This window comes from Physella acuta, unplaced genomic scaffold (genome assembly GCF_028476545.2).
Source record: "Physella acuta isolate Inbredline_101_S28 unplaced genomic scaffold, ASM2847654v3 ptg001249l, whole genome shotgun sequence".
Lineage (NCBI taxonomy): Eukaryota > Metazoa > Mollusca > Gastropoda > Physidae > Physella > Physella acuta.
In genome coordinates this window covers 104370-237500 of record NW_026732765.1, presented here as the reverse complement: position 1 = coordinate 237500, position 133131 = coordinate 104370, and the positions used below count along the sequence as shown (strand labels likewise).

Below are 133131 nucleotides of genomic sequence, written 5' to 3'. Positions count from 1 at the left end.
TAAATTATGTTTTTAAAACTTCTGTTTTATACGGCTTCGCATCTTATGAATCCTTTGCTTCCCCTATGGCTTTTAGAGTCAGGGTTAGGATTAAGGATCGTACACAATAACCCCATATTACGTTAGGCAGCATATCACTAGATCAACACCTGTATGTACACGATTCTAAACTGTTAAGCTCAGCTTTGAGCTTTAGGCAACATATCACTAGATCAACATCTGTATGTGCACGATTCTAAACTGTTAAGCTCAGCTTTGAGCTTTAGGCAACATATCACTAGATCAACACCTGTATGTACACGACTCTAAACTGTTAAGCTCAGCTTTGAGCTTTAGGCAACATATCACTAGATCAACACCTGTATGTACACGACTCTAAACTGTTAAAAGCAACTCTGAGCTTTAGGCAGCATATCACTAGATCAACACCTGGATGTACACGACTCTAAACTGTTAAGCTCAACTCTGAGCTGCGACACAGCTGACACAAAATCACAGACGTTCAATTCTGGATGTGACTTTGGCATTTTGACTCGTCCAAAAGTAATTTTCTAGACGCGCTCTAACGCCTCTTCATCATCAGGATATATAATAAAACCAGGTAGACATTATATACATTATTTGATATAGCTATTTTAAGTGAAGAGGGGGTGGAGGGGGGGGGGTAGTCGACTGGGTTTTGTGAAGTTTTTTAACGATAGCGGAGTGGGTAACACTAGTCGGCTACAACTTTGAAACGTCACTTGTTGAATCTACCCCCCCCCCACCCCCAACCAAAAAAAAAACACCGACCACAAAAAAAACGAAATTCTGTTGGGGATTGCATTAAAGAGGCCAGGGTTGTCACTTGCAGACAGTTCGGTCCCATTGTGTCGATACCTGCTCTTTAAGAAATACAACCCCCACCCCTCCAACCCCCGCCAATAAATTTAGGACGATCTCAAACATCAAGGATCAGTTTAACATCGAATTAATTCAGTGATTGTTTCAAATGTCAATTGAGTTCACTCTCGTCTCTGTGGTTGTGTCGTAAACCTTACACGGATGTGGCGGGTCTAATTTAAACGACAGGAGGGGGGAGGGCGGGAGGTATTACAACAGACGGACAGGAGGGAGGGAGGTACAACAGAGAGACAGGAGGTCAGGAGGTACAACAGAGAGACAGGAGGGAGGGAGATACAATAGACAGGAGGGAGGGAGGTACAACAGAGAGACAGGAGGTAGGTACAACAGAAAGACAGGAGGGAGGGAGGTACAACAGAGAGACAGGAGGGAGGGAGGTACAACAGAGAGACAGGAGGGAGGGAGGTACAACAGAGAGACAGGAGGGAGGGAGGTACAACAGAGAGACAGGAGGGAGGGAGGTACAACAGAGAGACAGGAGGGAGGGAGGTACAACAGAGACACAGGAGGTCAGGAGGTACAACAGAGAGACAGGGGGGAGGGAGGTACAACAGACAGACAGGACATAGGTACAAAAGAAAGACAGGAGGGAGGGAGGTACAACAGAGAGACAGGAGGGAGATACAATAGACAGGAGGGAGTGAGGTACAACAGAGAGACAGGACATAGGTACAAAAGAAAGACAGGAGGGAGGGAGGTACAACAGAGAGACAGGAGGGAGATACAATAGACAGGAGGGCGGGAGGTACAACAGAGAGACAGGAGGGAGGGAGGTACAACAGACAGACAGGACATAGGTACAAAAGAAAGACAGGAGGGAGGGAGGTACAACAGAGAGACAGGAGGGAGATACAATAGACAGGAGGGCGGGAGGTACAACAGAGAGACAGGAGGGAGGGAGGTACAACAGACAGACAGGACATAGGTACAAAAGAAAGACAGGAGGGAGGGAGGTACAACAGAGAGACAGGAGGGAGGGAGGTACAAAAGACAGTAGGGAGGGAGGTACAACAGAGAGACAGGGGGGAGGGAGGTACAACAGAGAGACAGGAGGGAGGGAGGTACAACAGAGAGACAGGAGGGAGGGAGGTACAACAGAGAGACAGGAGGGAAGGAAGTACAACAGAGAGACAAAAGAGCGGGAGGTACAACAGAGAGGCAGGGGGGAGGGAGGTACAATAGACAAGAGGGAGGGAGGTACAACAGAGAGACAGGAGGGAGGGAGGTACAACAGAGAGACAGGAGGGAGGGAGGTACAACAGAGAGACAGGAGGGAGGGAGGTACAACAGAGAGACATGAGGTACAACAGACAGACAGGAGGGAGGGAGGTACAACAGAGAGACAGGAGGACGGGAGGTAAACAGACAGGAGGGAGGGAAGTACAACAGAGAGACAGAAGGGAGGGAGGTACAACCGACAGGAGGGAGGGAGGTACAACAGAGAGACAGAAGGGAGGGAGGTACAACCGACAGGAGGGAGGGAGGTACAACAGAGAGACAGAAGGGAGGGAGGTACAACAGAGAGACAGAAGGGAGGGAGGTACAACCGACAGGAGGGAGGGAGGTACAACAGAGAGACAGAAGGGAGGGAGGTACAACAGAGAGACAGAAGGGAGGGAGGTACAACCGACAGGAGGGAGGGAGGTACAACAGAGAGACAGAAGGGAGGGAGGTACAACCGACAGGAGGGAGGGAGGTACAACAGAGAGACAGAAGGGAGGAAGGTACAACAGAGAGACAGGAGGGCGGGAGGTACAACAGAGAGGCAGGAGGGAGGTACAACAGAGACAGAAGGGAGGGAGGTACAACAGAGAGACAGGAGGACGGGAGGTACAACAGAGAGGCAGGAGGGAGGTACAACAGAGAGACAGAAGGGAGGGAGGTACAACAGAGAGACAGATGGGAGGGAGGTACAACAGAGAGACAGGAGGGAGGGAGGTACAACAGAGAGACAGGAGGGCGGGAGGTACAACAGAGAGGCCTGAGGGAGGTACAACAGAGACAGAAGGGAGGGAGGTACAACAGAGAGACAGGAGGACGGGAGGTAAACAGACAAGAGTGAGGGAAGTACAACAGAGAGACAGGGGAGCAGGAGGTACAACAGAGAGACAGGAGGGAGGGAGGTACAACAGAGAGACAGGAGAGATGGAGGTACAACAGAGAGACAGGAGAGATGGAGGTACAACAGAGAGACAGAAGGGAGGGAGGTACAACAGAGAGACAGGAGGGAGGGAGGTACAACAGACGGATCGGAGGGTGGGTAATACAAAAACAGAGGGACATTGTAAATATCTATCTCAAAATGAAAGTTACAACCTTGAAAAAATGCGCTTGTTTAGTCGGTTGATTAGACCTGATTTTAAGGATTTTAAGGATTTTAATTACTTTAGGAAATAAGGGGGCGTCAAAAACTTATTTTAACGGTTATTCAAATTCGACACAAAAATATAAATTCCCTAACTTATCATAAAATTTCAGATAAGCAATAAATTTGGTAGTTTTGTTTTTATGAAGTCAAGATCTATAAAGATGGGTAGGCCTTTAACACTACTAATATTTACATTATAAAAGTTTCATTTAGAATATATTATAACAGACACTGCCATAATAATATGAGTGGACCTAATGCGCATGGAAGGAGTTTACAAAACACAACATTTGTAATGAAAACACTGGCTTTCATTGTAAACTAAAAACAATATGATTGAAAAAAGTACATAGATTCACAAGATTAAAGAAAATAGTTAGTAAAAAACATAATTAATATACACAGATTTCTTAGCTTAACATTTATTTAACTTTTATTTAACTTACATTATAGGAACTGGAAGCGTGGAAAACGTCGGTCCAACATAAAAATGCTAGAAAATAGATGAAACACCCACACGTGTAAGAGCAGTAGGTCCAACAAGATAAAATGTTAGAACAAAAGAATCAATTTCTTGGTAAATGTTCCTAAACACCCGAAGTTAGAACAAAAGATTCAATTTCTTTGTAAATTTCTTGAACACTCGTACCTGTTCAACAGAATCAACCATTTACATTGTTCTTAGCTGCCCAAAGTTTTAACACGTTAAAATTTGGCATTGGTAGTGGGCGATGACGTCACGAGATCCAGGTGATCAACATGCAAGTCACGTGACAAAGGGCGTGTCACGTGGTTTATGGGTGCGTCCTGCATTGTGGTGTCGTACATGCAAAGGTGGGGAGGGTGGTGGGGGTGGTCGAATGCCAGTAGAGCTAACTTGCTGTTGCTATGAAGTGTGTAAAACACACTCATGTGACTCTAGTCAAGTAAAACAACAGCACATTACTCTGGTCAGATAAACACCCCGCCCCCCCCCCCCCAACATCAGTCAGGCAAAACACACTCATATGACTCTGGTCAGGTAAAACACCCCCCACCCCATATCACTCAAGTCAGATTTAAAAAAAAAACCACATGACTCTGATCAGATGAAACAACACACATTTGAAAACCTTATGCAAATGTTGGCGGCGTGGTTAAGCTAAAGAACACATAGGTTCCAATACAGTGTACGTCCATATAACTACACCGAGTAATGGCGTCTGAGCATATAACAAAGATTAACTCTACTTCAACTTGCATATGGATGGTTAAGTTTTAAAGGAACATTATATATATATATATATATATATATATATATATATATATATATATATATATATATATATATATATATATATATATATATATATATATATATATATATATATATATATATATATACTCAGCTATTCGAAATAAATTATTGAATTAATTAAGCTGGACTATGAAGTCTCATCCCTGGATTGAAAGTTATAGCACTGTGTGACGACGTAAAACGAGACAGTTGATTCGTTATCCGAGCCAAGAGAAGAACCTTGTCAGTGCCGCAAAGCAGTCGTCTTTCCCCTCGGCTTCTGCGGTCCGTGATGGTTTTTTCCAGCACTTAAACATGTCTCTACTAATCACATCCTCGTCGTATAGAACATAAAACAGAGCAAATGTAACACCTGTGGACATTTTTTTTAAAGATCTTTATACATAAATAATTGCATTTTTTTTATTAATGTTAAATTAATGTTAATTTAAAAAAAAAAACAATAAAAAGATGTTGTATAGAGAAAGATAATTTTGTTGACCTACTTTTTAGAGTGGGGGGTTATTTTATTACCTGAAGAGTTTGTCTTGGAGTTAGAGATGACACGGAAGTAAGAAAACGACGATTTGGAAGACTGGTGTCTTTGTGCATGGAATGTTGTATTTATGCAGTGAGTGATGTATTTATGCAGTGAGTGATGTATTTATGCAATGAGTATTGTATTTATGCAGTGAGTGATGTATTTATGCAGTGAGTAATGTATTTGTGCAGTGAATGGTGTATTTGTACAATGGGTGAGTATTTGTGAAGTGAATGATGTATTTGTGCAGTGAGAGATGTATTTTTTGCAGAGCGCTGAGAAGTATCGCGAAAGAGCTAACCAGCCCCATCAGTTAACATGAAGTGGGGGGCGGGGGCGTACGTCTGATGACGTATTGCGAAATGTATTGGGTGAACTCATGTCGTTTAGCTGTACATGTCAACGTCAAATGATAGCAATCGGCACACATCGTATCGGGTACTAAAATGTCAGTTTAAATATTTTTTTAATTCATCCTCGTAACTCTAAGCAAAGTAACTTACAAGACACAAGTATTCATATTTTGTTAATTTTAATGATAATTCTTGTAGGATCATTGCTATGGTGTATGTTTGATCAGGCAAATTGATGCGAATGAATGTTACAATTATGATAGAGCTGATAATAAAGATTTTACCTGAAGGGTGCTCCAATCTATGTATTAGATCCTGAATGGCATACAGTGCCTGAAGTTCCCTCAGGGGTGTGTTTATATATTGTTGTAAAATGTCTTTACGGGCTTTGATCTCCTCTCTGATTAATCTTATATCGCCTATAAATTATAAATAGTTAATTATAAATTTATTATGAATGGCGTTTCAATTAATTTATAACCACAAAAATCCTCAGGATCTCTCACCTGCTACTGAAGTGCCAGCTATTAAAGATATAAGCCCCGTTGTAAACTCGTCGCTTCTTTCAAAATCTTCTAAATTTTCCTAAAAGAAAATTATTATCTTGATATTTTTTTTAAAACTAAGATAATAATAAAAATTTACCTTTAAAATTGTGTAATATGCCAGTTGTTTGCTTTAGCAATACATTATGGTAGATTATACACTAGTAGCTTAATTTTAAAAAATGATCGCATTAAAAAATACATTTATGTACTCAATTATTGTTTCGTTGTCTTCATTATCCAACAACATGATCTTAACTTCATCTATGACATCTTGAACATCTGATTCGTCAGCATTATCCACCAATTCTCCAAATTCAACGGAAAGTGCATTTATTTGTTGGGTCGGCTCTTTCATTAAATCTTTTATTTTGTGGTCAGTTCGAACCTCCAATATCAGAAGATCAGACGCCAAACTTTCTGTTAGTTTCTTCACATCTTCATTCAACTTTGTATCAGTTTTAGACAAAGTCGAGATTTGTGCGTTGCAATGTTCTTCAAATTTTCCTAACGTTTTCGAAACATCAGAAATTTGAGTTGCCAGTTGCTTGTTGGCTTTGTTTATTGTCGATATTAAAGTACTTCTCTGCTGAAGACTTTTGTCTTTGTCTGCTTGGCGTTCAAACTCCACCTCGTCTAATTTTGTCGAGACGTGGTTTACTTTGGTAAGCAGAGTTTCCACTTGTTTTCTTACGGCGTGCAGATTTTCTTTCTCTGAGTCAACAGTTTCTTGTAACTTAGTTAACACACTGTTACATTTGCTGCTTTGGGCTTCTAGTAAACGTATTGAGGCAGAATTTTCGTTTGATTTTTTTATTGGTTCTGTTATAGATTGCTTGATGTTATTTTCACTGTGTGTCTTTAAAACTTCGACCTTGTTATCAAACTCTTCCTTCATTTTTTTATTATTTTCAGACAAATATATAGTTTGTTGGTTTAATTTATCTTGTAGGCTTTTCAAGTCCTGTGTCAAATGAGAACATTCGCACTTCATTTGTTCATTTTCTCTTTTAATTTGTGCCATTATTTTATTTTGCTCTTCATAAAGATTTCTTTTATCCTAGGACTACTCTTTGTAATTATTTTGAGCCTCAACTTCTAAATTATCCAGATGTGTTGTTAACTCCTTGTACTTCTGGTACCATTCGTCTGATGTTCGTTGGATATTCTCTTCAATTTCTTTCCTCTGGTTTGATAACATCGAATTTATTTCCTTGTCTTTCTTTGTCAGTTCAGATGACAAACGGCTGTACACCGACTCGACAATATCGTCAGCATTAACAGAGTTCCTGCATTCTCTTGACTCTGCCGGGGATCAAAATGAAAATAAAATTTAATTTAATTAGCCATGGCGAGTAGGTTGAGATTAAGCATAATGTTTAACAAAGATGTCTTAATAAATATGTTCTCTCTTCTCACATCTGCGCCCTCTGTTCGCTTGATCACGTGATACACATGTGCACACACACACACACACGTACACATCATTAGGCGAGGTGCTAGATCTCCAGCTAAATTGATTCGATGTTTTTCGCTAATAATTATAGCGATGTTGACTATGACTATACTAACTATGTAGGTACGGCGTGGCCTAGAAGTAGAGCGAGTTCGAATCCGGGTTCAATCACTAGAACATCCCAGCTATGGTGGGTACCAAACTCACATTAGTAGGGAAAGTAAAGGCGGCTGGGTATAATGCTGACCACACTATCTCTTCATATGCCGAGGTCTCTAACACAGATGAACTCTACTTCATCTGCCCCGTGTGTCTTGGGCACGAACGGAAAAAGATGATGATACTATACTAACTATGTATTTCGGTGTTAAATTGAATAACCAGGTTGAAAACGTATTCCATGGTTGAGTTCATTTCTTTGTATTTTTCAAAGGGGATCTCATCGGCCTTCATCAGTGCAGTCACGTCATTGTTTAGCTGTTGATTAAACACAAAACAAATTCATACGTGGCTATTGTAATTAATACAACATTTAGAAAACAAATTCATACATGGCTATTGTAATTAATACAACATTTAGAAAACACAGTCATTCATACGTGGCTACTGTAATTAATACAACATTTAGAAAACTCATTCATACGTGGCTTCTGTAATTAATACAACATTTAGAAAATACATTCATACGTGGCTACTTTAATTAATACAACATTTAGAAAACATATTCATACGGATCGAATGTAATTAATACAACATTTAGAAAACACATTCATACGTGACTACTTTGATTAATACAACATTTAGAAAACACATTCATATGTGGCTACTGTAATTAATACAACATTTAGAAAACACATTCATACGGGGCTACTGTAATTAATACAACATTTAGAAAACACATTCATACGTGGCTACTGTAATTAATACAACATTTAGAAAACACATTCATACGTGGCTATTGTAATTAATACAACATTTAGAAAACACATTCATACGTGGCTATTGTAATTAATACAACATTTAGAAAACACATTCATACGTGGCTATTGTAATTAATACAACATTTAGAAAACACATTCATACGTGGCTATTGTAATTAATACAACATTTAGAAAACACAGTCATTCATACGTGGCTACTGTAATTAATACAACATTTAGAAAACACATTCATACGGGGCTACTTAAATTAATACAACATTTTGAAAGCACATTCATACGTGGCTTCTGTAATTAATACAACATTTAAAACACACATTATAGCCTCGCTCACATAAAAAAATTCACAAATGAGTATAGGAGGTATGTATTACTTCTATTAAAAAAACATAAATGATAAGTTATATAGCATGATAACCATATGGTGTAAGGATGAACATAAATTTTATGTGGTAGTAATGTAAACATAAACATAAATTGTATGGGGTAGTAAAGGCTGAATATAAACATGACCCGTATGGGGTAGTGAGTCTCAACTAACGCCATACAGAAAACTTGCCTCAGCGACGCAGTCATTCAGCGCAGTTGCAAACTGGACGTGTTCGAAGTTTACATCCTCTACCTTTTTTTTCAAGTAATGTCGGAAATTATTTTTATAAGCCATTAGTGCGTAGCTGAGTCTCGATATCAGACGTATCCTTGCAAGTTTTGGGTCTCTACGTTGTGTTTGGATTTAAACATTGTTGTTATAGACGGAACACAAACAAAACAAACGACATTCATGTAGGTTTGCTGTAGTAGCGTGTAAGCCCGATTATAAAAAATAATTACGGGAAAATCCAATAACCTAAAAATACTAATAAACGTCCGTTGTTTCGGATTTCTATTCCCGAGCAACACTATGTTCTTTAGTCCAACTCTTATTCTGTTGAAAATAAATTATATAAAAGAAACCAAATGTCAAGAGCGTTAATAAAGCAATTAAGGCATTAAGGCATATGCTTAAAACTAACAGACGAATTAAAAATTATTTTTATATTGTAATATTGTTAATTAATAATGATTAAGTACACATGTGGGTCGGATATGTAGACCAGTAAATATATCAAAAGTATCAATATTATTTTCTATAGGCCTAATGGTTTTCTAAATCAACTAAAACGAAAATCTAGCTAGCAAACATTGAATTAATAGTACTTGGTAGATATTTTATTTCGAACAATATCTTGTTATGGGAAACAACTCAATTAATGGTTTCAGCTAAATCAACCTTGCTTGATTAAGTCCCCTTAAAAGAATGGATCCTTCTTAATCTATATTTTTAGCGCAATTTCCATACAGGACAATCGCGATTATTAACTCATTATTTCTGGATGGATGGATGGATGGATGGATGGAAGGATGTGCGCAGCTTTAAGTCGTATCTCCTCCTCAACGAAGCAATATCGAGGACTAGTTCCAAAGCAAATATGTTAAGCAAGTTCCGAGGATGATTGTGGGCCAAAAAAATTCCCGGAATTCCTTCCTGGATTTCCCGGAAAAGCCAAAAAACCTCGAAAAATGCAGTTTTTGGCCCATATCTCGGCAACCAGACCACTTAGCGACTTGAAACATTTACCAATCGATTCCTGCCATAATTTAAAACAATATTGCCGAAGAAAGTTTTCAAAAATATCCTTTCGTTCGGTCACAAAAAAAAAATTTTAAATTACATAAACACCTACAAACCGATCGTTCTCCTAGCTTGAACGCACCCCAGCATTATACGTCTTGTGTTTTGTCCCCGTGTGTGCTTTACGCTACGACAGAGCTACGGGTTATGAACATAATACACTACAGTAATATATAGCAATATATAGATATAGATCTATGGGGAAAGGGGTGAGTCAAAATAATCTATTTTTCGCTTTCTTTTAGATCTTGCTATAAGTTTATTTTTTTACTTATTAATTCAAACGTTATTTTTGTACCCTATTAATTTATTTATAATTTATATGAGAGTGATAGGGAGTTACAATTACAAGGTTTTGTTTCGCTAGGCCTAATCATTTTTTCACATTTTTTAAAACAAACTTGATCACTATCTATTTTTAGATAACATAAGGAAATTGCGCTTAAATTGTCACTAGGCTTTTTATTAACTTGTTTTTATTATAACAACAACAAAAAAGGGTGGGTGCGATAAAGTGTGTCGTCATTTTTGTGAAGATATGTGACAATGTTGTTTAACACACGACGCCAAAACTGGGCTAAATATTGCTAAGCCGCTGCACAAGAGCCACAAGCCATGGGTACCCCCACACAAGCGGCAATCAAAAAATAAGGTAATAACCAGTGAGTTACACAAGTTACATCTCATCAAGTATAGAAATATCTAGTAGTATAGCTCTCAAAAGATATTTCAACGGTAATCAGATCTAGATTAAATAATACCTAAAGACTATCTAAACAAACTGAAATATTTATAAATAAGATAAATAAAAATTTTAAAAGCCTAAACCAATTAACCTATTTAGAACGCTTTTGGTCATTTATAAACGAACTCTGTCCTAGAGACTGAGGTTTTATTATAAAATAAATGGCCTCAAGTTGCCATGACCTTTTGTCACAGTTGGCTACACTTAAGACTTTTGACGCGGTAAAGTTTTGAATCAGCCCTAAGTAATGTTTATCGCTAGCAACTCCGACAGCTGAAACATATTTCGACGTAGTGATTTATAAAAACTATTTTAAACCCAGCTTAGTCCAAAATACTTGAAAGTAAGCCTCTTTGAGTATTTAACCTAAGAAAAGGTTCGTTAGAACTTGCTTAAAAAAAAGAATTAAGCGAACAGGTGACACATGGTGATTTCTTAAACAAAACTTATTTATTTGCACACTAATGTATAGTGAGTAAAAACCAAAACTGCAGCCAAAAAAGTATCCGTAACATGGCTAAGCCACTCTGCAGGTTTTCTTAAGCAATAGAAGCACAAAACGGAATTTCCCGCATCTTTCATTCTCCTTAGATTGGAATTCACTAAAGTTCTAGGAATGTGAAAACAGGGCTGGTGATTCAGTGAGCGCTCGTAACCGAATCTGAGCTCATATCCTTGGCACCAGTGCAAATTTTAAACTTATTCTATTTTAAACCAACACTATACTATATAAATTATATAACGTATAACTATACAACGTGTAATTATACTATACACTATAAAGTATACAACGTGTAACTATAGAACGCGTAACTGTAACTATACAACTTATGGAGCCACACGACGCCAAAACTGGGCTAAATATTGCTAAGCCGCTGCACAAGAGCCACAAGCCATGGGTACCCCCACACAAGCGGCAATCAAAAAATAAGGTAATAACCAGTGAGTTACACAAGTTACATCTCATCAAGTATAGAAATATCTAGTAGTATAGCTCTCAAAAGATATTTCAACGGTAATCAGATCTAGATTAAATAATACCTAAAGACTATCTAAACAAACTGAAATAATTATAAATAAGATAAATAAAAATTTTAAAAGCCTAAACCAATTAACCTATTTAGATAATATATAATCATAGTTTTATATATATATATATATATATATATATATATATATATATATATATATATATATATATATATATATATATATATATATATATATATATATATATATATATATAGGCCCTATATATATATATATATATATATATATATATATATATATATATATATATATATATATATATATATATATATATATATATATATATATATATAATATAAATATGCTTATGTATATGTAATATGTATATACATATATGTATATACATATATGTTTATATATATGAGTATGTATATTTATATATACATGTAGATATATATGCATGTATATATATATAAATATATATATATATATATATATATATATATATATATATATATATATATATATATATATATATATATATATATATATATATATGCTTATATATAAGTCATTTATATATGTATAAATATATGTATACACATATATGTATATATATGCAAGTATATGTGTATATAAGTGCCTACTATTGTTACCATTATTGAATAAATTGAATAAACTGAAATTGAATATATATATATATATATATATATATATATATATATATATATATATATATATATATATATATATATATATATATATATATATATATATATTTAATTTCAGTTTATTCAATTTATTAGCCAAACTACATTAAGTCTATAAAATATTGTATGTATTTAAATTATTCTAAAAACTACAAATCTCTTTATTTATTTAAGTCTTTATTAATATTTTATCCAGAACTCAGCACAACTTAGTCAACAAAAGTCTGGAGATTTAAAAATTCCACAGCAAATTATTGAAAGTAATTCTTCTTGCGATGACATTAAACCTTTGCATCAAAGTGTAAATCCCTGGAAACCAACTTGGAAGATGCTGTTATCTGGTGAAATGTTAAGAAAGGTAACATTTGCATGTTTAAATTTTCCTTGCTATAGGACTACTTGTAATAGAACTTTTCTGGACATTTTAACAAGTTTTATTTTTCTAGCGTAAATCACTTGAAGCTGAGATACTGTTTATCATGAATCGACTTACCCCAACAAACTTTGAGCGCTTGGCTGTGGAAATGAGGAGTCTAAATATTACAACTTATGAGGATTTGCAAGAGCTGGTTAAAATATTTTTTGACAAGGTTTGTTCTCATTACTTTTTATTAGTTTTTTAATTATTTCTGCTGATCAAAGATATTCTCATTTTCATACTAATAGTGATATTCACATGGGAAAAATTGCATATGAATAATAAATAAGTTGATAAACGCATGATCTTTTTTGCTGTAGGCATTCTCTAGCGAGCAATATTCTAACACATAAAATTAACCTATATTTATATTTTTAGGTAACAACTGAGACAAAATTTGTTGAACCCTATGCACTGCTTTGCAAAATTATGGCACCGGTAAGCAAGTTTAGTTTTTTTTTATCTTATCTAGCATAACTTAAGATAATATTGAGCATAATGTAGTTTGTTTCCATTAAAATAACCTGTAAGTTCCACATTTCAGCTTAAAGTACCCCCTCCAGCAAATATGAAAGAAAACCAATCTACTTTTCGAGTGGTTATATTAACCAAATGCCAGCAGGAATTTGAAGCTGATAAGGCTGTTGTGTTTGAGGATCCGGAAGAGAAGAAGAAGAAAATTGAATCAGAAATACCTGAAGGGGTATGTACTTTTAATGCCTGGTATTTGATTTTTTATAGAGTGGTTGAATGATAAAAGTGTGGTTACTGTTAAATTTCTGGGCTTGTATCCATTATGGCATACTCAAATCTAACTGCACTGATTGTTAATTTGTCAAACAACCCCTTCATATGCAAAGTTTACAATGTCTGTTTTTGCTTTATTTAAATTAACTATTAAGTTACACAGATTTTCAATGTTATGAACGACAGTAAACTCCATAAATAGTTTTGCAAATACATTTTCTAAATTTATTATACAAACAGCCTGAAAGAACAGTGTAATAGATTGAGATAATTGTATTGGTATTATATTTATATTGTTATCTTGAGTGATGTCCCTTACTTGTGTCTCTCGTCACTTCCGTTTGGCCGGTTAACAATAAAAGCTGTTTACATGTTAAGGGCTTCTGTCTCCGTTGTGTAATTCTTAATCTATCTCATTGACGACGAAGGATAAACATCTACTAGAAAGAGCACCTACTTACGCAAAAAAGAGGTTTGCTAGAGCTTATTAGCTAATTATTTCTAGAATTATGGCGCTGTATGGCCAAATGAAAGAATTTGATGCGAATGATGAAATCATTCAAGATTACCTAGAGAGGTTAAGCTTTTACCTAGAAGCAAACGACGTGACGATAGAAGCCAAAAAGAGAGCTGTTTTGTTAACAGTCATAGGGCCTCAACAATTTAGGCTACTAAAGGACTTATGCGCACCAGCTAGTCCAGATACCAAGAGCTTTAACGAGCTGAGCAAATTGCTAACAGACCACCATGCGCCTACCCCATCAAAGTTTCTATGTCGAGCTAGATTTGACAGTAGGACTCGTCAACCAAACGAGTCAATATCAGAATATGTTGCTGCTTTACGTCATTTAAGTGAATTTTGTGAATTCGGAGACACGCTGTCTGACAGATTATGTGAAAAGTTTGTGACAGGTGTAAACAGCCCTGATATTCAAAGAAAGTTGCTGCTCGAGTCAGATCTAAAATTGGAAAAAGCAATACAACTTGCAACTTCATTCCAGCAGTCATCTGATGCGGCGAGATCTTTAGCACCTTCAGAGATCCATGCAGTAAACAGCAGGTTAGTCAATAAACATCAACCCCATCAGAGCATTCCAACTTATGCTAAACAGCCTGCTCGTTCAAATCCTAGATCTAAATCTAGTAATAATTATCAAAAATGTCATCGATGCAAGGGTCCCCATGCATCTCATCGGTGCAAGTTCAAGTTAGCAACTTGTTATAAGTGCGGTAAGCAAGGTCACATTGCTAAGGCCTGCTTCGCAAAGTCTTCGTCTGTTGCTAAATCTAGCCAGTCAAGACAGTACCGCAACCAAAGGCAGCACTATGTTAACTCTCACCAAGACTACCTAACCCAACCAATGAACCACTCTACCTGTGAAAATGCTCAAACTGATTCGCAGCCGGATTTCAACCTGTTCTCTGTGAAATCAATAAGTCATGCTCCCATCAATGTACAAGTTAATATTAACGGTAAGAGCATCAGCTTCCAACTTGACACTGGAGCATCTCTAACAGTCATAACAAAGAAAGATTTTGACGCTGTCACAGGAGGATCAGTGTCTCTACAGCCATGTCACAAGTGTCTAACAACATACACTGGTGACAATGTTCCGGTAATAGGAGAGTGTATGGTTCATGTAAGTTATAATGGTCAAAGTGTTAAACTTCCTCTTCTTGTGGTTGAAGGAAATGGACCGCCATTACTAGGTAGGAACTGGTTAAGTGATCTTAAGTTAAATTGGGAGAGTATTTGTTCATTGAAGAATGTAAAAGAATCTAGTCTTACTTCACTAGATAGAGTTATATCTGAAAATAAATGTGTTTTTGGTAATCCAGGATTACTAAATGATAGAACAGTGAAGTTAAGCATTAAAGACACAAATCCAAGATACTGCAAAGCTAGAGTTCCACCTTATGCAATGAGGAATAAAATTGAAAATGAGCTAAGTAGATTGGAATCTAATGGCATTATAAAGAAGGTAGACTATTCCGATTGGGCGACACCCATTGTGCCAGTGTTAAAGAAGGATGGTTCTATAAGAATTTGTGGAGATTATAAAACTACACTGAATAAGCAAATAGAGCTAAATAGGTACCCTATACCTAACATTGAGGAAATTTCTTTGAATTTGGCAGGAGGAGACAAATTCACTGAATTAGACTTTAGTCATGCTTACACTCAACTAGAACTGCATCCAGATTCAAAAGTCTATACGACAATAAACACACATAAAGGACTCTACCAATATGAAAGACTATGTTTTGGCATATCATCTAGCCCTGGAATTTTCCAAGCTGTCATGGACAGTATTTTTAAAGATATTCCAAATGTTTGTGTGTACTTTGACAATGTGTACATAACTGGTAAGAATGACACTGAACATCTTAAAACACTTGATAAAGTATTGAAAATTGTTGGTGAAAAAGGTTTAAAGATAAACAAAGATAAATGTCAATTCATGCTGACAGAAATTAGTTTTCTTGGTTATATATTGAGCAAACAAGGCATCAGACCTCAACTTGAGAAAACAAAAGCTATTAAAGAAGCACCCAAACCTGAAAATACCCAACAACTAAGAGCTTTTTTGGGCTTGATAAATTACTATGCAAAGTTCATAGGAAATCTGTCTGGTAAACTATCACCACTGTACAAGCTGCTACAGAAAAATGCAACTTGGCACTGGGGTAAACAACAAGAAGCTGCTTTTAATACAGCAAAAGAGGCTTTGTCTGCTGACACCTTACTAACTCACTATGACCCAGGGAAAAGACTTATATTAACATGTGATGCTTCACCAGATGGTGTAGGAGCAGTCTTGTCCCACATGGATGAGAAGGGTGACAGACCCATTGCTTTTGCAAGTAGATCTTTGAACCAGGCTGAGAAAAATTATTCTCAGTTAGATAGGCAAGGCTTAGGCATCATTTTTGGTGTTAAGAAATTTCATAAGTTTCTGTTTGGTAGGAAGTTCACCATCTTTACAGATCATAAACCATTGCTAGGTTTATTTGGAGAAAACAAAAACCTACCTGAGCATGCCTCACCAAGAATTCAAAGATGGGCTATCACATTAACTGCATATAATTATGAATTGAAATACAAACCTGGATCTGAGAATAGTGTAGATAGTCTTAGTAGATTACCTTTAAAAAACCAAAGCCTGAGCTATGTACCAGAAGATGTATTTGTTCTCTTCACTATCATGGATAACTCCAATATAAATGTGAATGATATTAAAAGAGAAACACAAAAAGATGAGTGCTTAATAAAAGTATATGAGTACTGTATGAATGGTTGGCCTGAAGAGTCTGTGAATGATGACTTAAGGCCATATAAAATAAGAAATTAAAACCCTTTGTGAAGATAATATAAAAGATGGAGAAGATGCAGTCCATTATCAGTCAGAGTTGCCTAAACAAAGTATTTGTAACTTAATAAATGATTATGGTGATATGGCAATTTCAAATGTTTTAAAGAGAATACATTAGTAAGAAGGAATGTGATCATCAAACAACTTTGCTAACATCATTAGCACTTACAGAAACTAAAAGAAACTAAAAGGGTAACATCAAAGGTAAATACCAAACAGAAGAACCTAAAGGTGACAATGAAAGAGTAAACAGGTTATTGGCCAAATACCGCACAACTTCTCATATAACAACAGATGTTGCACCATGTGAATTGCTATGTGGTAGGAAAATTAAAACTCATCTTGACCTACTACATCCAACTGTTCAAAGGTCTGTTTCCCAACAACATACACAAAAAGTAAATCATGACAAATCATCCATTGAAAGAGAATTTGCAGTTAATGATAATGTGTATCTAAGAAATTATGGGAGAAAGGAAAAATGGATACCAGGTCAAATAGTTCAATGTACAGGACCGGTGTCTTATAAAGTAAAAACAAATGATGGACTTATTGTCCGTAGACATGCAGACCAGTTGAAAATAACTTGTGCAGATAATAAGTGTGAATCTGTCAATCCCACCAAATCTGATCAGTTCACACCAACTCAGTTTGTTTCACAACCAAGTTCTGTTGATATGAGTGAACCAAGTTGTCTGGAGTCAGAAAATGTAAATTCTGGAGTTAATGATTTAAATCCTAGACCTCCTGAGATAGAGAATCCAGATGGTCAGAATCTTGAGTCACCAAATCAAAGGCCACTGAGAAGGTCAAGCAGGACAATCAAAGTCCCAAATAAGTTAGACCTATGATTTTAAAGGTCAAGAGGACTTTGACATTATTGTTTTGTATCTTGATTATGTTGTGGCATATTGTGCATTGTTTGTAAGGATGTAATCTACCATAGTGTTCATGTTACAATATAATTGGTGATTTTAGGATACTATCAATTGTTCTATTGAGAGATGTGTTATTGTGTTCTAAGGGTAAAGGGATGTAATAGATTGAGATAATTGTATTGGTATTATATTTATATTGTTATCTTGAGTGATGTCCCTTACTTGTGTCTCTCGTCACTTCCGTTTGGCCGGTTAACAATAAAAGCTGTTTACATGTTAAGGGCTTCTGTCTCCGTTGTGTAATTCTTAATCTACCTCAAACAGAGTGCATTGAGAATACCCTGTATCAGATGAAGATGAAGAGGCTCAAATTTTATGGAAACATCAGGTAACAATGAATACCAAAAAATATAAAATTCTTAAGCCACCCAGGTCACATCTTTTCATATCATACAAACTAGGTCATACTTTCCCCACCTTCCAGAATTTGATAACAAGATCTAATATACCTTTAAAACCAATTTTTTTTTTTTAATGTTGTACCCAGTCAGTATAAGGCCCAAAAATTTTGTGAACACCCCATTTTTTATTATCTTAGACGAGAAAACATTAACCTTGACATTTACTGTGAGCTATATTATCTAGAAGCTATTTTTAGTATAACCTTTAAGCTAGCTGTTAATTGATTCAAGTTTTGCCACTTCGTCAGTTCATCCAAAGTAGTTTAAAAGGAGAAACTAATTAAATTTCCTGAAAATAAAATCAAAAAGACAACAGAAAGCAGAGCCGGCGTTAGGGGGTGGCAAACGGGGCGGTCGCCGCAGGCCCCGCGCTTGAAGGGGCCCCGCGCTTCAGCAGCGCCATTGTTGCCTGAATTAGTTTGTAAACTTAAATAATCTTTGCTGAATTAAATTAAAAAAAACAACCCAACTAAATGGCCGAAATTGTTGGATGTTAAAACAGAGGCCACGGCTGATGTTAGTGAGTTATCCTCTACATGGACTGGGACAGACCGTTATTCTAAAGAAAGACATAAGTGTCACACATCGCTGGCAAGGTCGACTCGCTATTGTCCGGAGGTGACTGGAGATGGCGGTCGCGAATTAGCCCCCGACCTGACATGGGAGGTAAAATCGAGAAAAACGTAAAAAGATACCCTATTGTTTGCGGACCGTGGAAGAAGTTTTTTTTTTTTAGTGAGCAGGCGGGGGTGCCTGTAGTAAACAGTCAGTGACCTGATGATGGCTTGCAGAGGAGGAGGGGGAGGGGGGAGGGGAGCGGATGGGGACATGCCCCGGAAATCCAGAGTATTTATCCCTAAAATCACAATTTATACACGGTATGGGCATCTTTTGTGTACTTATAGGCATCCATACAGTAATTATGTTCATATTTATTTTATATATAGTCAGGTCATCTTTAAATACAATATACTTGTATTTATTTTTATATTTTTGAAGGGCATTTATACAGTAATTATGTCCATTTTCATTTTGGTAAACTTTAACGGTATTCGTAAAGTGATTAAGCACATGTTTATTTTAATTAATTGTAGGGACAGTGGCGTAGCGAGGTCGGGTGTCACCCGGTGCGGCACTTAATGGTGTCACCCCCCCCCCCCCCAGAGGCGTAGCGACCCTTCCCAGGAAAAAACTTTCAAACTTTCGATTTGCACCCCCCCCCCCTCAAGTTTTCGATTTGCACACCCCCCCACCTCAAACTTTCGATTTGCCCCCCCCCCCCTCAAGTTTTTCTCTATATATTTTGCTATTTTTTGCCTTGGTGTCGACCCCCTAAATGGTGTCACCCGGTGCGATCCGCACCCCCGCCCCACCCCCCCCCCCCCCTCGCTACGCCTCTGTTTAGGGATATTCAGTATAATAGTTAAGGCCATAGTGATTCTTGTTTTAAAATAGTGTAGGCACACTAAACAAATTATAAAGTCTATACTGTTTGATATATCGGGCTGAGACTGTTTTATGGTAAAGTTCTCCTGATTTCTCAAACGTCTAAATTACCGGCAGTCCGAGCATGCCATCGCGAAACTCATAAATAACACGAAGCACATGGTTCACTTTTTATAGACACGGACCTTCTCTTGTGAGAACGCGGTCTTAATCTGTAATGTAATACGTGGACGCTCTATAAACACGCACCTTCTCTTGAATGGCTGCGGTCAGAGATCCAGTAACGTAGTACCCGAACTGATTTTTTTTTAGGGTTTGGCATCCCATAGATTTAAATGTACAGTTATCCTTCACGGGCTTCACCTCACCCCACCAACTGTCACCCCCCCCCCCCCCAGTGTTCCACCTTACTGAGCGTCCGTGATTACATTTGAGAGTCATTTCATTTGGATATCTATAGCTGTAAACAGTGTTTTTCACGATTCGAGCTTATTCCGAAATCTATCAATGTTTTGCTATTTTTCCCGGCATCCACACACTTTGAATGCCACTGTTGAGAGTACCAGATGAAAGCACGTTATCGGGTGAAGATGAGTTTAGAACAGAGTATTTCTTATGTATAATGGATCAAGCAATTATTGGCATGAACACTCGATTTGAACAACTACGACAATACGATTCACTCTTTGGGTTTCTCTACAACATAAACACAATGAGAAAATTAAATAATGAGGATTTGTTAAAAAGTTGCATCAATCTTGATATAGCGTTGCGATCGGTGAGCTCACGTGACTTAAACGGGGCAGATTTGTGTACAGAGCTCACAATGTTTCGAGAAATTTTGCCCGAAGGTATTAAGTCAGCCAAACAGTGCCTTCAGTACATTTGGAGTATTCGGGATTCCTTTCCCAATACGGCGATCGCCTACAGAATCTTGCTAACAGTTCCAGTCACAGTTGCAAGCGTCGAAAGAAGTTTCTCCAAACTGAAGCTGATCAAGAACTATTTGAGATCAACGATGTCCCAAAACAGGCTTTGCGGCCTGTCGATTCTGTCAATAGAAAAAGACATAGCCTCCAGTTTGGACTATGATGATATAATCATGGAATTTTCCTCACGAAAGGCAAGAAAAGTAGATCTTCGTTTGTGAACGTACTGGTAAGATTTTCAACATTAATATAAAAAAATCAGGTTTGAAGCTGACGTTCATCGTCACTTTGATGCGTGTCTCAAACTTATATCTGTTTTATTTTTTACTTTTCAAACAAAAAGCCTTAACAGAAACAAGCAACGTTTCGAAAGCACTTCTAAGTAAACAAATTATTTGTTAATCAGTGTCTTAATGTTAATACGACATTGATAAACAGCTTAAAAATACATATATATCGTTAAAAATATTAATTAGCGTTGAGAAGGAAAAAAAACGCCTCACTGTACATGTTTTATTTAATTATACACCAATGAAAAAAATTTAAGGCCCCGCGCGGATGGTTGGCCATAGGCCCCGCGTACCCCTAACGCCGGCTCTGACAGAAAGTGTTCATAATTGAACACGACAAGCCAAGCTCTGTGGTTTCACATTTCGCATAAAACATCCAGTTAAAGTAGCTACAGGCTGGAAACCGGCAAGTGATTGCAGCATTGATATTTGTGCACTTTAGAACTTTTTGTTTTATTTTAAAATTTTTCTAAACATAAACAATTTTCTATTTATAGGTTTATTGGAGAACTTTTCAAATTGGGGATGTTGACTGAAAATATTATGCATGATTGCATCTACCGTCTGCTTAAAGCATGTGATGATGATTCCTTAGTATCTCTGTGTATTCTTCTTACTACTGTTGGGCAATTACTTGACACAGACAAAGCTAAGGTAAATATTCTTAAATTAATTAATAACAGTGAAAGCAATTTACTTTTAAAATGTCTAGATCTAAACAAGCAAATGGTTATTAAACATTATTTTCCCTCTCTTAAGACACGGATGGGCCAGTATTTTGCACAGATGTCCAAAATCGCAGAGGAGCGAAAATCAAAAGTTAAATTCCTTCTTAAAGATGCCATAGATTTAAGAAAAGTGGGTTTGTTTTTTTTCCTGTTAATACATTAAATGCTGAAGCTGGTTGATTACTAGAAGAAAATTGTTTTAAAATAAAAATGTGCATTATTTAGAAAAAAAAATTAGACCAACTGTTTTATTGTGTTATTTAAAACATAAAATATGTAATACAATTTTTGTTTTATTTGTTTGTTTATAGTTTATTTTTCTATACATTAATGAATGACATTCTAATGTTCTTAACAAACTTTAATAAGGCTGAATCATTGCTGCATTTTTGCTTTTGTTTCTCCTATAGTTCTAACTTTTTTAAATTATAAGGTTTTTTAGAAAATATAACAATAATTAGGAAAATCTCATGTAATAATGCATTCAAATAATATTATCTTGTCTTAAAAAAAGTAATGGGTTTAACAGAATTCCTAAATAATTATGTGTTCTTAAAATTATAATCATTTTTATCCACTAAAAAGAACAACTGGATTCAACATCATACATGCGAATCAGACTCATTAAAAATTGATGTGAATCATAAAGTTTTTAAAAAAGAACAGTTTAAAAAGCAAGTGATGCAATCACAACTACCGCCAAGAAATGACAAATTTCAATCAAACATCAGACATGAAAGTAGACGTAAGATTACATATTTTTTTGTATCTGAAAATTATATTAATACTGTTACATTAGTGATTAGATTTAGGCCCTAGATGATATAGAAATGAAAGCAATTAACAATTTTCTAAAGATTGTGATGAATAAACTAATTTGTCTTACAAATAGATGACCCAGCCATAAATAATACCAGCACAACAGATGTGTTGGCCTACAATGCAGAAGTCCAAAAATTAATTGAGGCTGATTAAGATTTTATAAAGATTAATAATATTCAAACAATGCAATCCCAACAACAATAATTTCCTGTTGGCATGTACTATGCATGTAAATAGTAACATAGGCTCTCATGTTAAGTTTTTATAGTAAAGAAAAAAATCTTCACAAGATAATAAAGACTTATATACCTACATCTAAATACAAATTACAGGTAAATATATTAATATATTGTAGGCCTACCTAAAGATCTGCCTCGTGATGAAGTTGAAATCATAGCAAAAATGATTTTTAAGGAATTCCTAGGAACTGGAGATTTAGATGTGAGTATGCTTTCATATTCAAATTCATAAATGACATAACACCCCCAGTAGGGATGGGATTCATACTTTGTGATAGTGTGCGATAAAGGAGAGAGGCTCATAAGTGTGACACTTTTGCATTTTAAAAAGGAGTTTTTTTATATTGAATTTTAGCAGTAATTTCAATTTTTTTTAAATACATTTTTATAATAGGTTACAAGTTAGTCAATATTTCAAATGCTGACCAAACTTAGTTAATATTCTAGACAAATATTTTGTTTGAAAAGAAAAAGAATTGCAATTTTCAAGGAGGAGTCGGCAGGTCTAGTGTGATGCCATTTAGGGATGTCCAACTTTTTGTTAAGTTATTTATGGATTTGTCAAATATATTATAATAGTTTAGGGTTAAAGATCTAACTAGGGCTGGGTTTCAGTTACAAGTCTGAATTAGTGTTTACATAATAATGTAAGTATACTTTTAAGTTGCATATACTCCAAGGTCATCATTATAAAATAAATTTACAAGTCATTTTTTTTTAATTGATGAAGCACCTTCTCAGATAAAACAAAGTTATGAAAAGGTGAATACTTGGCTTAAATGCCTACATGAGAGTATATGTGTTTATTTACAAAAGAGGTTCAATAAATGTGATAATTTACTTGACTATAATTTTGGTTTTATAACTGCTTTTTCTTATGTATTGATTTCTTAATTTTTCCTACATATATAATATACAGATTAAAAAACCTTAGACATATAACTTTTTAAAATTAGAAATATTATGAGTAATTTTCTTAAAATCATTTTTCTAAATTGATATTTGATAGTGTATCATTATAACTGTGCTATATCATTTTCACAGAAGGCAAAAACAAGCGTGAAAGAATTGGAAGGCCAAACTTACCTTGAAGTGTTGGTTAGTTCTTGTATAAATGATGTTCTTGAAAAGTCAAAGAAAGAGCGTGATATAACAGGACAGTTTTTCCATGAAATGGTTAAAAATAACCTCATACCCTGTGTTGCATATTTCAAAGGGTAAGTATCTACATTATTTAATATACTTACTTTCTGTTTATATTCTATTTGATATGATGTAATCCATTTGTCAGGTATTAATAGAATTTTTTTTTTCAGCTTGTCTGAAATTTTGCAATTTGCTGAAGACATGGTGATAGATATTCCAATGATTTGGACTTATTTGGCTCAGTTAATAGTCCCTGTTCTAATTGGTGGTTCAGTGCCTTGGTCTGACCTGATACAAGTACTTCAAACTAGCCTTGAAAAAAGTTGCTGCTTAAAACTTTTGACAGAAATTTTATTACATGCCAAAATTATTACTGTAAGTCATTATGTTTTGAGAAATGTTATATTTATCTTTTTGTCATTCAGAATGTTATTGTTTTGTCAGAAATGTTTCAAAACTTTTTTTGATAATTAGTTTTTTATATTAATTCAACTAATCTTGTGTTTACAGAGCGAAGCTGATGTGGCTAGAATGTGGCAGAGCAGCAACCTTGAATGGTCTCAATTTGTAGATCCGCCCAATGTAACCAAATTTCTTGAAGACAAAGAGCTACAAATCACAATATCCCCTGTGAATGAAAGTCAGTTGACTGCTCCAACATCTTTAGGGGAATAGTTGCAAAGACATGTGCTTTAAGTTTCCAAACAGTGAATATAATAAACCACTACTATGTTTACAGATTATATTTATAAATACATACATGCACACACACACACACACACACACATATGTGTATATATATATTACATATATAATATATGTATGTATATACACATACACATATATATAAAAACACATACACATATGATTTTAATCCCTTACACATTACATTAGTAGGGTGATAAATAGTATAATCATTAATGAAGGAGGGAGGGGTATCCTCTAGAAAATGATTTTTTATTAAAACTTATTTATCTAGTTATGATTCTAATTGTGCAAGCTGCTTTTTTTTAGGGGATGGCATGGTTGGGTGGTTACTTGAATGCTAATCAGAAAGTAATGAGTTTGGATCTCCTATTCCAGTCTGTACTTGACTTACCTAGTCCTCTTTGCTCCTTATGGAATATAGGGCCTCCGGCATTTCCTTCCATTTTGTCCTATACCAGGCTATTAATTTTGCAATTTTCTGTTGGCTTCAGTTCTTCAAAAAGACTCCGCCTCCAGGTCTGTCTTGGGTGCCCTCTCTTCTGCTTTCTCCGGGGATTCCACTCAAGCGCCTGGCATGTCACATTTGCGTGAGCCTTTTGAAGCATGTCCCCACCCAGTGCCACTTCCTCCTTCTTATTTGCAGTGTCATGGGCTCCTGCCTTGTCTTTCTCAATTCCAGACTGTAGGGTGTCCCTTATTCCACCCAGATCTGATGGGTACCTGACTCATTTTAGGAAAAGTCAAGGCAACTGGGCATAGTGCTGACCCGATTATCCCTTCAAATGCTGAGGTCACAGAAATAGGTGAAACCTGCTTCATCAGTGCCATAAATTGCCAAGCTCAATAGTCTACCTACTTTTTATTTAATCATTTGCTTTCATATGATGACTAAGAATTGTTAATCAATCACTTTCTTACCTCTTTGTGTAGCTGATCATTTGTTTAGATGAAAGGGGTGACTAACACTCATAATGTGTTGCCAATCAATACTAAACTAAAGCCCAAGGTAAAAAACTGTAAATTAACATCAGTCTCTAGAAACAACTGGTTCATTTTTATTTCTTCAGTTTCAAAGTTATTGGTCTGGTCCCAATATACATGACTGATCCAATGATCACTGTCTTCCTTTTTATTTAACCAAAGCTTAGTAAGCTAAACTGTTATTTTTGTGAAATTGTATCCATATTGAACTTGCATTTATCCTCTAATACAATTGCTATTTTAATTATTTTAATAGCAATAAAATTTATTATAATCTAATTCTAATAGTTACTTTTTTTTAGTATACTTCATGTGGTCAAATGTTTTTTTAAGTCTTGAATTTGAAACCAGGAACAGTCCACTATACATCTTAGAGTCCACTCAGCTTTGATGGGTACCTGTTAGGGAAAGTAAATCGGGCAGTGATGACCGTACTATCCCTTCATATTTTGGGGTCACAGAAACAGACAGTTCATTATAGAATTAACTAACTTGTAGTTATGAAGCAATGTTTCAACTCATTTTGTGTGGAATGTTAGAGCTTTTAAAAGTGAGTTATTTGATATCAGAAAGGTTTTATGTTGTCACTTCATGAGCTGAGTATGACTGGCCAGTTTGCATTGTGACAGAAAGATAGGTTCAGAATTATTCAACACCAAATAGTTGAAATACTTCCTACTTGGATTATGTCCACAATAAAAAAAAAATTCTCAAGTGTTTAAATAGTCAAATTCTCTTTCCATTTCAAAATTTAGCAGGCAATGAGTTTTTCTTGTGGAGTTCATAAATTCAAAAAAAAAACAACCAAAAATAAGACCACAAAAGCATCCCCTGTAAAAAAAATAATGAAGCTTTTTGTAAGTTTAGTTTTTTTTAATAAGTTTTTTTTTTCATTTTTTTTCTCGAAAATCAATTTAAAATGTATTTACAAAATGAAGAAAGTACAATTGCATATAATTATGCATGATTATATAGTCCAGGACAGCACAATTCATTTGAACTTCATTCTATTGGTCAATCTTGCTCCAGCAGGCATTGCTCATACTTTTATGTAAAAACATGACTGCTAAAACTGTGCAATTCTGGTAGCTTAAAAATGACCGGAAAACATTTTTTATTCCCCTCCCTTGTTATCTAGTAGGTAACTAAAACAAATATCAAAGAAAAACAATCCCAGAAAAGATATGTATAAAACAAATTGACGAAATTTTTTTTTTTACATTTAAACAAACATTTTGATCAGAGTGGAGATTTCATTACAAATGAATGATAGCTCACTCCCATCAAGACCAATGGCTATTATTTAACTGTTTATTTTAATACTAACATCTATGAAATACATGTGAAAGGGAGAGCAGGCAATCAATCATAAAAAGGGTAGATTAAATCCCCTCCACCAGTGCATGTAATATAGAAGTCATTCAACCATGGGTAGCCAGACCTCTTACATACCATAAGCAAATAGAATGTCAATGTAGGTTATGTATGCATTTGTCATACCACATCAAAGAAAAAAATTTGTTTTTAAACACTTTATATTACAGTTCATAAATAACTATGTACACTTTTATAAGCATGACCACAAAATTCTTGTCAAAAAGAAAATAGCTTTCATGTGCAATTATTGGTTGTAGATGTACATATCTATTTCTGAAAGATTCATGCAATCTTACAGAAAATCTTTACTGCAAATAAAGCTTTAAAGAAAAGTTACAGCTTAAAAGCATCTTCTACGGACAGCAACAGAAACAAAAATCAAACACTGAATGTTTCATTCATACTCTTAATCTATTAACACACTGTTCATGTATGTCAAGTATTACATGCACATGACTTAAAAATAACCATCACCTAAAATGACAGATGATACCCTTAGAGAAATATTTCCTGGAATTGAGTTAAGGCAAGTGAAGTAAAAAACCCATCTTGGCATAAAACATCAAAACAATGCTTCAAAAAAAAGTGCTAGTCCCTAGAAATGTGAAGTTAATTTGAAAGGCTTGCGACATGGAAGATGTCAGTTTTGACCAGTTATTTGGTAAATGGTTTATCAAGGTTTTCAAAAATGTAAGCAATTACTTGTAATAAAGTTTTCACCTATTTCGTACATTTCTAGCACAGCACAATACAGTAACTTCAATGTTTCTCCAAAATATGGAAAAAATAGTGGCAACTGCTGACCATACTAAGCTTGATAATTTTATGTGAGCCCTGAAGTTATAGGCAACATTGGCTTTTTATGAATAAAATACTGTATAAACCATTAAGAAAAATATGTCAAAGTTTGTTTCAGTTATTCTGAAGTACAAAATTTTCTGCCATGTGGGAATTTATAACAAAAAATAAAAATGTTTCTTTGAAAAATAGTGAACTCAATGTGATACAAATTACAAACAAGCAGGATGGCATACTGCATTTAACATTTAAAAAATAAACACTAATATACCAAACCCATTGTCTCCAGTTGCTTCCATTTTAATTATTGTAGCTGAATAATTTGCCATTTGTGTTAGAATACGATTAAATAGTTAAAATTAATTCTGATTTTACTGTATTTTATTTTTAGAAAGCTGAATAAAAATGAACAGCAGGGATTTTTATTGTTAATAAAGAAATCAACATAATTCACTTTCACATTTAAAAATCTCTGCCATCAAATTTTCATGTTTCTGAAAAACATTTGACCAATAACATATCCATAAGTGCTTATTTCAAACGGATGAAAATAAGTCAGATGAAAGTGAAACATGCATAAAAGTTGCTTTAAAACTATTTACATCACTTAGGAATATTTTTACAGTCTCTGAAAGTTAAATAAATTAGTCCTACCCAAGCCAATGTAAACCACTTCTCTTCCTCAACAGTGTTAAGTCAGTTAACTATGGCCAGCATATAGTGACTTTTGAAGTGACAGCAATAAATATAAATACTTTTCTTCTGTTTAACACTCAATTATCAATATATGTAACTTTGGATTGGGTAGGACAGGGTATGAAAGTAACAATGTTTTTATATTGGCAAGTAAAGAATATTATACAGTCTTGCATGTACTATATCTCATTTCCTATATTCACAGACATCTTATTCAAATTGAAAAGACGAACAGTATTACTAGTCAATAAGCTAACTAAAGTTAAACTAGTTTCAAGATGGGGTGTCAGCTTCAGGGTCTTCATTTTCTCTTAACCATGTGAAGAACTGTGTCAGTTGCATTGAACAGGCCCCTTTTCCCTCAGCTTCTGAAGGATCTGTACTTATTTCCCAACTCTTAAATGTTTCTTCACTTATCACATCCTCATCATACAGAACATTAAACAGTGAAAATATGACACCTGTGAAATATAAAGATACATTAGCGTACAAGAAACAGCCTTATTTAGTAACCTTAAACTTTGCAAGGAAAATAAAGATTTATTCTATACACTAGACAAAATAATGAGTGAATTTTTAAACAAGACTGATAGTAGTGTAAAATTTTTTTTTTTTTTTACCTGAAGGGTGCTCTAATTTATGCATTAGAGCCTGAATAGCATAAAGGGCCTGAAGTTCCATTTGAGGGGTCTTAATATATTGTTGTAAAATGTCTTTACGGGCTTTAATTACATCCTCATTTGTTTTCATTGCACCTGGAAAATATTTATTGGTAAAAATAAGCAATTAAATTAATTTAAACTGTCAATACAAATTATTTTCTTCAAAGAAAGCCATGCAACTATTTTCGCACCTGTTATAGAGGAACCGGCTACAGCAGACATAAGTCCTCTTATAAACTCACTGTTTCTTTTACTTTCAGGTAAAACTTCCTGTAGAATCAATAATTAAAGACATCATTAAGAAATTGAATGAAAGTGCCTAAGTTGACATGAATATTTAGCCTTAAATGAAAGTGCCTAAGATGACATGAATATTAAGCCTTAAATGAAACTGCCTAAGTTAACATGACTATTTAGCGATTAATAATATTTACAAGAAAAAAATTATACAAGTATAAAACCTCAGGACAACTTATTTTTTTAAAAATGACTTTTCATGAGCTAGCAAAAACACTCACATTAATATATTTTTTAATAGCATCATTGTGTTCATTTTCTTTCAACATTTTCTCAACTTGAGAGATCACTCTAGCAACATCAGATATTCCTGATGTTGGAACAGTCAACTGACTTTCATTCACTGGGGCTATTGTGAATTGTAGCTTTTTGTCTTCAAGGAATTTGGTTACATTGGACTGATCTACAAATTGAGACCATTCAAGGTTGCTGCTCTGCCACATTCTGGCCACATCAGCTTCGCTCTGTAAACACAGGATTAGTTGAATTAATATCAAAAGCTAATTGAAAGTATCCAAAAAAAAAGCATTCACAATACTTCAGACACAACAATAAAATTCATATGATAAAAAGATAAATATAACAATTATCCAAAAGTAATGACTTACAGTAATAATTTTGGCATGTAATAAAATTTCCGTTAGAAGTTTTAAACAGCAACTTTTTTCAAGGCTAGTTTGAAGTACTTGTATCAGGTCAGACCAAGGCACTGAACCACCAATTAGAACAGGGACTATTAACTGAGCCAAATAAGTCCAAATCATTGGAATATCTATCACCATGTCTTCAGCAAATTGCAAAATTTCAGACAAGCTGAAAAAAAAAATTCTATTAGTATTTGACAGACTACACCATATTAAATAGATTAAGAACAAAATGTAAGAATAATTTTAATAGGTATATTAAAGAATATAGACACTTACCCTTTGAAATATGTAACACAGGGTATGAGGTTATTTTTAACCATTTCATGGAAAAACTGGCCTGTTATATCACGCTCTTTCTTTGACTTTTCAAGAACATCATTTATACAAGAACTAACCAACACTTCAAGGTAAGTTTGGCCCTCCAATTCTTTCAGGCATAATTTTGCTTCCTGGAGAAATTCAAAATAAATATTCTTAACTGTAACAAGGGGCAAGAGCATTTACTAATCATTTTTAATATATTTATTAATTTATTCAGGGATGTGAAAAAAAATTGGACATTTTTTACAGCCAAGAAGAACTCAATTTTATCTGTTTTATCGCAGTAAAGCACTCACACCATTACTCTAGTAGTTTACTATAGCTAACATTTAAAATAAAAGCTTTTTAATAAAATAGTTGGTATCAAGTTTTTCTCCCACAAACAAGACAGTTGGGGTCAGGTTAGTTCACAATATGCCAAAGCAGGACCATAATATTGGAGATTGGCTGTGACATCATTTACACTTTTCCCCAAACAAGCAAAACTAAACTCTACTTGGGGGTCATAGTTAGATCACAAGAGTCGCCTTTGCTACAAGGAGGGGGCGGGTTAGTCTAGTCTTAATATTCTTTTACAAGAATTTCAATACTATTTTGAGATTGCGAAATTTTAAAAAAGCAGTGAGAAATTGTAGCTTTCGGCGAGTTAAAATACAAGGAGAAATTAACTATAACCTAACTGCAGCGCAAGCAAGATTAATGGTAAAGAAACCAGGCTCAGGAGATATACATTTCATTTAAAAAGCAGCAACATCTTAGATTACGCGTTTTTGATAAATATTTTACAGAATAAAAAAAGCAGAAAATTGTAACTACATTTTTAAAACTTCGTACAAAAGAGGCAGAGAATTTTTGGAGGAAATTAAAGTAGCGGAGGAAAATTGCAGCTGAAAGGGAAAAATCTGAAATCACATCCTTGATTTGTTACACGTCAAACCATATATCTTTAGACAGTAATCATCACTGCTTTACTCACTTCAAGATCCTTCACACTTAGGAACTCTTCCAAAATGATTTTAGCTTTATTTTCCATTTCTTCACGTGACAGAGGTTTCATTTTCTTGACAGACTGATCATCAGCACCAGGGACTGGTGATACTGTGGTTGGGGGTAATAGGGAATCTGAGTTAGGACGCAATGATATATCACTACGGGTCATAACATTCTCTCCCTCTCTTGAGCCTCTAGGTCCATAAGGTCGATGGTCATCACGATTCCAACTGCTATCTCTACTTGAATTCTGAGATCGACCACCAGTCATTGGCCTGATTGGAAAAGTATAAAAACAATAAAGTTAATGATCTGAGTATGAAATTTTGACTCTGTACAACAACCCGTGTAACTGGATGAATTGTAGCTTTTCTAGAATGCGTTATCTCACAGTAAAAATGTCTGTTCTGCATTATAATTCCCTGAATATCCCTGGTGCTTTGTTTGTTTGTTACTGAAGCTTATGTGTTTAATAAATGAAACAAATATTTAAGACTGAAGGACGTTACATCAGCAAAATGAAACATCTGGTTGATTAGTGGAATTATTGCCCATCACCATAAACAGAAACTGCAAGTGAAAGGGTTAAAAATAGAATACCTAGATGCTCCTAGAGTTTCTCTTCTTTCTCCTTCATTGCTTGATCTTGTTAAAATCTTTCCACGACCATGACCAGCTGTTGGCCCCTGCCTCATGCCTCTGTTAGAAACACTATCACCACGAGAAGGAGATCTCTGAAAATTTCTGCGGTCTTCCTCGCCACGTAGTAATGAAAATCTAAAAATTTAATTGTAAATTAGTTTTAAAATTTGTTAATGAATATGAATTAACTTTTGTCAATTGTTAATCCTGTAATCAAAATATATAAAAATGAGGATAGAAATAAAGTTCTGTAATCAACAGTGGTTCATTAATACTATCCTTTTAAACCATAAGCATCAAATATAACTTACCGATTAGTTGCAGGAGCTGGTCTATCATCTGTTGATGGTTGAGCACCACCATAACTACCTCTACTCCACATAGAGAATTTATTGGTTCCGCCACCAGGACCAAGCTGAATACTATTCTCATCAACAACATTCTAAAATTTAAAACAAAAATATATACAAATTTGGAGTAAAACTCATTAAAACATAAAAACTAATGGTGGAAGTGCATAATGTTGTACCTTAGAAAGTCTCATCTTGCTGGCATCTATCCTTAAAGATTTCGATCCTACTGTGTTCCATCCATCATCAAGAGGCTGTTTCATCTCTTCTTGACGTTCTATTAATAAAAAAAATGCTACATCAGGACATGTTTATAATAAAAATATTTCCTAAAACGAAATATAAAAACCAAATTCAAGAGTTTTAAAACAATTAGACAACAGTGATTTATCTTACGTCTACTTCCACGTCTGCTGTTTGGTTGAGCATTGTCATTTCTTGGTGGTGGTGGTTGAGACTGCATTAATTGTTTTGTAAATTGCTCTTGCTGGAAATCTTTGTGCACCTCGTCAATTTTTTTGGGACCTGCTTGCTCTTTGCGAGGTACCCAGTTATTCTGTCAAGTGGATGTAGTTAATAGGTAGTTAATATCTACAGGAAAGTCAAAGCTTCATTGCTTAACACACTAAAATTAAAAATTAGTTGAGATAAAATAAGGAACTTACACTTCTTAAATCAATAGCATCTTTGAGAATAAATTTGATTCTTGATTTTCGCTCTTCTGCAATTTTGGACATCTGTGCAAAATACTGATCCATTCTTGTCTTAGAATAGATATTATAAAAGTTATTACTTGTGTCATTAAAATTCAGGTGTAAATAAACTTTATATAACCTAAAGTGCTTAAATTAATTAAACAACATACTTACCTTTGCCTTATCTGTGTCAAGTAACTGCCCAACAGTAGTAAGAAGATTACACAGAGATACTAAGGAATCATCATCACGTGCTTTAAGCAGACGGTAGATGCAATCATGCATAATATTTTCAGTCAACATCCCCAATTTGAAAAGTTCTCCAATAAACCTATAAATAGAAAATTGTTTTTTCTTATGTTTAGAAAAATTTTAAAATAAAAAAAAAGTTCTAAAGTGCACAGATATCAATGCTGCAATCACTTGCCGGTTTCCAGCCTGTAGCTACTTTATCTGGATGTTTTATGCGAAATGTGAAACCACAGCGCTTGGCTTGTCATGTTCAATTATGAACACTGTTGTCTTTTCGATTTTATTTTCAGGAAATTTAGTTTCTCCTTTTAAACTAATTTGGATGGACTAAGTGGCAATACTTGAACCAATCAACAGCTAGCTTAAAGGTTATACTAAAAATAGCTTCTAGATAATACAGCTCAAAGTAAATAAGATCTTGTTATCAAATTCTGGAAGGTGGGGAAAGTATGATCTAGTTTGTGAGATGTGACCTGGGTGGCTTAAGAATATTTTATTTTTTGGTATTCGTTGTTACCTGATGTTTCCATAAAATTTGAGCCTCTTCATCTTCATCTGATACAGGGTATTCTCAATACATTCTGTTCTTTCCGGCTGTTTGTATAATAAATTTAGAAAATGTATTTGCAAAACTATTTTTGGAATTTACTGTCATTCATAACATTGAAAATCTGTGTAAATTAATAGTTAATTTAAATAAAGCAAATAATACAGACGTTGTAAACTTTGCATATGAAGGGGTTGTTTGACAAATTAACAATCAGCGCAGTTAGATTTGGGTACGCCCAAATGGATACAAGCCCAGAAATGTAACAGTAACCACACTTTTATCATTCAACCACTCTATAAAAAATCAAATACCAGGCATTAAAAGTACATACCCCTTCAGGCATTTCTGATTCAATTTTCTTCTTCTTCTCTTCCGGATCCTCAAACACAACAGCCTTATCAGCTTCAAATTCCTGCTGGCATTTGGTTAACATAACCACTCGAAAAGTAGATTGGTTATCTTTCATATTTGCTGGAGGGGGTACTTTAAGCTGAAATTTGGAACTTACAGGTTAGTTTAATGGAAACAAACTACATTATGCTCAATAGTATCTTAAGTTATGCTAGATAAGATAAAATAACTAAACTTGCTTACCGGTGCCATAATTTTGCAAAGCAGTGCATAGGCCTCAACAAATTTTGTTTCAATGGTTACCTGAAAAATTATTTAGTTCAATATAATGGTAGAATGTTCACATTTCTAAGTGACTTAAGGACAAAACAGATTTTTAAATCAATGTATGTAATAGTGATTTAACAATTTTGACATTTAAATATTTTGTCCAAATATAGAATATTATTTAGTTAAAATAAAGGCATACAAACCTTGTCAAAAAATATTTTAACCAGCTCTTGCAAATCCTCATAAGTTGTAATATTTAGACCCCTCATTTCCACAGCCAAGCGTTCAAAGTTTGTTGGGGTAAGTCGATTCATGATAAACAGTATCTCTGCTTCAAGTGATTTACGCTAGAAAAGTAATGTGTATGTGTAACTAAAAGGTTTTCTTAACTAAAGAACACTACATTAATGGTTTACTCATCAATGGCAATATTTTGTAATCATGTTACCTTTTCTGCTATTTCGCCAGCTGATAATTGCTTTGGTGTTGGCTTCCAAGGTTTTTCACTTTGATGCAATGGTTTAACATCATTAGATAAAGAATAACTTTTGATAATTCGCTGAGGCATTGGTACATCTCCTGGCCTTTGCCTACCTCGACTGCTGCTTTTTCCAATCTGTGGTGGGTGCTGCAATAAACAAGTCAATAGGTTTACCACAGCTAAATCAAATAATGTTCATGCTACTGAGTAGTTCAGCAAAAAAGCTACAACATTTCTGACCTGCTTAAGTAAAAAATAACTTTCTAAGTTGTATAAACTAGGTTCAATAGATTCTCCTCGTTGGAAAAAGATTTGTGACAAGAATGGTAACATAAGCTGATGTTTGGCTATCAGAAACGAGGAATTCCAAAGTGGTTTATCATCATTTAAAACAGATGGAAATTTCATCACACAGCCAAAAGCAAAACTATATCTGCTAACAGCTTAGAAAAATTTGTGGCCTTCTAAAAAATATGCTGTGTGGTGATATAACTAAGAAGCAAACAATTTCTTTTTTAAGCAACAAGACTAAATAAGACCAGCAACAAACATGTTTGTTTTCTTAATTATTACCAAACTATTCACTATTATTTCATTGGTATATGCTTACCCTGTTTGTTGAAGTTTGTTGGAAAAATGCAGGAGTAAAATCTAGGACATCACTTTTAGTTCTATTAGAGCTGGTAGGCTAAAACGTGAAAAAAAAAATCTTAGCCCACATATCCATAAATGTTTTGTAAGATTATATTTCACAACTTGTACAATTTTAATTTTTTAATACATTTTTAAAAAAATTGTATAAAATGTGTTTTATAAAGAAAACTAACCTTGTCGAGAATAATTTCCAAATTTGGAAGCCCTTCCGGTTTTGCTAATGAGGATGGACATTCACGAAGTTCCATTAAGTATGCTCTGTCATAGATGAGCTTTTCTTTGTCTGTAAACATTTAATTAAAAATAACATGGCCAGTAAAAAAAATTACAACTACTTTTATTCAAATTAAAGAGCTTTGTCCTGTCTAAAGATCTATATCATAACTATATTAGCTGTAGATGCAGTAAGATTTTAAAAAACCAGGCAATGAATCTTAAATTTTTTTTAGTTTTTTTAATTTGGCACTCAGAAACGAGGAATTCCATAATGGTTTTTCATCACAAAAGCAGATGGAAATTTCATCATACAGCCAAAATCTTTGTGTATTTGCTTGAAAAAAAAAATTACTTTTATTTTGTACTTTACTCATGTCATTGGATAAATGCAGTCCTGTCTAAAGATCTATATCATAACTATATTAGCTGTAGATGCAGTAAGATTTTAAAAAACCAGGCAATGAATCTTAAATTTTTTTTAGTTTTTTTAATTTGGCACTCAGAAACGAGGAATTCCATAATGGTTTTTCATCACAGAAGCAGATGGAAATTTCATCATACAGCCAAAATCTTTGTGTATTTGCTTGAAAAAAAATTACTTTTGTACTTTACTCATGTCATTGGATAAATGCAGTCCTGTCTAAAGACCTATAGTCATCCATGTACCCCAGTAGATCATGTATCTCCCATGATTTTTAATGTTTCCATGTTTTTGTGACGTGACACTTTCCAATTTTAAGTAATTAGATGAGGCATCTAATATTGATATGAATGAACACCAAGAGTTTTGTTCACATCCCTTTGACTTAAATGATTGCTTATCGTTCCTTATGTGCCAGTAATGTTACACTTTTATTGATTTTCTGAAAGAATATAGTATTTTTTCCAATTTGGATACTAAAAATTTGTTCAGCTTGTAAAATTGGGGTATCTTCTTTTGTAAGAGTCAGTTTTAAGTAGATATATAAAAGTTTCACATCACTAAAATATTAATCAGCTCTGCAAAATATACGCATACATTTTTAACCTGAGTTCCCTTTTGGCTTTAACAGAGCAGACTGATTGTTGCTATTAAATGAGTAAGTGAATGTTCATTATGAGGTGTTTATCAAATGGAACAACAAATTATCTTTAATTTTACTTTTTAGAAAATGTTCAATTTTTAAGTAGTCAAACATCTCATATTATGGTAAAAAAAATATTTTTTTAGTCTGGTAAGAGATTATGGAAACTGAGATTAAGACAAATGGGTAATCAATGGTGAACCACAAAAAGGAATTTTAAAAACAAACTAAAAGGGGAGAAGGATGAGTGTTAAGACTGCAAGGCTTTCAGAAACGAGGAATTCCAAATGGAGTTTATCATCATACTAAAGCAGATAATAGCTTCATCACACAGCCTTAATGCAGACTTAAGTATTTTTTTAAAGTCATGTTTAATTTTAAGCCCTACACTTAACTAGACTTTACCATTAAATATTTGATTTGCTTCCCATCAATTTAAATGCAACTTGCCTTTTTTAATTTTTGGTATATTTTTATCCACTTTAGTCCCATCCTCCACATTTGATTGCCCTTTCTTTACATCATCAATTTTTTTTGTCATATCCTTTGGTGCTTCTAACTCTTCATTCAACTCATTCAACTCTTCTACCACAGCATCATCAGGTGTAGCATCTGGCTGTGTTGCCTCTTGTGTGCCATTATCCAAAGACTTTGAGTTTTGCCTTTCAGCTTGTATTTGATGACGGTAATTATTTTTAATATTATTTGCCAACTGATCAGCCGGGGGTTGGTTTTGATTTTGAACAGGGAGACTAATGGTAATGGTAGGTGTCATAGCAGAATCCAATGCTTTCTCACATGTGACTGTTTTGGCTTGGGCTAGAGCAGGGGCAGTGCTACTTAATGCTGGCTCAGGGGATTCTTCTTTAGTAGACACTTTTGTGGTATGTGTATTTTCAACTGCAGTTGTATCTTCTTTTACAATTTTATCTTGATATCCTCTATTGTCGCCGCCGTGTGATGGGGGAAGTGGAGGCTTTGTGCTTATATCTGATGCTTCATTTTCTTTTTCCTAAAAATAAAAGTAAAATCAGTGATGAAAGCAGCCTGTTTCAGAAAATTAGGGTTGCACTTTAAAAATAAAAAAAAACTATATGAGATATTGTGTGCATAAAAATAGGGATGAACAAAAATACAAAAAGGATAGTTAGTAAAGGTATGGATTAAACTACTGAAGCATGCAAAAGCAAAGAACATATTAGTAAAATACAGTTAAGATGTTTAAAATATTTTGTAAATTTAAACAAGGCATTTGCCAAATGTACAAAGTTTAACAAACATTTAACATCTACAAAAATTAACATAGTAAAACTTGTTTTAATGTACAAGAACATTTTAAAGGATTTAACAAAACTTGTATAAATTATAATTTCAAAAAAGAAAACATTAAATGCTTATTACATATTACTTAACAAATAAATTCAAACTTCAATTTTATAATTAAATAATGTTAAGAGTAAAAAAACAATGAACAGGTTAATTTTACAGATAATTAGAACATTGTGTTAAATTTAAAATGATCTTGTACCTCCAGCTGAGAAGCTTCATTTGGTGGTTTAGTACACTGATAGCTGCTTTCAATGTTTGCCTAAAAATTTTTAACAAAAGACTTGCAAATAATTGTATGAAATAATGTTTAACAAGACCTATCACTGACATTTTCAAAATGACTTTTCATTAATTATATATTTTACTATTAAAACCTCTCAGGAACAATTTTATTAAATATAATTTCTTAGCTGATGTTAGATAGCCCAGTCGATATTGTCATCCAAGTGTACTATTATAAACCACAATTGCTGCTGATAAAAATCACAAAATTCCAAACCTCTGAACTATTAGCAGATGTACTCTGTTTTGTTTTTTGAATTGGTGGTGTCTTCCGTCCTTTTTTCTTCTTCTTTTTCTTTAATTTGTGCTTACTCTCAACCTAGGAAAGAGTACTTCTGGGTTTAAACTAAGTTTTTAAGTAATGTAATGAATTAAGATCTCGGCCAGTCTTAAACAAAATGATTACATGGACAAGTGAAGTAACAATAGTACAGATGTACCAATTTTAATTTGTGGGTAACTGTAATGTACCTGTGCAGGTGCAGCCAATTCTTTCTGAGATAAAGCCTTAGGATTATTTAAGGAATCACAGTCTGTTTTAAGTCCAATGTCTTTAGCTACTGATGTTTGAGCATCTTTATCCTCTAACACTCTTTCAGATACTTTATCTTTCTCTGAGTCACTGTTAGTTGCTTGAACTTTTTGATTCATCTTAGTACATTCATCTACATTAATACTAGTTACTGTGCAAGTATTATTTTCCCTTGAATCACAAGCATCACCTCTGTCGATGTCCTTCACTTCCTTAACATTTTGCTTGAAAAATACAGATACAGGCTTTATAAAATTTACTGTTTTTGTTGTTTTTTTTTCAATGAATTTGTTGGGAAATTAAGCATCAAAATAATGAATTTTTAATACAGTTCCATGCTAAAAGATTATAAACTTTTTGTATTCATTAGTATTTCAGCCCCACAAAATAAAAACATGTAAAAACCATTTTAAAAACCTGTCAGTTTATAACAGATTTAAATAATCTTGACGATTAGTGACAATACCAAGTATGACACCATGAAAATCCAATTGCCCACTGGTAAAAAAGATTTACATCTGCAACAGTTTGCTGATAATTTTAAGCAATAAAAACTAATTTTGCCACCCTTCATAAGCATTACCTAATCTTTTAACATAATTTCTTAACTCAAATCAGGTAACCCATTGGCAGTCCTGTGAAAGAAACTTAAGTGTACCAAGGATACCATCATTTTACTTAGAAAAAGTAATGTTCATTTTTTTTTTTTAAATGTCTACTCATCTACACAACACACATAAGGTTAAATTCAAGCAAGCTTTTACAAATGAAGAATATTATACCATCATCAATTTCCAAATGATGGATGGAAATAAATGTAAATATAAAGGGTATATTTATGATACTAATTGTTTTAAAACCTTACAGTGCAGACTAAACCTTTTTATTTTCTTTATGCCTCAACACTATTATTTTACTGTCTGTGCCCTTAACAGTAGATATATTTTGCCATATGTCCAGACACATCTCAATATTACTCCAATTTTGATTGGAAAAAGTGAAAATGACTAGTAGGCAGTTATTTATTCTGAACTGAATGAAGATTGGCTGTGTAATATGATTCAGCTTTTGAATTTTTTTACCATGATTTCAAACTAAATTATCAAAACCATCTGATCTATGACTGAGCACAAAGGAAGGAAATCTGCAACACGGAAATGTACGTGTTTTAGGCCATTAAAAATGTTTATATTTGTTTTCATGAAAAAAAAAGCTTTCTAGAACAACATCTTTGTAACTATGGTTGCTTAATTTCCATGTATGGTATTGATTTGGTACACGCTACAGACGGATGCTAGCAACACAGCTAGACAGGCTGGAGTGGAACCCCCAGGTTGACCCAGGAAGACATGCCAACCGCTGAAAAGAGTGGTCAATGAGGGGTGGAAAGCTTTGAAAGAGGCCTGATCTAGGAAGGAAAAATGATGCTCTTATGTTTTCTTAAAATTAACAAAATAAGCATACAATATCTGAAATAATGTCTTGGGATTGTTTTCAATATGAATTGTAATCAACTATGCCTACCTAAATGCAAACATTCTGAGTAAGTCATTTACAAAAAGTGGTATTATAAGCATCTGTGAGGATCAAATGCTGTTGCTTGGTTACACCAAAAACAGAAATAATGCAGACATACATAGATAATTTTTAGAAAAATGGATAGATGTTCTTAGATCCAAATTGAGACAACTTCAATAATATATCTAGCTGAAAAGTCAATAATTATTTTTTAAAGTTACTAACTAGCAGTATTAGCCATCAGTAACTAATTTTACGGCAATTACTAAAGACAACACATTCCAATAATAAATATCCTTACGAATGGAAATGTGCTATAGATAATAGCATAATATTCATAAACTCTGTAGGTCATTTTATTGTAGTGAATTTTTTTAAAAATTTATGTCAGGGTGTGAAACAATTATAAAAAGTATTAATTACTTTTTTAACAGCTATTTATACTGGAAATACAAAAATAAGCTAATTCAATAATATGAACCTAAAACTATAAATTAAGCAATGAATTAAGTATACAATGACTTCAATAGTATGCATATTCTTAGTTGTTCATGGAACAGACAGTTGCTATTGTTGTCACCATTGATGTATTTTAAATTAAAGTTAAAAGGAAAATATAGTAATTATTCTGGTAGCTTCTACAGTAACAAGATGCTCTACAGTAACAAAAGTTGTAACTAATTACACTTCCAAGGACTCAAAATTTTGTGGTTGGCTATCAGTACCATGCCTTCAGGATCCCAGTTTTAGCCATCTAAAAAATTCTGTATCAGTTTAAGAATTTCAGAGTGATAAAATTAAATAAATAAAAAATGCCAGAATAAATACAGATCTAATTCACTTTTAAAAATAAAATCCTCAAACTGAGTTTATAAATAAAATACAAAATGTAATTTTTTTTTAAAACAAGAGAACAATCAAAATAATTAGTGGATTTTGTTTAGCGTTTATCTAAACTAGATCTGTATGTTTAAAACAAAAAATGTTCCTATTTTTCACCAATTATGGAAATGAACCTTAGGTACATAAACACGAGCAAACAATTTAAAAATAGCAGTGCAGAAAGAAAACCTTTGTTGAGCTATTGTTGTTATTTATGGTGGCCTGAGGTTCTGATAAATTTTTGAAAAGTCTACTAGGCCTATAACTTTAGCTTTTACTATGTAACACTGCTGTTTGATTTTACATAAACTAAACAAATTTTTTTTTTTAATTTTGATTCTTTATCTAGTTCTTTTTAGTTTTTATTCCTTGAGTTTCTGACTTTATATGTACTAGATAGGCACATACTAATTGTAGTGCTAGACCAATGCTAAAATCGTGCTAGGTCTTAGAAGAAATATTTCACTTCCTATTTTTTCCATATTTCATTATTCGCTGTTACAAAAATGGCAACAGAACTGGTTGTTTCACTGTTGCTCTGTAACTGAAAAATACTACAAATTACTTGTTTCAAAAAAGTGCTTGCGCAAGTTGAACACAGATTCCCTATTGTAGGCCCCTACAACATTTTCAACATAAAATAGATGCAAAAAGGAATTAATAAATACTAGGGTTATTCATTATTTCTAATTTAGTTATCATTTCTACAAAATATTGGGAGTTCTTAAAATATTTTAAGCAGAATAGAAGCATGCAGAATGAGACTATATTTTGTTATTGAGCTGAACTATGCCACTAATGGTGCTTATGTTATCAAGCTAGAAAAAAAAGTATAAAAATGAATGCATAAAAATCAAGCAAACTTTACAACATCAATGTGTAACAGTTAAGTGCTTTAACTAAAAGCTTATTTACTTACATCCATAAAAGCATCCATATCACTACCGACAAGTTCTTTTCTATTGAAATCCTTTTTCTTTTTACCTTTGCGAGCATCCTTGACAGCTTGGCTTGCTCCTATGAAAAGAACATGATCACTTTTAAAAAATATGCTTTTTAGTTTAACTACCTAGAATACATCATTAAAAGCCTACATTAGATTAAGATCTTAAACATTTTATTAAGTCATTGATTTAAAAAACCAAAACAAACAGTTGATTTATAAAACTTTTCAGCTACAACTGAAGGTAGACCCAGGCTTCCTGTAACCAAGTAATCCACAAGACCAGCATTGAGAAAAAATTTCCCTCCAAGTACCATACATAATTAGTCAATGGGACTAAACAAATTAACTAAGCAAAATTTTATTAATAGATTTTGGTCCTGACCTACATTTTCTCTCAACAAATAAGTTATAACAACCTAATAACCAATTGTACCCTAATGTTTAGTATTTTGCCTTACCACATGCACAAAGAGCCAACAAATTTTGTTTGAAATGGCTCATTTTGTTTGATTATTTTAGATCTATTGTTTATTATCCTTCAAGAAATAGATTAATACACACATAATTGTAGGCCTATATATTATATAGGCTATAATTAAAGTTCTTATAAAATATTAGATCTATTAATATTTGGCTATTAATCTACAGAAGGCACATAGTTACTGTTATGTTATACAATAGCTCCAATACTTTAAAATTCTCTATTTCTTTACAATACTAACATCTTACATAAGTGTTGTATAACAAAAGTGTGACATATGTTGAGATATGCTGAATCAACAACTTTTTCTAAAGTTTTTATTTTGCACTAAACAGATATAGAATCTAGATCTAGATTCTAAACTAGAATTAGATCTAGATCTATATCTAGATTCGAGATCAAGTACAAATCTTTTTGAGATTTTTCTTTTAATTAGTTAAAAGAGCAAAAATATCGTGAAAAAATCTTAAGTAAAAAAATCGTTTGTTCATTGCACTAAAGCTAATTCAATGTTATTTTTCTCTTTTAAACAAGGACTAGAAACAGAAACGGCTAAAAATAACACGTTGTTGTACACTGTGAAACCTTACCATATGGCTCAGATAGATTAGTACATCCGTTTAAAGCCGGCATTCTAGGCAAGTGAGAGTTATAAACACATCACGCACAGGGCCAGTGATGACCCCAATACAAGTCGTACTTGGTAAGGCACACGCTCGAAAATAGCTTTAGCCCTAGGCCACGGCATTCTACGGGTAATGTGTTGTCAAAAGTACGAGAAGCCTTTTGTGAATTTTAATCGAGCGGATCATTTCTGTGGCCTAGTTTTACCAAATGGGATGGGCAATGTATAGTCTAAGCATTGTATCAATGGGATAGCCTATATTTTAAATAGCGAAACAACTAAAACTGCCGTGTTAACAATACGCGAGCCAGGTGAAAGGCTAAATGACAAAGCACTGTGACAGTTAGAGGTTAATAGGTCTAGATACCAACACACTTGTATCCCCCTATTGAGATAAATGTATAAAAAATGCTTGCGAGAGCAATGATCTCATATCGCAGATTCACGGGAAAAGCTAATAGTTCGCCTCTTCGGTAAATACCAGTACATGTACCATTTCGCGATGTGTAAACGAGCACGAGGGGGAAAGTAGGCACATAGCACAATGTCAAGGTGAGACCAGCACAAGCGGCGTCGATATGCTTTTGTTACACGTAGCCTGGTCGCAGCCTTTACCATCTTGATGGGATTTGTTAAGGCGCTCGTTTGTTAAGCTATTTGTTTATCGGATCTCTTTACTGGACTATGTAAACATACACATGTATGTGACAATGTCAAGTACTCTTTGACTAAGGCGAAACTAAAAGACTTTTTGATTGAACATGTCTAACATTAGCAATACAAACATCACAATTTTATGGTTGTTGAACAACACTTTTAGTAATGTCTAAACGAGTCGATAATCAAATTACACATCTCAGCCATGCTAAGATAACAATGAGCGGTCCAACTACTTGTTATAATTTAGTTTCCACTAGGACGTAGATCTAGTAAGTCGCAGTAAGAATATTTACTGACACGCATTAGTGTCGAATATATCAGTACTGTATTGCTAGTAGGCCTGTATAGTATAGACTACGATAGCCGAGTCAATTTAATCTGACCTATGCTCAAGATTAAGATAATATTGAAAGTGTTCGAACCAGTAGACCGACTCGACACAATTTACTGGGAAGTTGCTAGCTTAGGTACTAAGTCTGCCTCGATGATACGCAATAGGCTAAAATTGGAAAACATGCACAGCTAAATGTCAGTTCGAAATCATTAGTAGTCCACATGCTCTACCAACCTTTGTGTCCTTTTCTACTCATTGAAATTTATAAACAGGCTATAAAGCCACATTTACTTTATTCACTTGATCTGATATAGTATCGCGTCCGTAAATGTACAAAGAAAAAAATGTAAAAAGTATCTGTAAATGCCAGTCGCCAATTCAATGTTACAAAACGTGTATCAAAGTCAGCTTCACGTTATTTGTAGAACATGATTCACTCGCACACCGGCACTGTCTGACTACAGATGCCTAGGCTAGCAGCGCCAGTGAGCACACAACACATGAGCCAAATATGATAGGCACACAAGCCACGTGAAGACGAAAACGTAGGGGTAATAGGTGGATACGAGATAAGTAAGGATGCTTATCTGGGTCAGGTAGAATTGCTTTGTCACAAAGTACATTCTCTACTTAAGACAATGGATACTGTGTTTAGTTACAGACACTACGTAGAATCTTGATCTAGTATTTACAATGCTAACAAAAGTGCGCTAAACTGAAGCCTAGATTAGAAGATAGCAAGGAACAGTTGTTCATGGATGTGAACTAAAAATAGACCGTCAGTGGTGTTTGATTTAACAACAGGCTGAACTTAGTTCAAGAACTAAGGGCTTTTAGAACAGTATGGATAATACACTTTTAAAAGATGATATAATATAATAGCGTAAAACCGAAGTTCTAATTCAGTAACTAAAATAAACGCAATCGCTGTTAAAAAAATAGTTTGTAACGTCAGGAGTAGATTCTAGATCTATACTTATCTATAGAAATAGCAGACATTTTCAATACAAATGGCCATCAGAAACGAGGAATTCCAAAAATGGTTTCTCATCATTGAGATGCAGAAAATAATTTCATCACATGGCCACACAAACGATCACGCAAAATAATCTTTTCATTTTATTCACAACTTCTCAATTTTAAATGAAGGCTACACAAAAGACCGCTTTAATTTCTTTCCCATAGAAAACGTGTGGGGTGTTCGTGTAAATATTGAGCTTTGTTAAATGGGCAATAAGCAAGTAACATTTTCTTCACCCACTAAGAATAAATAGTAAATACTGACAATTACTGCTCTGTACTTTCAGCAATTAAAAAATAATTAACATGAATAATTTATTTTATAGGAAACAGTTGCTGGAAACATTACAGAGCATCCAGTAACACTATGATTAGAGAAATAAAGCGGGTGTGATCACATACAGGTGATATGTGAAATTTCGTTTATCTATCTGAAACAGTACTCAAATTAAAGGCTTTTGAAAAACCAAAAGTAGAATAAGTTCTAATAAGTTCCACTTTCGGTTACCGGAAATCACTTAAAAGTTGATACAGAACAACAAATTTGATATAATACTTCATCAAGTTTTCGTGTTCAGACAACACACACACACAGGCATACGGATAAAATTGCAAAACTAAGTTTTTCTGATGCAGGGAGGTGTTAGACGTCGAGATTTGTGAAACTTTCGATTTTTTGCATGATTACATTACTTCTCTATACTTCGTATATGAGAAAGTAATTATAAAAAACTCGGGTTATGAATGCTCCCCATAAATATTGGAAGCTTCACCCATTTTTATTTTTGCACTAGTTGAAAGAACAAAAAAAAAACAGTTAATGATTCTAAAAAAATTAGTCACTAGGCTGGGAAAGTTTAATCCTGTATGACCATGACCAACCTTTTACTACAAGTTTTAGGTAAAGGAAAGATGGGTGAAGTGTTTAGGGAGTAGATCAAAAAATTTGATCAATAATACAAGTGAATAAGAAAATTATATTCTGGCAGCTGTACACACAAAACATTTGGTGTGCTCCTTTTAAATTAATTGATTTTAAAATTTAAGGCAGTAGGCAACAGCTTTTCAAGACTTAAAGAACTTTAAATTTGAATTCTAATACCTATTTCACTTTATTCGCCCACTCACATGGGACTTGGTTTTTGTTTCATTTTATTTTAAAGTTATTTGTTTTTGAGTTTTTCCTTCGGCTTTTGAAACTCCTTTAATGTTTTTCTGTCGGTTGCTATTTTTTTTTATTCTGTTCAATTCCTTCCAAAGATGTTCATATCTTTTACAATTTCTCTAAGCAACGTGTTTTAAGTATCCTTTTACTTGATCCTTGTGGATTCCATAATGTGTCTTGTTTGGTATACTTGTTGCAAGTATCCTCAACATTTAGCCTATATCCACCAGTGCTTTGTCAAACAACTTTAAAGTAATTGTGATTTACAATTGTATTGAAACTAAAAAGGCTTTACTATGAAGATAAAAAATTCAATGTACAGTTTAATTAAAATTCAAATAGCGGCTGATACACCTTGTTACTTTAATAATGGTGTATTTTTAATAGACCCATAATCTGAATTTCTGATTTATTTTTGTGCTGTTCCTACTCAGGACGATGAAGTAGAGTTCATCTGTTTTAATGACCTTGGCATACAGGTGGTCAGAGCTATGCACAACTGCCTTTGTTTCCTTGAAGTGAGACAGGTACCCATCAGAGCTGGGTAGAGCCAGTGACCAGTCTTGGGCCCGAGATCCAAACTAGAGACTTTCGGGTTAGCAGTCCAATTCCTGATTGGTTCGACAAAATCAGATGCAGATTGTGTCATAACTCTACAGGAGGTTATTTTTTTAATGGAGTGGGTTCTTGGTTGTTTATACAACCATTTAGACGCACCCAGGCATGTGTAAGAAAGCCATGAGTGTGCGTTAGTCAATCTCTCTACTACGAGGGCTGAGGATGCACTTGATTCTATTATAGAAGCCTAATGTAGTATGGTATTCTTTAAAACAAACATAGGCGCCAGCAGAGGCCTGGTGAAGTTTGTAGTCTGTGCATGATGCTCAATCAATAGATACCAAGTGCTAAAATGGCTAGGGAACTCTGAGCACCCAATTGCACCTTGAAGTGGTGCAGCACCTCAAATGTAAAACATTTTTTCAATTTTTTTGCAGAAACCTTCCTAGGTGTATTATCAACTTCCCAGTGTTTAATGGCATTTGGATGAAATATGTAGTAATGCATAAAAGACAAACAAACCCACACATATATGTGTATAGATTGTAGTCTGCTCCAGTCCACCTCTGTTGATCACCAGCTTTCAGCACCGTACAATATAACAGTTTACATTTGTTAAAATTCGTAAATTCGTCTTATTAGGTGTTTGCTCCCATTTACTTAAGAGTACTGGATACTGCAGATGGGAAGTACAACAACACTAAGCTACCATTTTTAAAATAGGATAAGCAACTTTTCTATAAAAACTATTCCACTGACTCTTCTTACTTATTTGAGCTAATTTTTACATCATCTCATCTCTTTTCCTAGGACATAGCTTTGCCAACTCATAGTGCTAATTTATGGAACAAATTCTTAATACAATAAAACCATCTGTAACTAAAAATCTATTTTATATTAAATTAAAAAGATACCCAACTGTTTCTGACCTGAGTCTATGCAAACTCTCATTTATCTTTTTGATTCTCATTCTAGTTTACTCTTCATTCTATATTATAGAAATTTATCTTTATTCTTTTTTAACTACTATTTTATTAATGTCTTTAATATTTAAATGCTATTTTGTTAAGTCAGTATGTAAAAGAAAAAGCCACCATTGCAGTTGGTAAAAAAATAAAGTTTTAGTAGAGATATCCTAAAATATGCAAGATAAAACCAATAAATTATATATTAATAATATAGTAATTGTATTTTATACTTATACCCAGACTTTCTAAAAGTAGTATATTTATTAATCACTACTCGTTTCAAGGCTACTAAGTACCAACTAAAATAACATAAAAAAATTTAATTAACATTTAAAAGGATGGGAAAACATAATTCAGAGTCCCCACAATTTTTTGACCAGAAAATTCCCTGCGATTAAAAAAAAAATTCCCTGCTATTTTTTACATTAATTTCAACGTGCATAACCATTGAATATAAACTTGCCAAACTAAAACAAATTATACCACAAAAAAGACATTTTTTTAGAGGTCCCACTCATTTTTTTAAGTGAATCACGTCCTTCAATTTGATCCCAAAATTTTTGAACACTAAAAAAATTTCTGAAGCTACTTTTCAAAGTAAAATTTGGCATTACTTACTTTTCGAGACATTTGATTCACATATACATCCCCCCCCCCCAATGTGGGCCCAACAGTGAGTTCAAGAAAGTCTCATTTTCTCCAGTTGTTACAATTTTTATCTCCTCTCTCCAAGAAATAATTATAGTTGACCCAATAAGCAGCTGAGATAGTTGGTGACATCACTAGCCTTTACATATTTTTTCGTGAATGCAAGAAAAGCTGGCTTTTGTAATTTTTTTTTAAAATCATCAATTATTTTATCATCAAATAAACATTCTAAAATAAATAACTCCATAATTCACTGCGGTAACTTTACAGAAACAGAGTGGTCAGTCAGTTGTATGCCCAGCTGGATGACTCCGGGACATTCTACAGGATTAGGAAAGCAGTCTATCACTTTGTTTTACCATCAGACGTCCCAATGACAGATAAAATTTGGACTTAAAACCATAACATGGCTACACTTCAACCGTATTAGTGAACTGCCATACAAGCCTGCAACCTATTAAACTTTGGCATGGAAAAATTAAGTTTTCTACATTGCTCTACATCTTTAAAAATGCAATGTTAATTTCTTCTTTGACCTAAAAGGTCTATATAGCCTACAAAGTAACTTTATCTCAACTTGAGCCAGTTATTTATCAATGCTTGGAAGACTCTGGGACATCATACTAACTCAGAGGCGTAGCAACCCTTCCTGGCGCCCGGGGACAAACTTTTCGATTTGCACCCCCCCCCCCCTCGAGATTTTGATTTGCACCCCCCTCAAGCTTTCGATTTGCACACACACCCCCGCTCGAGATTTCGATTTGCACCCCCCCCCCTCAACCTTTCAATTTATTTTTCCAACTCATTTTGGCACCCCCTAAGGTCGGGGCCCGGGGACATGTCCCCCCGCCCCTCGCTACGCTACTGTACTAACTAAACCCAACAACTCTCTATATCAACTCAGCAGAGACTTCAAAAAATAATTGGAGAGAAATGTACACTGATTAACTGCATTTGTGTTATCTAGTAAAAAAAATCTAACTAGCTTCCTACCTTGCAATTCATCCTTGTATTCTTCTGAAGTTTGAATTTCCTCCACACCTGGCGTTGCCTCTTTGGAAGCTGGTGGAGAAATCTTAGATTTTTCTTTAGATGCTTCCTGTAGATCATTACTGATGAATTCGTCCTTGACTGGAGGGGAAAGCACAGTAGGTGGCTTGGTAGGAATGTCATGCTGTACTGCTTCAATCACTGTTGGCTTTTCAACAAAAACAGCACTGGTGTCAGCAATTATATTTTGAGACAAAACATCTTCAGCAATGACAGCTGCATGGGCTGTTGGAATCTGCTGTAACTGGACTTGCTGTACTGGAACTGGCTGCATGGCAGCTTGAGACACTGGTTGAACTAGAGGAATTGCTTGATGCTGAGTAGCTGGCTGTTGAGTCAAGGGTACAGACTGTTGATTGGAATTTTGTAGCTGGAGAGGCTGGGAGGGTTGCTGTTGGGGCAAGTAATTAGTTTGATAAATGGGCTGTTGCTGAGACTGGGGTATAGAGTGCTGTTGAAGGGGATTCATAGACTGTTGATTTATAACATGTGGCATTTGACTTCTAACTTGTTGCTGAGGCGGAACTCGAATAGGATGGATAGAATTTGGCTGTTGGGGGTTAAAAATCTGGGGAGGTGTGGGTTGACGGAAAGATGGAGGAGGTACATTAACATTGAATGCCGGCAAGTCAGGAGGGGTTGCAGGAGCCGGGGGCTGTTGTATTATAGCTGGCCTCATACTTGGGTGCATATTATGCATCATAGCAGATTGTTGCTGTTGTACCTGCTGAGGGGGCTGTTGATATTGTTGACTAGGTTGTGTGGCAGTGGTGGGAACACTGCCAATCGAAGTTTGATTTTCTACAGGAACAGCAGCACTAGAATCTTCAGGTGGTTTTAATCTGTCAGCCACAAGGCGTGTGAACTGCTTTCGCATGTCTTGTTCATTGGAAGTAGCCTGTTAAAGCAAAATGTTAAATCATTATACAAAATTAAATTAAAACTTTAGAGAAAAAAATCAAAAGTTAAACATGAAGTTAGCTTAGAATTTACTTAAACACACAATTTCGTGCATCTAGGTTTCACAATACTTACAGCTGGGGGTTCTTCATGATGTTCATCAGCTTCATTTGTATGGCTTTTGTTAAAAAGTTCCTCAGTTATACTTCGTCCTGTATTAGGATCTGTTATTTCAAGTACTTTCCTTTTCCTTTGCTGTGGTTCAAAAGGAGCCGCAGTTTGTTGCAATGGTTGGTTAGGCCATCCATTTTGAAAATACATTATATTTCCAGCAGCATAATTTGGTGCAGGGTTGGGCTGATACAATGGAACCCTCTGATAAGAAGGTGCTGCGTACTGAAAAATATTAAAGTTTAGTAGTATTATGCTACAGATACAAAAATAAAAATCCAGAAAAAAAAATGCAATTACATTTAGCAAATATATACATATACATATGCCAAGACCTATAAAAATCCTCATGTATTGGGTTCCATATATGCCTCTTTTTTTCAATACTTCCCTGCATCTTTTCTTTTTAACATTACAGCTGTCTAAATTACAGATAATCAGCCATTAAACAGTAATGGTAATTTAAAATGAGCACTTGCTTTGAAATCATCTAATGGGAAATGATAAGAATTTGACCAGACTCGCTTTGGGATTAACATTTTGCCTACACCAGCCCTTGACTAGTGAATATAGGCCCTACCAGGGATGCCATTTATTTTTTTCAAGTGAATCTTGAGATTGAAATATCAAATTTTACCAATCCAGAAACCTAACTTTTGAAGATTTTAAAAACCTTAGGTTGAGAGAAATTTTAAAAATGTACCATTATTTTATTACTTTTTGAGACATTTGTTTCAATGTTTATTCTTCTTTGAAACAAACTTAAAGCAAAAATATTCAAATGACTGTGCATATTATAACAAAAACATTTTAGACTTATTTCTACCTCTTAATGTAACTTTTCAATACCCCCCACACACATACACTAAACTGCTGTTTGTGTTAATTCAAATTCAACACACAGGAATTTAAATTTAAGCACCACCTATATTGAGTTAAACTGTGTAGTCAGCCATCTGGCTAACGTTTTGTTAACCTTAACATCTTGTAATTTTAGAGTTTTAATGTTTTCCCCTTCACTCAAGATGACATAATAGAATAAACCGGGAGTGATCTCCCCTAAACTTTCTCGAATATTCTTATAACACTACGGGGGATGGCAACTCGAGATATAGACATGTTTTTTAATTACTTAAAACTTTTTAAAATAGAATATCGTAGAAAAAATAATTGCACACCAAGCGAACGCCAGGCAAAATGTGTATAATAGTGCGGAATATTTTTAGTACTTTATAAATTCTTATGAGTTTTTTGAGAAATCGGAAATAAAAATTACTACTTTCGGTCAACGGAAATTACTCAAAATTTGATAGAAGGCAGAGAATTAGAATTAGGCTTATGAAAAATTGAGAGTAGAAAAAGTCCCACTTCCAGTTATAGAAAATTGCTCAAAAGTTATATGGATCTATGATTTTGATATAATTCTTACATATATGAAATTTCATCAACCTAGCTGTAACGGTACTCAAGGTATCGTGTTTACACACAGACATACGGACAAGATTGCAAAACTATGTTTTCCGACTCAGAAACCTGTAAAACGTTGAGATTTGCAAAAATCTCGATTTTTTTTGTTCACGATTACAAGACTTTCTCTATACTTCGTATATACGACAAAGTAAAAATGGAAGCTTTTAAGTTCATGTTATGGAATTACGCAAGTGTTATTCTGCTGAGAAAGCACTGGATTTGCAATTGGCTTAAGGCACATTTAAGACTGTCAGTGACATCTATTAATACTAATAGTTTCGCTGTCTGTCTGTCTATCTGACAAGAATGCTCTGTCTGACAAGAACGCTCTAGAGAAAACACAAGCAAATTAAAAACCTGCATAGTAATTCGAAAAACGAAGTATGACGCGGTCACATTTAGCACAGAGTAGAAAATAACCTCAAGCCGGAGAGTGCACACAGTAATATGACGTCATTGATTATCGAGTAAACATTGAATATAAAGGCAATTTTGTCTAATCTAAGTGGTTTGCGTGAAGAGTTTCTTTCATACAATTCTTCGGGTAGGGGCGAAGCCCCACCCCCGCGTAAGAACGTCTGGGGGTGTGTTGTGGTTTTAGTTTAGAGAAAAGAGACAGCACTATCAGCCTAGCGCCCGTTGTATCCTTCCTCAACGGGCCATTTTTCTCGTATATATATAATTCTCTTCTGGGAGGCGCTAGAAAACAAGCTGCAAGCGCGCTCCCTACCACCCCCACATGGTCTGGTGAGCTGTGGTTCAGGCTAAATGTTTACAAGCAGAGCCGGGTTTAGTGACGATTAGGGGCAGATAATTTAGTTTGAAACGATTTTAAACGTGGGGGGGGGGGGGGGTAACTAAGTGGAGTTTACTTTAACGGAGGGAGGGGGGGGGGGGAGGAGGGGAGTGTTATCGTCCTTAACTAGCTACTTATAGTGTAAAAAGAAATATTTATAGTGGCAGCGTTGGTACTGTCGAATTCACAAATTATGAATTACTGAAAAGTAGAAAAAACAACAACTAAATAGCGGCGTATGATATGCCGCGGGCCGGCTCGTTAACCTTTAATTTTCTTCACAAATACATTAAATTTCATGTTTTTCTTTATCTGGATCACCTGTAAAGGTAACTGTAACATTATCCTTAATATGAGCAAGTGACAAATATTAACACATTCCCTACTAATGCATGATGCTACAGCCATTATTTTTATCAAAAAGCATTTCTAGCTATTCACGCCAATTCAATGTAGTACAAGAATTTCCCCCCCAAAAAAAAAACCTGGACGTTTCTAGCATTTTTGTTATCTATTTATTTAAAAAGCAATGTATGTCTGCGTGTGTGTCTGTCGGTCCTTTATGCATTACTACACCCCTCATCATATCGCAGTGAAACTTATTTAATTCGCAGAAACCTCAACAACAAGTTTCAAATTCGCGCCCCGGCAGATTTGTTTCTTTCTCTATAAGAAAATAAAAGTATGATGCAGTTTGACACTGTTCATCCAATCGCAATGAAACTTTGCGGAATTTATTAAAACACTGATACGGAAAAACATAATTTTGCAATCTTGTCCGTATGCCTGTGTGTGTGTGTGTCCGTGTGTAAACACGATAACTTGAGTACCGTTACAGCTAGGTTGATGAAATTTCAAATATAAGTATTTTATCAAAATCGTAGATCCGTATCAACTTTTGAGCGATTTCCGATAACCGGAAGTGGTACTTTTTCTACTTTGAATTTTTCAAAAGCCTATAACTTGAGTACTATTTCAGATAGATAAATGAAATTTGATATGTAAGTAAAAGATCTAATTCTCTACCTTCTGTCAAATTTTGAGTAATTTCCGTTGACCGGAGGTACTTATTTACGCTATTTCCGATTTCTCAAAAAACGCATGTAAATTTATAAAGTACTAACCAGATTGCGCACTATTATGCACATCTTTATTTAGCGTTCACTTGGTGTGCATTTCTTTTTTCTACGAGATTATATTCTATTTTTAAAAATTTGAGTAATTAAAATGGATTAAAAATTATGTCTATATTAAGTCTATATCCCGAGTTGCCATCCCCCATAGTGTTATATTAGAATATTCGAGAAAGTTTAGGGGAGATCATTCCCGGTTTATTTTAAGTCGGATGCGTTTCAACACCTTTCATCAGAGTGCTATAAAACTTGGGAGTTAATAAGAATACTCCCGAGAAGTTTTCCGTAACAAAATAATTAAAATCTGTTTTTGTGGGACTTTAACTGGGAGGGTGCGATTTTCATCCACACACTTCGTGGCGTCCAGAGTTCCAGAGCGGCTATGTTAGCACTTGGCAACTGTTAACCGTGCGGCCTGCATAGCGGGTAAGGGGTACTACTATATTAAAACTTCAACAGGCCCAACCACCTGCACCGCATAGATTGAACGACCCGAAGCGCCCTGGGCTCCCCTGCGAGCACTATGGCGCCTAAGTTTGTTTAAAAAAAATTTATAAAGACATGATGGGCAACAATAATTGTTGACTATATCAAACCAGGGGCCCCTGTAGAATTCGATTCGATTTGGCGGCCTAGGCTCTCCCCTGAGTGCAATGGCGCCTGCGTTGGTTCTAAACAGTGCGATAAGACAAAGGATAAATTGTGGCGTTACAGTCGCTCACTAAATTGAATCAGGCGTGTCCTCTCATGCCCTGGTAGGATGCGATTTTGCTGCTAACAAAAATTGCACTGTTGATTTGTGTCACTTTAGAAAACACCTCATTCAGCATCATTGTTTCAGGATGCTATTTGCAGGGATGTGACCAGACCAGGGAAAAAAATTAGGAAATTTTCTTCGGATAATAACTCAATGATTTATCTAATTTTTATCGCGGTTAAGCAGCTTCATACCGCAGTTAAGCAGCTTCATACTGTTACTGTACTAATTAATTGTTTAATGAAGTTAATATTTTTAATACAAGAAGTTTATGTTACTCTAAAATATTTAACATTGAAAGTCTTGTCTAATTGCAATTTAATGTTTACCTTATAATCAACTTTTTAAAAATTACAATGGAACAAAAGTAGCAATTAAGTTTTTTTTTACCATTAAGCTAATTTAAACTGTACTAATCTAGTGTACATTCTAGATGTACTCCTGTTTTCAATTTTAAATAGGGGCCTAATGCCTTAGATCTCTATATTCTTTTAAAGATTGGATTGGTAAAAATATTTGTCTTCAACTGTAAAGAGCCTAGATTAAGATTAGTTATAATTTGAAAGTTTTAGGTTCATGTGATGGAAAAATGAAATGGATCAGGTTAGCTAAAATTAGAAAGGGTCTGACGTGTGAACCAAAGTTAATCATTTTGATAGCCAAGCCATATCGATATTTTTTTTTGGAATAAATGTAAATTGTTAGGGGTCATCCACGTTGAGTTTAGTATTTTTCTTTTAATCTGTAGGCCTACGAAGCATACGTATTGCAGGAACAGCTATTTGAAATTGACTGTGACGTCTTTTTTTTTTTTTCACAAGCAGTACCGAACACGTACCTGGGGTCAAGGTGAGGTCACAAGAGCCACCGTTGCTACGAGGTGGGGCGGGTTAGTCTAGTCCTTTTGCAAGGATTTCAATATTAATTTGAGATTGCGAAATAAAATAGAATCAGAGAGAAACTCTAGATTTAGGCGGGTTAAAATACTGATAGCTATATCGATAGCCAACCAGGCTTAAGAGATGTCAGTTTCATTTGAATAACTGCATTATTTTAGATTACCTTTTCCCAGTGTTTTTGATAAATAGTAAACTGAAAATAGCGGAAAATTTGGACTAAAAAAAGTGTGTTTTGAAAAATTCGAAAGTCCGCCGAAATTCCGAATCTTAATCTACATATAATCTTGATCTAGCACTGTCAGACCTAGCGCAATCGACCAATCGAAAAGAAATGCGCATAATCGAGTGTCTGTTTGACTTAAGTATAGTACAGTAGTTGTCAATTTAAATACGAATAAGTGGAATGAGCATGTTGGCCCTTTCCGTAAAAGACATTTCCGTTTTTTATCCTAATTTTTAAAAATTTCGTAAAAAATCGACAAAAATTGAAAGTCTGCAGAAAAATTCGGCGAAAATTAAATCAGCGGAGGAAAATCGCAACTGAAACGGAAAAATCGGATTTCCGCTAAAATTCGGAAAAGTCACATCCCTGTATTTGGCGCTCTGGGTTATCCTGTGAGCACTATGGCGCCTATATTGGTTTAATTAGCCAGGGGCCGTACATGGCACCTCTGCGGTTGTGTAATCGGGGGCACCCGACAGCGCCCCTCTACGTCCCTGACACACGGACAGTCACTAAATTCTACCTCATTATTTCGGTAAATGGTTAACATACACTCAAGGTTTTCATGCAGTAGTTTGGGGGTAGTTTAGGTAAACCCGTGTCCCAATATTTATCATCCAAGCGCAGGCATTGTTTACATTTAAATAGCTCAGTTTTAGAGAACAATGTCACGCGTCTAAGTAAAGGATTGGTAACGCATTGGTGAAACCTTTCTTATAAATTAGACTTTATTCAAACCCTGCGGCAATACGCGGGGACGGGTGCGCTAGTTATTTAATACTAAATTAACTAAGACAAGTTTCGAACAAATTTTATATTATGTTAAGACGAGCCGACCCACGGCATATACGCTGCCATTTTTAGTTGTTTTATTTTCTACTTCTCAGTAATTCATAATTTGTGAATTCGACAGTACCAATGCTGCCACTGAAAATATTTGCTTTAAAACACTATCAGTAGGTCGTTAAGGACGATACTACCCCCACCCTCCTTTCCCCCAACCCTACACCCCCCCCCCCCCGTGAAAGCAGCCTCCTCTTAGTTACCTCCCCTAAGTTTAAAATAGTTTACTTTGCTTTGTTCAAGGCAATTTGCATATTATCTAAACCATTTTCTCATGTTATACTACTGTCACAAACACCATTCTATATTAACTAATTTTTGTACTCTAAAACAACAAAAGTATTATAAGCTTTTTTAAAAACTGGAGTTAAAACAGAATCCAGTGAAGTGATGTATAAATTGTAAAAAGTTAAACCCCATTAACAATTTGTTAATAGACCTTTCTAGCAGGAGAGATAATGAACATGTCTTTTTTATTTTCGATTATTCTGGTTTTCAAGAACAAGATATGTTAGTGGAGCAATCACAACTTTAAAAAGCTGGTTACAAGCTACTAGATAATCCTTCTGAGACTATTCTTCTGTGCTAAGAGATTACAGACTTAAATAAGAATGCATAAAATATACTTACCATATTTGGGACAATGATAACATTATTGCCTTGGTAAGGAGGGTTGTACATTACAGGAGACTGTAATTGTGGTGGTCTTGGTAGCCTCCCACCCTGAGGTTGTGCACTTATATAATACTGCAAAGGCAAGGCCTAATTTTATCTTAGAGCTTGTGTGGTAAAAATTTCACTTGTGGGCATTTTTAAAAATGTATAACTAAATCGTAATAGTATTTGACTCTTTAAGACTGGAATTATTTCCACATTAAACACCCCCCTCCCCTTAATTTTTTAAGAACCCATCCAGAAAAATGACTCATCTTTTAATGTAATGGTTACAATCAATAGAACAACCATTTAAAGAGATGCTGGGAGCGTCATTACAATAAAGTGGGTAGGCTGTTCAAATGTTGGGAGTGACATTACGGTCTTAAAGAGTTAAATTCAAAACTACTGAAGTATGTAAGATTTGATATCTGTTGTCAACTTGACAGTAAATCTTTAATAAGAACTAAAAATCAAGTAAATTATTGCAGTTAAACTTACTTGCTGTGCAGGCTGGGCGGGGGGAGGCTGCGGGTTCCTCATGCCCTGGTTAGTTTGTTGGTAAAAGCTCCCTCCTTGTGGTATGGCTTGTTGGGTTGGTCCAACTCTGGCACTGTTGCCTTGTGTTCTGCTATCATTTATGGCACTTCCATAGGCGGCCTGTAAAAGGCATTCTAAAGTTAACGACTGTAATTGAACTGACAAGACATCAAAGAAATATACAGATTAAAAAAAGCTGAATAAACCATCGAAAAAAATAACCATGAACAGATTGAAAATACAAAAAAAAAATTAAATGCATTTTAGAACAAATGGAGGTGGTCACATTTTAACTTTTTTTTATAATTCCTCATCTTAGGCCAATTTAAAAATATATCCAGGTCACTTTAAAACAAACTAAAATTCAATTATTTTCTTTCAAGTAAACTAAGTATAGAAAGAAGTATTGTAATCAGATATTAAAAAAAAAAGTGATATTTGTCACAATTGTAGACATTTTGCACCCTGTAACCCAAAAATTATGCGCCTGTTTTTGTTAGTAACTTAGGTAGGTTGATTCTACCATCCAAATCCTTATAGTTTATATAAGTGTTTAGAGAGCTCACTCCTGCATTGTTCTCCATTGTATATCACTTGATCAATTATTCAAACAGTCCACCACGCTAACAAAACAATGGAAAATTAGCTTTTATGTAGAAAAAAAAAGTTAGATATGCAGTTGTTATGAAGTGTATACCTTATAAGGATGCTGCGGCTGCTGAGGATATTCAAATGCCTGTGGTATAGCTGTGAAGTAAATAAAAATAAACTCTTATGTACATAAACTCTTTTGTACATTCCTCCGATGTAACCTAAATTTTACAGCTGGATCTTAGGTCTGTCAAATAATAAACGGATCCTCTTATTAGTTTGTAAACTTTTAATTCATAAATTAAGATATCTATTGCAAATAAAATTATATTAGCTGCACAAAAGATCATAAACATTTTTTCTACAAAAAAAATTAAATTGTAACATAAAATGTGTTCCAGTGCATTTCAAATTAAATACTGACAAAATTGAATTTTACAGATGGCTTTTATCTATAGTTGCATTAATTAGGAAGGAAAGGGATTCTCAAGTAGGATAACAGGTACGCAGGTCAATATCTAAAGTATAGGGGAAAAACATAAGCAAGAAGCAAATCTTTTGAAAGCTCTCTCTCTCTCTCTCTCTATATATATATATATATATATATATATATATATATATATATATATATTATTATATAAGTAAATAATAAAAATCCATAAGTTTACCCTAATATAATTTTCAAGCTACAGCCACAAGGCTACTGGACAACTCTCATTCTAACTAACTATTGTTTGAAGGGTCTATACAATATGTCTACTCAGGAAGGTCAAGAGTTCGGTCAAGCATGACCACCTCTTTAATTAAACTCATTCAGGCAGTTATACTGTTGAGGAGAATAACCTTCTTACAATGAATAAGCAATCAGCTTACTAGGAAACTATTGAGCAAAGGTCAAGTAAACATTTAATTCCTTCCTGAACTATTTGAAAACCAATTTAATATATACTGTATATATACAGCTGTTTCCCTTAGATGTGATAATAAAGACATGAAGAACACATGATGGTTCCTAAAGCAAAGTGGTACCCTATTTTATACTACCCTGTTTGAGATTAAATAAACAAGAATATGAAAAAGAGTGTTACCTTGATAATACTGTGCAGGAGGTGGTGTGTTTGAGACTGAACTGGATAGTGGTTAAGGAAATGTACCCCTAAAGACATTTATAATATCAAAATTCTAAATAGATGATAAACATCAGAGATGAATTATCATTCTCATTTCTTTCCCTTCACTTATTGCAATTAATAGTTTATTAATCATGCATAGGGCCCTACTATATATTCAGATTTTAAGCTGTATTTTCTTGTCAAGTATGGAATAGTAAATAATTGTTCCAAATCACGTTCAGATATTTTAAATCTTGAGTATGTTACCCTGTCTAAATACTATCTAGCTACCAGACTTCAAAGTAAGTTGCTTTGTAGAGTTATATTACAAAGAAGTCTGAGCTATCTGCTATGCATTCTTTATTGTAATATTGGAGAAGATATCCTCCAATACAAGTATTAGGTTATGCGCCTTATAGCTTTTCTATCTTCATTTGTTTCCAAAGCCTTTGTCCACCAAGAACAATCTGCAATGGCAACAGAGGATTGATTTTGGAGTTACTCTCATAAATTGGTTGCTGTTCACAGCTAACATGAATCATCTGAGGATATGAACGCAAAACGTTTAAGTTAGCAATCACACCCTCTCCCACCTGCATGCTGTCCCCTCAAAATATCTGTCAAACACAGCAGATATTGTTTCTTTGTCTTTTGTTTGAGATTGACTTATAGGATTTGCCCAAAACTTCAGGATATTTTTTCACATTTCAAAACATTAACTCCAGATTACAGCTAAGTTCACTGTCAAGCACTAGTAGAAAAATAATGAAATTTCTATTTGAAATATAAAATGAAATGTTCATTAAGTGCAGGGGCACTTTACAAGCAACCAAAATTTTGGACCAGAAGTAACTTTTAAAGTTAAAGATATTGAAAAAATTGAATTTATAAAATGACATCCTGCAGCCTAAAACAATCATGTGCAAAATCTACTATCACCAAAATCTAAGCTACTTAAGCTAGAAATAGATCTAGTACCTAAATTATTTAAACAGATGGGTAGTGGCAACATAGAACATGAACTGAAAATGTAACAGACCCCATGCCCATAGCCATAGATAGAAGAAGAGTGGCCAAGACAGTAAAAAGTGGGGGCGTGGCAAATTAAAAATACAAAACAATAGATCTTAACTTTTAAGACAAAGTATGAAATGTAATGCAAATTCCTTATGCCATACTTATTTAAAATTAAAATAAACTAATTTACATTTAGAAATCTAGATACAGACACAGCTAGTTTGATTTCTCAGCAACATCAGGTTCATGTTTATGAAAAAGCTGTGTAACAAGATATGTAACAACTAATCAAACCAGAAATAAGGAATTAACATAATTGCCCTCTCGGTACACAAATTAAAGGATACTTATGTCTCTGTTGTTGAGGTATCTGATCCGAGGGTGATATAGATGGGTGTCCTCTTGATGTCATTTCATTAATTTCTTGTGAATTTAGTCCTCAACTGGGACGAATTTAATTGCTATTTTTCGAAGACATTCTCCTGGTGTGAAAAAAAAATAAAAGGTGAATCCAATGAAACATGTTAATTTTACTTACATGCGGTGAAAATAAATTTGAAACAGATAGTATATGTATACAGATGGATAAAGATTATCGGCACAATTTTTCAATATGGCCATTACTCTATACCTGATGGAGATACACTTCGGTAATATTCGGTAATGTGGACTTCACTTCCGGGTCATAGTGGCGTTCTTTACTATTATTAGCGTATGAAAATACGACTGATATTTGTACAGTTCATCACTACCAAAAAAAGTTTTAAACTATGTCAATTTTGATGAAATTTGTTATAACTGTTGCTTTATTTTTTATCCTACCAAGCGGTCTATTTTCTAAAGTAGCCGTCGCGTTTAGATCTATATATTCCGCGTTAAGCTTCACGTTTTGCGCGAAACTAAACAAATCGTAATTGCCGGTTGGTCAGTGGGATATTTTTATTTTTATTTTGAAACCAAATGGTTAATGTGCGTAGATCTAGATCTATAAACATTAAAAATATATAGACTAAATCGTGTAAAAAACAATATTTGTTAAAAGATAAATATTACGAATAATGCATAATATTATTTAAGTTTATTGATTACAGAATGGAGTTTGTCAGACAGCTACTAATGTTGCTAGGTAGATTCTAAAAGCAGGAGGTAAAAGAAATCCTTAGAAATATAGGCAACGAAAACAAATTCTAGACTAGGCCTATACTGTTTGTAAAAGCAAAATTTCTTGAAAATAAAAACCTTGTAAATAAAGCGAGTTTAGCTTAAGAGTCTCGCAATTTTTATGCAAATATTAAGTTGTCTTTTTTTTTTTAATAAAAAAATAAAAAACGCGTATAGGTGGCTTTACACTATGCCATTCCAACATAAATTACATGGTGCAGACATTTTTCTCCGGATGGAGGGGGAGGGGGGAATGGGCTTAAATTCTCGGTGTGACGGGTATTATACATGCTTTTCTGGGGTATCAAAACCCAACCAGCTTCAAACTATGTTCAAAGAACAGAGTCATTAAAATATGATTTTACACTTGACCAAATCCATAATGATGACTGACGAATATTGATATCACTATAGCAATACGTTTTAACTCGCTGTCGTATTTGAACCGTCATCGGCCGCGGACAGAGGCGTAGCGACCCTTTCCGGCGCACCCCCCCCCCCCTCAAGCTTTCGATTTGCACCCCACCCTCAAACTTTCTATTTGCACCCCCCTCCCACAGGATTTCGATTTGCACCCCCCCCCCCTCAAAATTTCGATTTGCTCCCCCCCCCCCAAGCTTTCAATTTATTTTTCCAACCCATTTTGACGCCCCGTAAGGTCGGCGCCCGGGGACATATGTCTCCCCCCCTTTACGCCTCTGGCCGCGGCCGCTAGTTCATCGTGCGCACTGACAAAATCCGATGAGAATGTACATCTGATGTTATGTAAGAAATGTTTCTGTTAGTGGTAGTTTGTTAAATTATGTCGTATTTGCCTATCACTCTTTGATTCGCATAGGTTTGTCTCAATACTGACACCATCCACGGTGCATCTTATGTCCCCTAAACCCCACGCAAATAAACTAGTCCACCTGGTTTTCTACTAAAAGACTACAACAATCCAACAACAATATTTCAAGTCCCTCTCATTAGTTTCGTCCACAATGTGCTAGTAAACTACCTAGCTTAAATATATACGCTATGTCGACCCTTATAATTATATTACAACAAAATTAAAAAATTAAACTCTTATAAAGTAGATAATTCACAAGTGCCTTTAGTAAAACGTAGTTCTTTTTGGTCAACATGCGTAAATTCACGTTTTTAACTGTGTGTAGGCACTCATCTTAAGATAAACTTCGGTACCCCCCACCCCCCGTTAGTTAATGAAAGCGACTATTGGCCCCCTATTGTACAGAGGTTATCGACTGTACTGTACTCATCTGTTGGATTTAATAAAGGCACATGTTTTGGAAGTAATTCCTCTGACCCTAGCTATGACATTGCTGCAGTGTTTCTTCCAGACTTTTTTCTCCTGGGGGGGGGGGGGAGAACTTGAAATTTTCGGGGGGGGGGGGATGGGCGGACACTGTATATATTTTCTATATAAACTCCATTTCGTTCGGGGGGGGGGGGGGCAAAGGAGATGCCTGGAAGAAACTCTGCATGGCTGGTAACACAGTTTACTTTATATTTATAATCTTGCTGCTGGCTGCTATTTATAATGAATTGATGAATAAATGAAAATGAGGAGTTTACGTTAAAAAAAAAGCTGTTATCTACAATAGTCATTCATCAGTATGTACAATGTCTTTGACCAACACGGCTGTTTTCAAAACAACGATTGGCAAAGTAACGGCTGACACGACTTCTAGTGTTTCAGTGTTTCTTCCAGACTTTTTTCTCCGGGGAGGGGGGGGGGGCGCCTCTTGATATTTTCGGGAAGGGGGGGAGTTGGCGGACTACATGTTCCGGGGGGGGGGGGTAAGCGGACACGGGTAAAATTATGTTTTCTATTAAAATTCCATCTCGCTCAAGGGGAGGGGGCGGTAGAGATGCGTGGAAGACTCAATTCCAGAGCAGAAAATGCAAGCCTCAGAAATGTCACAAAGACTCTTGTAAACATTATCAAACAATTCGCAAAGTAACTTTAACAATGAAAAAAAAACCTTTATAGAAGACTGCACTAATGACATTAAAACGCGCATCTCTAAAGTTAAACAAGCTTTTGCAACCATGCAAAAAACATGGCGATCGAAGAAAATCTATCGAAGACCAAGTACTGACTTTTCAAAAATAATGTCCCCTGCGTCCTTCACTATGATAGTGAATGCTGGAAAGCAAGCGCCGCTGCCATCCAGTCAGTGGATTCAGTGTTTCTTCCAGATTTTTTCTCCGGGACGGCACTTGAAATTTTCGGAGTGCGGGGGAGGGGGGGGGGGGGCGGTAGACTTTCTTCGGGGGGCGGGGGGGGGGGGACACTGTTAAAAGTATATAAATTTCATTTCGTTTGGGGGAGGGGGCGGTAGACTTTCTTCGCAGCCACCCCCCCCCCCCTGAAGAGATGCCTGGAAGAAACTCTGAGTGGATTATTAATAATATTACCATACTAAGTGCCCGCGAAGAATAAAAAGGCATCCACTAGGCAGTAAGCCAATGTCTGAAGATTTCAAAATTGATAACGTATTTCGCACATTGGCCAGTCCTTTCTCTAACCGGCCAGGATGACCTTGCCAATGTTCACTGAGTGCAGAGTTTCTTCCAGGCATCTCTTCGGGGGGGGGGGGGGGTGGCTGCGAAGAAAGTCTACCGCCCCCTCCCCCAAACAAAATGAAATGTATATAATTTATATAGAAAATATATACTTTTAACAGTGTCCTCCGAAGTCCCAAGTTTGGATCTCGGGCGCGAGTCCGTTAGGCATCTTTGATATCATCCAGCTCTTATGGGTACATGGCTCACGTTAGGGAAAAAGGTAAGATAAAAGCAGCTGGGCATAGTAGGCCTACTGACCACACTGTCCCTTTATGTGAAACCGCTGAACTATACTACACCTTCCCCATAGGCCGTCAAGTTTAAAGGGTACTTTACTGTAAGTGATACACACCTCTATGAAGATGAGGTGAGACAATAATCAAAGAATAAAATCCATCCGTTTGCAACAAGACGCGACGTTCAAATGATGTAGATTCTGCTCTTATATAGTGAACAGTAGGGTCGAAGCGACTTGAGGTGACCTGTGCATTAAGCCTTGTTTATTTTCTCAACTTTAACTGTGAATAGCTCAATATTGCAGCTTGAAATAAGCTTTTAATTTTTTCCCAACCCCTCATGGCGCCCCCTTAAGGGTCGCCCCCCCCCCTAGCTACACCTCTGCACGGAGCATTCCTACGCAGTTTCTACATCCCAAAAAAAATGTCAATATCTTCATTGAAGGTTTTCATGATGGTCATGCAGTTTTATGACTCATGCATTTATCAGCGTATACTACAGTACGGGTTTTTGGTACAAAAAGTACTTGTCCTAGTTTCTCTACCTTTTTTGCCTTCCTCTAATATGTAACCAGATTTTCTTTTTGGCATATCAGCGGGGGAGGGGCGAGAGGAGGGGAACTCCCGAACAAATCAGTAAAAAAATTATATGGAGAGTAGCATATTTATTTACTTTAACCAGTGTCCACCACTCCCCCGCGCCCTAGAGAAAAAAATCTGAATGAAACACTGATTGCAACACACACAGACTTGCAAAGGTAAATTTAATGTTGATCATAAAAATAGCTCAAAATAAAAAAATGTATTGCCAAATTAACAAGGCCTTTCATCAATTGGTTTGGTGATAATTAAAGGCGGATCGGCAAAATTCTACGTACATTACTTCATCTGTGAGACCATGTTATTTTATTCGATCAATAAGGCATTCTAAGTTAAAATATTATTAATTTTAAAAAAATATGTTTAGGTACACATGATGTTAATCTTTAAATTTCAGTGTTCTTAAAGTTAATAAATGTTTTAGTTTAAAATTATTTTGCAATTTTAAATTGGGGATTTTGTTAAGATGAGATAAGTGTGAAAAGATATTTTGACAAATCCATCACTAAATAATTGGTCACTTTAGATCTTTAAGTAATGGCCGACACAAAGGCCTATAAGTACCGATAGTCATGATTTTTATGTAGCCTGTAATAGCACATCAAGAAAATTATTTTAAAAAGTGTTTTTTAAATTGTATGATAAGAATAAAAATAGAACACAAGTTCAATCACCTGTGCTTTTCTCAAAACAACAGCATGGCCATGAAGATTAAATAAATGCAGTAAAAAAATAAGAAAAAAATATTTCTTTTTAAACATTTTTTAATTAGGAACATTTTACCCTGGAAGAATACTGATATACATTTTTTTTTTAAAAAGTGAAAATTTTCTTTTATTTCTCTTTGTCCTATAATTTTTAACATATCTCTGGCAACATTGTTACTCAAAATAAAGTTTCATAAGTGTAGATTTATTTGAAATAGCTTAAGACAATATTATCACAAAATGATAAAACAATGAGCAACTACATAAATGCAATTAGAAAACTATTAATCTATATAAAAAACAATATTTATAAATGATAAATACAATAATTAAGCAATTGCTTTTGCATAATATTTCATTATGTGAAAAAGGGAAAAAAAAACAATCATTGAATTTTTGAATCTATGTACAAAACAGATACTACATTTGTAGAAGTACAACATGAGAATTTTTTTTTATCGTTCTTGAGCAGCAAGCTATCACTTTCAAACAAAGATCTTATACAGTCAAGAAAAATTACACATTTTAAGAGAGAAAATAATAATTAAACTGTATTAAAATCTTGAAAAAAGTAACAACTGATACTGTTTAATGATCTAATATAGATTGTCATTCCACAAGCATAATCTAAATATTACATTTAGTAATTTTGTGATGTTTTGTGATGAGGGGGAGGGGGTGTCAGATGGTGTGACGTCACACTTTTGTATTATAAAAAAGCAATGTTAGAAAACAAATTTTAGCTTTTATTTCACATTCTAATAAACTGTTTTAATAAACTGCAATCAAATTGATTGAAATGCTCTATGTTGACAGAGTTCAAACAAGATTTTGGAAAATATCAATGTTTTAAGAAAAATTTAACTGCAATTTTGAAGGGGGTTGTAGGCGGAGGTGTGATGTCATTTTAGTGGGGGTCTGGCTTTTGTGATGATGTGTTACAGAGGAGAGGGGGGTAAAAATCATCCAAAAAAGCTTGAAGTCATTAATGGATGACCCCATATATAGACATATATATATATATATATATATATATATATATATATATATATATATATATATATATATATATATATATATATATATATATATATATATATATATATATATATGTATATATATATATACATATATATATATAGACACATACATATACTACTTTCTTGTAACTAAAAATCCATATTTTAAAATTATTCAAAAAAATATTCAATGAAGAAAAGTATTCATAGTTTGGATGATTTGATAAACAACAGTAAACACTGATAAACTGAACTGAATGGCTGAAATTTAAGAGTATTGTAAAAACATTCACTAGTGAATTCAGCTGAAACTCATGGGAATGCTAAAAGGCCAAAAGCGAGATCATTTACACAAACAACAATTAAATTACTAATTTGTCAATGGCATTAAGAATGTATTGATTTGTCACCGGCATTAATGGTTGTGCCATAGAAATTTCCTGTTGAATAGTGTGCGCCTGGTTGAAGTAGATCACCTTCCTCATCCTCTTCATCTACAGTAGCAAGACCAGGATTCAAAGGACGCATATCTTCTTCTTTGTTTTGGCGAATTCCATATCCAAAATAAATGCAGAAACCTATAGGTAACCATTAGATGTTTAACATTTTTAAAGATACATTGTTAAAATATATGAACTATTAAAATGAAACATAATTTGATTTAGTAAATTAGGAAGGCCCTTTTTATAGGTTATTTTAAGGTAGGTAGCAATAGAGGAATGTTAATAGAATAAGATTTACTATTTGCAAAATCTTTTGAAGTACCTGAAGTGTTTTCATCATAATAACTTTAATTAAAATTAATAACTAAAATTATTAACAAAACAAATTTACCAATGTTAGAAACAAAATTATGTTATTGGGTTAGAAAGAGATGCAAGTGTTAGGCCTATGCTGTAGAAATCATAAAAATATATCAAGATTTTGTATCTGAAAATCATGGGAAGTGGTTCAAAATGAAAAATTTAAAATTGTCAATACTTAGCAGTTCATAAAATTTTAAATTTTTTTCAAAAGTTTTTCCACAAATTTTTCTGGTCTATAATTAAATTATTTTTTTACCTAGAACTTAAACAAACAATAAATAATTTCCTTTCAAATTATAAAGTTATTTTTTTTTTATCTATCTCATTTTCTTAGATTAGGTCACAAAAATAATATGCAATTTAAAATACATATTTGAATACTGTACACAATAGAAAAAAAGGAATGCTGAATTTTAAGACGTATATTTGTGTTTATTATGGTTTTCATGATCAATTAAATTTATATCCTCATTGGATTGGGATATGTTATTAGTCAGGGGATCCTTTGAATTAGTTGACAGTACAGATGAGGCAGTCGACAATCTCTTCTCTGATGACTCATACAAAATCAAACAGGTGAAGTATATGGTGAAGCCTGGAAAAAAGAGAAACTTGAAGCAGCAGTGTAAGAGCAGGTGCTAGAGGACATGAAGTCATGTGACATCACAAAGGGTGAAAAGTGAAGTACACTTCTACAAATGTTGGCATTTGAGGTGAAATCAGAATTTAAAACAAAGCAAGCTTCAGGTAAGGTAAAGAAGTAACAAAAAGTTAGTAAATGAAAAATCAGGTGGACATGCAATTATTTCTGCTAATTTTAATTTTAACTTATTAAATCTATTGATGTAAGAAAATAACTGATTTGTGATTTCTACAAGACTACAGCTACAGTACAAATACAAGCAAAATATAGTAACTAAATAATAAAAAAATAAATACTTTATTGTTTACTTTATGAAAAAAAACACATGTTAAACAAACTACAACTAACTATTCAGGTTTCATAAAAAAAATCCTAAACTTTAATCAGCTAAATATTTTCTGTTAATTACTTACTTTTATTGTGAATTAATAATAGTTCCATTTACAAATTGTTAGTAAAAGTTGGAGGTTAAATATAAAAAGGTTATATTTATTAGAAAGCAGTTTAAAAATCTTTTAAGGAAATTAATGAAACAAATCTTACCTATCAACATCCAAACACCAAATCGTACCCATGTCATGGCAGATAATTTGAGCATAAGATAAATATTGACTAAAGCACTAATAGCTGGTATATAAGGAACAAATGGAACCTGAAAAAGAAATACAAATATTTTGGAGGTGAAGAAACCTTTAAAATAAGACATAACCTTGTGTTTCTATTCATTAGTACTAGATAATTAAAATGAAACTTCTAGAGCAGATACAAAATAATTTAACACTTTCTGCAATGTAGGATTACCATCTTTACAACTTTGCAAGCTAGAAATATGTGGGATTATTTCTAAATCATGCATCATCTCATCATCTCTTCCCTTTCATGCCCAAGACACATAGGGTAGATGAACTTTATAGTTATCTATATTCTATATCAATGACTTGGGATATAGGGGGATCACATGATAAGCACTATGCCTAGTTTCCTTAATGTGAGTCAGGTGTGGGTAGACTCGGGGGAGATCCTACAGGCTTGAGCCTGGGATCCAAACTCAAAACTTTTGGGTTAGTAGTTGTGAGCTCGACTAGCCACAACCAAATCATGCAGTGTACACCTTATAGTTTAATTAATATTTTTAATATCAATTTGAAAATCGAGGTATCTTGGAGCTTTTGTTAAGTATGTTTCACAATTAATTCAGTTAAAAATTAATACAAAGTAAATTTTTCTAAGAACCTTAAAGGCAAGACTGGCTGTGCTTTGAGGCTGTCTCTGAATAACTACTAAACAACACACAGGCAGTAAAGTTAACAGTGTTGTCATGGCGATTGCCCAAGGCTCTTTCTGCTCTAGATAATCAGCAGCATAAATAACGAAAGCTGAGAAAGCTGTTATGAACAAACCTGGAGAAACAAGAAAAATCAATACTTAAAATCAGTTTTGTGGTTTATGTGTTAGGATTATGGATAAACAACAAAGTCAGTCATATTTTGGCCAAAATATAGTGATTCTAAAAAAAGTATTGGTAGATATTGGCTGCAACTGTAATTAGATGTTTAGCTAAATGTGTTATATAATATAATATATAATACATTTTTAAATTTCACTAAAAAGAAATTTTTAAAAACCCTAATTTAAAATTTGAACCTAAATCATTGAGATATTGACAGTGGAATTTAAAAACAAAAACAAAATAACTTTAAAAAAAATGATATATCTCCAACTATCAGATGATTAAAAAGATTATATATTAGCTTATTATATTGAAATCATTTTGTGACTAATATTTCAACATAATTATTACTCCGATTTTACTCACAAAACAATGCTACTGTGCTTTTAACTATAAGAGATGTAAGTTTAGTTGGTGATGAAGTTCTGGGTACCAACAGCTGCTTGACAGAAAACTCAGTTCTCACAATAGACAAGCGCTCTGCTTCATCCATCTTTGTCACACTCATACTTCCTTGAAGGTTAACATCTGCTTCATACCTGGAAAATGTAATGTAAATAGCATGGTGACCTTTTTAATAACTACAATTTCACATTAAACTTAGATAGGTAAAAAAAAAAGTTAGAAGGAAGAACAACCTTAAAATAAGTACAGATATCCCAACGAGGGTGTAGGCCAACAATGTTCCTATAGACATCATATCAACAAGTTCTTTTAAGTTGAACAACATAGCCATTAGTCCTAAAATAGAAGAAACATTGTTTAAAACCTGAGATTGATAGTATTTGCAATTTTACTTTTATATTGTATATACTAAAACTCAAAATCAAATAATTGTAACATTTTACAACATACATTAATTTGCATATAAAACAAAATATAAGGCCCATATGCTACATTCTCCATTTAATCAATAAATCTACTCGCAATGAATTTTTCATTTTTGTATAGTTTCTACTTTATTTTATATTATAAGTAAAATCTCATCTAAAATTCAAGTATAGTTATAATCAGTTATTTTTATTGATTTATCATTTTTTTTTAAAATTACATTTTCTCAGGTAACTCAATACAAACCTGCAAAAACTCCTGAGATGGCGGTACCAATGACAGGTGTTTTAAATCTTGATGAAACTTTACCCATAAATTTAAAAATGACACCATCCCCTGCCATTGCATAGAGGACCCTGGGTAAAGGGAACATGCCACCCAAAAGACTGCAAAGAGAAAAAAAAAGTTTTAATTAGCTAACATATTTAAAAAAAACATTTATATGAATGGGTAACCCAAGTGTTTTTTGTTTAGTTTCTATTCCACTTTTTAAAAACCTGGTTGTTTAACAATTCCCATCTAAAATGAAGTGTTAGCTTTTTATTTATCTGGTGCTTTAAAACAGAGTATGCCTATTTTTTCTTAATTTCTTTTACTAAGTCCACTGTCATCAATGTTACATTCTTTATATGAGCTTTGCTAGTTTTTATGTGTTAAGACCTAAAACAGCTTTTTAAATCCGTTTAAATATATTACCTGGTAGATAATCCACAAACAGCTCCTACTGTTATGATGTACCTGGCCACTCCCCACCCAACTCTATCAAAGACTGCAGGAAGTGCAGCATCCTTGTCCAGCAGGAAATAGGGACACATGAGTGTAAGAATGGCTGACACACTGAAGTATGACAGGAAGATGATAAGGAGAGACACAATAATCCCAATAGGGATGGCACGCTGAGGGTTCTTACTTTCCTCACCTGATGAATGCAGAACATTTTTGATTGAACAAATATTACAGTAATAAATTTCAGTCACAGCTAACTAATAGGTTTAAAATTGCAAAAGGCAGTGTTTGGATCAAAATCTCTAAATCACACAATCAATTTACATATGAGGATCACAGCAAGTTTATTATTTCAACAATCTCAAATGAAATATTCAGATGTTATTTAAAGATGACTTCTATAAAAATGTAAACATAACACATCCCATCCCCAGAACCAGACTGATCTAACTCCAGTTTTTAAAAATGTTCACAAGGCTTAAAAATTATGTTTTCCTTAACATTGTTATATTTTATTTAGTGGAATACTTGTGTAATAATGGAATTAGAACAGTCTGGTTCTGGCGAGACAATATATATAATTAGCAATCAGTGCATAGTACATAATTCAAATAAAATTAGTAGAAATTAGAATTCTTGAAAGAAATAATAGATCATCCAAGTATAAAAAACAGTTAAGATTTTTAGTTTCTTCACCAGCACCAAAATAGATCTATAGCATACCTGTTGTGGCCACACAGTCAAAGCCAACAAAGGCATAAAAACATGTTGCAGCTCCAGCCATCATACCAGAGAACCCAAAAGGCATAAATCCACCAGTCCCTGCAGTTTTTGGCACCTAGAGATTAAATTTTCCCCATAAAATTTGCTGTTTTTATTATAGATCTAGATTTATTAAAAACTATGATCAGTTACTTCCATACATGAAGCAAGTTTATGATAAATGCTTTTTAACCATTTAAAAAAAAATTTCAAGTTTGAAAAACCATTAATGATAGAATAAATTTTATAAAAAGCTGTATAAAGAAGAATGGATTTATTACACATATAGCTGAAAACAAAATCCATTGTGTACCAGTAAAAAATGATAGATTTAATGTTTTTTCTATGATTTTTAATTTAGATTACATTTTGTACTGACTGACTCCATATTGTACTTACTTCAGATTCACTTAAATTCCAGTTTTTCCAATCAAACTTAAAAAAGCCACAGATAGTGACATACACAACAACAAGCAGATTGACACATGTGAAAATGTTGTTTATCATGGCAGATTCTTTCACTCCAAATGTCAACAAAACTAAAATACATTTTTTAAAAATTCTATTTTCTTAGTACAAAAATTTATATGCCTAACATAAAAAATTTAAAAAAATTACAAGACCACGTTATATAAAAAGAAACTTTATTAAAATAAATATTATATTATTTTAAATTTCTCCCTTGGGAAGACCTTTTTAAAATTCTGCTAAACATTAAATGACATACCAGTAACCAAAAGAGTGATGCCCAGAGCAAAGAAATCTGGATATTCAGATAATTCATCAATGTGCATTGGCATAGTACTGTTGAAGAATTTGGAGATTTTTTTGTCTATCAGGGAATCGAAATAACCACTCCAGCCTCTTGCTACACTGGCAGTGCCTGAAGATTAAGTCAATTTCATGTAAAACACTATCAAGTGTAGTTGATTATAGGCTAGTGAATGTAGTTTGTACTCTGTATTTTAAAGAGAAGGACGGAGTGGTTGAATGGTGGAGCTTATGTGTCGAGTTCAAATCCTGAGCTTAAGTCTGTAGGATGTCCCTGAGTTCATAGGTACCTGACTCATGTTAGAGTGCTGACCACACTATCCCCTCATATGTCAAAGTAACTAAAACAGGTGAGTTCTACTTCATCTGACCCATGTGACTTGGGCATGAACCGGAAATGATCATGGTTCTTATAAGGGAATAAAGAGTGATATAAAGAGTGATTTTCATAATCTACAGACGGATAACTGTCCCACAGTTTTACAGTCATATTAGCCAGGTGTTTAAACATAGTTCTAGGTTGGCCCTCACAGTAGAACTGATGGCAACGTGGACTTCAACCACCATACTTCACCCAATCTTTGAAAAAATAGGAAATTTAATTGTTATTGGAATATATTAGTTTCTGTATCAGTGTATTCCTTTAATGTTTTTAAAAAAAATTGTATTAACGCAATCCATCTTCTACTTACACTACCCTGTTAAATGTTGGTTAAATGACAACAATGATGATATCATTCAAACAAATGTTAGTTAAATGATATCAATGATGGTATAATTTAAACAAATGTTATTTAAATGATAGCAATGTCTGCATTGGTTAGATGAAATTATTAACTACAAAATATATTGTATAATATTGTGAAAGGATTAGGATCATAAGTAATAATAGTATTTAAAAATACATGATAATTGTGTTACGATCCCAAGTGATCTTTACCTGTGTTTGGCCCCATCGAGGAGGGCCAGGTAATTAAAATGAAATGCTTAGGCATGTTAATGCACTGGCCAGTTTAGGCCGTGAGAGTCTGGGGGTCTTGACGCAGTTGACGGCCACACCACGGATTAGATTATACGCTGTGGGCGTGGCAGAATGGAAGTCTTCGGGACTCGGCTATTAACGTGGCCAACAGCCCGTGATTTACGGCTGGGAAAACCTTCCAGATCGGAAGGGGCCGAGTGGACCGTCATGGACGGATATGACCTAGGGTCAGGCCTTAATTAAAATCGTTCCCACGGTGTAGAACGGGGGACAAGTACTTTAGGAGGGTAGACAGCAGACTAGACGGACGCTCTCGAGACATACTCGGGACACACACACGGAGACGGACTCGGATGGCTAGGTTTAGAGGAGACAGACATGGGTCGTCTCTGTGAGCTAGTGGAAAGCCACGACATGTATTAGATTTAGGCTAGGCTAGACAGTTAGGGACAAGTAGGGCAGTCGAATTAAGGACTTTAGTTGTTATAGGTAGTTGTGTATATTTCTGATTGTTGTACTTTGGTGGCGGGTTAATGTTAGATGTTGTACTTTTTGGCGAATAAATAGAGATTACTGAAGTTGGCTTTTATTTATTTTTATTTTTCTTCTTCTTGTTTATGATCCCCTGACTAGTTCGAAAGGATTAGTGAAGGGGGTACGTAACAATTGTTTAAAAATATCCCAGTATTTTATGTTAATGTGTATCTATTGTCACTCCTTCAAAAAGAAACTGACATATATCTAATTAATTAAACAGCAATTAATGCCACATTAAAAGCATAAATTCTCTTTGAGAGAGGGTAGATGAGACTACATCTGTTTTTCTGAAAGCCAGGTATGTTTTACTGACTTACACGTCTATTACCCAGCTCAGTGGCTTACTCATACTGTCAGTGGAGGTCAGGGACTAGGCAGGTCTTTTAAGAATTGTCACAAGTGATACAAAATACTACATTTTGACAAAGTGAAAGTCTTATGTTGTGGACAAGTTGCTGGTTCTGAACCTATGTTTTGGTGAATGTCTTGGTTATTTCTAGTTGATCCCCAATGGGAAATGGCACACACCACTGATTCATCATTACAGGGTGAACACAGTGACTCTACTACAGACTCAACAGTAACTGAACTTGAGACTTTTGGGATAGGAATCTAACACTCTACTATTTAACCACACCATCCAACTTCAGTATAGTGATTTCAACAGACTCAACAGTGACTGAACTTGAGACTTTTGGGATAGGAACAGAGGCGTAGCGATGGGGGGGCAGGGGGGTACATATGTCCCCGGGCGCCGACCTTAGGGGGCGCCAAAATGGGTTGTAAAAACAAATTTAAATGTCATTTTAGCTGCATTTTTGCATTATAAATAGTTTAAGGGTGGGGGTGCAAATCGAAAAATGTAATTTTAGGGGGGGGGTGCAAATTGAAAATTTGCTCCCGAGGGAGCGCCAAATTGAAAGTTTGTCCCCGGGCGCCGGGAAGGGTCGCTACGCCTCTGGATAGGAATCCAACACTCTACCATATGACCACACCAACCCACCATCCAGTAACCAACATCAGTGATAGCATAAAATAAACAGCGCTTGATGCTTTAAAAAATAATTCAACAATTACATATTAAACAGCACTTGATGCTTTAAAAAATTATTCACCTATTACGTATTCCAGAACCAGATTCCAACCAATGATGAAAGCCATAAATTCACCGACAGTCACATAGCTGTAGACGTATGCAGACCCTGCTCTGGGTATACGTGCAGCAAACTCAGCATAGCACATTCCTGCAAGGGGAAATATGATTTATATCCCATGAACATTTCATACTGCAGTGGGCTGTAATATGATAAGTGAGTCATTAAAGTGCAGTGTTTCAAGTTGTCTCTGCTATACTTAAGGTTTTGTATTATGTTAACTGGGACATGTTGTAGGGGGTGGGTTAAATATGCTTAACTAAAATGTTTGTATTATGTCGGCTGAGCTATAGGCTAAACAGGGTGAATTTTATGACCTTTCGTTCATGAAACAATAATTCACTGGCAACATTACAAAAAATATAATTAAGTCAGTTTATCTCTTATAATTTATAACATAGCTTTTAATTCAATATTCAAGTGTCCCAAATGTTGTATTTTATTCCACCAGAACCAGTTGTTATTTTTAATTTTTTTCAATTTTTTTCCATGATGCCTTGGAGTAGATGTTAAAAAAAAAAAGCACAAAAAATGAAATTATACTTTAAAAATCTGGGTTTGGGGAAATGATATTTCTATTCTATGTTATCTATATCTTAATCAGGACAATGCCTTTCCAGTATCCCACACATATCTATGCTAATCAAACGGCTATTTTTAGTTCATCAAATTCTCAACCAACCAGCTAGAGCCGAGGCCACAGCTGCCACCAAGAACGAGATTGTCACAGCTGGGCCAGCTGTCTCCAGGGCAACTTGACCAGCTACCACATACAGCCCAGCTCCCAGGGTGCTTCCAATACCTGGTGAAGATGCCAGAAGGAATCAACAGCAGACCAAAAAATACATGTCATTGGAAATAGTTTTATTTTAAAATTGAACCAAAATAATCTGCAAACTCTAACTGCCCAAAAATATTTGAATGTTCTTTTTCAAGACCTTCAAAAAGGCGAATCAGCTACCATCACCCTTTTAAGCAACTCATTAAAAAAACCACACACCTTAAGGAGGGGGTGGGGGTCCAAATGTTATGACTATTTTCAAAATGTGGGATGGGCATGAAAAGCGCTTGATGCTTTAAAAAATAATTCACTTATTACAATTACATAATACATGTGAATTCAAACTATATTTTGTTAGATTAGGGTCATTTTAAATCTAATAGCTATGAAATGCTAGTCTAGATCTATATACTGTAGTGTAGTGGTTATAAGAACATGTACCTAATCCTATTAAGTCAACATCTGTAGCCTACTAGTCATTATACCAAAATGTACCTAATCCTATCAGGTCTACATCTATTCTATAGTCTACTGTGGTTATACCAAAATGTACCCAAATCTATCAAGTCTAGATCTATAAGAGGCGTAGTGAGGAGGGGGGCGGAGGGGGGTACCAAAATGGCGCTAAAATGGGTTGGAAAAACTAATTATAAATAATTTGAGGGGGGGGGGGGGGTAATTTGAAAGTTTGAGGGGAGAGGGTTGCAAATCGAAAGCTTGGGGGGGGGGGGGGGTGAAAAATCAAAAGTTTGAGGGGGGTGGGGTGCAAATTGAACATTTGCTCCCGAGGGAGGCGCCAGGAAGGGTCTCTACGCCTCTGAGATCTATATAGGTCTAACTACAGTGGCTAGAAGAAAACGTACCTAAACCTATCAAGTCTACATCTATAGTCTACTGTAGTTATACAAAACGTACCTAATCCTACCAAGTCTACATCTATAGTCTACTGTAGTTATACAAAACGTACCTAATCCTATCAAGTCTACATCTATAGTCTACTGTAGTTATACAAAACGTACCTAATCCTATCAAGTCTACATCTATAGTCTACTGTAGTTATACAAAACGTACCTAATCCTATCAAGTCTACATCTATAGTCTACTGTAGTTATACAAAACGTACCTATCAAGTCTACATCTATAGTCTACTGTAGTTATACAAAACGTACCTAATCCTATCAAGTCTACATCTATAGTCTACTGTAGTTATACAAAACGTACCTAATCCTATCAAGTCTACATCTCTAGTCTACTGTAGTTATACAAAACGTACCTAATCCTACCAAGTCTACATCTATAGTCTACTGTAGTTATACAAAACGTACCTAATCCTACCAAGTCTACATCTATAGTCTACTGTAGTTATACAAAACGTACCTAATCCTACCAAGTCTACATCTATAGTCTACTGCAGTTATACAAAACGTACCTAATCCTACCAAGCCTACATCTATAGTCTACTGTAGTTATACAAAACGTACCTAATCCTATCAAGTCTACATCTATAGTCTACTGTAGTTATACAAAACGTACCTAATCCTATCAAGTCTACAGCTATAGTCTACTGTAGTTATACAAAACGTACCTAATCCTATCAAGTCTACATCTATAGTCTACTGTAGTTATACAAAACGTACCTAATCCTATCAAGTCTACATCTATAGTCTACTGTAGTTATACAAAACGTACCTAATCCTATCAAGTCTACATCTATAGTCTACTGTAGTTATACAAAACGTACCTAATCCTATCAAGTCTACTGTCGTCAGACATCTGTTTAGACTCGACTCTTCAATATCGGCATCGGACAGGATCTTTTTCCTGACCAGCCGAGAAGCAATCCTTCTGATGAGCGTCATGATTCTGTCAAATAAACAATAGGCCTACATGCATATAAGACAAACATATTTGAATAAACGAAAAAAATATCATTACAATATAAAAGATATCTCAGATAGTGTGGGGGTTTATTTTGTTTTGGTTATTTATGCCGGTAAAATATTTGTTGACCACAGAAACAGTCATGTAAATGAGTGAGCGAGTGAGTCACATTGACCACTGGGCCATCCACGCTAACCACTGAGTGACCACTTGTCCATCCACGCTAACCATTGATTGAGTCACATTGACCACTGGGCCATCCACGCTAACCATTGATTGAGTCACATTGACCACTGGGCCATCCACGCTAACCGCTGAGTGACCACTAGACCATCGACGCTAACCACTGATTCAGTCACATTGACCACAAGACCATCCACGCTAAACACTGAGTGACCATCCACGCTAACCGCTGATTGAGTCACGTTGACCACTAGACCATCGACGCTAAACACTGATTGAGTCACATTGACCACTTGACCATCCACGCTAACCACTGAGTGACCACTAGACCATCCACGCTAAACACTAAGTGACCATCCACGCTAACCACTGATTGAGTCACGTTTACCACAAGACCATCCATGCTAACCACTGATTCAGTCACATTGACCACAAGACCATCCACGCTAACCACTGATTGAGTCACGTTTACCACTAGACCATCCACGCTAACCACTGATTGAGTCACGTTTACCACTACACCATCCATGCTAACCACTGATTGAGTCACGTTTACCACTAGACCATCCATGCTAACCACTGATTGAGTCACGTTTACCACTAGACCATCCATGCTAACCACTGAGTCACTGGACCATCCACGCTAACACCTGAGTGTGTCATGTTTCCAAGAAGTCAACGACCCAGGGTGTCACGTTGACATTCATGGAGTCATATTGATCACTAAGTCACGCTGACCACCGAGCGTGTCACGCTGACCACCGAGTGTGTCACGCTGACCACCGAGTGTGTCACGCTGACCACCGAGTGTGTCACGCTGACCACCGAGTGTGTCACGCTGACCACCGAATGTGTCACGCTGACCACCGAGTGTGTCACGCTGACCACCGAATGAGTCACACTGACCACCGAGTGTGTCACGCTGACCACCGAGTATGTCACGCTGATCACTAGGTCACGTTTCCTCTTCGTATTACATCTGCCACACATTGTCTGCCCTCTCTCTCTCAAGCACTTGTTACACTCGGCTAAAACCGTTGAATAGCGAGTAATTTATACATGGAAACAAAGAGACGTGCAGTGTGAGCTAAGCTGTTATATCATCAACCCCAATCAATGCAGGTGTCATGAATACATCCCATGTATCCACACAATATGTCATCAGCACTTTTACAACAGGTTAAAAAGATTAGTTTGAATAACTACTAACACGTCGGTGAAATATAGGACTTGTACTCACATTTAATTTTGTTTAATTTAATAGAACGGTCTGTTAGAGGTTCATTACTCATCGTCATGCAAAGTCAACCCCAATCCCTTATCTCGCCCTAGTTGAATGTAACCCCATAACTCACTAATTCGTATCTCTAGTTGCCTATCTAGTAAAGCTAGCCCTCATTTCAATACAATCAACCAAATCACAACCAGTGTTTCTTCCAGACTTTTCTCTCCGGGGGGGGGGGGACACTTTCAAAAGTATATATTTTCTATATAAATTTCATTTCGTTCGGGAGGAGGGGCGGTGGACTTTGTTCGGAGGGGGAGGGCGAAGCCTTCCCCCCCACCTCCCCCCGAAGATATGCCTGGAAGAAACTCTGATCACAACTTTACAACACTATACTCGAAGATAGCCGCAAGGAATAAATATCCGTGTACACTTTGTTTGAATACAAAATAAAAACTGTTGCCAATCGGAAAACAAAAACAACACAACAGGTGAAATCAAAACAATTTTTTTTTACATGTATAGGCGGATCTACTGATGGCTGGGCAGGTGTGTGTAAGGGGGGGGGGGGGGGGTGAGGGGGGGGGGCGTACAAACATAGACTTTTTCATGTATCTTTTCTGAAGGTGGCACGATCATGCTGGCTGTTTGCATATAATAGCGACGGGATTTAAAAAAAATAAAAGTGCATCGCAAGTTGTAAGTGAAACCTCATAAACCGCATATATACGCGCATAGGGTGCGTAAGACAAAAGTCGAGAACTGATGTTCTATTTTTAAAACGATGTTAACACTAACTAGCCTAGGTCTAAAGATAAATCAACTCATTACATGGGGCGGCATGTGTAGCTCACATATTAAAAAAAAAAAAACACCAACTGACGTCTTAAGTCCAATATATGGGCTTTAAAAAAACCCTAACAATTACTAGTAATCGGCTAAGTCAGTGGTTCTTAACTTTTTTGGGGGTACCGAATCCCTCCAGTTTCATAAACGCATTCACTGAACCCTTCTTAATACTAATAGTTTTTTTTTTCTCCGCACGGACAAAATCCAATCCTGTGTGTGACTAGACCTCCGCCGAACCCTTGAGACTGACTCATCGAACCACAGGGGTTCGATCGAACCCAGGTTTTGAGATCCACTGGGCTAAGCCTACGACAGAGATACTTTCCTGGAAAACCAATTTCCATAGCACACACTCGTTGGGCCCTCGTGACCTCTCTCCCAATTACAGACTGGATAGGTAGAGCGGGAAGAGAACTATGGGCCTATACTTCATTGGTGCTTATGAAATGATAGACCACTGTGCCCCCTTACGTTTTGAATAACATAGGCCCCATGTTATTAAGTCCACAATGCCTACTGATCTTCAAACCGAGGCTCATACATCAATAAAAGAAGAATCTTCATTTTCAGCAACTGATAAGATGTATACATTGGAGCTATTTCTTTATTAGTCGTTATTTTAGGGGAGGGGGGTCATACTGAAGGTTAGGGGTGTTGGCGGAAGGGTACATTTATGTCGACCCTAGATATCTATATGCCAGATACATGCCCATCAAGCCCTATCAAAGGGTTTAAGAGGAACAAACGAAAAAAAGAACCTGGACAGAGCTATACGTTTGTCAAAAGGTAAACGTCTAGACAATGGTTTACTTATTAACTTGAAATAATTTAAAGCTATCGAGGGATCTTAGTTCAGACGATTAGCATACACATAAATGTATGTTTCTACAAGTCCCGGTACGGTAATTAATTAAACGACTAATCACATTTCTGTTTGCTAACGTCTGGCCTAGTCCTCTCTGTTGGATACTGTCCCTTTTGTTTATTTATTTTCACGTAAGGAACGATAACTTTAGCTGCGATTTTCTGATTAGAAGGTTACGTGGGCTGTTATGTTGATCTGTTTAATAGATTACGGAAAGGGCTTTGGTAATCGTTGTGTAGTGGCGTCCGTTTGCGGTCACAGTCTACTTCAGGGGGCAAAGTTCACGGTCACGCGTGAGCAGTTTTCAGTGTGATTCGATAGTGTTTATAGACTCTATTCTAATACATTTAGACGCAAGTCGACAAGACGCCAACAAGATAATCCGTGTACTTGACAAGTGTGTCTGTTTATGTAGCCTACGTCGATACGCCATATTTAGTTGTGAATTGGTCTAATTCGTAATTTAATTACTAAATAAAATAGTAAATATAATAACTGAATATTTTATATAGCTGAAAAAGCCATTTAATATATTTAATTATGACTATTTAATATGCATTAATAACTTAATAAGTATTATACTACGTTCAGAGGCGTATCCAGGTTTTCGTTGTAGGGGGAGCGAAAAAAGCCAAAAAAGCCAAAAAAGGCGCCGAATTTTTAACACGTACTATATACGTGTATTACATATATATATATATATATATATATATATATATATATATATATATATATATATATATATATATATATATATATATATATATATATATATATAATTAGTAGCTGTATGTCATTACTGCGCTATGATGTAAAATAAATTGAAAGTAGCACTCTGAAGAAATAAGAAAAAACACACAATGTAGGCCGACAAAACAAAAGTGGTATCAATCTAAACAAAAAAGAAACCAAATATACACACACTACAACCAAAAACAATGAACCTAACACAATCTGTTTTGTAATTCTTGTACAAAAAATTTCTTACATAATAATTCCTGGGAAAATATTTGAGACAAGTGAAATAGGGGAAATAATAACTCTCTTAATATAAATAAGTATATATCTACACATCTAATTATAAATGTCAAAACAAATAAATAATTTTTTTAGAATATAATGAAATTGTTTAACATTATTCGTGTTTACAAAATGTTTTTGTCTATATTCATAATTTAATATAACGTCATCATAAATGATAAAGTATCACACCATAATGAAAGTTTTTAAAATCAGAGTTGGTATAAAACCACGCTTTTTGTTTTCAATAGAAAACATTCGGAATATCAGCCTACAGTTAACTAAATATTGGTCTTTTAGTTCATATCTATTATTTTTAATTAACTACTGTTTCTTTGTGTTCTTTAAAGATCAGTTTTTAACATAGTGATAGGTATGGGTTAGATCACTGTATTGATCACACACCTCTTTACTGGTAATTGCAAAAACAATATTCACAGAGTTTTACGTTTAAAAAGCTAATTTCCTTGAGACATGGTAGTTTGGTACATCATTGAGCGTTTTTCTACATGTACTTAACAGATCAGTTCAGGGTGGGTTGGGCTGGGGGGGGGGGGGTGTTCAACTTCATTCACCACTGTCCGTTCACTTTAGGTCAATTATCCAATCCAGCGTATCCAATCCAGGTGTGACATTAATGTCGCTCTACACAATTGTGGTGGTGAGGTGTGTGTGTGTGTGTGGGGGGGGGGGGGGAGATAACCAACTCAGAGTGAAAATAGCGTCAGTTTTTAGATGACTGTTCTAAACATACATATATATATTACACAAATATATATTACACAAATATTTATTACAGAAATAGATTTAAATATTTTTTTACAGAGGGGTCCATGAGGGAGGGGGGTTGTAACTGTTTCATATAATTTGTAATCGTAATCATTATCGCCCAAACTGTAAGAATACTACTACTTCATCGTGATGACGTGTTGAACTTGTCAAAATTTCCCCACCGCTACGCAGTTCGCCCATAAGTAAATTTAAATAGAGGTGCCACATCAGTTGTATTTGTTTCTGTATTGTAATATTTTAAAAAAATTAATCACACGATTCAAACTGTATATATAAAGTAATTATGTGTGAAGTTTTATGTATAACATTTTCTAATTCAATTATTCGTGAGCAAATACATTATGCATTTGCCTTAAACTTAACGCCCCTCTTGCCAAGTGGTACTTTTCGTAGAGGTTTTTTAAACATTGGAATGCATCGTAATGGTTATTTTTAGAATGGCAAACTGATGCAGCTGTTAATACGTGCTGTAAACGTAGACACTACTAGACTATTGCAATAATGCTTAATTGCTGCATGAAAAGAAATCTTGTGGTTTACATAGATGTGCCGACCAAAAATATTTTTTTAACAAATATTGTTTAAAGTTTCCAAAAAGGCGCCACTTTGCTGAAAATGGCCAGAGGGGGAGCGGCCGCTCCCCCTGCTCCCCCCCTGCGTACGCTACTGACTACGTTATATAATACAAAATACACTAATACAGGCCTAGTAGGCATATGGCTTATTATATAAACATAATATTTACCCAAAAATATAATTATATTTCTCATGTAATGACTGTACAACACACCTGGAAAAAACGCAGGCCTACCCATCTAAGGTAGGATACTAATGAATAGACTGATTAAAAACCTACCCAGGTTAATGAATGAAAGTCCTGACGACGGTTTACATCCTGTGCGGTTTTCCTGATTTACACGGTACGTAATCAGCTGTACGTGTGTCACAGTCGTCAAATCGGGGTGTCAAATCTAGGTCACGACAGGACGTCATGTGCTCGTGACAGTGTGTTGTGGTATATCAGCTGTTCTAGGGAGCTGTAACACACAGGCGTGTTGTTTAGATGGCTCTATCGACGATAACGAGGCTATCGTATTGGAATGTTGACATCTGGATACATGTAGCCAGGCGATTTTGTCGTCTGCGAAGGAGACCTATTTTTAAAAAGTAGAACACGAAGCAAGTGCACGCCCGTTTTGACTTGCTTATGAAATAAGTACAAGCAGCCGGAAGTACACAATTAGTCGCAGCAGTGTTTCTTTCAGACTTTTTATTCTCCCGGTGGGGACGGGGGACGGGACGAGTAAATTTTCTATGTAAATTCTATTGCGTTCGGATGGGAGGGCAGGGGGGGGGGGGGGCACGAAGAGTTTCCTGAAAGAAATTTTGGTCGGCAAGCTGCACTATTCAAAACAATGAATGTTCAGTGTTTCTTCCAGACTTTTTTTCTCTGTGAATGTTTGTTTTTTTAAACCGTCATCACAAGTTTGAGAGTTTACATTTATAAACACACGGCCATAAATATAGGCTATATAGAGGGGGTAGTGTATTTTCACCAGTTTCCGAGAAGTTGTCAAACCCCTCTCCCCCCTACACACCCGCTTTGTGACGCTATACATACTCATACTTCATAATCTTACTCACTTCTCTGAAGAGGGGTAACACTTAAGTATCTGAAATAATTAATTATTACTCAATAGCTCTTTTTAATTTTATACGTTTTTAACACAGTTCGTAACGAAACAGCGTTTCTTTCAGACATGTTTCTCGACCCCCCCCTTCCCCCCCCCCCCCCCCCCGAAGAGATGCCTGAAAGAAATTCAATTACCAGTCGTCTTTTAATCAGTTACTGGATTACATTTTTTTAAAACGTGGTGACGTGTCACATCATTATAAAAATTGTAAGCCAAGAGAGTAGGTTTGAACAGGCCAATTTTTTAAACACTGTTTCACGTGCGTTTGGAATGTTTAGTGTTATAGGTGTCCAGCACTTGACCAGTGTCACCATTAGTGTTATAGGTGTCCAGCACTTGACCAGTGTCACCATTAGTGTTATAGGTGTCCAGCACTTGACCAGTGTCACCATTAGTGTTATAGGTGTCCAGCACTTGACCAGTGTCACCATTAGTGTTATAGGTGTCCAGTTGTGCACTTGACCAGTGTCACCATTAGTGTTATAGGTGTCCGGCACTTGACCAGTGTCACCATTAGTGTTATAGGTGTCCAGCACTTGACCAGTGTCACCATTAGTGTTATAGGTGTCCAGCACTTGACCAGTGTCACCATTCGTGTTATAGGTGTCTAGCCTTGCACTTGACCAGTGTCACCATTAGTGTTATAGGTGTCCAGTCTTGCACTTGACCAGTGTCACCATTAGTGTTATAGGTGTCCAGCCTTGCACTTGACTAGTGTCACCATTAGTGTTATAGGTGTCCAGCACTTGACCAGTGTCACCATTAGTGTTATAGGTGTCCAGCACTTGACCAGGGTCACCATTAGTGTTATAGGTGTCCAGCCCTTGACCAGTGTCACCATTAGTGTTATAGGTGTCCAGCACTTGACCAGTGTCACCATTAGTGTTATAGGTGTCTAGCACTTGACCAGTGTCACCATTAGTGTTATAGGTGTCCAGCACTTGACCAGTGTCACCATTAGTGTTATAGGTGTCCAGCACTTGACCAGTGTCACCATTAGTGTTATAGGTGTCCAGCCTTGCACTTGACCAGTGTCACCATTAGTGTTATATGTGTCCAGCCTTGCACTTGACTAGTGTCACCATTAGTGTTATAGGTATCCAGCACTTGACCAGTGTCACCATTAGTGTTATAGGTGTCCAGTTGTGCACTTGACCAGTGTCACCATTAGTGTTATAGGTGTCCAGCCTTGCACTTGACCAGTGTCACCATTAGTGTTATAGGTGTCCAGCACTTGACCAGTGTCACCATTAGTGTTATAGGTGTCCAGCACTTTATTAGTGTCACCATTAGTGTTATAGGTGTCCAGTTGTGCACTTGACCAGTGTCACCATTAGTGTTATAGGTGTCCAGCACTTGACCAGTGTCACCATTAGTGTTATAGGTGTCTAGCACTTGACCAGTGTCACCATTAGTGTTATAGGTGTCCAGCCTTGCACTTGACCAGTGTCACCATTAGTGTTATAGGTGTCCAGCACTTGACCATTGTCACCATTAGTGTTATAGGTGTCCAGAACTTGACCAGTGTCACCATTAGTGTTATAGGTGTCTAGCCTTGCACTTGACCAGTGTCACCATTAGTGTTATAGGTGTCCAGCACTTGCACTTGACCAGTGTCACCATTAGTGTTATAGGTGTCCAGCCTTGCACTTGACCAGTGTCACCATTAGTGTTATAGGTGTCCAGCACTTGACCAGTGTCACCATTAGTGTTATAGGTGTCTAGCCTTGCACTTGACCAGTGTCACCATTAGTGTTATAGGTGTCCAGCACTTGACCAGTGTCACCATTAGTGTTATAGGTGTCCAGCACTTTATTAGTGTCACCATTAGTGTTATAGGTGTCTAGTTGTGCACTTGACCAGTGTCACCATTAGTGTTATAGGTGTCCAGCACTTGACCAGTGTCATCATTAGTGTTATAGGTGTCTAGTTGTGCACTTGACCAGTGTCACCATTAGTGTTATAGGTGTCCAGCACTTGACCAGTGTCACCATTAGTGTTATAGGTGTCCAGCACTTGACCAGTGTCACCATTAGTGTTATAGGTGTCCAGCACTTGACCAGTGTCACCATTAGTGTTATAGGTGTCCAGCACTTGACCAGTGTCACCATTAGTGTTATAGGTGTCTAGCCTTGCACTTGACCAGTGTCACCATTAGTGTTATAGGTGTCCAGTTGTGCACTTGACCAGTGTCACCATTAGTGTTATAGGTGTCCAGCACTTGACCAGTGTCACCATTATTGTTATAGGTGTCCAGCACTTGACCAGTGTCACCATTAGTGTTATAGGTGTCCAGCACTTGACCAGTGTCACCATTAGTGTTATAGGTGTCCAGCCTTTGACCAGTGTCATCATTAGTGTTATAGGTGTCTAGCCTTGCACTTGACCAGTGTCACCATTAGTGTTATAGGTGTCCAGTTGTGCACTTGACCAGTGTCACCATTAGTGTTATAGGTGTCCAGCACTTGACCAGTGTCACCATTAGTGTTATAGGTGTCCAGCCTTGCACTTGACTAGTGTCACCATTAGTGTTATAGGTGTCCAGCACTTGACCAGTGTCACCATTAGTGTTATAGGTGTCTAGCACTTGACCAGTGTCACCATTAGTGTTATAGGTGTCTAGCACTTGACCAGTGTCACCATTAGTGTTATAGGTGTCTAGCCTTGCACTTGACCAGTCACCATTAGTGTTATAGGTGTCTAGTTGTGCACTTTACCAGTGTCACCATTAGTGTTATAGGTGTCCAGCCTTGCACTTGACTAGTGTCACCATTAGTGTTATAGGTGTCCAGCACTTGACCAGTGTCACCATTAGTGTTATAGGTGTCCAGCACTTGACCAGTGTCACCATTAGTGTTATAGGTGTCCAGCACTTGACCAGTGTCACCATTAGTGTTATAGGTGTCTAGCACTTGACCAGTGTCACCATTAGTGTTATAGGTGTCTAGCCTTGCACTTGACCAGTCACCATTAGTGTTATAGGTGTCTAGTTGTGCACTTTACCAGTGTCACCATTAGTGTTATAGGTGTCCAGCCTTGCACTTGACTAGTGTCACCATTAGTGTTATAGGTGTCCAGCACTTGACCAGTGTCACCATTAGTGTTATAGGTGTCCAGCACTTGACCAGTGTCACCATTAGTGTTATAGGTGTCCAGTTGTGCACTGGACCAGTGTCACCATTAGTGTTATAGGTGTCCAGCACTTGACCAGTGTCACCATTAGTGTTATAGGTGTCCAGCACTTGACCAGTGTCACCATTAGTGTTATAGGTGTCTAGCCTTGCACTTGACCAGTGTCACCATTAGTGTTATAGGTGTCTAGTTGTGCACTTGACCAGTGTCACCATTAGTGTTATAGGTGTCCAGCACTTGACCAGTGTCACCATTAGTGTTATAGGTGTCCAGCACTTGACCAGTGTCACCATTAGTGTTATAGGTGTCCAGCACTTGACCAGTGTCACCATTAGTGTTATAGGTGTCCAGCACTTGACCAGTGTCACCATTAGTGTTATAGGTGTCCAGCCTTGACCAGTGTCACCCTCCTGGCCAACAACCGCGTGCAGATAACGACTCACACGGCCATAAGTAGGTGAAACGTTATCAGATCGCAGATAAGCTTCGTGTGTAGACTCCATGCTGCGTGACGTCACAGCGTTGTCTGGTCGCTAATTCCCATTTGAGTTCAAACGCATTTGGTGCTCTGCATTATTAATTCTGGATTAGGCGTTTAAGTTGGGGTTAGGGCAGAGGCGTAGCGACGGGGAGGGGGTGGGGGGGGGGGGCTAAGAAGTACATATGTCCCCGGGCGCCAAAATGGGTTGAAAAATTAGTAAAAGCTAATTTTAGCTGCAGTTTCGAACTTAAAAATTTAAAAATATATGCGGGGGGGGGGGGGGGGGGGGGAAGGGGGGGGGGAAGATGGGGGCGCCTAATTGAAAGTTTGTCACCGGGCGCTGGGAGGGGTCGCTATGCCTCTGGTTTAGTGTTAGTGTTAGCGGCGTCACTAGGTCAGGTGACCTGAAGCAGTAGCCAGGGTTGCAACCCCGCCTCCGTCTACAACAACAAGTATGATGTACTAAAATATAGAGAATATGATGTCACCCAAACCCCCATAGTATATGATGGTGTGTGTCATATTTAATTAATTTTTTTTTAAACTAGGAAAAGCAGACTTTCTCAATAAATTTTGCAATTGTTTTCGTTTTTGTGTCTCCCCTTCAGTGTTTCTTCCAGACTTTTTTCTCCGGGGGGGCACTTGAAATTTTCGGGGGGGCGGTAGACTTTCTTCGGGGGGGGGGGGGGGGGCGGACACTGTTAAAAGTATATATTTTCTGTATAAATTATATAAATTTCATTTCGTTCGGGGGGGGGGGGGGGGGCGGTAAAACATTTTCGGGGGGGGCTTCGCCCCCCCCCCCCCCGAAGAGATGCCTGGAAGAAACTCTGCTCCCCTTTTGGATGGTGTCACCCAGTGCCGCCCCCTCCCCCCATGTTACGCTACTGGATTTAAATTAACATTCAGCAATATCATTAGGCAAATTTCTAGTGTGCGGTTTATGTGTAATTGACCGAACACTTATTGCGATACTTATCTAAACAACAACAAAACAACCATCTTTAAGATTCCAACGTTAGGTTTGAATAAGGTGCATCAAATATTTTTAATCAATTCGGTTTTTATCGGAATGTAGCCTAGCTATAGAAGTTGTCCATACATGCCATCGTACTTGTTGTAAACGATTTTTACCCCTCTCATATTGTCACAACAGCTTGCTATAAAGACGTCCCTAACCCCTTAAAATACAACAGAAAAGGCCCTTTATGTTATTTTATTCAGGCGTAGCCTCGAGAATTCAAGCTTCCTTGTAAAACAAAAATGCGGCGCTGTCTTTAATTTTCTAAAATAACAGCACTGATCCAACGAGCTTCTATCCTGTGTCACTATGACCCAGTCATCCAGTAAAATGACATACCTATTTATATATATCTGCAGCCACATTTCTGCCTTATATTTTGTACGCGGCCCACGTTGTTGGTTTTAGGCGAGTTGAGTTTGATGACTAAAATAAACAAACTAAAAAGTTGACTCGGAACAAACAAGATGTATTATCTACTCCGATACGATCTTGCCATTTATTGCATTCACAGCTGAACAAGCCATCTGTTCTGTCGCATGTTGTAACATCACGAGAGGACGGTATTGTCAATAGGTTGATAGGAAACAAATAGTCAAATGAAACCAGCATCTGTTGCACGTATGACGCAAAACGCTGAAACAATTAACGGGCGTCAAAAAACGTGAGCAACGTTTTGGAGAAAATAACGATTGGTCTCGATAGTAACGAGATAGCGTAGGTAAAGTTGATGTGGACAAAAAAGAGAACACAGGTATACCTGCTCATACAGATAACTCCTGCTCATAGATAAACCTGTACATACAGATACACCTGCTCATACACATACACCTGTCATCATGCAGACACACTGGATGTACACCTTTACACATACAGGTTCAACTCATGTACACACTCGTACATGTACACATACTAGCTCATAAAGTAGGTACACCAGTAGATATACTCACACAGGTGCAACCTTTGATCCAAGCTTATACAGGTACACCTGTACACATGTACATACCTGTATAAAAGGTAGGTGTACACCTAAATACAAACATACAGATACACCTGATACACAAGCTCATACAGGTATGATGGCTTGTACATGGGGAACACCTGTAGACATATGACTACACCTGCATTTAATTATCTAGAATTCAGTCCAAAGTAATAAAGTTGGGTATTTATTTTCACATTGTTGCATAATTTTATCTGGCTTGTGGGCTCATTGAATTAAGTCGGCCCTAGAGGAGAGCCATGCATAGTTGTTACAAAAATCAGAATGAAAAGAAACAATACAAATATTTAACTTGACACTGTTTAATTGACAACTGTAATGGAAAACAACTGTTTCTATATCCCCTCCCCATCATAGCTTTTATTAAGTTAAGAAATGAGTTATAATTATTTTATTGACAGGATTAGGAAAAAAGGAATAATGAGTTTTTAAGTTTTTAATTTTAAAATTGTATTCATCAAACACATCAGATTTTATTTAAAAAAAAAATTACAATTTATTTTCAAAAAAGTTAGTTAAAGCTATAAATACAAGAAGGGATGATGAATCACAGTAGAGAACACTATACAAATCATGAATCAGAAACTGATGAGACTATGGAACAAATAAACATAATGCAGTTCATCCAAGTTTTCAAAGATTAACAGACATGGCACAGAGTGGGACTGGGTGGATGAAAATTTGAACCTGGCATGAAAACATTCACACACAAAATGTGTACGTTTGTACATTTGAATGCGCACACAGCAACAGAGCAGTTGTATTTTGAAGGAAAAAAAAAGGAGATAAGCAAATGTAAAAGCATTGTAACAAATAAAATGAAAAACATTGCACTCAAAAATGTGATTCTAATCACTAAAGTACAATGGTGTTTGAAGACCACACATGATAAACCACAGAAGTCCACTTTTTAAATTTTTTGATTTAGTGCCATATTCATGTGGTTAGGTTGCATATCTATCATGTATAACAATATGAAAGCGTAAAACCACCTCGATCCCTTCAATATTTAGGATTTTAAAATCATTTCGACAATCGAACAAAGGATCTCAAACACAAAATCTCATTTTTCTTAAAAGTAGAAAACTGACAACTGTGGTTTATCCCCTGTGGTCTTCAGTTGATACATAACAACAGAGTATTAACAACAACATCTTCATTTTAAAGTAAACCAAAATTTGTATTTATGCAAGCAACAGGGTTTATTTAACAAGGCAGGGAAAAGCTAGTTTAAAAAAAAAGATTATGGTACAAAGCAGTCTATCAGTTTAAATAAGAACCAGTAGAATACTTTTACAACTGTAATGGTCAATATAGCAGATAGACGATATTTACTCACTTGCATGGTACAAATCAGAGTTGAATAGACAAGGGACTGTAGAGTTGCTTGAATAATAAGTTTAAAACAGAAGAAAATGGGATTGCTCACAGACACAAACTTGTAGAATAACTCTAAATCATTGATGTACAGAGACGACTTCATGTCTTTTCATACAAAACTGTTGAGTTGTTTTCAGAATGGGCTGCAGTGGTTGTGAGGTAGCCAGAAAAATTTTTCTAGTCACAATGTTTGTGATAATGTCTTTTATGCTAACCAGCATTGAAAAGTATCTTACGTGACTTGGAGTTGAAAGGTACCTTATATGAGTTGGAGAAAACAAATTTTCTGGTTTTGCTGTAAAAACAGAGAAATGTTTTAATCTGCCATATAGACCAAGAAGTCACTATTTGTTAAATTTACATACTTTATAAACTGAAGACGTGGGAAGCTTTGTAATGACAGCAATGTTGTGATTGCATGTGGTCTTTTAGCAAAACAAAATGTCCTTTTTAATGAGGGTAGAAATCTTGAGTGAGACAAATAAAAAATAGCTAACATCAATTTTAAAAGTGAGTTCTTACAACCATTATCTGTTATAAAAATACCAAATTTAAACAGAAAATAACTTTGAATATTTTAAACAAGAACATATAAAGTTAGTTTTTTTAATATAAATTAAAACATAAACTCTGTTAAAACATTTTAGAAACAAAGCCACCCAAAAAAAATTACTTCCAATATTTTAGAAGTATACTAAAATTATCCTAGCTTTTCGAAATAAAAATAAAAATTCACCAGCTCTAAAGAATACTGCACTATCAGTCAATAAATTATAATAAATGAAAAATACTGGCAAGGAACTAAAACATATATAATTTAAATCTGACATTTCAAGCCAATGGACAGACTACCCAATAAAAAAAAAAAAACAAAAAAAAAACACAAACAGTGATCAACGTTACATGAAATAACAAGAAATACCAAAGTAAAATTTACATATTTTTTTTTAAACACAGACTTGACTGGAATGTTTAATTATGTAATAAAAATATTACTGGAATAAAAAAATATATAATATATCGGACACAAATATAACCAATTAATTCAGGATTATTTCCCCTTAAGTTTGTCTTGGTTATCCTTTGTTTGCAAACTGATTTAGAAATCTCTGTCACATGGAAAATAGCATTAGAAAAAAATATGGCATACTGGAAGGTAAAACTTTTATAAGCACCCACACAAATATGTGTTCTATTAAAAAGATAAAATTTGAGATATTTGATAAAGAGATAATTGATTGTTGTATATCATTACACTAAGATATTCGTTGGTAAGGAATATAAGGAAAAATGCAAAGTTACAATTAAAGTAGCTATTATTTACATTTATTTAGTAATGTGCCTTTTTCCTCTGCATAATGAAAACCAGTTAATAATTTCTAGATATTAATAACATTTTAAAAAAAACATGGTGAAGAAATGATTAGATGACTATAGTACAAGAAAACGTCACATTAATGACAATTAAATTATAGTCCCAATGAAAAAAGTCTTTTTAATTATAAATAACTAGGTAGTAAAAAATTAAATGTCATAAAAAATTATCATATACACACCTCAAAACGTGGCAGAATCCAAATATTGGACACAAGCAAGGGATTTAGAAATATTGAATATTACACATATGGCCATGTTAATTGCATTCAAACAGATATTTACAAGTAATAATAAACAAACAAAATGTAACCCTTTTTATTCCATATCTTTTTCTTTATTTTTTTACCTACAGCTTATGTAAAATGTACTGATAGGTTATTGCACTACGAAACATAAAGGGTTAAGATTATTTAATGTAGTTTTTATTTTTATTTTTTTGGTTTTTGTAACATATGGGCTGGTTAATATAGGGTATTTTTTCTAATGTCCCAATTATAATTAAGGATAAGTTTGGGTTAATGCTTAGGATGCTAATACTAATTACTAGTAATCAAATTTTTTAAAAGTTGTGATTTAAAAAAAAAAATCTAAAAATCAGCTATTATGAAATTGAATTCTGGAATGTTTCTCTTAGTGTATGACCAAATAATAAACATTTAATAGTGAGCAACTGGTATGTAAAATATCACATTTAAGCAGGAATAATATTATGGATACAGGAATAAACAAATCTGATAAAGACAACTGCCACCAGAAACAACACAGAATCAGCTATGTAAAAAATATTATGACAAATATGTTCAATGACCTATCAGCCTGTGACATGATTGTGACAATATCATATTCAAAATTCTGTATTTGGTTGAAATCATGTTTTATATTTAAGAATATGTGAACCAAGTTTTCTTACATTGTATTATTTCTCAACCATGATTTATTTAATGTTTTGAATAGTAAACTAACAAAAAAACCTACAGTTAAACAACCATCAAATCTACTGAAGCCTTGTACGAGAATTATTATGACCCTCAATTCTAGTTTAAATTAGGAGACTGTGAAAGGAACTATGGGATCACTATACAATCATTGTTCTAGTTGATACTGCTGCTACCAGGTTATTTCTATACTGTATCTTAAGGATTACTCACTGCAGCTTACAACTGTATACAATATTAATTTCTTCTACAGAAAAATCAGATTAAAAAAAAAGAATTAAGCTACTTCAATCAAATAAAAATTATGGCACAGTGAAACAAAAAAAAAGCATATTTGAGTATTTAGAATAAAAAAAAATTTAACGTGAAAAAAAAAATTCAGTTAGACAAATGACGAAAAGTAAACACTTAACTAGGAACTGAACAGATAAATAAATGGATTATCAATTCTTATCCTTAAGATAAAATATTATTTTTTGAAGGTAAGGAAGAGCTTACAAATAAACAAACAATGTTAATGTACAGTAATAAAAAATTGTACACAGTAAAAATAACCTCTGAAGCTATAATTTTTTCCAGAAGTTACAGCGATATAGTGATTGAATGTTACATGGGAAAATATGCATGACAAAATATTAGGGCACTTAACTCTGGTAGTACAAAATGGTTTTCCACCAATCATTCATGTTTTGTTGCCATTTTAAAAAAAATATCACAACCCTTTGAAGGATTGAGAAACACAATTCACAAGAATTGGGGACCAAAAGACATGTTTGATAGAGTACACTGACAAATATAAACAAAAGGATAATTGCCATAATACTCAATCTTCAATTACAAAATTTACAGCAAACCTGATATTGCAACGGTGTTTTACATTTTTTAAAGAGGGTAAAAAATTCTGATTGCTATGATATGTTTTACAATGCCTTTTATATAATAGTACATAAGCAAACACTTCCTGGAAATACTGCAGGGAAAAGATAGGGTGGTCAGCTTAAAATTTGTCTAACGTGATTGAAATTAACAGATTTTGTATCAGCATGTGTTGTAGAAATGTCTGTTTCCAACTAGTGATTATTTCTCAGTTTTCTGGTTTGTTTTGTTTGTCTTGTGTGTATTCAACGATTTAAATTAATGCAATATTGCTTTTACTGGCACTTTAATAAAAAAAATGAGTAAAATTTCCATACCAAATGATGGGGTTGCAGTTCAGCTTGTGAACAAGTATATGTGGTACTTTTAAAGCCAGCTTTTAAAATAAAAGCATTCATTAGAAAAATATAAATGAAAAATGATAAACTGTGTGATCTGTGGTTTCTTTAAACAAAATGATTCCGTTGCATAATTAATACAATTTAATGTTTTTACTGCATAGCCAGTACCCTTACCATTATTTTATGCATAAGTGAATATTAAAGTTATATAAAATATCACAAGAATTAAGAAAGAAAACAAATAATATCTAGACATTACAAACTTAAATAAATTAACAATAGCTAAACTTTTACAATTAAAAAAGTCTAAAAATAAAATAAATATCTGTTGAACCAAAAAACAACAACCTGGAGTCTAACATTTAAAACAATGTCCAACCTACCCAGGTGACTCAGCTACTACCATCTGTTTCAGGTAAATAATCATCGTCGTCGTTCATCACATCCATCAAATCATCATCCAAAACCAACCTGTACATACTGTCAAACATCTTCTTACGTTGTAGTGTACTGGCCTCATCCTCTTGTGTTTCACGCAACACATCAGCATCATCCAGGCTCTCCCTGGCCTCATCCTCCTCCTCCCCTGCACCTGCATCACCTATTCTGTCCGCCGGTTTACACAATGACAAATCCACACTCTCATTTACATTACTAGCACTTGCAGTTAAGTTCCCCGCCTGATCACCCCCCACGGGACTTGCCACCTGCTCAACACCTGCAAGTCTATCCACAGACTCGGACTCTGGTACTTTGCTGATGTCAACTCCTGAGTCAAAGCTTGCTGAGCAAGGTATTACATCCTCTCTCACCTGAGTCTTTCCAGCCTGGCTATAATCCTCTAAAATCACAGGCGGTGCCGGAATATCTGGGATAATGACCCAGTTCTTATCCTGGGCTTCGTCATCAGAACTAGAGAGGTCAACAGTGCTGGGTCCCTGACCTGGCTTGTGCGCTGGGGACACCGCGTTAGACGAGGGGAGTGAGGACTGAAGCAGCTCATCTCTAGTTTGAACTCCCACTGCCTTCATGATGATGTCCAGCTGTTTTCTGTAATCTAAATGACCACTCACCTGTAGAAAGACACAATGTTATATATAAAAACTGACTAATTTTGTTCCATGTTATTTTAAAACAATAAACACTAACAAATTTGGTCACAAATAAAAACAATAAACACAAATTTTGTTCTAACTTAAAAAAAATCCATAAAAATAGACAAATTTTGTTCCATGTTACTTAAAAACAATAAACACTAAAAAATTTGGTCAGAGTTAGATTAAAAACAATAAACACAAATTTTGTTCCAAGACAAAAAAACAATAAAAACAGAGAAATTCAGTTCCATGTTATGTATAAACAATATAAAGACTGACAAATTTTGTATCATGTTATATATAAACAATAAACACTGACAAATTTTGTTCTATTCAGCTTAAACTCATAATTTAAGATTATTTTCCATTTCCCCCATTACACGATTCAACCAGTTTTTAAAAAGTTAGATTGCAGACCAGTTCCAGATATTGTTTTTGGTACCTTTAAACCAACTGAATCAAGCAACTATCTAACACTAGTAAATCTTTAAAACAGTTTAACAACACAGGGATGTAACAGCCTAAACAAAAATAGAAGCTTTAAAGAAGGATGAAAACAGTATCTTCCAGCACCATGGTTCTTACTTCCAGCCTGACTGGTTTATGAACACAGCTCAAATCTGTCGAGCCTTTTTCAAATAGTAACCTGACAACCTTGAAGGTTTAATGTCACCCTGACTTACCACATCACTTAGATCGATGTTGTGCATGCGACGATCTACCCATTTGATAGGCCGCAGCCCAGCGATACTAAGTTGTATAGATGACGTCCTGTACAGGAACTTTAGTAGCCAGTCTCCCCTTTAGAAGTAAAGAGAAGGAATAGCTATCTTAATCTATCTATTTAAATAACAAAATCTATTTAATATTATATCCTCATATTGCTGAACTTAGCTTGACAATCAACAAATATTTCTCACTAAACTTGACTAAACCAAGACAGAATAACTGTGTTTTAGTTAAAAAATAAGAAGTAAAAATTTACCGGCAGTAGCCATTGACAATTTTTCCTGCGACAACTTTAGCAAAATTGGCCCAGACTTTAGGGTCACCTGTAGCTGGTGTACCCAGGAGAATAACGTCCTCCACAATACCTTCACTACCTGTAACAATAGATTCATTTGTTTTAGTCAGAACTTAATTCAGCAAAACCTAAAGGTATTTTACACTGGAAAAGTTAATGTACATTTTTTTTTTAAAACCAAAGTAAGCTGGTGAGAATAACGTAAAATGTATTATTTAGTACTAGTACTAAACTGTATACATAAAAGTCTAAATAAATTTAAGATGAGTTATTTACACAGGTACATCTATTTCATTTAATTGAAGATAATTAATACGATATTACCTTTTCTTTTAACAAGCTCCTCAAGGCAGGAGAAAATAACTCTTGCACCAAGACTAAATCCAATTAGAGTAACTGGCCTATTACCCTAAGGAGATGATTTGAACAATAAAGTGATACTATATGTTATTGATAACACTTTGATTATCTAACACAATTTCAAGTTTAAATGTAAAAAATTGAATGAAATAAAAATGAAAGCTGTACCTGTTGTCTGGCTAGTAAAACCTCAGCCAGCTCTTTGCCTGCTGTCTGAGATCTCTGTAAAGCTACTGACCACGGGTTGTCAATCAAGTTTGCTACAGAGAGTAATGCTGACGGCCACGCTACAGCTGCCAAAAGACCTGTCAATGCAAACATCTAATTAAGTCCCACACACGTTTTAAAAAGATGGCAAATGTACAGAGGTAAAATTCATTATAAGGGATTATGAATAATAAAACTTCGCCTAAATTAATCAACCAGGGCATCTTGTAGGTCCCACGCCTGGATAAAGAAGAAAGGTTGGGCATAGGACTGATAAATATAAATGGTAGCTGCAGTGAGGTTAATTCAATTAGTAATAAAACAGATAGTGTTAGTTAACTAACAAGTTAAAGACAGTTACAAATACTATAGGACTGGCAACTTTACTCTTTAAAACAACAACCTGCTACAGGAAATGCAAAGCCTATGCCCCAAAAAGGGTCCAGAAGAATGATGATAATGAATAAAATACATTGAAGTCAAATTAACCACGATTTATTTCCAACTGTAAGCAAAATATCTACAATATCTACACACAGAATTAAACACTTTACAAGTAACTCAATGAAGTGGGAAGAGAAAAAAAGCCAGAACAAATAAGGAGTAACCAGTTAATAAAAAGAAAAAAAACAGACATTGTAAACACATGCCACAGAAAAGTACTTGATATCCCTGGCCCAACACCACTACCATTGAAGTACTGTAAGGGCTCAAAAACTTAAGTCTTACTCAAGAAAAATCCCTTTTCTGCCACAAGCATAGCAAGACAGGAATTTATATTGAGTAAAACAAAAGCTAACCTTCCAGAACAGTGTATTTAAGAGCTTCCTGAGTTGCCATTGTCATGGCAGAGTTGAATATATAGTCCATAGCTTCCCCCATCTGTACCAAGTACTTTGTCTCCCACTTTAGAGCATATTGTTCTCTTGATTCTGCCAAGTTCCTCCATGGCTGTCTAAAATCTGGGAAAAAGATTTTATACTGCTAGATAAAACTATTGTTTACACTACATCTATACTTAACAATTTTACTTCATACTTTCCTGAATTATATGTATCTTATGTGAGATAACATTCTACAATGATATATATTACAGGATATGCAAATGGCCTTTCACAATTGTTTGAAAAAAAAACTATAAAACTATTTTATCCAATCAAACTGTATATTAAGAACTTTATAATAACAAGTTTTAAAATGCAACATATAGCTAAAGAAAATTAGTTATTGTTTATATATTTTATGTAGTTTTTTATTCTCTACTTTTTAGTATTCCTTCTTCATTGCCTTAAGCACTTCCAGTGGAGCATAGGCCATTTTCAACATCCTTCCATGCTTTTTTTAGCATTTAGAATAAGTAAAAATAAAAGAAATAGAAATGAAAAGTTACAGCAGATTCCCACAAATATAATTCACTCAACAATAAAATAATCTCCCTTTTTAAAGGGTAGAACATTCATTTTTTTAAAAACCTTAGAGCAAATCTAATAATGTGAAAAATTATAGAATATTTTGTCATAGAAACTTGACCTGTTTCTTTCAAGTTTGAAACAAATTGACTTATTAATAGAAGTGAGTGAAAAATAAATTACTCCACTCACACATGACCACAGACAGACAGGTGTTAACAGCTTGAAATACAGGTGAGAAAAGAACCAACCTCTAAACTCATTGGTGAGCCACCCTGTCACTGCCACTGTGATGTGCAGCTGGTTAGACAGAGTGTCTGCCCTTAGACTGTTGCCACAAACAAGAGGCTCAAATTCAAATTCTTCAATAGCGCCAACCCTTTTCTTCATTTTGTAACCTGTTTATTAAGAACACGTAAGTGTATACAACATTATTTAAGAAAAATACTATTTGGTTTTTTAAAACTTCTTTTTTTTAAAAGAAATATTTTTAACTAAAAAAAAAATGCAGTAAAAACAAAATATAAGAACCACCTGTCAATATTGTTAACTTACTACAGTACGTTGTATATTAAAAACTACCTGTTAATCCAGCCCCAGCAACACCAAACAATGACCCAATGATGGCGACCCCTGCAGTAGACCCCAACACTGCTGCACCTGCTCCTCCAATGATTGCACCTGCACCAGCTGCAACTAGTGGAGCTGCCAGACCACCGGTCAGTCCTATGGAAAAATAAGGTGTTTTAATAACATCATAAATAAAGTTATCCTTTTGAAAGTGAAATTAATATAAAACATATTTTAACAGCTAGTTGACATTCAGTTTACACAACACACAAAAAATGTTTCCCCCCAGAAAATAGTTCCTACCTATAAGTGTGCCTCCTCCCAAAGTTGCTAAACCTATCAAAGCAAAACGCTTAATTTTTCTTCGCTTTGCTTTCTTTTTCTTTTCCAGCTTTTCTTCCCTGAAAGAAATAAACAAATTAAAAACTAACATTTATTTATGAAGCTAACTATACATATGTATTCTTCAGGGGAAAAAGTATTGTGGACAATACAAAATATCACTTTTTATTTAATTTTACACAATTTAATCAAAATATACTGGGCTTAGAAAACCACACTACTTTTTTAACACACAGTTCATTAACTTCTAAAGTTAAATCCCTAATATGTGGTTTTATTAAGATAGAATTGTAATACTAAACAAACTGCATCTCTGAAACTACTCAAAGATAACAATAACAAGAAGTTATAAATTTTAAAGATATAACATCTATAAACATGAAAAGTAAAAGTAAAATAAAAATGAGAAACATACATAGGAGGTAAATTAAAAATGGCTTGTTAAATATAAAATAGTTTTAAAATATCTGTGTTTACATTTTACAAAACTAGATCTAGAATTTTCTTTAAAATTCTGAAAGTTTTAGGTGAGAAAATCTGCTGGCTACTTTTTGACAAATATCCAACACATCATGCAAAAATGAAAAAAAATTCTTAAAATAGTTGTAGTTTGTCCATGAAATTTAAGGTATTTTAAAGTTTAGTGAATGGCTTTATAGTTTTTAACACCACTAAATAATTCATTTAGTAACCTATTAAAAGCACATCAAATCACTCCCTCAATAAAACAAATAAGAGAAAAAAAGCAGGGCCTTTTCCTACATCTATAAATAACATTAACTTACGAATTTTCTACTTCATTCTCATCACTGAAATAATGAATTAAAGACAGAAGATAATGACTTATCTTAAACTGAATTAATCAACCAAAAAAGTTATAATTGCAATTAATTTATTAATTTTGATAATATTCTATTGAATGAAAAACTTTAGAAAAAGGGAACATTTAAAAAATGTATGAAGTAGTTTTAAAACATAGTTTTGAGGTCATTTTTCAAGAAATTTGAAAATAAAAGTTATCAAAATGAAGTAAAGTAGAATGACAATATTGATGGTATCAACAGCAAGAAAGAAAGCATATACCTTTCCCCTCTGGATGCAAGTAAAAAAATAAAAAAAAATAATTTTATACCCTTTTCAACAAATTTTAAAATAGTAGCATTCATGCTGTAGGACGAGTTCTTAAATTTTAAAAAATTGTATGCAAAGAGAGCCTTTTCATTTAATTATATTTATAATTTTTATTAGGATGTTACGTTATTGTGTTAATTTTTTTTAAAGTAAAATATTTTTTTGATCAACAAACACATTTTGGTTTGATTTGCAAAACCATATTAAGATAACTTACATACAAGTTATAATATAGTAATGTACCAGAGAACGAAATCAATTTAAAAGGAAGACATCGCTTTAACTTACATCCAACATTTAGCTAAGGATCTGAACGTATGGAAATAATGCCTTTTTTTAAAAAATTATAAAATCAATAAATCAACTTACTCAGACATTTCATAATCAGATAATGCCAAAGTCTCAGATATGCCAGCCTCTAGGTCATTCACAGTGTCCCAACTTACTTTCAAACGCCAAGCCAAATGTTTTATAAACACTCGCATGCGTGCATCATAACATCCTAATAAAATACAAATTACATTGAAAACTATTTACCATACAGCTTTTTTAAATACTTGAAACCCAACATTTTATAACCTGACACATATCCTAGAATCTACAACACAGCTATATTTATACCTAAAACAAAACATGGTCAATCAAAAACTTAAAAATGAATTCTATAAAAAGAAATAGATATGTTAATAAATGCATTATGATATAATCTAGATCAGCTGTTTCCAGTTTTATGCTACTGTGCCTCCCATGAAAAAAACAAAAAACTACTTGGCGATTCTCTAAAAAACAAACAAATCTTGGCGCCTCCTCAACTCCATTTTATCCTATAAAATATACTTTTTACCCACTTTAAATGGGCAAAACCTCAGTGGTTGCAAAACTTTAATTAAACATGAGATGATGGGACTGCAGATAGATTGCAAACATTTTAAACTAAATTTACAGACAAAATATTTATTATGATAAGAGTATTTACTCACTTATTGCTGCATAGGGCTATTTTTTTTGTTTCTTATAGATTGTACATTTCTGTTAAATTTTTCATAACACCCCCCAGAATTAGTCCAAAGCTCTATAAGTTTAGAAACTGCTGATCTAGACAACATGCAGTAACTGTTCAGAGCATGCCTATTATGCAATTCTGAATACATCCTTTTAAAAGTTTCCAGCAAGACAAAATGATTCACATAGCACAAGGGCACAGAGAATTCTGTTGAGGTTGGATAAAGAACATCTCCCAGCATGGTATTATGGGAAATGGGATTATTAGAACACGCTCACCTTGACCAATGCCAATGGCCAGCAACTGAGAAATGATTGCCTCAGCTCCAGATTTCAAGACATCCTCAGCGAGTAGTATGTCAATGTAGGGATCCATTTCATCAAGGCCTTGACCTTGAAGCATCGCCCGCACTGACTCACAAACCTGAAGAAATTATTTTTACAATTTATGTTACTATTTAGTGCATTTTAAAAGCATATCATACATCTAGCTGTATTGTGGTTAAATTTTTTTTTTTATGATTACAAAATAATTGTATTACTTTTTACTTAACAAAATTTATATAATTGTTCTTACGAATATCTTGTTGGTTATCTTCTTACCAGTAATTAAAACTGTTGTATTTACCAGCCTTGTTCTAATTTAAGTATTAAAGTTTAATGATTTTTCTTTTTAGCCCCCTTATTTTTATAATATATTTCAATCAACACAATGACTGCTGGAAACAAACTTAATGGGCCACAGGCTCTAAATACAACAAAATACCTGCCCTACCTGCTGAGGCTGTTCAAGTGCAATCAGAATCAAAGCAAATGTTTCTTCTCGAAATTTACTGAAAAAGAAAATGTTAGTATTTACTTTAATATGAATTAACAGCAATCGAAACTAAAAGTTTTATAAAATTAGGTAGTCCAAACTGGCGAAAAAGTGCGTTTTAGGGTCAGTTTTTGCGGTTTTCAAAAAAAAAATTTCACTACTTCTAGTTGTCCTATAAGAGTAAAAATTATATGTCAATAAAGTTTAAGTCTTTATCTGTCGTAATCTGGTATTTTTATATCTGTAACACATGTCTGAATGTGTTTTATATTTGTTTGAAAAGTATCAGTTACGTCAACAAATTTCACCGTTTTGCGTGTACCGATCGACCCCACACTGTTTTATTTGGTCGCGGCTTCGCGACGAAGCATCGTAGAAGCATAATCTTAATGTCATTTTAAAGATCGAATTCTAGGCTATCGTTTGATGTATAAATTGAAAAAATAACTTGTTTATTTCATTTAAAAAATACAGATTTTAAACTTTAAATGACGATATATACACGGAAACAAACTAATTCTGTTTCAATTTTTACACCGATGTAAAGTTCAGTTTTATAACTACTTTGTGTTGTAAATTCAAGTATTTCTGATTTACGGTCGCGAAGCCGTACCCCCAATAAACATATAACCCTCGAGTCGACTTTCAGCCCCAAGTAAGTTGCTCGCCGAACGGTTTTAAAGGTTGACGACCGATGATGCTAAACGGATTTTACCCTTGCTAGAGCCTTCAAACAAGTTGTAAGTATCATTTTTAAAGTTTCATTTCCATTTTAATAAATGAATTTTAAGTTTGAATGTCAGTTTGGTTTAATTAGTACACGTTATTAATGTAAATTTGAACGCTTCAAGTCCACGGTTTTAGCGTGTGAACTACGCTTGTACACAGGGTGTGTTTAGACGTGAAGCTATTTAATTCAGGACATTCTAGGGACTTAAAATATGGATGCACTTAACTATTAGATGCTAGTGTTTACTAATTCTTTAAAATCTATTGACTGGGATCAATGATAGGGTCGTATTACTACAGTTTATCTGGACTATCACGTCAAAACTATGAATCGACAAATTCAAAATGGCCACCAGACTATCCTGGTTACTATGTGGACGAACTCAATTATTTACAGGGAACGAAGGCTAAATACTTATAAAATATTAATGAAACACAAAAGAAATGTATAATTATAATAACTATACATTTTTATCGATTTATTTAAAACAAAAGACACTAAATTTTAAGGACTAATGTGATTAATTTTTTTTATTTTCTGTTGTGTGCTCTGATTCTGATTCCCCTGCTAAATAATGTGAAATGGTCTGCGCCAGTCTCCGTAATAAAATGTACCAGATCAATTTTTAGATGGTGGTGCAATTTATTAAGATGCTACATGTTGTGACTTAGTTTTAAATGTTATATTAGTTGTAAGTGTAAGTAGTACTAGTAGTATTTCTCATTATTTATTTATTTTATATGCATATAATAGTAACAATGAAGGACAGTTAAGTTGTCCTATAGGATGTTGAGAACCACAGTATGGCATCTTCATTATTGGATATCTCAACCAGTGTGGCACAAGCAACGAATATTTCAAATTTCATTCAGTAGAATTACTCTTAAAAATATATATAAAGTATAAATTACTTTTAACAAAAAGGTGTTTTCAGGCTTTTTCATATGTTTCCAGTTATAGTCATAGGACAAATAGTAGGCCTACACAATAGGCTGGTAGTAAATTTAATTCTATTTTATTAATCACTAAATCAATTGTTTATTCCATAGCTGGAGACATTTACAGTGGCCTATCCAGAACTTTCCTTACAAGGGAAGGGAAGAAGGCCAAGACCCCACTCCCCCCTACAATTCCCAAAACATATTACTTACTCTTGATGCTCCACAAGATCAAGGTTGAGGGAAACAAGACGTACAAAGATGTGGAGTTGTAGTTTTAAAAACTGTTCCCCCAAAGCAGTTATCAACCGTATAGGTTTGAAAAGAAACCAAAGCATGTGGCATCAACTGCTGCATCACTTGTAGGCATCACGTCTTTATTAAACTACATTACATTACATTTACTCTACTAAATTTTGATTCTGTTTCTCCTGCACTAGATAACTGTGGTATTTTTTAAAATAATATTTTAACTCATGTGATTTTTGAAAATAATTAACACATTTTTCCACGTTGATGTTACCAACACAATAGTTTTAGAGTTATTCCAAAGCAAAAAAAAAAAAAAAAAAAATGATTTTTTTTTTTTAATGAAAATAAAAGTGACCAAAACGCATTTTTGTCATTTTCAATTATTTTTTTTACCTTAGAAAGACTCATTTTAGATGACTGAAAAAAATTGGGCATATATATTACAAACTTTGCAGCAACTGTACCAATTTCTACACTTCTATGTTATTTAGTTTAAAAAATATGGGTTCTCAAAAATGGCACTTTTTGAAAATCAGTTTTTTACCAAATTTTGCTTTTTTAAAAATCGCATAACTTTTTTATTTATTGAGATATTTTTATAAAATTTGTGGCATAGACCTTACAATTAAAAGTTCTTTCATGACATACTCACTCCAGAAGTCTGCAATCAATAGTTAATTTCAGTTTGGACTACCTAATAAAATATTCAAATGAAGATAAATTAAAAACTTGATATTTATATATTGTACACTACACACCCATCCTGATCTGTTTCAAACAGGGAGTGCAAAGCTGTTGCACACAAGGCTGCATAGGAGAATTGGGCAACATCACTGATCTGTTTGTGTATAGGAATAATATTTTCTGGAAAAATAAAGACATTTAGACCTGTAATAAATATTTTAAGCAATTAAAATAATTTTAAAAATACTTTTTTCATAACTAACAGTTTTTTAAAAATTTCATCAAAATGCCAAACATTTGTCAACCCCTGATGACCCGCCCAAAGCGTAACTGCTCGACCACAAGGTACAGATAGTTTTGTCAAATAAATAAAGCTAAAAAAGAGTAATTGATCCCATTGTGCAGCTATAAAAGAATAAATTGAGTCCATTGCACAGCTATTAATTATTAATAGTATTAAATCTGAGCCCTTTGTGCACATATTTATTTATTAGGTCATTGCGTTTCGCTTCTTTTGTCAGCCATATAGATCTAGTGCTTAGTGGGAAAAGCTTTTTCCCGAGCAGTTGCTTATGTTAACTAACTTTACTATTTACTTACTACTACTACTTTTATTAAGTTAATTAATACTTTTAATTAATAGATCTAAAGTAGTTTAGTTAGCTTTTAGTCTGTGATGAGTCATACTCATAATCATTATCATATCATCATGGGAGTCAAGTCTCAGTTAACTCAGTTGTTTTGTTGTGTAAAACTAGATCTAGTATCAGTTGTTGATCTAGCTAGTCAGTAGAGTAAACGAGTTGGTCCCACTGAAACACTTGAGACTGAGTGAAGAAGAGAGTTGAGTAGTTAACTCATTAACTGTAGTAAACTGTAGTTGAGTCGAGTGAGTGAGTGAGTGGAAGTGGACGACGGATATGCCTAGATTCTAGTTTTAAAATACTGCAACAGTAATCGATATTTGTTACAACGTTTCCTGGGTAAATACCGTACCCTTTACGAATTCGTTTGTTTGAGGCTGCTCATCTTTTTTAACGTTGTTAACATTTGTATTTTTATGTGGTAAGCTACCGATTTCTGTTTCATTATTACTTTCTGCCATATTTGTTTGCAGCTATTCTTATTTACTTCCGGTGGCATAGACCAATGGGTTATCAGAAAAAAATGTAGTGCATCGGAAGCCTTTCTAGGTTTCATTTCAGTGGGTAACTTCATGACGTAACATCCGTGTTAATTTCCCAATCTTACTGCAATGTTATAAACTTCGTCAGGGCCTAGTTAACCTGTTACAGACTCTGCTAGACTGGACTGCCGAGGAGTAGGGTATGTTACTTAGACGTAGAATCTAGATCTATTACAATCTACATCTAGATCTAGTACTTATTCTTCTTCTAGAGTTAGATCTAGACTAGATCTAGATCTAGTTTAATAAAAATAAAAAATCATTCAGGTTAAAAAAAGCCACTTTTTAATTATTTTTATGCCCTATTCAATGCCCTATTCGTTTATAATAGTTTATATTATAATTTTAATTTATTTATTCATTTTATAATAGGCCTAATTATTAATTGTATTGCCTTTTTTAAATAGATTCAACCAAAGACTGTGTTATTGACTAAACTACTTATTCCTGGAACATTGAATTTGGAATAAATTTTGTTAAGATTTTTACTGAAGTTCTAATGCTAGAACTCAAGATCTTAGAATTAGATGTTCAAATTTTAATGAAAGTTCAAAGTTGAGGTAGGAAAAACATCTACTATCTAGCTAGACTCTCTAATAAATATAGATCTAGGGCCTAATATAATAAATAAATAGGCCTAATTTAGTAATTGGCCTACTATTAATAATTAATAGTAGGCTAATAATAGTAGGGCCAAATAGGCAATAGGCCTAATATTTAATTTTATATAGGCCTAAATGTAGGCTCCTACTAAACTAATAATATTATTATAATACCCTAACTAATTAGTAGGCACTAGTACTTTAATATTATTTAATATTAAAAAAAAGGTATGCTTAACAAAAAAAGTTTGATTTGGGCACCCTAAACTATCTTTTCTATGCAGCATGCATGATGTTAAGTGTAGGCTTATCACTCAGTAGGATCATACAACTTAAATAGGCTCTATATTAATGAACTATAGTAATAGTATAGGTTACACTATTTTCAAGTTTGGTATTTAAAAAAAAAATGTTTGTAATTCCACAATAGAAATGGTATTGAGATCAGTCTTTTTTTCAGTGATGTGGCCAGGTAAGGAAATGGTTGTGGGGGAGGGGGTTACAACTAACTTCTCCTTAGCCATAAAGTGACAATGAGAGCACAGGTGACACTAGCTATAGTAACAAGGGACACATTTTGTGGTCCATTTGAAGAATGCCATCCTCCTCATTACACCCACCTTCTTCTTGTTTTGGATAATCTTTGTGGTATGAGCCACAGTACAACTTCAGTATTGTCTCATTCCAGGGGTGTGCCTGTGCCAAATATAAATCTGCAGGATTAGATTTATATATTAACAATATCATTAGGGCAGTTTTCTCCAACACTGGGCACTTAGTTTAAACTTATGGGAGATGGGACGGACACTGGTTTAAGTTGAATTATATATTTTACTGTTAATAGATCTAAGTGGGGTGGGGGTGGATGTGCACTATGCAAAGATGTCTGAAAAAAACACTGTGTTTTCATTCATAAATTATTCATAATACATATGTTGTACATTTACTTACAGTACATTTTCTTACAAACTCTCAGGGCCTTCAAAATTTAATAAGTATGGTTGTTTATTTCCTTCAACAAACAATTTAATTATGATGTGTTTTCTATCACCTTTTATAAAAATACCTCACAGTTAAAGAATATTGTAGGCTACAAGTATTTGGCGCTGGAATAAATTTGAAAAGGAATGCACTTCAAGTGTTTTGTATGTATAGTGAAGAGCATAAGCAAAAGAATGGTTGAGTGGGTATTTAGGTCTTGTGGTAGAAGTCCATTCACAGCTCTATTCAAATATATCCTAGGGTAATGGTTATTTGAAATTTTGCTTTTATTAGTAACAGTGTGTGCTGCCAAATATTTAGGCCCCAATGAAACATGCTTACAGAAGCTATATAGGCTCTGTGTGTTGCATAGTTTGTTGAATAATCCTGAAGTGTGGTTGCATTCATTCATGCACCTGTGGCTTATTAAATTCAATGCACATAATAAGTTATATGGTAAGCATACAATTACTGGTTGTAAATGTATTTTTTTATACTGAGTGCAGAGTTTGACAGCTAATGTTTTTTTTTAATCTTAGTTGTGCTTCAGCTTTATAATTAGCATGCATTTGAATATTATTAGTTTTTTGTTTTGTCAAAAGTTTAAGATGTCTTTTTAGAGTAGCTTGCAATTTCTGGTATCTGTGTGTGTGTGTGCATTCCTTCTGTGAATTTTTTCTAATTCAACTACCTTTTGAATATTTATGAGCGTTGAAGTGCTTTACAAGTAGTAAGGTAGGTTGGATAAGGGTGTTCAGAAGAGTAGACTTTATATCAGTTCATTTATTTTTAAACGGTCTGTTCCCCCTGATAACTTCAGTGCAAACAAGTAAGTAGCTGTAGGCTACAGTATGTTCTATCATCGTTCAGCATTCTGTATCAGGAGCTAGTTACATTTAGTTGGCTGTGGAATGTGGCCAGACCAGAGTAAACCTGGGGTGAATTTTTCTTGACTTGATTATAACCTCTAATGCAGAGTTGTTTTCTTTTTTCACACAAACATCTTATCTGGGTGTTTGCTTTTATTTCTAAAATAACTTTCTATACGCATGTAATCTTGCAGTGTCAGTCCTGTTGGTTTCATATCATAAAAGCTGTGGGCGTATGTGGATTTATGGTTAGAAAAAAATATATTTATGTTAACCTTGTTTTTAAAAATGGATTATTATAGGTGTAAGTTGACAGTGTAAAACTCTTTGCCTTACTATCAATATTGTGATTACTTACTATTCAAATTGTGTGTTATTAGTTAGGGTGTCTTTCAACAACTTCTCACCCCACCAACACCTTCTACCCCTACCAACACCCTCTACCCCCAATTAACTTACAGAATATCTAACAGAATTTTTAATGCTACACAATTGTATTATTATTGTTTTCTCTCTAAATGTGTTTACTTAGAGAATGACGTATACATAAAAATATTGCTGATTTGTTGTGAACGTGTATGTTGCAAAATGCAATTTGAGTGGTGATTTAGGGCAAAAATCTATCACAACTGCAGGCTGTACCCTCAGATATTGTATGTTCGGAATCATCAATAAAGGCTGCAAGTAATATAATGTAAATATTGATCGAGCACAACAAAGCATAGGGTTTTATTGTAGTGGTGCGTGCATGGATACATAAGGATTTAATACAAGCTTCTAATGTCCCCTGTCTTAGACGCTTAGTCATAACTCTGAAATTTTTACCCACCCATCGCTCGAGGTTATAAATTTGGGACACAATGTGCTGCTTATGAAACCTGTGTGGGGAGAGCTGTAAATGTTAGCGCTCTTGTGTAACAACATTGTAGCTCTGCATCTTTTCACGCATCTGTTTATTTTGTTAAGTTCGTAGATAGTACATTGGTCATTGATCGTGTGTGTAGTGTTCCTCTGTGTACGAGAGCTTGGTATATCAATTGATCGTGTGTTGCGGTCAGCACCGTGTCCAGTCGTGATTACTTCCCCTCTTTCAGTGTTTCTTCCTGACTATTTTCGTGTGGAGGGGGAGGGGGTTTCACTTGAAATTATAGGGGGCGGACTCTGTTAGCAGTATGTATATTCTATATAAATTCCCATTTCGTTCGAGATGTCTATAAGAAACACTGTCCGCTTTTCCTTGGAACGACTGAAGTCTCAACCAGAGGAGAGAGCCAGAGCACCCAGTTTAAATCTTTCCGGTCGTTGATTTTGTAGACAGATACTCTACTTCACCCGTCCTTATTGACTTTCGGTCTGAAGTGGTACTTGTGTATTTAGACTCTCTAATGCCCTGATCTGGCACCATCGACCAGAACCTGGTGCTAACAGCCCTCCAACTCGTCAATCTGAATGTATAGATGTGCGGGGCTTCATTAATTTTCATTATGTTGGCGGGGTGTGTGTGTGGGGGTGGGGGAGAGTGTCGGTTAGGACGTGCTTGCTTATGTTCTTGGTTGTCTAAACCCCTTCCCCCTGGGTAAAGCATCAAACGTCGGACTTGAGTCTGGCTATTCCCGGGGTGTAGTTCTTGCAATACCCCTCCCCTCACAGCGACCAACAGATCTTATGACACTGCCTATACCAGACGACTCTATATTTAACGCTGAATAAGTAAATGTAACGCTTTCAGTTTCGTGAAGTGTTTTGTTGAGCTTATTCTTAAGGCTGTTGAATTCTTTAGTCTCTGGAAATAAACCCGTCTAGCGGCTACATCTTAAAATGGGGTTTTCTGTTTAGTGTGGGGTTTTTTTTATCGAAATTTTTTTTTAGCTTAACACTACTGACATGTTTAGAGTAACAATGTAGCACATAGTGTGGACCTTTTGCATAGGCCTATGTTTTTTTAGGATAACAGTGTACCGCAATGTGCGCTATAATATAGGAAGGTGTTGTTTTCTAATATAACAACGTACGTTAAACTGCGCGTTTTTTGTACGATTGCGTTGTTTTCTAGAACAACAACGTACTTCAAAGTGTGCGTTATTTGTATGAATGTTTTGTTTTCTAGAACAACAACGTACGTCAAAGTGTGCGTTATTTGTATGAATGTTTTGTTTTCTAGATCAACAACGTCCGTCAAAGTGAGCGTTATTTGTATGATTGCGTTGTTTTCTAGAATAACAACGTAGCTAAAATTGCGCGTTATTTGTATGAATGTGTATCACGTGTTAAGTCTGGTGTCTTCAGTAGCTCTACTGTTGAAGCTGATCAATGCCACACAATCATATAATAATTTAAAATGCCAGAAACAATGTGCACGCTGTGTTGATCCTGTACTGGTGTGTTGAATAATAGATCACATGCGTATCCATTACTTGTTTGTTAACATTGATTATATTGGCGCAATTTTTCGCGCCATTTGTTGCACGCGCTGATTTTTTCTGTTGGTGTGGTCACGTTTGGTGTTGCATTGGGGGCTGTTATTGTCACGTTTGGTGTTGCATTGGGGGCCTTTGTGATGCTGGCGTGGTCACGTTCCCAGGAACTGTAGCTTGCGGCCAGTGGTCAATAGAATCGGTGCTTTCTGGCGTTCTCAATGACAAATTTAGCATATGCTAGAGATAGATATAAACATGCAAAGATAGTCTTTTATCGTAGAATAAAAATGTATCTTTATGTTATTTATACTAGTTTATATGTTTTTCTCCAGAAAATTTTTTTTCCTGAAAATCTGGTCAAAATATTTGAGGTTCTAGACTCGAGTGAGCACTGAAATCCCTGTCTTGTGGTGCCACACAGGTGCAATACCCACGCCAGGTGCAAGTGGTACCACTGCTGTCGTCCGCTTTGGTTTAACCCGCTGAATGGATTAACATGCGGAGGAGTTTCTCCGGTGGTGGAAGTTTCTATCGCGGCACGATGACCCGCAACATCGGACAGCCCAATGACAATGGGGTGGAGCCCGCCCCTCACAAGCGCGAGGAGCGAGCCATGAGGGAGGCCTACAGGAAGGAGAGGAAGCTGGAGTCTTATCTGGCAGACGACGAGAACTTCCCGTCCTTTAGGATACAGCTCCAGAAAATGGGGCTACAACTGCGGGACATACCTGCCGATGGGTGAGTTTGAACTTTGATTATTTTTTATTACTTCATTCAGCATTGGGCTCAGTTTGAAGAAGCGAAATTTGCGAATGTTATTATACATGTCGTATCCCCATCCGTCCTACCGTGGTGTACTGGGCCGTAGTAGTACCTGGAAGAACTACTGTGGGCTGCCATGAAAGGCTCGGTAACGTTAGAACATTGAAGCCCCGTCCAAAGGCCTGTATCTGGTAATGCTGACAATGACACTGGACCTTAAGTTTAGATTTGGGGTAGATGTATAATGAATGAAATTATACTGTATTTAAAAAGTTAACAAAAAAGTATTGCTGAGTAAAATGCACCAATAAATCTTGAACATAAAAAAAAATAAGCTGTATTTTTATGAGCCATCTTTTAGCCATTCAATGTGCTGAATATCCAGTTTTTAACTGACCATGCCATTAGCGAATGCTCGTGTCGGGTGCGACTACGTCACTGTTGTCGTAACTATCTCCAGGTGGCGTTGGTGGCCCGACATTACACCTTGGTGTGCAAATATTATGGTTGCTCGCACCTTGTTGCCGTCTCCCTTGTATTTACAAGAACTAAAAATAGCCCCACTGAAGGGTGCATGTTTACTTTAATTTTCCGTAATCCTAGTCAACCGCGCGTTGACGGAAGTTTAAACATGTGATTTTACATGTTTAAACTTCCGGAAATGTAAATTAAGAACGTGTGATTTTCCTTTTATATCCGAGAGGCAGTATCCTTGTTTCTTCCCGAACTTAAAACCAAGGTCATGGTCGTGCATGGGTTAATAAGTTCTTACTTTGTGTCAGTGAATACGGTTTGTGTCCATGAATACAGATGTAGTAGGTTGTACGTTTGTGTCAATAAATACTGATGTAGATCTAGTAGATTCTCACTTTGTGTCAATGAATGCAGATGTAGTAGGTTTATACTTTGTATTAGTAAACACAGAAGTGGAGCGCCTCGGTGGTAATTGTGTGAAAATCTACGTGACTTGTGTCTGACATTGTAGTGTCGTAAACAGCTCACCATGGACCCACTTGGGGGAGTTACCGTAAACCAAGTCTGATGGAGAGGTGCGGCTATTTCACTATGCTCAACAAGGGTCCACATAACGATGAGGATGTGATAGTTCAGAAACGTTTGAAATCAGAGATCAGTTCCATGTTCGTTTACACTATAAACACATCTGTATAACATGCCATGATTGTTTTGTTACGAGAAAAGCTATGGTTTATGCAGGCGACACTTTTAGTAGTTGTTTTAACTTGAAAAGGGTTGAGTTATTATTGAACTTAATTGTTTTACCTCACATGATAGTGTTTAAAATATAAACACTGAGATTGATAAGTAGAGTAGAAAAGACATTTTTAAGTTTAAGAAGTGATACTCTCCCTTTAAACTGGGCTTACTGACACAATTATCGATCGCGGATCTGATCAGGAAATCGATGGTGATCGATTTTATCGGGTTAATCGCTGTGGTATCGGTCGTGTATTAATGACCTATGTGGATTGATTAGTGGCTATCGTGTGGAAACAAAGATCACAGTGTTTGTTTGGTCACAATCTGTTTCTTTGTTGTCAAAGATAATACATGCACACAAAGGGTCAGAAAAGTTTATGTATGTGTGTGTGTGTGATTATACATGTTACTTAATACAAGGGTGACCTCCATCTCTGTTATACTAACTTTTCTCATGGATTGTGATGAAGTGTGTTATTTCTTCTGGCCCATATCAAAACCGTACATAGCCCCCCCCCCCCCCCTCTAGTGCTAGCACGTTTGACTTGACCAAATCGAGCGCTTAGACTACCTTTGTATAATGGTCGAAGACTCCACCGGTCGGTCGCAGGTTAAGCGTAGATTTATGACACTTAACCATAGCGTAATGTCCTCGTTGAAAGCCCAGAGATGAAGCTGGATTAGAGATTTGTTGACTCCGCGAGATGGTTATCGTCAGGTCTGCTTGTTACCGGTTTTCGAGAAGGTGGTGTAGACATATTTTCCCGTCCGTGATGAAGGCACATCGGGCAGATGAAGTAGAGTTCATCGGTTTCAGTGACTTTGTCATATGAGGGATAGTGTGATCAGTTCTATGCCCAGCCGCCTTTGTTTCCCAAACATGTGTCAGTTACCCATCGGAGCTGGGCGGTCTCAGGGATCCCACAGACTTGAGCTACTTTGACTCATACAATCATATAAGAAATATGACTCTTTTAGAAAATTATGTGTTCAATAAATGCATTATTTATACATTCTTGCAACCTAAAAGCTAACGTACAAAATGATTCCCGCATCTATAAGATGTGTTTTTTGCTCATGTGGGCGGATTTAAAAAATAAAAACAACCGTTTAAAAGATTAACAAACGTCAGGGGAAAAAAAGAATTCCACTTAACACATTCTATTTTACTAGGTAATTAAAAGAAATCTTCATTAACAAAGCAAGATAATTTATATTTTCATATCTGGTGCAACATTTCTGTTATGTAAAAAATCCATTGGCATTGCCTCATTGTTACTGGAGTTGAAGCTTTAGCTAATTTTATTATATTGAATACCGAAAAAACATGAACTGCATAATTTTTCATGTGGTGATACCCCCTCACACTCTTCCCTTGATGCTGTTAGCACCGGCTTGTTAATCCTGCCCTGCCTTATACAGTACTGACTGTAATCAACTTCACAACGATTGTGTAGGAAGATGACTAGTACACGACAGACTAGATCCACGAAAAGCTTCACGACTCGTGTCTCTCCCGACCTATTGCAAATTGTCGTCTTCATTGTTTGGTACCTAAGTTGTAAACGACGGGTCGCTGGTGTAACTTGTAGGCTTTGGTGATGTTGATAGCGAGATCTAGGCTAGAGTTAACACCGTATTTCTTGTTGTGTTGTGTCGGTGTAGCGTGTCTTCGTTTCATCTTTGGTCGCTCACCAAGATGTTACAGGTAGCGCCGGGGATTGGCTACGTATTGCTAAAGATGTTGTGCGCCTACCTATGAAGATGTTACAGATAACACTAAGGGATTTACTACGATGCCCAAGAAGTTACGTATAGCACTTGAGATGTTACACAAACCACTACAGTTGTTACAGAAAGCATTAGAGATAGCTCTAGAATTTTAGACATCAATGATGGTATAAAGAGCAGCTAAGAAGTTACAGATACCACCAAAATAACCCACAGAGACTGCTAAACGAGGCTACAGATACCAGCAAGATATGTACCGATGTACAGATACCGCTACAACATGTTACATATACCACTGAAAGATTTTACAGATACAGCTAAAATACCAAAGAGACAACTAAGGCTGTCTGTTTACATAGCTAGACCTCGAGTCAGTGAGTATGGTCTATGTACACACACCATGGCTTCCAATACCCACCGCAAGCTTTATTGATTCCTCCAAGACAATTTTTATTCACCCCCCCCCCCCTCCTTTCTTGTTCAACTCTTTGAGAAATGGTTGAATGAATAGCGATCTATTGACAGGCACTAAGGCGCCCATGCAACCGGTTGGAGAGATGTTAAAAGCGACATAAATGGCTTGTTCGGATGCGTTCTACCGCGTCAGAGAAATGCCATTTCACAATGCGGTGCCCGCTTTTTCAATACATTCACTTGCCCTGGTTGGTCTTTGATGCTCGCATAATAAGGCGATGTTCCACGATCTTACCCGACCCTACACCACACACTGCCACTACCCTCACACTGACCTTACCGCACACGGCTCCTACCCCACACGGCCCTACCCCACACTTTTTCAAAAGAATTTATAAGAAGATTTGTCGCTTCGTCTGAGCGCGTCTGTGAAACAAAATATCAGGTATGTGAACCGTAGCCATAATTGCAGTTAGATCAGCTGCAGTGGTTCTCAATTCCAACACTACCGTAAAAGTTAAATTGAATCTTAATTAGCTACATTAGCGTTACTTACTTATTTGGAAATTTGTTGTTGTAGATAAGGATCCGTCGAACAAGGTCTGTGATTAGGATTAGGGTTATCTTTGAGTTTGGGATCTGAGCTGTTTCGTAGATAAGGATATTTTAAATCATAATACTGTTTTATAATTTGGGTATAAGTTTAGGACTATGTTAGGAAAGCGTCTAGGTTTATTAATAGCACATAGATTCAGATATCCTTACGGTCATACGAGCTGTAGCAAACAACTTAATCCCCTTGTACCGACTTGTCCACTGCCTATACACAGTACAGCTCAAATTGGCAGTAAAACATTGACATGCATGACAGCCATCCGTCACCTGTGTGACACTGTCTCACACTGTATTTTATTAATTGCTGCTTTATTTACAACATTCTCCTTAATGGAAACTTTTGTTCAATGCCGGTGGGGGGGGGGGGGGGGGAATAATTGTAGAAGTTATTATTGAATTTCACGTCCTTGTAATGTCGTGTTTTAAAAAAAAAGTGTTCTCTATATCTGATCCCCTTTGTTCTTCGTCAAGTTCCTAACACTAATTCTTGGAGCTAAAGTCTCAGAAATATTGTCAAGCTTCTGACTTCAGATCTGGTAGCTAAAGACCCAGTCATTTTCTACAGACTGTGACATTTGATGACATTAGTACCAGCTAACGAAGTTATTGAGGGAACCCAAATATGAGTATTTTTGCTCTGGTGAACAGCTAAGATCGCACTTCATCAGTTGTGTTTCTTGTTGTTATTTGTGAAGTTTACGTTTTATTTGAACCTTAAGGTCTTCAATTTATGCAGAAGTGGAGGGGGGAGGGGGATTGTCGATCCAGGGTAATAGTTTTATTTTTCAGTAGTTGTATGTTCACTCCCAGGTATAAGAAAGAACATTTTAAAAATTTGAAATGAAAAACAAACGACATAATAGGAGAAATGTAAACATGAGAAGCACGGAGCATAAGGAGTGGGTGACGTTTAGGCGAGCTGGCTTTAGCCTAAAGGGGCTCTCTATACAATTCACATCCAGTGCTGATTCCACTTTATTAATAGACTAGTCTGACAACATGCCCGCTTTTAGACTCTGTAAACAGTCTGTAAAACGTTTTTTTTCTTCTTCTCTGTATAGCTTCACATGTAATACGTGGTTTTATTCACGGCACAGTACGCTTCATGTTTCGTTTATTGACGTGCTTGTCGTGGGGTTGGGGGGCGGCGACCTACCCCCATTCTATACAAACTTATGTTTCTATGTACACTCAAAATCAAGAATGTTGTGCTGCAAGTCGGTGAAGAACGGATGAGAAATAACTGTCAAAACTGGTATGAGATTTCTATTTATAGATTCATCTTGTGAGAGGTTCTCATGCGTTGTTTTTGTTACAGTCACAAACACATTTGTAGATGGTATACTATGAGACTGAAAATATCCTCTATTAAACACATTGACGATTTTGAGAACATGAGTATTAGTTGTTTTTTTTTAAATGTCATTTAACTTTGAAAATAAAGGCGTAGACTGCTACACAAGTACATGGTCGCCTGTAGCATAAGTTTGGACAGCTGTCATTTTGTGTGTCCATGTGAGATGGGTGTTCTGCTGTATCAACAAGAGTACCACTCGAATGCTTGGCATTACAGCGCATTAAGTTTCTAAAGAAGTTTTTTTGGCGATGAAATTTCACCGCACAATTGAAGTTATTTTATGAGAAAACTTTCGTTATCTTTCCCATAGAACCCCACTACCTACAGTTTTCTTTCTCGAGATCTTTCCCACAACACGCACCTACAATTAATACTTCCCATCACCCCCCCCCCCCCCCGCTATTACATTTTGTGTTTTTGTATGTAGTGTTTTGAGTGTGTAGTGCTTTTATGGCTTATGATCAAAAGCGCCTGTACATTATGTCAGACGAATAAAAAACATGCAGAAATCTTGATCCAACTGGCTAATTCCTTTATATTTACTCATTCGACTTTGCCGAAGCCACGTTTCAGTCGATAAATTTCCGTATCACTAACTTCTTCATGTATGGGATTACCAGTCCGTCCTATGTAGTATGCCGTGTCTGACTTACATACGTAAGCTACACTTACATCACTTCTGAGTTCTAGACCAGCGGCCATTTTTTTGAACCTTAAGGGATTCCCCACACCACTAGCTAAAACTGACGTGACCACCACGTGACCACCACGTCACGACCCGGGGTGACTAACGACCTTGTGACCGTTGTGTCAATGTTGAAAAAAAAACCTGACCCACGGCCAACTTAAACACGCGCACCAGCGAGAAGACCGAGTGAATGGGGCTCTAAAAAAAACTTGACCTCCGCTGTATTGAAATTTGCCATTCATACGCTAGTCCAAATATACGCTTGTACGCTACGTGCTAATAGAGGAGTATTCAGAGATCGGTCTCATTTCTTAGCCAATCGTAACCTCCGTTTGAACTACGTGTTAATTTTTTTTTTACCTTGCTTTATAATGGTCACACAGTCAAATGTTTTATAGTGAAAACCACAGAAAGCGAGCATTCGGTCCATAGCCGATCCCCACCTAAAGTTCCAAATACGTGAGTACCCCCCCCCCCCCCCACACACACACCCATATACATACACCTAATGTTTTAATGAAATTAAGGTTTGTAAGGACTGCCTGTCCCCATCAATGGTAGAATGGCATGAGTCCCCCCCCCCCCCCCAGGCACGCACGTAACGTTTAGATGACCCCCATAAGCTGTGCCCCCCATCACGCACGTAACGTGTAGATGACCCCCATAAGCTGTGCCCCCCATCACGCACGTAACGTGTAGATGACCCCCATAAGCTGTGCCCCCCCCCCCCCATCACGCACGTAACGTGTAGATGACCCCCATAAGCTGTGCCCCCCCCCCCATCACGCACGTAACGTGTAGATGACCCCCATAAGCTGTGCCCCCCCCCCCATCACGCACGTAACGTGTAGATGACCCCCATAAGCTGTGCCCCCCCCCCCCCCCCCGCCATCACGCACGTAACGTTTAGATGCCCCTCTTAAGCTGTGCCAATAGTGACGTGCCCGTGTTAACCCAGTGTTGTACGTTGGCGTCCATGTGTGGTCCCCTATTGGCATGGGCGTCACGCCCGCCCTGCAGAGATCAGCTGTGTGTGAGAGATTTCCTTTTCTAGGCCTGGGTGGCATTGTAGGCCCTGCAGGGTTGGGTTGGTTAGTTACATCGTCACATGAGTGGCGGTCTTGTTGGTATCGGTTCTTATGTAGTCTGGTTTGTTGTTGTCTATGTTTACCTGGTTGGGTGGTAGTAAGCTTAAGAAGATTGATTCGTCATCATCATCTTTTCGTGCCCAAAACACATGGGGCAGATGAAAGAGTTCATCTGTGCATATGACCTAGGCATAGTGTGGTCAGCACTCTTCACAGCCGATTTGTTTCCCTAACGTGAGTCAGGTATTCATCAGAGCGGAGTGGAGTCAATGGGGCGTGCTACAAGTTCCAGCCCGGGTTAGCAGTCGTTAGCTCTACCATCCGACCATGCTGTTCCCTTGAACTGTGTTTAGTAATTAGAAAATAGTGGATTTGGTCTGTTTTGTGGTACTTAGGAGTCCAGGAAATTTGAACCTGATAGTCATTTAGAAGAGATATTGGGTAGTCCATTGGTGATATACTCGATGAACGACACCCACTAACCGCATGATAACATATAGGCTGTCCCCGTCTGTCTGCACTGCAAGACATTATTAATGGCCTGATTAAACGGGTGACAAATTGGGCTCTCAGGCTTAATGAGACACTGACTGATGGGATCACTTTTTTTTCTACTGCAGGCTATTAGAAGATTCATTGTGTCGGCATTATTCATATTTTTATTTATTTTGTTTGCTGGTTTATTTTTTCGGCGTTGGCTGTGTTGTTGATTAGAATTCTATTTAAGTTAGACGTACGGAATATATTGTGTGGGCGGTGCTGAGATTTCTCAAGACTAATATGTGTTTACAAATCGACTTGATTCACAGTGTAGAGGGGACGTGGGAGGCTAGTTTTAGATTTGTATCCATTCAATTACCCACGCGCATAGCAAGATTGACTGTTAAACAACTACCTCCCCCCTCCAATGTTTTGTCTACAGCCTAACCGAACGTGAATCATAAACTACTCATTCAGCCGATTCATATGGCTGGTGATAAGAGTTCAGTATTTTTTTTTTGTGACCTTGGTATTTGAAAAAGTCTGCACAGTGATAGTGTCATGATACCTCTTAGAGCTGGATGTACTCAGGAGAATTCGGTGCCAGTAATCATCTGCTCTACCAGTCGACCACACAGTGCATAAATACAGTACAACACGCATTAATTAGTCTTTGATACGTTCTACGGCTGAAATTTCGTCTATGGAAACGCCCCCCCCCCCCCCCCCCCCCCCGGCCACATTGGACAGTTAAAAAATAACAAAAACGAAGTTATATATCAAGAAAACAGAACAATCGCGGGCGATATACCAAGAATATCGAACATTCGTATTATACTTGAAAAGCATAGAACACGTGCATCACGTATCACCACCTGAATTCATAACATGGCTGGTCGCATTTTGATATTTAACTACGCCTATAATAAACCACGCAGTTGTGCATGTTTATGGAGATATGTCTTGCTTCTGTTTCTGTGCTGGTCATACTCATCACCCCTCCCCCCCCCACTCCACACACTTCCCCCACCCATCAAGCCTTTGTCTCGTGATGTCACGAGCTAGTTGTGTGTGTGTGTGGGGGGGGGGGGGGGGGTAAGAATGTACAAACATTGAATCACTGCTGTGTGGACTGGCTTAATTAGAAAACCTGTCACGGTCTGGCCGTGACGTCACGCAGGTACACTCGGAGATGGCCGTCACTCACATAAACATAATGTTGTCTGCTCTTTGCTGTGTTTGCGCTCGGACTTCGGTATGTGGCTGGGTGGCGCTCCAAGGGTTCCTCGCGCTCTTTGGTCCAGTAGAGTTTGATGGTTTGATGGGGGCTGGTGGCACGGCGAGGTTAGATGAGATGGTTAGATGGCCGATATGCCAGCAGAACATTTTTTAAATTCGGTGTTGCAGTTCAAGCCGTGGTTAGGGTTACAGGGTCAGGGTTACAGGGCAGGGTTACAGGACTAGGGTTACAGGGTTAGGGTTACAGGGTTAGGGTTACAGGGTCAGGGTTACAGGGTTAGGGTTACAGGGTCAGGGTTACAGGGTCAGGGTTACAGGGTTAGGGTTACAGGGTCAGGGTTACAGGGTCAGGGTTACAGGGTCAGGGCTGGGGTTAGAAGCCGCGTAGATTTTGTCATGCTGAGGTACAAGAAATAGCCCTAAGATTTGCGTCGGAGATGAGTAACAGTTTCGTTTGTTGCGCGTCTTTGGTTTGTGAGGCTGAGAACTTACGACAGATTACAGAAACCCTCACAACGCCAAACTGGACGAGTTACCCGACTTTCCCATGGCGCAGTTCACGTGTTTGTCCTGTTGTTGTATGTTGTGGATGAATGATGTCACATGGACCAACTTTCCCATGGCGCAGTTCACGTGTTGTCCTGTTGTTGTATGTTGTGGATGAATGATGTCACATGGACCAACTTTCCCATGGCGCAGTTCACGTGTTGTCCTGTTGTTGTATGTTGTGGATGAATGATGTCACATGGACCAACTTTCCCATGGCGCAGTTCACGTGTTGTCCTGTTGTTGTATGTTGTGGATGAATGATGTCACATGGACCAACTTTCCCATGGCGCAGTTCACGTGTTGTCCTGTTGTTGTCCTGTTGTGAATGAATGATGCTTCATGGAGAGTCAACAGAAAGATAATTATAAATAAAATACTAAAAAAAAACTTTTTAAAAAAACCACGTTTTTCTTGTGGACTAAAAAGTAGAAAATAAATTTTTCTTTTGTGCTTCCTCGAGCTGTGCAGGTTCTTGTGATGACTGACAAAAAACGTGGGTATGTTCACTATCAAATTTCCCGACCCATCTGCCCGACCCACGTTTTTTGTCAGTCATCACAAGAACCTGCACAGCTCGAGGAAGCACAAAAGAAAAATTTATTTTCTACTTTTTAGTCCACAAGAAAAACGTGGTTTTTTAAAACGTTTTTTTAAGTATTTTATTTTCTCCTTTTTAGTCCGTTGCTACACATGAAAAACGTGGTTTTAAAAAAAGTTTTTTATATAGTTTATTTTCTACTTTATCTAATGACTTGATTAAGTATGAATTGACTAAGTGTTTATAAATACACGGACTAAAAATATTGAGCGACCAGGATTCGAACCTGGGTTGTCGCGGCCACAACGCGAAGTACTAACCACTATACGATCACGGCCAGCGCGCTCACATCGATTGGGGCTGAAGTAACTGTGTCAATAGGCCTCCAGTCTTGTCGGTATCTTTAGAAATCATGTCCTCAATTTTATGGTCCTTGGGGCGTAATTAAATTAAGCTAATTACGGTCTCTAATTGCTAGTTTTTATGATTGCATCTGAAATTGTTAGGCGAAAGTAGCCTGTATGCCAAATTTCAGATCTCTAGAGCAATCAGAAGTGGGCTAATTTTCGATGTCAATTTTAACAACAAACAAATCCATCCACAAACGCGAAGCTGAGTTAAGAAAAACGTATTAATAAAATGTAACTGACATATTGCTGTTGCCAGCATATAGACGGTAGGTGTCGCCCAACCGGAAAGACCAGTCGTGCTAGGGTAATATAAATCGTCGACATTTTCTATGGTGTTTTTAATTGAACGAATATTTCTATTTTTAATAAATTGATTTCCTAGTTGTTTAAGACTTGAAATGAAGGTGAATTAAGTCTTGGCGGGAAACAAAAAAAAATCGCGAGTATGTCACGTGTTTGTGTCAATACTGTACTGAGAGGTGGTCAAAACCCAAGTTCCCTGTGTGTAGGCCTACTCACCACTCCCACCAACAAAACACATCATGATACTGAACGTGGTGTTTGAGCGGGCTTCACAACTTTGTTATAAACTGTTGCCATATATGAGGAGGGGGGATAACAGTGTTATAAATAATAAAGCCGACCATTTGACAACAGCAGTCAGATAGTCCATTAAGGACGTCACTCTGTTTTTACCGATTTTTTACGCCCACCCCCTTACGTCATAAAAAAAAGACCTCTCATTGAAATGGCTTCTCAAAAATCCACAGAATATACATATTCCAGAATATGCATTTGTCCGTGCAATTTAAAACCCAGATTCTTTGACAAAACTATTTTCTTTTCCCCCCATATATTTTATTTTTTAATTTCATTGAACTAGTTTTTATAACAGGCATTTTATATGTTTCTAAATTTGTACTTGTCTTCTCTGGTTTTGTCCAGTTTTTATTGTTGGCTCCTAAATGTCCATATCTCGCTGAGATGATTGTATGCTAGTTTGTCAAGAGCTTCTTGATGGATCATTAATGTCAACAGTTTTTGTGTCAGCGACAGCAGCTTTAGTGTTTAAATGTCACCTTTTGTTTAAAATATATTTAAATTAGATTTTGAGATGTGATGGATACAGTATTGTAGCTTTTTTATATGGCTTTTTATCTATGCTGTTACTACATCTTGAAAATTTTTTTTTTAATGTTCTAGGAACTGTTTATTCCGTGCCCTTGGTGATCAGCTTGAAGGTCATTGCAGAAATCACTTCCGTCACAGAGCAGATGTGGTCAACTTCATGCGCTCACACAGGACAGACTTTGAGCCGTTTGTTGAGGATGACATGCCATTTGATGAACATGGTAGGGACTAGACGGATGCGGGGAAGGGGGTGGGGAGTAGTTTTATTGCACTAATCAGCTGTTCTCTTCTGACTTCAAAGAAACTGATATCACAATAAATAATTTAAATAAAAAAAAAATAGTATTATAGTTGCAAGGTTCTTGTAAAAACTTAGTAAATAGAATACTGACACACAGGACATATACAATTTTAAAGCAGACAGGTTATAACCAAGCTCATTCATAAAAATATTCTTAATTGGCTATTAATATTAGTCTACAAATAGTTTTTCTCCAAGCTGTATGTTCCATGTTACATATGCTTTAATGAGATACTAATTAAAAATACCATCATGGTAATTAATAAGTTTGCATCTTATGTCAGTATAATTTTATGGATTTGTTGAATTCTCTACTGTAGTAAATATTTATGTATTATTTTTAAAATTCCAAAAGTAAAATTGTTTTGAAATTATTGCAGTGAAAAACTTGCAGAAACTTGGCACACACGCAGGCAATGATGCCATTGTTGCCTTTGCCAAACTCCACAATGTTAATGTGATAATCCATCAGTTGAATGGGAAACCCTTGATGGTGAGTTACAATGTAATAGTTACTTGGCTTGTTTAAATTTTTAACTTGGCAGCACCGCCACAGTACTCACAGCAATGTATAAAGGGTTGTCCATAATATAAATGTCAGTTGTTTTTTGGTCAATTTACAAAACACCCCTATATCATTATTCTCACAAAAAATCAGATTCACCTAAGTTTAGTTACATTGTTGAACTTTTATTTCAAATTACAAGAGAGCTTTAAAAATGCTAAATAACTGCTGAAAGTCAATTTAAAAAATTACTTTTCAAAATGCAAAAGTGTGTATCGAAAGTTTCCTAAACTCACATTTAAAAGATCAAAATCCCCCCCCCCTCCCCCATCTCACCTCTAGGAGGTTGACATTATTTATAGACAAAAAATGTTTTATATGAATTACGACATTTATAGAGCTCTACTGGCCCTACAACTTATGTTTCCTATACATTTGCTTATTGTATAATTGTATACAAGTTATCCATATTAGTTGTATACAAGTAATCTGTATTAATGGTATAGTATATAAGTAATCCATATTAATGTTTATCTTATTTTTTTGTTTTAGATCCAAGGACCCCCAGGTAGCAGTGAACTAACACACCAGCTCCACATAGCATACCACAATGGTGACCACTACAGCAGTGTCCGCAAGCTGGACGACAACACAGAATCCCCAGCCCACATACGGTTACAGGTATGTTATCACTTTCATTAGTAGATTCTGACCAGTTTTACCTGTGTAGGTGACAGGTATATGTTATCACTCTCATCATTAGCTTCTAATCAGTTTTACCTGTGTAGGTGTATGTTATCACTGTCATCAGTAGACTCCAACCTGTTTTACCTGTGAAAAAACCAAGTTGAGACTGTATATTTGTGTTTTACCTGTGAAAAAACCAAGTTGAGACTGTATATTTGTCTTATGTCTGCTCCAGGAATATGCCGACAAAAAGGACTCTGGCCACAGACACAGCAGCCATGAGTCTGGGGCAGGTTATGTCAGTGCCAAGAGAGGTCTGGAGGACATTGAGACTGAGGTCCTACTGGCCACCAACTGTACTGTAAGTGTTGTTTTCTCTTTGTCTTTATCTCAGTGACACTGTTGATTGCATACGTGAATATTTCTTTAATAACCATTTTGATATTTTACAGCATTGTTTTGTCAATGTCAAATGAACAATTCCTAATTTATTCTTAATATTTTAGTCTAAAAAACAATTTTCAATTATTTAAAAATATTTTTTTAATGTCAAATGTTTTACTCTAAAGTATTTTGTCAACGAACAATGAATAATTATTGTTAGTTTTTTATGTTTAAAAAAACATTTAGTCAAGTTAAATTGTTTTCAACTTGAAACACTTCATTCTATACACCCACTAATTAAAAATATTTTTCTGCTTTTTATGTGAAATGTTTTGCTGTTTAATAATACTGTTATTGTAGAAATATTTATTTGTTTCCTGCTATAATATTTTGCTGTTTACTCTTGTTAATGTGATACCATCCATTGAAACAGGACATGGAGAAAGTGCGCCACAGTCTACTAGAGTGTGATTATGATGTTGATGCTTCCATAGCTTATTTATTACAACAGTTGGAGATCTGTAATGGCTCTGTGCAAGGTAGTACAACAGTTTGCTCTTTACTGTTAGATCTAAACTCAGCTTTGTTTAACTCTCTGAGTTGGGATTAGGACAATTGCATCATTTTTTTTTACTTTCTCGTATATACGAAGTATAGAGAAAGTCTTGTAATCGTGCAAAAAAAAAAAATTCGAGATTTTTGCAAATCTCGACGTTTTACATCTCACTGATACGGAAAAACATAATTTTACAATCTTGTCCGTATGTCTGTGTGTGTGTGTGTCCGTGTGTAAACACGATAACTTGAGTACCGTTACAGCTAGGTTGATGAAATTTCATATATAAGTATTTTATCAAAATCGTAGATCCGTATCAACTTTTAAGCGATTTCCGATAACCGGAAGTGGTACTTTTTCTACTTTGAATTTTTCAAAAGCCTATAACTTGAGTACTATTTCAGATAGATAAATGAAATTTGATATGTAAGTAAAAGATCTAATTCTCTACCTTCTTTCAAATTTTGAGTAATTTCCGTTGACCGGAAATACTTATTTACGCTATTTTCGAGTTCTCAAAAAACGCATGTAAATTTATAAAGTACTAATAATATTGCGCACTATTATGCACCTTTATTTAGCGTTCACTTGGTGTGCATTTCTTTTTTCTACGAGATTATATTCTATTTTAAAAAAAATTGAGTATTTAAAATGGATTAAAAATCATGTCTAGAAGTCTATATCCCGAGTTGCCATCCCCGTAGTGTTATATTAGAATATTTGAGAAAGTTTAGGGGAGATCACTCCCGGTTTATTTTTGCCAGTTTCTTTGTTAGCAACATTATAAAACAAATTTGCAACTCATCATAAGTTATTCATGTAAAATACAATGTTGTGTAGAATGGTTCTATTTTATGTCTTTTTTTATTTTCTCAAAAAAAAAAAACATTTTAGAAATTGTTGCTGCTTTAAATATTGAAAGAGTTAATCAGATTCAATGCATGAAATTGTTATAACATTGCAGTATAAAAATATAATTTGCTTAATGAGTAGAGCCATATTTATTAAATGGAAGAGCCACATGAAGGTTCAGAGCTGCAAACTAATGATCACTGACTTAGGAGTTAAAAACTGTTATCAACATTATTTTACATCACTGACTTAGGAATAAAACTGTTATCAACATTACTTTTATACACCAAGTTAATTGATTAAAATATTGCTTTAAGAAAGTTTTTATTTGGGGAAATTGTGTTGATCTTCTTTTTTTCTGATTTCAATCATTAACTGACGTAATTAATTTAAAAACATTCTTTCAGATGACACGACGTCACTGGCCTCGCAGCAGACGTCAACCACTGACAGTGGCATTTACAACTCTTACACCCCAGAGTCCAGCAGTCCCAACTCCAACAGTGGACGCACCATGGGCGGCGGTGCTCTGAAGAACGGCTCGGTCAATGGGAAAGGTCACAAAGTGCACTTTAGGGAGGACAGTTTTGGGGGCAGTTCTGGGTATGGATCTTTGAGCAGTAACCGTGGCGGTGGAGCCAGGCCTAAAGTAATATCTGTTCAACAGGTACACACTCTCATGTTTTTGTTAGTTATCTGCCCTTTTGCTTTTATCCCTTGAGATAGATTCCATTGTCCACCCTTCAACATCTGGCCCCTCAAAACCTTACTACCCCGGCATTGGGCTTAGATTTCCAATGTGCAATGTTCTATTAGGGGTCGTCCATAAATGACGTCACACTCGTAGGGGGGAGGTCTGTAATTTTGTGACGGTGTGTGATGAGGGGGGGGGGGGGAGGTTCAGATGGAGTGACATCACACTTCTACATTATAAAAAAGCAATGTTAGTAAACGAGTTTTAGCCATTATTTTGCATTTTAGAAAACTGTAATAGGAATTGATCACATGACAGATATCGATGTTTAAAAAAAAAATTCAACAGCAATTTTGAGGGGGGTTGTAGGGTGGGGTGTGACATAATTTTAGGAAAAGGGGGTGGGGTTTGGCTTTTTGTGATGACATGTGACAAATGAGAGGGGGAGAGGTAAAAATCATCCAAAAAGTGTGATGTCCTTTATGGATAACCCCTCAGACAATGGAGTCATATATTGTTCACCCTGTTACCTGGGTGGGGAGGAGGGGAATCCAATTAAAATCTTATTAATGTACTGTTTTTGTTGGGGTCAGTATCCTAGCTTTTAAAAAAATTATTTTTGAAAAATTACTGTTTGATTAGGCACAAGACAGTAGCTTAATTAAAATTTTATAGCTTTTGTACTAATTAATTCACCAGTACCTGCATCAATTTTTCTTTGTGTAAATTAATATTTTTTATTTCAGTCTGCTAAGAAGATCAAGGAAACAAAGAAAATGGAGAAGAAAAAAAGGGCTGAAGAGAGACATAGAGAGAAATTTATTGTGGCTAATGGCTACCCATACCACCACATCCCACAAGCCACGGATGTAAGGGATGTGACTGTGGTGGCATTGCATGATGGGAGACTGACAAGGATATAAAACTGTATCAAAAGTTAAAAACTGCTGATTATAAACGTATGGTAGCATCACATCATGGGAGACTGACAAGGATATAAAACTGTATCAAAAGTTAAAAACAGCTGATTATAAACGAATGGTAGCATTGCATGATGGAAGACTGACAAGGATATAAAACTGTATCAAAAGTTAAAAACAGCTGATTATAAATGAATGGTAGCATTGCATGATGTGAGACTGACAAGGATATAAAACTGTATCAAAAGTTAAAAACAGCTGATTATAAACGTATGGTAGCATTGCATAATGTGAGACTGACAAGGATATAAAACTGTATCAAAAGTTAAAAACAGCTGATTATAAACGAATGGTAGCATTGCATGATGGAAGACTGACAAGGATATAAAACTATCAAAAGTTAAAAACAGCTGATTATAAACGAATGGTAGCATTGCATAATGTGAGACTGACAAGGATATAAAACTGTATCAAAAGTTAAAAACAGCTGATTATAAACGTATGGTAGCATCACATTATGGGAGACTGACAAGGATATAAAACTGTAACAAAAGTTAAAAACAGCTGATTATAAACGAATGGTAGCATTGCATGATGGAAGACTGACAAGGATATAAAACTATCAAAAGTTAAAAACAGCTGATTATAAACGAATGGTAGCATTGCATAATGTGAGACTGACAAGGATATAAAACTGTATCAAAAGTTAAAAACAGCTGATTATAAACATCGCATGATGGGAGATCAACATTCTCATAAGACTCTATCAAAGGTCAGTGGCTTAACGTAAGTGAACCATTGGATGAAGGAAACACTTGTGATTGAGACAGGACTGGCAATGGTAAAAAATCACAGACTATGAACCAATGTTAGCTTTGGATGACAGGGTGTTGAAGTTGATACAGGACTGTCTCAGTGGTCAAAAATAGCAGACTATGAACCAATGCTAGCTTTATATGACAGGGTGTTGAAGGTGATATAGGACTGTCTCAGTGGTCAAAAATCACAGACTATGAACCAATGCTAGCTTTGGACGACAGGGTGTTGAAGTTGATACAGGACTGTCTCAGTGGTCAAAAATCACAGACTATGAACCAATGCTAGCTTTGGATGACAGGGTGTTGAAGTTGATACAGGACTGTCTCAGTGGTCAAAAATCACAGACTATGAACCAATTCTAGCTTTGGATGACAGGGTGTTGAAGTTGATACAGGACTGTCTCAGTGGTCAAAAATAGCAGACTATGAACCAATGCTAGCTTTGGACGACAGGGTGTTGAAGTTGATACAGGACTGTCTCAGTGGTCAAAAATAGCAGACTATGAACCAATGCTAGCTTTGGACGACAGGGTGTTGAAGTTGATACAGGACTGTCTCAGTGGTCAAAAATCACAGACTATGAACCAATGCTAGCTTTGGATGACAGGGTGTTGAAGTTGATACAGGACTGTCTCAGTGGTCAAAAATCGCAGACTATGAACCAATGCTAGCTTTGGACGACAGGGTGTTGAAGTTGATACAGGACTGTCTCAGTGGTCAAAAATCACAGACTATGAACCAATGCTAGCTTTGGACGACAGGGTGTTGAAGTTGATACAGGACTGTCTCAGTGGTCAAAAATAGCAGACTATGAACCAATGCTAGCTTTGGACGACAGGGTGTTGAAGTTGATACAGGACTGTCTCAGTGGTCAAAAATCACAGACTATGAACCAATGCTAGCTTTATATGACAGGGTGTTGAAGGTGATATAGGACTGTCTCAGTGGTCAAAAATCACAGACTATGAACCAATGCTAGCTTTGGATGACAGGGTGTTGAAGTTGATACAGGACTGTCTCAGTGGTCAAAAATCGCAGACTATGAACCAATGCTAGCTTTATATGACAGGGTGTTGAAGTTGATACAGGACTGTCTCAGTGGTCAAAAATCACAGACTATGAACCAATGCTAGCTTTATATGACAGGGTGTTGAAGGTGATATAGGACTGTCTCAGTGGTCAAAAATCACAGACTATGAACCAATGCTAGCTTTGGATGACAGGGTGTTGAAGTTGATACAGGACTGTCTCAGTGGTCAAAAATCACAGACTATGAACCAATGCTAGCTTTGGATGACAGGGTGTTGAAGTTGATACAGGACTGTCTCAGTGGTCAAAAATCACAGACTATGAACCAATTCTAGCTTTGGATGACAGGGTGTTGAAGTTGATACAGGACTGTCTCAGTGGTCAAAAATCACAGACTATGAACCAATGCTAGCTTTGGACGACAGGGTGTTGAAGTTGATACAGGACTGTCTCAGTGGTCAAAAATCACAGACTGTGAACCAATGCTAGCTTTGGACGACAGGGTGTTGAAGTTGATACAGGACTGTCTCAGTGGTCAAAAATCGCAGACTATGAACCAATGCTAGCTTTATATGACAGGGTGTTGAAGTTGATACAGGACTGTCTCAGTGGTAAAAAATCACAGACTATGAACCAATGCTAGCTTTGGATGACAGGGTGTTGAAGTTGATACAGGACTGTCTCAGTGGTCAAAAATCACAGACTATGAACCAATGCTAGCTTTATATGACAGGGTGTTGAAGTTGATACAGGACTGTCTCAGTGGTCAAAAATCACAGACTATGAACCAATGCTAGCTTTATATGACAGGGTGTTGAAGTTGATACAGGACTGTCTCAGTGGTCAAAAATCACAGACTATGAACCAATGCTAGCTTTATATGACAGGGTGTTGAAGGTGATACAGGACTGTCTCAGTGGTCAAAAATCACAGACTATGAACCAATGCTAGCTTTGGACGACAGGGTGTTGAAGTTGATACAGGACTGTCTCAGTGGTCAAAAATCACAGACTGTGAACCAATGCTAGCTTTGGATGACAGGGTGTTGAAGTTGATACAGGACTGTCTCAGTGGTCAAAAATCACAGACTATGAACCAATGCTAGCTTTATATGACAGGGTGTTGAAGTTGATACAGGACTGTCTCAGTGGTCAAAAATCACAGACTATGAACCAATGCTAGCTTTGGATAACAGGGTGTTGAAGTTGATACAGGACTGTCTCAGTGGTCAAAAATCACAGACTATGAACCAATGCTAGCTTTATATGACAGGGTGTTGAAGTTGATACAGGACTGTCTCAGTGGTAAAAAATCACAGACTATGAACCAATGCTAGCTTTGGATGACAGGGTGTTGAAGTTGATACAGGACTGTCTCAGTGGTCAAAAATCACAGACTATGAACCAATGCTAGCTTTATATGACAGGGTGTTGAAGTTGATACAGGACTGTCTCAGTGGTCAAAAATCACAGACTATGAACCAATGCTAGCTTTATATGACAGGGTGTTGAAGTTGATACAGGACTGTCTCAGTGGTCAAAAATCACAGACTATGAACCAATGCTAGCTTTATATGACAGGGTGTTGAAGGTGATACAGGACTGTCTCAGTGGTCAAAAATCACAGACTGTGAACCATTTTTATGGCAGCACAATGAACATCTTAAACCAG

The 133131-nt window shown here is 35.6% G+C and overlaps 8 protein-coding genes and 1 long non-coding RNA gene across 18 annotated transcripts; 5 read left to right on the top strand and 4 right to left on the bottom strand.

Annotated features, from left to right (window-relative positions):
- Positions 1–2199: 2199 nt before the first annotated feature.
- LOC131957468 (antho-RFamide neuropeptides type 1-like) lies at positions 2200–3779 on the top strand. Its single transcript, XM_059322300.1, has 2 exons — positions 2200–3110; positions 3725–3779. Exons 1-2 carry the CDS (start codon positions 2200–2202, stop codon positions 3777–3779), a joined length of 966 nt encoding a protein of 321 aa, XP_059178283.1.
- A 986-nt stretch (positions 3780–4765) lies between these two features.
- Positions 4766–7915, bottom strand: LOC131957467 (interaptin). Its single transcript, XM_059322299.1, has 5 exons — positions 7796–7915; positions 6189–7291; positions 5948–6026; positions 5726–5860; positions 4766–4920 (listed from the first exon to the last, which is right to left on the bottom strand). The coding sequence occupies exons 2-5, from the start codon at positions 7008–7010 to the stop codon at positions 4766–4768; spliced, it is 1191 nt and encodes a 396-aa protein (XP_059178282.1). The 5' UTR covers positions 7011–7291; positions 7796–7915.
- A 3524-nt stretch (positions 7916–11439) lies between these two features.
- LOC131957466 (eukaryotic translation initiation factor 4 gamma 3) lies at positions 11440–13920 on the top strand. Its single transcript, XM_059322298.1, has 6 exons — positions 11440–11729; positions 12694–12855; positions 12944–13087; positions 13294–13353; positions 13460–13618; positions 13903–13920. The coding sequence occupies exons 1-6, from the start codon at positions 11628–11630 to the stop codon at positions 13918–13920; spliced, it is 645 nt and encodes a 214-aa protein (XP_059178281.1). The 5' UTR covers positions 11440–11627.
- A 4319-nt stretch (positions 13921–18239) lies between these two features.
- Positions 18240–25922, top strand: LOC131957477 (eukaryotic translation initiation factor 4 gamma 1). 2 transcript variants are annotated; one of them, XM_059322314.1, is made up of 8 exons: positions 18240–18302; positions 21538–21694; positions 21800–21898; positions 22354–22513; positions 22946–23031; positions 23874–24046; positions 24146–24350; positions 24486–25922. In XM_059322314.1, the coding sequence occupies exons 1-8, from the start codon at positions 18265–18267 to the stop codon at positions 24648–24650; spliced, it is 1083 nt and encodes a 360-aa protein (XP_059178297.1). In that variant the 5' UTR covers positions 18240–18264; the 3' UTR covers positions 24651–25922. The 2 variants fall into 2 exon arrangements, with proteins under 2 accessions (XP_059178297.1, XP_059178298.1); XM_059322315.1 differs by lacking the exon at positions 21800–21898.
- A 594-nt stretch (positions 25923–26516) lies between these two features.
- On the bottom strand, positions 26517–61817 carry LOC131957475 (eukaryotic translation initiation factor 4 gamma 1). Of its 7 annotated transcripts, none has more exons than XM_059322306.1 (33): positions 61713–61817; positions 61429–61563; positions 60041–60081; positions 59059–59108; positions 58323–58481; positions 57798–57929; positions 51011–51271; positions 49919–50873; positions 42440–42537; positions 39060–39344; positions 38806–38907; positions 38506–38565; positions 37428–37989; positions 35871–35980; positions 35654–35731; positions 35011–35190; positions 34766–34909; positions 34536–34595; positions 34273–34431; positions 33909–33985; positions 33314–33470; positions 33110–33208; positions 32841–33000; positions 32624–32721; positions 32406–32536; positions 32053–32229; positions 31439–31727; positions 30418–30590; positions 30103–30307; positions 29716–29958; positions 29389–29467; positions 29156–29290; positions 26517–28996 (listed from the first exon to the last, which is right to left on the bottom strand). In XM_059322306.1, the coding sequence occupies exons 2-33, from the start codon at positions 61491–61493 to the stop codon at positions 28809–28811; spliced, it is 5712 nt and encodes a 1903-aa protein (XP_059178289.1). In that variant the 5' UTR covers positions 61494–61563; positions 61713–61817; the 3' UTR covers positions 26517–28808. The 7 variants fall into 7 exon arrangements, with proteins under 7 accessions (XP_059178289.1, XP_059178293.1, XP_059178291.1 ...); XM_059322310.1 differs by having other exon boundaries at positions 32053–32097; XM_059322308.1 differs by having other exon boundaries at positions 57798–57914.
- Positions 61818–67720: 5903 nt separating this feature from the next.
- On the bottom strand, positions 67721–84851 carry LOC131957480 (cationic amino acid transporter 2). Of its 3 annotated transcripts, none has more exons than XM_059322318.1 (14): positions 84493–84851; positions 78563–78684; positions 76723–76842; positions 76002–76130; positions 73324–73479; positions 72996–73135; positions 72558–72672; positions 71805–72027; positions 71355–71494; positions 70916–71018; positions 70644–70816; positions 70061–70227; positions 69371–69479; positions 67721–67956 (listed from the first exon to the last, which is right to left on the bottom strand). In XM_059322318.1, the coding sequence occupies exons 2-14, from the start codon at positions 78678–78680 to the stop codon at positions 67766–67768; spliced, it is 1884 nt and encodes a 627-aa protein (XP_059178301.1). In that variant the 5' UTR covers positions 78681–78684; positions 84493–84851; the 3' UTR covers positions 67721–67765. The 3 variants fall into 3 exon arrangements, with proteins under 3 accessions (XP_059178301.1, XP_059178302.1, XP_059178303.1); XM_059322319.1 differs by lacking the exon at positions 84493–84851 and adding an exon at positions 84382–84488; XM_059322320.1 differs by lacking the exon at positions 67721–67956 and adding an exon at positions 68492–68779 and having other exon boundaries at positions 84493–84850.
- A 10261-nt stretch (positions 84852–95112) lies between these two features.
- LOC131957478 (transmembrane and coiled-coil domain-containing protein 4) lies at positions 95113–107554 on the bottom strand. The gene is made up of 15 exons (XM_059322316.1): positions 107436–107554; positions 106514–106619; positions 103794–103851; positions 103298–103442; positions 102386–102518; positions 101671–101694; positions 100847–100944; positions 100556–100699; positions 100225–100371; positions 99365–99526; positions 98526–98662; positions 98322–98406; positions 97959–98076; positions 97657–97774; positions 95113–96949 (listed from the first exon to the last, which is right to left on the bottom strand). Exons 1-15 carry the CDS (start codon positions 107542–107544, stop codon positions 96269–96271), a joined length of 2265 nt encoding a protein of 754 aa, XP_059178299.1. The 5' UTR covers positions 107545–107554; the 3' UTR covers positions 95113–96268.
- LOC131957479 (uncharacterized) lies at positions 104024–105870 on the top strand. Its single transcript, XR_009389110.1, has 2 exons — positions 104024–104575; positions 105615–105870. It is a non-coding gene; the product is annotated as an uncharacterized LOC131957479 (long non-coding RNA).
- Positions 107555–112854: 5300 nt separating the features above from the next.
- On the top strand, positions 112855–130039 carry LOC131957484 (OTU domain-containing protein 3). The gene is made up of 8 exons (XM_059322324.1): positions 112855–113232; positions 124787–124935; positions 125396–125508; positions 126073–126201; positions 126443–126568; positions 127025–127130; positions 128407–128666; positions 129440–130039. The coding sequence occupies exons 1-8, from the start codon at positions 112991–112993 to the stop codon at positions 129614–129616; spliced, it is 1302 nt and encodes a 433-aa protein (XP_059178307.1). The 5' UTR covers positions 112855–112990; the 3' UTR covers positions 129617–130039.
- The last annotated feature ends 3092 nt before the right edge of the window (positions 130040–133131 follow it).

Bases quoted from the DNA above. Each gene is read 5' to 3' on its own strand.
- LOC131957480 (XM_059322318.1), bottom strand. From the start codon at position 78,680: ATGACGCTCATCAGAAGGATTGCTTCTCGGCTGGTCAGGAAAAAGATC. The intron at 73,136-73,323 runs GTATGTCATTTA...AATGTATTTTAG, and splicing joins CATCACTCTTTTGGTTACTG to TTTTGTTGACATTTGGAGTG. The intron at 71,019-71,354 runs GTTTGTATTGAG...CTTCTATTTTAG, and splicing joins CATCTCAGGAGTTTTTGCAG to GACTAATGGCTATGTTGTTC.
- LOC131957484 (XM_059322324.1), top strand. From the start codon at position 112,991: ATGCGGAGGAGTTTCTCCGGTGGTGGAAGTTTCTATCGCGGCACGATG. The intron at 125,509-126,072 runs GTGAGTTACAAT...TTTTTGTTTTAG, and splicing joins TGAATGGGAAACCCTTGATG to ATCCAAGGACCCCCAGGTAG. The intron at 126,569-127,024 runs GTAAGTGTTGTT...CCATTGAAACAG, and splicing joins TACTGGCCACCAACTGTACT to GACATGGAGAAAGTGCGCCA.
- LOC131957475 (XM_059322306.1), bottom strand. From the start codon at position 61,493: ATGACATCAAGAGGACACCCATCTATATCACCCTCGGATCAGATACCT. The intron at 59,109-60,040 runs GTAACACTCTTT...TTTACTTCACAG, and splicing joins TCCTGCACAGTATTATCAAG to CTATACCACAGGCATTTGAA. The intron at 37,990-38,505 runs GTACAAGATCAT...TTTTATTTTTAG, and splicing joins ATGAAGCTTCTCAGCTGGAG to GAAAAAGAAAATGAAGCATC.
- LOC131957478 (XM_059322316.1), bottom strand. From the start codon at position 107,544: ATGGCAGAAAGTAATAATGAAACAGAAATCGGTAGCTTACCACATAAA. The intron at 101,695-102,385 runs GTAAGTTGATTT...TCATTATTTCAG, and splicing joins TCTGATTATGAAATGTCTGA to TGATGAGAATGAAGTAGAAA. The intron at 100,372-100,555 runs GTAGTTTTTAAT...CTTAATAAACAG, and splicing joins TGCTGGGGCTGGATTAACAG to GTTACAAAATGAAGAAAAGG.
- LOC131957467 (XM_059322299.1), bottom strand. From the start codon at position 7,010: ATGGCACAAATTAAAAGAGAAAATGAACAAATGAAGTGCGAATGTTCT. The intron at 6,027-6,188 runs GTATTTTTTAAT...ATTTTCTTTTAG, and splicing joins CAATAATTGAGTACATAAAT to GAAAATTTAGAAGATTTTGA. The intron at 4,921-5,725 runs GTAAAATCTTTA...AAATGTCCACAG, and splicing joins TAGATTGGAGCACCCTTCAG to GTGTTACATTTGCTCTGTTT.
- LOC131957468 (XM_059322300.1), top strand. From the start codon at position 2,200: ATGAGGTACAACAGACAGACAGGAGGGAGGGAGGTACAACAGAGAGAC. The intron at 3,111-3,724 runs GTACAACAGAGA...CTTACATTATAG, and splicing joins GAGAGACAGAAGGGAGGGAG to GAACTGGAAGCGTGGAAAAC.
- LOC131957466 (XM_059322298.1), top strand. From the start codon at position 11,628: ATGGAGCCACACGACGCCAAAACTGGGCTAAATATTGCTAAGCCGCTG. The intron at 11,730-12,693 runs GTAATAACCAGT...TATTTTATCCAG, and splicing joins AGCGGCAATCAAAAAATAAG to AACTCAGCACAACTTAGTCA. The intron at 13,088-13,293 runs GTTTGTTCTCAT...TTATATTTTTAG, and splicing joins TTAAAATATTTTTTGACAAG to GTAACAACTGAGACAAAATT.
- LOC131957477 (XM_059322314.1), top strand. From the start codon at position 18,265: ATGAAGATGAAGAGGCTCAAATTTTATGGAAACATCAG. The intron at 21,899-22,353 runs GTGGGTTTGTTT...TCCACTAAAAAG, and splicing joins ATGCCATAGATTTAAGAAAA to AACAACTGGATTCAACATCA. The intron at 24,047-24,145 runs GTAAGTATCTAC...TTTTTTTTTCAG, and splicing joins TGTGTTGCATATTTCAAAGG to CTTGTCTGAAATTTTGCAAT.